The 143,830-nt window shown below is 41.5% G+C and overlaps 1 protein-coding gene across 1 annotated transcript; it reads right to left on the bottom strand.

The window, feature by feature from the left end:
* Positions 1–67,311: 67,311 nt before the first annotated feature.
* TAFA4 (TAFA chemokine like family member 4) lies at positions 67,312–142,766 on the bottom strand. Its single transcript, XM_054837807.1, has 5 exons — positions 142,660–142,766; positions 117,525–117,660; positions 114,320–114,435; positions 75,492–75,647; positions 67,312–67,463 (listed from the first exon to the last, which is right to left on the bottom strand). The coding sequence occupies exons 1-5, from the start codon at positions 142,742–142,744 to the stop codon at positions 67,312–67,314; spliced, it is 645 nt and encodes a 214-aa protein (XP_054693782.1). The 5' UTR covers positions 142,745–142,766.
* Positions 142,767–143,830: the final 1,064 nt, after the last annotated feature.

The raw sequence follows: 143,830 nt of genomic DNA, 5'->3' as shown, positions 1-143,830 counted from the left end.
TCCTATGTACTTCAGAAGGTGAGATCCCGACCTCGCTGCGGCTGCTGTGCCAGCAGCTCCCGGTATTTGCACTGCCCACACCAGCAGTCCCCAGCTCAGGGCCACAGTGTCCATCTCAGGTGAGCCTTAGTGTACAAAGCAGATGCTACCAGTACTTGATTTGCAGCAGAGGAGTTAATTGTCAGCTCCTGACCTTCACCGAACCTGTCCTGTTTCTTGCTTCTCTTACAGTCTCATATACCTTGACCAGAACCGAGAACTTGGTGACTAGTGAGGGCTTGCCATTAGTTTATGCCTCTGCAAGAGGAAAATTTATCGCTATTGATTTGATCAGACTTTTCTTGGACTTGAAATAGTGAAGAACAGGCCAAGTTGCTGTTAAATGCATAATATGGGTTCCAAGCACAGACACGCTGGGGGTTTTTTTCTGGGTTCTTCTTTTCCTGGTGCTCTTTCAGTTACATTTTCTTTCTGAAAGACTCTGCTATCTAGACTTGTAGAGCCTACATGGTATCTCATGTAAAGTGGTCCAGAGTTTTTACAAATCTGGCACCAAGTCCCTAAAGCCCTTCTAGTATCTCACAGACACTGATGTAAAGCAGAGCAACAGTTAGGAAATGTTACAGGCTGAAGGTAATGGCTTCTCTGTCCTTCCTCTGCTTCCAAAAAAAAAAAAAAATCTTCCCTGAAAGTGTCTTTGAAACAAAACAGCAACCTTCAAAGCATTCTGCAATGTAAAGAACCTCAATACTGAATTAATGCTGAAGATCAGCTAAAAATCCTAAGAGGCAAAATGCACTTGGCTCTTGAATTCAAGCCTTAGTCAAATCTTCCACTATAGCAACTGATGGGTCACCCTGAAACCCATTGAAGTCTTAGTAACGAAAGTGAGCAGGAAAGGAGCCCTATCGCAAAGGCATCACTGCCTTTCAGTGCTACCTCCCAGCACCCTCCAGCTTTCCTTTAATTCTGCCAATGGCAAGTTTGGCATTTAGCACCGAGTGCCTGCTACCAAAGGGGCTGCACGGGATCCACCGTAAGCAGATTTGTATCTCCACCCACTTTCACTGATCTAAGTCTGGCCTGAATTTGACTGATGAGTATGTGTGATAATGGCACTTATGGCTTTGCAACACAGTATGATGGTCCAAATAAAGAAATAAACTTTCCTACTGAGGAAGGCATACAACCACATTATAATTACCTGCTCTTTTTTAGAAGAGTTTGGTGACATATATGTTCAAAGCTGCTCAAGAGGAACAATCAGGCTACAACGTTTTTCCTTAAGCAGCTTGGCTATTTCTCCCCATTCTGTTTGGCCACCAGACTCTCAAAGTCATATAAGCTGAATAGCAACTGCTAGTGCAACAAAGAAGTATCACCGTCGGGATGTGTGCCTTCAAGAGGCAGCTTCAATGAATACTTCATTCATTTGGCCTCATTTTCTTCTTGACTTCCAGAACTGATGGGCTGAAATCAGCACAAACAGTGACTAGATGGGGGGGGGGGGGGAGGTAGTGGAAAAGCACAGTATCCCTAGTTGGTGTGCCCTGAGCTGGCATAGCAGAAAGAGAAGACTCAGAAGGGCAGGGGCAGGGGGGAATTCTTGCACCCAAAGCCATAAAACTGTTACAAGCCTGCAGTGGTCTTTTCTGCCCAACTGTGCTGAAATGTGATTATTTTAAGAATATCATGTTCTCTGGTAACTTTTCTACTCTCTCAGCACCTGATTTCTAAATATTATTATAGCCTAGCTCCTTTTCAGTCCATCTCCACTCTGCTTTTGTCCTAGGCAGAGAAAATGATATTCTGCTTACACAAAAGCCTATTCTTTTACTTGACATACAAAACAAGACAGATGATAAGAGCCCGTTGGTCTTATTCAGCAAAGCTAATCTTATCACTTGCTTCACTGTGGGATTATAAACAGTATTCCAACCTATCCCCATAACTCAAACACCTTTTTTTATATCCCATCTTTTTCTTTTTAATGTCAGACAACTTTGATTTGTTTACAGCTCTAGCTCCTGTAACCCATTTCTAATTCTCTGATTTGAGCAGAACTGAATGGAGATTTCAAAATGGAGGGCCCAATCCTACCATTTTTCCCTATAGACTTTTGCCTTGCAATGCTGTTTCCAGCAGCATCTTGTTACAGACAACACCAACCCTGGGCAACAGAAACTGAAACAGCCAACTCCTGAATTGGCAGTCAAGGCATTCACGTATTTAACAAATTAAAATACATTCTAGATGGTTTAATATTTAATGCTAGTCTTTATCCTTTAGTCACTGACCTCAACAGAGGGTACAGCAAAATTTCACCAATGCTCAGCAGGGTTAGGAGAAAGACAGGGACAGAAGCAAAATGGGAAAGTTACCTACGGCATAGATTTACCTGCTGCCTAGAAATGTTCTCCAGACTGAAGTTACTGATTCACCCCAGAGCACTGAATAATAAGGGCTGACACGTGTTTTCTGCCAAAGTACATCAGTTTCCCTCATAAGTGGATTTGACCCACAGTATTTGCTGGTTCATAATGTTGCTTTGCAGCCCCACTGTCCACCTTGAAGCTTCTGTAGCTGTACCATTCAAAGCCTTGACACTTGCAAAGGAGCCCCAAAAGCCAACCACACCACGTGAAGTGAGTGCGGACCTGGTCTGTGTGTTGCTGTCTTCAGTTTCCCTTTCCACCACCGCCCTTATGCTCCCAAGAGAATTTGACCAGAACAGCTATGGAGAGCTGTTCTCCACAAATTGCTGAGAGACATGAAAGTCATCTTATGTCTGAATAATTGAGGCACTTGTGTCTACCAAGTCTGTTGCTTTCTGTAGTCCTCATTAACCCACAGCAGCCCTATTTAAACTGACCTAATTAGTCCCCTGCAATCAAAGGCAGTGGTTTGGGTAGAAGAATTGAAAAATGGGAGTTCACAGCAGGTAAAGTTCTTGATAAGGATTATTATTATCTTTTCAAATCAAACCCAAAGTTTGCATAATGAGGGTTTCTGGGAAGAGATGGTCTATTACATAGGGAAACCAGTTGTTCATCACTAATTGACTCCATCCTTCTCAGACACTTTTTCACAGACACCTAGAATCAGGATTTCTGAGCACATACAAGCCTAGCATTAAGTTAAATGAAAATTGAAGAACTGACCTGAAAGCAAAGATTACCAACCTTAACTTTCAATTTATCGGAACCTTGCCATGATTTAAACACAGGCTGCTCTGCTGAAATATGGACAGATTCTACCTGCAGCTCTCGATTTTCTTCACTGCTTTACAATGCACAGGCTAAACTGAGTGTAAAACAGCAACCATGCCAAATACCCTGCACACCTGAGTGGTAACGTTCCTCACCAGTTAGCACTAAGGTGCCCTGAGACACAGGTGAGCCCATCAAACATAACCCAACCTCCACCAGTGTGAATGATGTTGGATATTCAGTTTCAAGTTTATGCAGTATAGAGGCAAAACAGACTCATAACAGGAGCAAATTGATATTAAAACCAGTGCCTGGACAGCAGAAGATCTACATCTCACAGGTGATTTACATATAAAGAGAGTGTATACAATGGCTCTGCTGATCATTTCCTTAGGATTTAGAGAAATGAGCAACTTTAGCTTTACAGACTTCATGGTTGCTTGATCTCACTACAGTAAACAGCTCCATATTTTTCCTTTTCATGTTTTATCCTGAAGCAACAGAGCATTACATTAATTGACTTGTCTTATTAATTCAATAAGCTGCTTCCAAGATGAAATGCTTAGCTATGCTTGCTTAGTTTTGGCACTTTTTGGTTGTAGGAAGAAAAGCTTTAAGGCTAGAATTGCTCTGATGTTTTCCACAGTTCACTGAATAATTTTATGCACTACTGAAGATTTGCCACATTTGGAATTACTGCAAACTACTACTTTTTCATCATATTATAATTTAATTCACATTTTTAGTATGATAAGAAAACATTTAACAGTTTGCATATTAGAGAAGTGTATTTGTTCTGCCATAAAGTTGTGGTTAAGAATTCATTATAGGTCCCTCCGTTCTAGGATTTATAATTTGGACATAAGATGCATTTAGAAGATTAAAGATGACATAGAAGCCACCCCATTCAAATGACTTATATGTGAGAAAATTCAGGGACAAAAAATTTACCTTGATCTAAATATATAGCAAAAATATTTTACTGCGAACTTGAATAAGGTTGAGAATTTTTTACTATTTCAGCAAGTTATTGGAGGAGAGGTGAATGTGTTTTAACCTTTAAGAAACTTGAATCCCAATAAAGATATCCAATGTTCCTTAAAGGGAAAATACTCATGTAACTATGTGGATTCTTAGATTTCAACTTCTTTAGGGAACATGAACTCTGAGTTTGCCTTTGGTGTAAAAGCTGATTTGTTTTGTCTGTAAACTGAGTGAAAATGAGATTTCTTTTTTTCACTGAGCTAGTTCTATTTCAAGAAGGCTGTCCAATAGTTGTCAATGTGCTTACCATTGAAAACTCTCCTTCCATCCGTTGCCTGACTCCAGGCTGTGCCCGTACAGTTTTGAAGCAAAGTAGAGCATGGCCGTGCCTGCTCAGCTCAAGGCATGCACCTTGGAGTGACACAAGCATCATTCAGCTTGTTAACGTCACCCCTCAACAACCATCATTGATGTCCCTCAACCTCTCCATGTCCCTTGGAGGGTCCTGTCACACTGTGAGCTATTCCCCTAAAGGTAAAACTCTCTCTCCATGTTATCTCTTGGACTTGAGTGGAAGCTCACAGTGGAGCCTCTGAGGTGAGGTCTCTGCAGGGTGGCTGTGAATACTCTCCCTTCGCCTTCACGCTGCGAGGGGCTGTGGGCACCTCCAGCCTCTCTGATGAGGAAATGGGGTGAGTGAGCCCTCATCAGTGATTGCTCCTCATCCTGAAGGTAGTACAACCCCCTAGATCCCTGCTCTGCCACGTGGCACTCACCAGAGCCCCTTACAGAGCTCCTGGAGATAGCGCTGCATTTAGCCGCTCCAAGGGTGATGCCTGGCCCAGGCTGGGCTGCTACAGGGAGCAAGGGCTGGACACAAGTACAGTGAAAACCAGACTGCTACAAAAAGGAGTCAATCCCTGGAGAACCAGGTCAGTTGTTACTGCTTCTAGGGGTAGGAAGGCATGTCTGCAAAAACTGTTCTTCACACCCTCCCTTATCTGCAGCAAGCAGAATTTTTGTCCCCAGCAATAAGTCTGGCATATCTGTGCTCAGAGGCAATGCCAGTGGTCAGGGCAGTGACTCCCACCAGCCCTGGAATGGGTGCCACGGGTGACAAAGCTTCTTCTCACCACAAAGCCAGTTACAATCACTGCTGCAGCAGTGATCTGGTAATCACAAGGCTTTGAGTCAAAATAAAGACTTTGCCTGCAGTGAGGTCCTATTTTTAAATGAAGGTTATTGATCGGGTTTCTGGCCTTAAGAAAAGAAATCAAAACATAATTTATTCTTGGAGTGACCTGTAGGTGTTTGCACAACAATTAATACCCAGAGTTACGGTAATGCAGCTGGACACATAGCAATAGATCTTTTCCTTGAAACACTTTACCCTTACAGCCACTGCCTCTAACTCTTCATTATGTGTCCCCACACTCTTTGCATTTCAATATTATCATACTGAGCAAAGCTCAATGCACTGTTTAAATGAGTAAGGAACATCTGGTAAGCTGAGACTGCTGGGACTCCACGGACAGATAAAGTTGTAGCACTTTTCCTCTGTACATGGAAATGCATTGTAAATTAAATCTATGAATCGTCTGAAAAGGCGCAGGTCAGAAAGCAGGTGGAGAAATGCCATCATTTGTGCCAAGGTCAAATTCCATGCAGCTTAGCTTAAAGTTAGTGCATTTTCATGCATTCAGTCACAAAGCATTGTAGTGTTCACTCATTATTTTGTGTTTTAATGGTTTTCTAAAGGTGATCGTGACATCGTATTTTGGCTTTCACAAAATATGTGCCAAATACACTATAAAAACTGATAAATCTTGTGAGTATGAAAATATTTCTCCCCCAACCCCTTTTTTTCTTTCATTTTTTTTTTAAGAAATGTGGGATAATACTGAAATCTCAACCCAGAACTGCCCAAGACTGAACCACTGCCTGCTGATCTACCTTAGTTAAAAAGAAAAAACAAGTTGTGCAGTAGGCCATCTGCCGTGAAACATAGATGTCTTGTAACAGCAATGAGCCGAGAGCCATGAACCACTTAGCCCGAGGGAGAAGATGTTTCAGCAGGGTAAGCAGCAAGGAAAGCCTCAAAGAGACGGGTGATGCTCCCTTTCAGCTCCAGCTGCCGCAGCGTTGAAGACCAGCTCTCCACAGCCCGCTAAATTCCTGCACAGCCCGATAGCTCCTGCTGCATCACCTCTTCACCTTTGCTTTCATGCAGAGAGATTGAACTCTTGGGAAGATAAGAGCCACTTTTGTCAGTGTTACTCCGTGGTCAGACATCTTCCATATCCCACTGTGCCAGGGGACGATGTAACCATACCTGGAGGTTATCGCCGCCTCCCTGCCAAAGACAATCGGCCTCCCTGATGCGCTGGCGTTCCTCTGGCACAATTTGTCTGACACTGATTAGGGAGTACTCATATGTTGGCAGACCTGAGGTCCTTGCAGAAAGCGAGGAGAGGGCACTACAGGCTGGTGGGACTAGAATGTTTTGCAGACCAGAGCTGTATCTGGAAGGCAGTGATGCCATAGATGAGTGAGTCAGCACTGATACCCATCCTATTGCTGTTATTCCCATTGCACATGAAATCATGTGTTTGCAGAACACTCACACACATTTTGGCTTTTGCCTTTGCATGGGAGAGGGCAGCCTACACCTCTGCAAGAAGTTCTACCACAGTTTTCTGCCAAGCCCCCAAAACACCCTTTATTCCATGTACATCTGTACATCAGGAATTACTTTGGCACACCTTATAACCAAATGCCAAATGGGATCAATATGAACCAGTAGGACATTTCAAACTTTACTCTGCAACAGAGCTAACAACAAAAGACAAGCAGCTTCCAACAAAAGATAGGGTTATCTCAGGTTACAACAGCTAAATAGTATCATTTTAAAACCCCAAAGGGAAAATTTAAGAAAATGTCTTCCAGAAAAATCCCCACTCTTGTTACCATTTCGAGAACAAGCAGCAGGAACATGACACCTTTGTCTTGTTGGTGTAACAATGGTACTAAGTATATGGGAAGGTTGAATGCTAATTGTTTATTGGGTGATCAGTGATATTCCCAGAGGGATACAAAGGAAGATGTTGAAAGGGGATAAACGATCCTTTGGATGTCTCCTTTCAAGAAATCGTTTAAACAGAGGCATGAATAACAGGAGTCTGCAGATGGCTCCAGTGTCAGGGAACATTTCTCTGAAAGCCAATAAAAATGTGACAGTCTACTGTTTTCCCAGGCCATTTAACTTCATCTTGATGACTGTTTTGAGATAAGACAATAATTGATGTAGAAGGGCACACCTCCTTTGTAGCACAGCAGTGGGCACCAGGAGCACAGCGCTGCTGTTACGGCACACGCTCTCCCACAGCTGCGTGCCCGGTGCTCCGTCCCATCCTCCACCCGCCGTGCAGCTCCCCCAGGTAATAACACCCAGCAGTTCTGCTGCATCGTCCATCCGACTGCCTCAGCCTCTTCCTCCCGCTGTCCTCATTATCCGCATGTGGCTTGTCAATTTGGCTGATCCCTTTCTGGATCTGCTGGTGTCGTCCATCTCCACAGCTCCCACAGCAGCATGTGCCAGCACCTCACTGCCCACTGCACAAAGAAATTTCCTTTAAAAATCAGGGTCATTCACCAGGTGTCCCTAACCCTAATTTTGACCGACGTGATGAACAGCTCCACATTGGCTGCATCTCCCACTCTCATAATTTGGTAGCCTATGGCCATGTCCAAACTGAGGGCTTCCAGCCCAACCCCTCGATTTGCTGCTGTGTCTGGGGACATATTTGTTTTAAGCCACCAACCCGAAACTCATCTAAGGATAATCCTCAGCTCCTGCCCCATCTCAGGATACCCTTTACCTCCCTGAAGAAGATGCAGCCCTGGAGTCTCTTTTTACCTACCCAACGTGCAGATCTGTGACATGCATCAACAAGGTTTCCACCCCTTTGAGCAGGGCTCAATGCAACTGAGGCAAAAGGAGAGCAAAGCTACCCCATATCTGGACAAAACACATCTTCTGGCTCAGGAAAGTCTGACACTCATTTTGTACCAGCTGAGGGCTACAAAGGATGGGGGAGAATCACTCTGGCAGTTCTCTTATATGAGATTATCTGACATATAGCAGATATTAAATGATGCCCAAGGGCAAAGTGACTGGTATTAACCTAGCTACCCTCTCAATGCCATGAAAAATAAGTCCATCCTTTGTATATTCCTAGAAGGAAATAAAGCTAGAAACAAAGTGCTTAAAAACCTGCATTTGTGAGACTGATCCTGTTTAATTAAACAGGAAATTGCAGGGCAGCTAAATCAATCTTTACAAAGAAAAGCTGTTTGTCTGTTTACAGAAGAGAAACTTGTGGTGATTTATCTTAAAGAACGTAATTGCCTCATGATTAATAGTGACCAGAGATAGTCAGAGGGAGGAAATGAGGAACAGGAGTGACTTTTCTTGGTGCATATTTGAAACATGGCAGAGTTATATGCCCCTGCCACAGTAAGTATTAAACAACCAAAATTTCCTGGTTTATACCAGGAAACTGCTGTTGTTCCTCTCCTTTCTTCTGTTGATACATAAGTTGTCACCACTGGAGAAATCCAGATATGCTGATGGCTCTTTGCAGATTTGGGTCCAAATATACATTTGTTTTTTTCTTTCTGCTCATGATAACACAAAGTCAGATTTTCACCTTCCCAGTTCTCATGTGGGCCCACTGCCTTTTTTAATATAGGACTGTAAAAAAAAAAAAAAAAAAAAAAGCTGCCTGGACTTGACACTTAGTTTGCTTTCCTGAGCTGAGAGCAGGCTTGGAGCTGCTGCAACACAAGGTGAGCAGGGAAGGCTCTCAAAAGCAGAACAGATATGATGTGCTGGTCTGCAGGCAACCTTTGTCTGTCCGCAGGCTACCTACCGCTGTCTATAGGCAACCCACAGCTGTTTACAGGCTACCTATAGCTGCCTATGCTGTGGCAGTGTACAAGGAACATGCAGGTGGGTGTACACACACATCTCTGCGTATACATAATAGTTCTGGATAGCCTTAAATCTGAATATATTTTCTTTATCATAGAGACACTACAAAGAAGCCAGAAACAGCACTTATTGTTCCTAAAAACAGATAGGAATTAATACCTGAGGATCACTTGGCCTTCAGATAAATCTATCATCTTGCTTAAAAGGACAGCCTGTGTTTTTCATAACACGATCAGGGTCTTCTTGCAGTCATTCATCTCAGGATATCCTCAAAAATATAGATCAGTGGTGACAGGATAAACAAATGAGCGTGTCAGGGTTATTTTTTCATTATATTTATTTACTTGTGTGCTGAAGTATTCCAGCCTGACAAAAGCAGTGTGACTAGACAGTGGGATGATTTGATTGTCCAGAGAACAGCTAGTTCATGGATAGCTTCTAATAAAGCTGCTTTATTATACCACTAATAGAGCACAACTTTCCATTTTAGGGATCCTCTCTATCTCACAAGGTCTCTTCATAAATTGCCATTCAGTTCTGTCATTGTCTATCAGGTTTGTGGTTTTCAGGAATGACTGTTGGAGGATATGACTGCTTTCATTAAAAATGAAAGTCCAAGTCATATATTTGGGACCCTTCCCTCTCTGAGACATGTCTAGACCATGTCAACACAAGCCAATGTTCAGCCTGAGTGTCCAGTTGGCACTACCATGTTTTGGAGGTGCCCAAGACTCAGCACATCTCAGGAGTGTTCTGGTTTGGGGTGACTTGCTGACACATACCTGCCCAGTCTGAGGAACAGGAGATGGATCTGCCTTGAGCTGTAGCTCCAACATGGTTAGGTCTCTCCCGGAAAGCATGTCCTGAGGCTGCCTCACCACAACAGGCTGAACATATGACCAGTCTCCTGAGGTGCTGCTGTTGGCCTCCATCTTCCTGCTGAAGATGAGCTGTGGTGCAATGAGGAACACAGGAAAATATGCATAACCATGCAGGATGCTGACTTTGTAAGCTGAAGTGCCTTTACAGGAAACTTTGACATTTCCCTGTATATTTTCAGGAAAAACATATAAATTTCCCAGAAGCTGAGAAAAGAGCCTGAAGGTCCCCTTATCCTTAGATTGAAGAGTCAGGCTCCATCTTGCCTATTCCCTTTTCCTGACTCCATTGATTTTCTGTCTTAAGTCTCCAGTGTTCCAGCAGGAGAGAGAGCAGGTGGTCTCCCATCTCCTTTTCTGCAACACGACATGGCAACCAGTGGTCTCTATGGCATTTAAATGAGCAGCGCAGTGAAGGGTCCTAAATACTTCTGCAGTCCCATCCTTGGGAGTTGCATCCTGGTTCTGAATCCTGTCCTGGCTGCAGGACACCTGTGACAGAGGCAGGAACTGAACCTAGATTAACTGCATCTCAATGCAGGACCTCAACTGCTAAATATCGCTTTCCATTCCAAAGCGTGTTCGCTCACACCTTCCAAGAGATAAATTAGATTTGCTGTTCACTACTGTCGGCTGGCGGGGCTTAGAAATGTGGATTTCTCACACAGACAATAACAGATACCATGGCTGCAGAGTCCTGGTAGGACAGTAAGACATCCTCCCACCTCCAGGATTGCATTCAACCATTTATCAAAGTAATACCCTTGAATTTAAATAGGAAGCAGATGTTGCCAGTACCTTCTGCAGGGAAGGCAAAAGGAGGCACTGCTGACTTGTCAGAGGAGCAGCATGCCCTTGACTGCTGAGCACGGGGCAGGGCTTCCCGAACAGCAATGGGAGGAAGACTCTGCTCAACTGTATGCACATAATTCAGGCTAAAACCACACAGCTACTCTGTTGTGGGACTGACCAAATAACTTGAGAATTTGACAAGTCGTGATTCAATTTGAGGGCGTCCGACAAGGTCAGTAACAGCGTCCTCTGCAGCCAAATACAGAAATTCCATCGCAGCCAAACACAGAAGTGCCATCCACGCCATCCCTCTCTCCTCACCGAGTGGGTTAACAGATGGAGACGATTTCGATTCACTTGGAACTGGTAGAGGTGAGGATAAGACAGTAAGCTTTTAATGAGCTATAGTTTTTTGATAGCTTATGAGAGATACAAAAAAATGCAGGCAGAGATCTCACAAACCAGCCAGGAAGCCCCGATTAGTGAAACCTCATGGTTTAAGCAAATGAGGAGTATTTATTATTACTCTAAGGTGACTTGCACTGAGCTGAAAGTTTGAAAGACTAATAATGCCTCTGAAGGAGGTGTCCTAAAATTGGCCAGTGTGTAAAAGCACTAGTATTACAAGTGGTTCACTATTTTGCTGTTGTAGCTGAACCAAAGCAACGTACTGCTCATTTTTTCAGCTCAGTCATGTTTCATCTACTCCTCCAGCAAGACAGTTCTGATCCCAAGAGTTAATGCTCTTTCCCTAGGAAAGTGCTTTACTAGCAATTCAATCCTTTACATTAAAGCACACGTTATTCTCTCAGCTACAGGGGTTTTTTTCCCCATTTCCTTTAAATGACTCAAGGAAAATCTGCTCTCAGTCTGTTGCAGAAAAGAATCCATCTGGTTTTAACCCATAACCTTTTTGTGCTCTACTGACCTAAAAGGCTGCTGCCTATAAGGCAGACTCACATTTTACACCATCTATCTCCATAATTTAGGGATGGTCATAAAACACTATCCAAGCATATCTGCTGTCTTTTCCCATAGATCATTTACTGATTATTTATAGGCAGCATCCTAGGTACCTGTTTGACGAGTGCTTTCATTACTATGCCTCCATATGAAGTTACTCAGCTAGACTAATATCCACAGATTGCAGTATAAATTCCCTATTAAATCCTAACCCTTGTAATTACTCAATCCTAAATACTCTCATTTCTTCCTCTGCAGGTTCCAAAAATATCTAGCACATAAGGATCTCACAGCCACCCTCACTGATCCCCTGCCACCACTTAATTGAATTATAACACCATAAATAATCTGGAGGGTATCTCAGAGGCACCCCATACAATTTTCAGGGATGCTGCCTGGTGAGTGACCTATTTGGAGAGGTGCAGACAGGTTTCTCGGGATTTTCTTCAAGCTGATTATCTCCATATTCCCTGATGGGCCTTTGCTGCCCAAAAAAAAAAAAAAAAAAAAAGAAGTGCTAAACCATTTAATTTATTAACAGCTAGTCCCAAATCAAATTCCAACGATGGAGAAATACTGAGCAGATAAACCTAAACTTCTAGAACTGAGGGTGCCAGGACAGCAAGGTATTTTAAGATGGGGATCTGAATTTTGCGGCTAAACACCATCTCCAGGCAGTGAGTGGATTATGAAGATGTGCAGGGAGCCAAATGCAGAAGGCATTTATTGCCAAGTACCTTCTGGCATCCGCAGACATAATCTCCCAAAAAAGAAGATTTCCACCACAAAGACATGCTTCACATATACAGCCAGAAACATGGTTTCTTATCTGAATTAAAATTTCCAAGGGCATTAAGGCTAATCTATTGGCAGCAGTGGGTCTACACTTCAGGTAGATGGAGTGCTTGTGCTGTATTGTAGCCCTGCAGCCACTCAGCAGACGGCATTCAGAAAATTGCTCTTCTCCTTGCTTGCCCAGCTGCTGTATGGATGCTCGCCACACTTGTAAGACAATAGCTGCGATACCAGAGCAGTCCGCCATCCCGGCCGCGTACCCACGAGTGCTATTGTGTTAAGCAGAGCTCTGCAGAGTGGATCTACACAACATGTATCTCCTTTTGTTATTAGCCTGCGCAAATCAGCGTCTTCTGCCGTCCCAGGAAGAGACCCGGCCGGTGTTCCTGAAGAAACCTTTCCCATCTGTTTGTTCCCCAAGTGCACGCTGCTCTCCTGAGAGCCGGGTGAGTGCCGAGAGCCCGCTGGCACCGAGCATGACCATGTGCCATTCGCAAGCCGAAGGCCATGCACTTTGAAGCATGACAACCATTTCATTGTCCGCCTGCTTCACCGCTCTCCTTCACTTTGTTCTCCCCCAGGTTCAGATAACGCAATACATTCTGAGCCCACTTTTGCTAAAATAAAACATGTACTTTTTTCTTTCCTACACTGGTTTCTGGACAAATGTGCTCAGCTGTAGGAGCCCAGTGCCTGCTGGAGTGCCGTTGCTGATGCTTTGTGTGCCAACATCTCTGGTCAGCCCATGTCTCTCAGCCTCTTCCAGCCCCAGTCCCTGCTCCATCCCTCTGCATTTGCTAGTACCTTTCATACTGGGAAAATTGAAAGGGGAGGGGGAAACAGTATTGCAGCTGGTTTTACTCCTTAAACTGGAAAGCCTGTCAGCCTCATCAGCATTTGTAGAACTGAAAGACTGGAAAGCTGATGCCAGGGTGGGTAAACAAATCCCATAATAGGGAAGTGGCAACTTAAAAAACCACCAGCGCCACACCTTTGGTCAGCCAATCCTGCATTCCCAGCAGCAGGGTTTAGCCAGAGCTTTCACACCAAGGCAAGCAATCTACAGCAAGAAATTCCTGCTCTCCCCCCATATGCACCAGCTCTGATACCTTCAGCACAGGATGGACATGCCCCCCAGCTAGTTCTCTCACCCATGAAAATTGGGATTATTGGTGGCCAAGGTCTGATGCTTGGGTCTTCGAAGATTTCAACAACTTCGTGCCACAGCTGAGACCTGGCACTAATGTGGAGTGGCAAGCAATGAAAGAATGGACAGACAGACAGGCAGGGTCAGCTTTCCCACAGAACCTTGTCTGGGCAGAAGTGTGAGCACCACAAAGCACCTCTGAAAGAGAAGAGATGGTCTTGTAAGCCAAGAGCAGGGCTGAATGTTTCCTATCTTTGCTAGAGATTTCCTCCAATGCATCACTTAAATTCTTTTTAATACTAACAGTCTTTCTGGTCTCCTCTTTCCCTCTGATTAGTACGTAAACACTTCCCATCTGCCTTTCAGTGATAGCAGAGAAGCTGGGGAGGGGGATCCCTGGAGCACAGGGTACACCCCAGGCCGTGGCTCACAGGGGCTGCAGCCAACGGGAGCCTGGGGCTGGGGTGGCCCCTGTGCGAGAGCCACACGCCACATCCACTACCAGAAACTCTCCCCAAATAATAAATGTTAGGAGAAAAGTGAGCTAGTGAAACTGCATTAAAAGCTCTGTGTGAGCACACTTAGCGCTAAAATTGGCCCAATATTCTAAGTATTTGTATGCAGGCTCTTAGCCTATAAACAAATTTAACCTGGCCAGTGAAGGCTAAATAAAATCAAATTATATTTTCTTTGCCTCTGCTTGAGAGCATTCATATAATTATCAGCTATTCGTTAGCGTGCAATAACCCGTCTCACTTCCAACGTGACCAAACCGAAGCAAATTAAGACAACCTTGATCCTGAGTGCATTCACACTGAGCACTAATTCAGTTTAACACAGCTACTGAGACTTTACACATTTGATAATAGAAGAGAACAGCTTGTGAATGGTAACAGAGCAGGTTAGAAAGCTTCCTGCCTTAGTGCTGTTTCTGAGGGAGACTGTCCAGCACAACGTGCAGTGCTTTGACTACTTAACCGTACAAACTGGTGGGACAGGTTTGCTATGGACCATCCGCCACCACGTTCCCCCAGCCACTTCCACTTGCATTGCTCCTATGTGTCCTCCACGTGTATCACACCACGCTGCTTGGCTAGAGGTGACGTGGTGGCTCTTGCCGCCACGACGTGCAGCCAAGAGTTTCGCTTTCCTTTCTTCTTCCTCCCTAGCCCCACGGCTGCATCTCTGAGTGCCCCGTGCGTGCGAGTGGGGACATGCGTGTGTGCTGCCAGAGGATCACAGAGATGTTGAGACCCGATGTTTTTCCCAGCCCCTTTGTTGTTCTGTGTGTGTGTGGTTTTGTGTAACCAGAAGCAGTTGAAGCCTGATGTATTAATATATAATCCCTACACTGGGAAGCAGCTAAGTCTCCCCTCCCGCTGCTCATAGGGCACTTTTACATCTTCCCCGCTTCCCAAGGAGGGGTTGGGGATAAAAAGCCAAACCTCAGGCAGGGATCTGCTCTTCTTGCCTGCTTAACATGCACGGCTCTCTGCACGTGAGGTCTCACGAGGGTGTGAGCCAAGCCTTATCCTCACCCCAACCTTCAATTAAGGAAAGAGTGAGCAGGGAGTCTCGGCGAGCGCCAGCACCGCAGCAAAGCCCAGAGCTGTCAGTGCAGCTGTCTGCAGTCAGCTCCCTGGAGCTAGCTGCTAATACTAAGAAAACAAGGGCAAAGAAACCCAAAACAAACCCCCGAGCCCAAATTTCTGATTAAATAACACTGAAGTGCTTCATGTAAACTGCTACATGCAAAGGCACCTGGAAGGTGGGCAGAGCGTCTGTGCTGGGAAGCCCTGGCTGGAGCGTGGCTGCAGAGCATCCTCTGCTCTCTGCCAGGAGACGGGGAGAGGAGCTCTCACAGGAATGGCTAGTTGGGGCCAAAGGCAACCAAACACAGAACAACTCAGAAGGAGACCGAGCCTGGAGCAACAATACCCAACGATCATCCTCACCTGCAGCTAATGGGCTGCTGCTCATCTGTTTGACCGACTTTCTGCTAACTGCCCCCGAGAAGTTTTACCCAGCCCATGGGGAGAGCCTGAGCCTTTGTTCACTGAGCGTGAGCTAAACCTGGAGCCTGACCTATGTCCTTCAGAGCCAACAGCAGATGCAGCCTGGCATTTTCAGTTCCAAAGATTTTTTGGTTGTAAGTTCCAAGTGAGTAGCAATTTAGGCTTGCTAACTGAATCCAGCCTGCTTTATCTACTCCAGTGGTACAGGGTCAGATATCTAGTTAACCTCAGTGCCATAGCAGGGTTTACAAAGACCAAAACCTTTCCAAAGTTTCAGGGACTCCTGGGGTGCAGCTGAGGCTCAGTATAGGGCTAACCTGCATAAAAAGAGAAGATATTTTCAAGTGCAAATTCCACCTATTCAGTCTTCATCCTCCCCAGTGCCCTGCGATGAGAGGGAGGAACAGGGGGATGCACGGTGCTCTGGGTACCTGGCTGGCTTTACCAGCTTGGGGTAGTGAAATCCCACCGCTGCCTCTGCGGTCTGCAGCACCGAATTCCCGACAGCAACGGGGTCACCGTGTCTGTCCCATAAAGGAGAATTTAAACTAGGTTACCAATAAAATAAAAACAGTCACCCTGTTGAAGAAAGTAAGTAAACACCCTCCACTGAGTGACTGATGCATTGGAAAGTTACACAGCCTAATGAAGAGCACTATGAGCTGCTGGCATTATTACATTTGCTGTGACCTTAAAAAAGAATAGCTCGGTTGTCTCCAGAGTACAGCGTTGTATGTTCTCGGATTTCTAATACTAACGGGAGCACAAAATCCAGCACTGATTAAAATCATAGACGCTTTTGCCTCTACGCCAAGGAAGGAGTGAGAATGGATTGTATAACAGACATTTTGACAGAAGAAAATATTTTCTTTCTCGGGGGGAGATATAATGTGTCAGTCAGCTAGTCAAATAGCAGACAGGCTTGCTTCCACTCAAACGTAGTTTCAGCAAAGTCTGGATTTACTCTATTACATGTTTCACGGTGCGTAGAGCCCAGGCTCTGTGCAAACACCTCCAAGAAGCCCCTTTGCAGATCCTCCTGGTACAAGTGGACTTGGTCGGCCAGGGAAGGGCGGGCAGGATTGTAATTAAAAAAGGGGCTGTGGTAGCAGAGGTGGCCCAGGAAGAGCACATCCACCATGAGCAGTTTATGAACCATGCACGAGGCTGCGGTGGTGTGGCTGTGGTGCCTATGGAGCTGTGGACCAGCAAGGGAAGAGTCTTCCCTTGATGGGTTTTCCCCTCCACCTCGATACCATCTCCACGCTGTCCCACAGGGAAGAAAGAGGATTGCTAAGAGCCTTCCGTACTGCCAGCCCTTGGAGCACCCCAGCCCTGTCCCCTGACACATATCTCGTATCATAACTACCAAAATGTGTTGCTTCAGGACTCAAAGTACCAGAAAAACTGTCTCTGCCGCCATGGCTATGTGAACATGGGCTACACTTACATCAGGTTGCTTTAACCTCCCCAGTCTAAGAACATTTAGCAACAGGATTGGTGCGAAAATAAAACAGATTCAACAAAACCAGCTTCAGAGACAGCAGCAACTTTCAATTGCATTTTCACTTCTGTAGAGAGGTTGATGGTGGGTATTGTGCCATCTAACGTTGGTATTCAACAATACGTGACTAATTATACCCAAAATGAAACAAAGTCGATACATTTCCAACTTTCCTGGCTTCCAGTTGGGGCTTTATTAAACAAAATAAATAAAAATAAAAATGAGGTCTGTCTGTTTGAGATGGAACTAGAAGATTTAAATGCACATTTTCAGACTTTATACCATCCTTTCATATTTAATCTTTCTTTTTTTCAAGTGATCAAAATGTCTTACTCTTAAGATATTTATTTTGGAAGGTATATAGGAAGATTTTAGGAAAGAGAAAGTTAGGTTTCACCTGCTTTCTCCTAGAGTGCATGAGAAAAGGAATACAATGTTTTAATTAAATGTATTTATAGAACAGAGTCTGGCAAAGCACATTTCTCCTGTTGTTGAGAAAACAATGGTGGTTTTCCCTCTTTTGTTACATTACCCAGGAAATGAATAATTTCTCTTATCCGTTGTTTTTAATAAAATATTTGTGTTTTTATCAATATGAAATGTCAGCTTGAACCACATAGCTATTTGCTTTGGAGTAATCATAATATTACCCACAGCTCTATTCAAAGCACCAAAGAACATAATAGTGTTAAATATAATTAGATTATTTTCCAGAGAGTTCGAAAGATGCATTGTAGAGCAGGGTTTTTCATAAGGAAACAGAAAGAGTTACTTTGCTGAAACCCTCAAATACCTCTGCACAAAGTGGTTTTGGAGAATTAAGTCCCCTTTGTGTCTGGGCTTTAATTATTGTCTTTTTTCCTTGGTAATGCATGGATTTTAATTATCACATTTTAACAACATAATAGATGATTCAGTAGACAAACGTGGTTTCAGACTACAGTATTAGCTTATCCTGCTACTACTCTGAACCTCCTGGGTCCACAGCATATAGTACAACTACTCTTGAGGACCACCCATCACCTTCTGCATGGCCCAGTAGCACCAGATGCAGAATTCCTCCAGAGAAAGATTTCCTTTCCGTGCCACGCATAGCATCCCTCCCAGCACCGTTCAGGGGTCAGTATTTCGCTCCTACCCTGAAAACGGATGGCACAACACTCTTGCTAGAATAGCTCTCCCTCAGCATGATGCTACAGGGTTAAAAACATTTAACGAGACATCGCAAGCCTGCATTTTCCTTAAATTACTTTTACTCCAGAAAGTCTCTGAAATTGTTTGTTGTCTTTTTTCGCACCTGAGGTCTGTGTCCTAATGGATGTCTCATGGACGACTCATCTGGCATCTGAATCAGAGACTGAAGCATCTATTGACCTGTTTGGTAGGAAGTCAGTGCTGATCATCATTGTATCTGACAAGTTTTAAGAAATTCCAGATAAACAGAAGTTGATAAACTACTTGCTGTTACACACCTGGCACTTTTGGATTTACAGGATTTATAGTGGCTGTTTCATCTCCAGTTTCTTGGAAAATAAAATAAATTTAGGAAATCTTGAAAGGCAAGGAAGTTCAACAATAACTTAAAGGACTCTACATGGCTTAATGGCCATTTTGCTATGGAAGTGATACCCTTTCTTGTGAATGATATTGATTTCCAGTCATAAAGACCTTTTCATTTCCAAGGATCCCTAAAGTACGCTAAGTGCTACCTATGGGAAACTCCATCACTATGGTTCTGCACAGCTCTTCTGGAGAGCAAGAAATAAACACTGGTGTACTCCATCTCACAGTTAGCTGGACATTGTAGCTGAATCAAACAATTCTTCAGTATTAGCCTGGGTCTCTAAATGAATTTATTTTCAGTTCTGCTGAGTGCCCATGTGTTTTCACTCTCCATGAACACTGAAAGGATCAAGCTCATACCTGAAATGCTTGGAGGAAGGGAATTATTTTAAGTGAGAAAGCACTAGCTCCTGAGCCATAGAGTTGTGCCTCCAGCTGGGTGGCAGAGTAGTTCCTGGGGGTAATTGTAGTCAAAAGAAAGGAAAGGAAATTTCAAATACTTTCAGTCAGACCAGAAGCTAAAACTATGTCTAAACCAGGAATAAATTTGAGCAACTCATCAACATGTCATACATTCTTGGCCTCCAGCACAGGTAAGTGTGGTCTTGTAAGGTCTATGGGGAAAAGGCTGCATCTGCCCATGGATTGGTACAATAACTGTATTAGACTGCTAAGTACTACACTATCAACTACTAAAAGACCTTGCAGTCCTCTCTGTCCAAAGAACTAAGGAATTAATAACAAACCTTGTTAGTAATGTCCCTTTTTTTGAAAAAAGTGTTCAATAGTCTCTACTGACTTATTTCATTATACCTTCCTAGAGATGACACCTCTCCATGCAGAGTAACCTGCCCTGAGCCATTGGACAGGCACTGAGCAGAAGAGTGCCACTTTATTGAATTATTACGGTCAATTTTACCCATATCCCAGGCTGTTCTTGGAGGTCTTCCATTCACAATGGACAAGGCCCTAATTAGCTTACCTTGCAAGACTTCTGTTCAAGTTTCTGTGGCTGCAGCTATGTGAACATATTTACTTCAGAGAGACCAGCAGGAACCATAACGATGCTACTGCTGGCAGCAAGCTAGATTTTTATGTATCAGCACTGGGACTTCACAGACAGTAGCACTGACTGTGGAAATTGGATTAGTAGCTCCAACTAAACAGAGCTTAAGCCATTATAAAGTCAGTGGGAGGTTCTGATTGACCTTGGTGGGCTTCGGATCAAATCCCAGGAAGAATATGACTGAACTAGATGGTGTTACTGCAACACGTTCCCAGAAGACTCCTTTGCACATGACAACAGTGGTGTTAGTCAACAGCTTTCTCATGGACAGCCAGGGCTACCGGGGGGGATTGGTTGGCTGGTTTTGAAGGCAGTTTCTTGACTCACTGGCTGTTGAAGACAAGTGCCAGACAGGGAGCAGAAAATCTGGTCTAGTCCAATCTTCCTTTTGCTGTGATCTAGTCAACCCTGGGTGTTATTCACCACATTTGCTCACAGTTGTTTCCCCACTCTTAAAGTCTCTGAGTGGGACCTCAGGAGAATGGAGAGCTGGAGGGTTTTTCTGAGCACTTTCTAGGCAAGTTCTCCTCTCTGCTCCTTCTACCCTCCCTGTAAAAGCAGACCGTGTTGTTATTTGGGATGGAAACTGCCACCTAAACCTTGGGACAGCTACTTCTTTTTGGAAAGAGGAATAAATATAGTGAATACATAAACTTGAACCTTGACTCTCTTTTTCCAAACCTGTTATTAAACGGGGGAAAAAAAATGTTCTAGGGCCACCAGAAACCCTCACTCCTAGCACTATACAGAAAAAGAAATAAAGACATGGTCCAAAGCCTGCCATTAAATGTTTCTCATGATTACTTGTTGTTAGAAGGGAGCTGCAGCTATGCTAATACAGCGTGCTCACTACAAAAAACCCTGTAATTGGGACAAGGCAGCCGCAAAGCTTCCCACAGCTGGCAGGAATTGTGACTGTTCTCTTTGGTTTTAATCATGGCTTTTAAAGCAGATCAGTAACAGCAACAATTAGCCTTTTAGATTGGTCTCAGAAATTACCATTTTTAAAATATGGTGACTCTGCAGGCACAAACCCAAAAGCTCTGAGCGCTGCATAAAATGAGCAGCCGTACACTCTGGCTTATTTGTCACCAGTTTGGCTTCTCCTTTGTTTCTGCTGAATTGTGGTTCTGAAAAGCAGACAGGAACTTGCACAGATACTCAAAAGGAAATATCCTTAGTCACTTCCTTTTCCTTAAGAAACCTACCCTTCGAGACAACTTCTGCTCTGAAGGACTGTCTGGCACTCCAGCTGTGTAAGGAGAAAAAGGAGGCACGACCACGTGGTTACACAGACTAATGCCCGATAAGATTGCTGCTTCTTAGTCAGCAGAATGACTTTGAATCTTACCTAGTAGGAAAGGATTGAAGCACAGCCATTTGGGATAGGCACAAGAAAGAACAAAGAGGAGAAGGAAACAGGAAAATTTTCAGTCCAACAAAGGACCCAGAAGATTCACATCCCTGGGTAGAATATAAAAAGCAGCGTAGGAATAAGAACAAGTGCCTCTTCAGAGCTGATGGTGTTGTGTCACAGGTTGCTGTTGAGAGGGTCCTTCGGTGCATCTCCGCAAACGGGAGCAAGGTCTCAGCCCAGCTGCCAGGAGCTCGCTTTGCTCATACCTGCCTCTGCTAAGCCACTCAGAAACTTACGCCTACGCAGCAAGGTTACTCAATGACCCTAACATCTTCTGTGAACCCTCTGTATTATCCACACAAGTCCTGGCACACAAAGCTGGGTATCGTATAAAAACTCTCTCCCTACTCTGTGTGGCATGAGGCAAGCTTCATTCCTTCTAGGAGGGTTTGCCAGCACAGCAACACAAAGGCGCCTTTTCAAGTACTGATCTGGCCTTTGTGCCTCAGGGCTTAATTCTCTGATGCTAGGACTTCTTTGTACCATTCTGGCTTACAGAGGCTTTAAAGTACAAGTGTAAGTGCAGTTCGATGTATCTACATGTCAGGTGGTAACAGGATGTTTCTTGCCTACCTCAAAGAGCGACGGAGTGGTGTTATCAACCAACACTTCCACTGGGCTTTGATTTCTCTCAAAGAAGCACTTTAACATTGACACTCATTGCTCAGTCTTGTTGAAGTCTGCTGCAAATCCCACATGTGAGCTGCACAGCGTTGCATCCCTGCCAGACTGTCGTGCCAGCTACTGTCCAACTTCTTTAGTCCCAAAACTTATTTACCTGTCTCAAAGCTGCACATGCCCCAGGCAGCAGAAGGTTTAGAAATAAAACGTAGCAGTGGAGTCTCGCTGGCAGAGGTGAGTAGACCATAGTCTGCTCTGTGATGTCCTATTTCTGTGAAAGCAACAGAAAGACGATGTACCCTGTACCAACTTTTCCACCTAATGCAATTATAAAATGGCCAAATGATCAAATCCAAATATAGAAGAAATGCTGAAAGATCCCACTCCGCATCTAGCTGATCTAACTGTAAATGATTCTGACATTTCCTTGCTTTATTTCTGTCACAAAATTGTTGGAAAATTTAGAAAGTCATCATTTTTCAACATCATAATTTGTCTTTCTCTGTATGCACTATAGACCTAGGAAGAAAAGAATAGAAGCCGCAATTACAGGAGGCTTTCAAAGAAGCAAAGGAAAATCAGCTATATGGAGCAATCCTGCATGATTAATAATATGTGGAGCTTAGGCTGAGCCTTTCATCCCAATGGGCTCCATGTACATGTGGACAGAAGTGCAAAGTACCTATATTTTTACTTCAAGCCTGTGATTCACTACGTATGTTCAATCAAACAGCATTGAAAGGTGGAAGTGCTGATTTTGTCCATGATGACTGATAAAGGGTTTAACACCTCCCTGGGAAAGTGCAATAGGAATTGGCAGGAATATAAACCTTGTATTTCCTGAGGTCATATTTTGCTTTTAAAATGGGATTTTTTGCTGCTGTAAATATGGTGAATGCTGAGCCGTAGCCATCATTAAGGCTTGCATGTTCCACATTTTACTTTACTACACTTGCCTACATCAAAATCTGCACATAACAGACCCAGCAGGAGTCTGATAAACCAAATGCTTTTGAATGTTGAATGCAGTTACTAGTTTAACGCTGGGCTTTCATTTATTCCTACCTTACGAAGTTATTCATTGAGGCAATGTACATTAACCGTAAACCAAAAGGTATCGTAGCCAATCAGGACGTGGCAAGGAGAAATGCTATTGTAATAACTATGAATGATTCCTATTATAAATACCCACGACTCCATATAGGAAAGCAAAGGATAATGTGTTTATTTCAAACATCAAATGGGCAGTATTTCCATTCCATAACTTTAAGGGGCGAGAAAGCATATTCTTTTTTTAATGTATGTACAATAATTGACACTAGCATGGAACACAAGCAAATGATTTAGTGCTCGTGTTAGCCTGGCACAGCTGACCTGCTTCCTCCATACTCACCATTTTCCAAATGTTATGTTTAAGGCAAACATCTTCTTCATCGCTTATTCTTTCACTCTGCATCTTTCTCCACTTCCAGTGGTATCTCCTAGTAATGCAAGCACTATGCATTAATGGAAGTGTTTTAACAGCAAATTCAGGAGAACTTGCATGTAACAAGAGAAGAGCCTTATTCAAAGCTGGATGATGCTGATGGATTTGTGGTTAATGTGCAGCTTGCTCACAGTCTATCAAGTGCTTGCTGTAGCCTTGATTTTCTCTTTTTATGACATTCAATAAAATGCAGTTATTTTAATTCAGAATTTCTATCCTTGGAAAAATAACAAGCTTTCCCCCCCTCTTTCCCATCCCAAAATGGGATGGACAAAAACCCTTGAAAAACTAGGTTTTTGAGCATAAACTTTCAACTCCTTTTCAAGAACAAAATACTGTAGGTTGGTGCAACAGCTATCCTTGCTGCCTCACACGAGGTGAAGTTTCATGTCTCCTGCAAAGGCCAGCATGCCTACCTGGGTGATGTTTCCCTGTGTTGCACAGAGGACTTGTGGCTCTCACAACACACAGGCTGCAGTGTCTCTCGGGAAATCATCTCGGTTTTATCGGGGGTCTCTGTAACACCCACATTGTATTTCCCCATGACTCACCCAGCAAGTCCTCCAGGCTCGAGGCTGATCGGCCACTAAACCAATTGTTTCACCTGGAGTTCTCCATCCCCTAAAAAAATCACCTAGGTTTGGATGCACGCTTTCTTTTTCAAGAACTGGTTCTCTGGAAACTACATGTACCTGAAGATGAAACAGGCATCAAAACATTAAATAAGCAGTTTATACTAAACCAGCAACTTTTTATCCTTCAAGAAAAAAGAAAAAAAAAAGATAAAAATGTTCTTTACATTCTGTGAAGAATGCTAGCACAAAGACATGCAACCTTGTGGATGTCCTTTAGATCATAAAGAGCTCATAGGCACATTTTCTTTAGCATGATTCAGGTTTTGTACACAGCTGTTGTCTAAACTTTTCAAAGTTATTTAAAAAAAAACCAAAACAACCCTTTTTTTTCCACCAGAAATAATTGATTAAAAATTTAACATCTTGTGAAAAATTCAGGAAAAACTGTCACTTATAATGAAAATTTTAATTGATATCTGCTTGAATATGTTATCAGATTCATTATTGAAATTCTATTTTTGCTAAGCATTTTCATTAAAAAATTCGAGAGTTTCATTAAAAGAAAAGTGACAAGTCTGAATGCCTTGAGATGAAAACTATTTTGCTTAATGAATTGTGTGGCATTCAAGCCAATCTCATTGTCTGCCACCGTATCTAATAATGCCATGTGGTACAGATAGCTCTCACATCTATAGAAACGTAACATTTGACACCACCATTTTTCCAATTGCTATATTAGCAAGTAACACAACTGAATTTCCCTAGGTCTCAGGATGAGGCTTACGGATTTGCCCAAGGGGCTTGTACAGATGATACAAAAAAATTAACCAACCTCCTCAGGAGTTTAACTTTTTGCAGGGAACAATACTTGATAATACTCTCAACTCTGAAGAAAAATCCAGCAAAATTTTCCTAGCCTGAATGCAGAAGCTGCTTTATTAATGGAGAGTATTTAACTTGCTGGTTGAATGAAAGGAAATGTTTTAGAAAAATACCTTGAAAAAAAGACAATTGTCTATTTCTGCCTAAGATGTCCTATAACTTCTAGACGGTGTCCTGCTAATTGCAAAAAAACATGACGCATTCAAGGCATAAATCAGCATTTCTCGAGGCAGCCAAAATAGCCTTTAAAATTCATTGCAGTAATACTGCTTTATTACAGCGCTGCAACCACGGTTTCTCAACAGCAGCTCCCTATTCAATGCAAATATCTCTGCCAAGATTTGATAAGACAAATAGGGAGGCCGGGGTGGAAAAGAGGGAAATGATGAAAGAAAACTTTCCTGCAAATTAGTTACAAAACGGTTTTAAGCTATCTTGTTTCAAGTGTCTTTTGCCTCCACCGCATCTTGCAGTAACTCTTCCAGGAGGGCTGGATTATGCTAACGAATGATCAGCCTTGACTCATTTCTTATTCAGGCAATCTCTCAAAGGCAGCTTTCTCCAGCAAGAGGTGGGGAGGGACAGGTAGGATTTCACACGTGCTGCTTGAAACAGCAAGCAGGACCTGACCACTGAGCAATTTGCAGATGATAGCTCTCTTTCCAGGGATCTATCTTCCTTCCTGCTATGTTTCGCCTCATTCTTTCTGTCCCGTCCCAGATTTACGTCCCTTTTTCTTTCCTATCTTAGTCAGCTTCTCCCTCCTGCATATCATCTCCCTGCAATGTCTTCCCAATCGGGAGGAAAAAGTGATTATCCTGTAGCTCACACTGGTGCTCACACTGACATTCACGCTCCATCACTTGAAGGGTTTTTCAGGGTGATGATTTCCAGCCCTCCTGAAATTATCATGTAAAAACCCCAGAACCTGTGGGCTGTTAATCTGACCCCAGGCAAAACATGGCTCTAGCTGTGGCTGTTTTACATCTAATCACAGCAGAAGAACAGCTTCCAACCGGCCTTATTTGTAGATTTTTATCTCACTGTCCAGCTAAGTCAATCAAATGCTGCAAACTGTGTTGTGCTGCAGGGTAGAGAATAATAGAGAAATATTCAGCCAAACTGTAGAAAAATTCTTCTTACTGCTGTGTCTATATGTTGAAAGAGCAGCCTGGCCCCTGTTTGCCAGGTAATGGCACAAGTCCTTGATAAGACTGTTATAGCTCTTTCACTTTCATGGAAAAAAAAAATAGAAAGAGCCATCATTCACCTCAGGAAGCATCCATGGAATAATTACTCCCTCCAAAACAATTATATCTGGAAAAAGCTCCTTTTCCTCAGAGGGAAAATCCTTGTGGAGACTGTTCCCAATTAAGGTTTAATATATGCCTCTATTTCTTCAGGAAAAGGGTTGTTCTAGCTCCCATTGGAACCACTCGGGTACTTTAATGGTCTTTGAACCAAGCCCAGTGACGATGCATCTTCATTAGTGATAGGAGTGTTCCCCTGCTTCACGGTTTTCTGTGGTTTGGATGCTTATCCATCACACTGTGACACACTAGGGAAGAGAAATTGGACATAAACTTGCACAAAGAACTGAGATTTCCTATTGACTCGGCCACTGCTCGTGCCTGCTTCAAGGACTGCACGGAGGATGGTATTTTCAGTAACTTCTGCTCCGGTGACATCGCTGGGACCAGTCCCTGCCTCCAGCTTCGGCATGGCTGGGAAAAGGCGTTGGGCAGTTGGTGCCGGACATACTCCAGTGTGCCCAGCTGATACCCTCCAGACCATCAGTGGAGGGGCAGGACATATTCTCCTGGGCCGTTATGCCCACTCCAGCCCTGCAATGGTCCTTAATTTTGGGGCCTGGAAGGTGGCAAAACAGGGGAAGGAAATGAATACTTAGGCAACCATCTTTCTTGCTTTGTACTTCTGCAAAACAGCTTCAGAGTCACTTCCATATCAACTGCCCCACAGCCGCTACATCTAAGGTTCCTGGGAGGAACAGGGATGTTGTTTTTTTTTTTTTAATGGATTATCATTTAATTTCTGTGCCATATTAAGCAAACAAACTACCAGACTGCTAGCCCGGGAGCTCACTGCAGGGTCCCTCTTACCAAACGCCTGGCAAGGGAGAAGAGAGATTCCCTCTGACTCCCATGGGCTCTTTCATCATTTCCACACTTCCATCACCCTGCTTATGTTTTCCTGTATGTCCCGTTACTTTTCTCAACAAACTGGGTGCAGTTCTTAATATTGATTGCCATTCTTCTTTCTCTCACACACAGAAACACTTCTTTCCCTCTTTCTATCATCATACAGTCTCCAATCTTTTCTCTTACCCCATTTTAGGTATTGAACAACCTTTTCTTTGTGTCATCCCACTACTGTTCAGTAAATGACTCCTCTCAATCGGATCTGTGCTACACAATCTTTGCAACGTGCTGCTTACCTGAAGCTCCCTCTAATTCTTCCAGTGTTGTGCTTTCCAAAGCTTTGCTTTCTTGCTATGGCTGCCTGTGCGGCATTTTATGCTGTTTGCTTACAGGATTTCTTTTCTTAGCTCCTCCAGCAGTGCAGGGTTTCCTTCTAAAAATAACCATGGTTCTTCTTGGTATTCAGGTGCCTATAGCACCATACCATGACAAGGGAAACAAAGACAGTTGTCAGCTGCAGACAGGGACAGGACAAGGTGGTTGTGCCAGCCTGTAAATCACCAGAGCATCTAAATGTTTGTTAAAAACAATAACACTCTCTCATCAAATGTAGTACTCAAAAAAAAAACCAACCCAAACAAAAAACAACCAAACAAAAAACCAGACTATTGGATTTTAATCAAATGAGAACAAATGCAGCATGCAATGGCTCCCATTCTTCTTAAAGTGTGTTAATCCTGTTTCCTAATATTGGTAAAACTGAGATGAATGGGAACTGTGGGCACTACTGGCAGAGTTAACTCTGGATTACTGATCATTCTTAGAGAAACTCAGTCTCTAACACCTACCCATCAAGTGTTTCTAAAGGAAAGCCTGTGCTTTGGTGTAATAGAGGCCTTCGCTTCTTAGTATAAATATGTAAAATTAAGTCCCCATTTTCCTCCAATCTTAAAAACTGTTTTGACCTGTGCGTCTATCCAATATTCTATAATACTTACCTGGCAGGGGAGACACCATGATCAGCCAGGTGGTTTTCCCAGGGCAAGGCTCATCCCCTGCTCTCTACAGGTGCTGGTTTTTGTTGTTGTTTGGTTTGGGTTTGGGTTGTTTTTTGTTTGGTTTTTTTTGCACTTGGACTAGATGATCATTGTAGATCCTTCCCAACAGAACTACTTCTATCAGAAAAGGATACACATCCATCTCAACCCAAAATATTGCAGCTGACCCTGAACACCTAACCTAGACATGTCACACACCTTCAAGGACACTCTTATCTGCAGATCCCCCTGGCTACTGATTTTATCCTTAGCAGCTTTGGGTCTGCAGCCTGCTCTGAAATACATTTTGGAGGTGGAGATGGTGGTGGAACATTTACAATTTGAGATCCAGGTGAAATAAGCTGAAGAGCAACCTAGATCCCACCCAGCATCCCACCCAGCTCCACCAGCCTGCACCCCCGGGACACCCCAGCTTACACACAAGTGTGCAGCAGCCTGAGGAGTCGTTTCCAAAGCCACTGAGTTTCTGTTTGCTCAAAGGAAGCAATACTGTAAGCCAGTAGTTGGGGTTTATGACATCTATATTGCTCATCAAATTTGTGAACTCTGTGAGAAATGAGAAACACATGTGAGAGTTCCTTGTGAATATACAATGAAATTGTTCCGTTCAGCGCAGCTGAGCTGCTTACCAAATAAATGAATAAAACAAAGTATTCCGTCTTAACGTGGAACTTACATCTTTAATAAACATCAGCTTCATGTTCTCATGAGAATCCTATTATACAACTTCCTTCATTGATTCATGTATTAATATCATTTTGTATTAAGCTGGTACATAATTGATGATATGGAAGAGTTTTCATATAACAACTCCTTCACTGCATAATATAACCCACTTATCATATTTTCAGCTCAAAATTCAGAAAGTTCATGGATGCATTATACACTGGAATGAACAAATTAACTATATAAAAGTACAGTATATCATGTGCAAATTGCATGCAAACCAAAGTAAATATACAGTGCTAAATGCTGACTTTGATATAGCTCAGGTTGAAAGGCATAAATCCGCTAATAGAAAAAAAAAAAAAAATTAAGAGCTCAGTAGAGTGGAAAAATCCCCTGCAGAAAACAAGACCCAATCTAGTGATTTGGGTGCAACGTGTACCCATATGGCTATGATTAGCACATAGGTTAGCCATTCAGGGACAAGAGTCTCCCCCAGAAAAACAGTCCTGTCTCACAGTACCACTCACTACAAGCAGAAGCAGCAGGTGAAATCCCTGAAGGGATTTATTTTTCTTTTGGTTTTAGGTGGGTTTTTTTGTTTTGTTTTATTTTGCCTGTTATTGCATAACAGGATTCAGCAATACTTCAATATCTAATATGGTGAGATTATAGAAGGCTCAGGAGCCTGCTCTATTTTATAAAATCTATTTAAAACTAAGCTCAGAGAGACAGACAAGGAAACCTTCTTCCTGCCAAACAGCGTACCAGGGCAACGGTGACGCAGACCGTACTGTGCAGCCCTGTGAGTCTAGTGATTCCCTGTGTTGACTTACAAGGTTTTCATCCTGTGGAGCTCATTTTACAGATGCTCAAGCAAAACCGTTAATATTGGAGAGCTCTTATGAATATGTTCACCAATGGAAAAAAATGATGGTTTGCAGGAGGAACACTCATGTGACATCAGTCTTACGCAAACGCAGTGAGGGTTCATTTCTGTGCTGCTGTTGTAGGACGAGCTACCTGCCCCAGCCTAGCAATGGGACCGTGTGAGATGCCACCACCTTTCATGGACTTGTGCCAGCACAGAACCCGCTCCAAGTTTTCAGACGCTGTTCAGTTACCTGTTATCTCCAGCATGCTGCTACACAGCTAAGTAGCTCTAACCTTTAACTGAACTTGGGAAAATATATGAGGAAAAACATTTTTTTAAAGATACCGACTAGCTGTGACCGTTCTATTCAAATTCCTGGTTTCTGCATCATCACACTTCAATGTTCCTTGAATGTCAAAGTGTTGTACCAGTGTTATGCCACAAAGTTAGAGCTATTGATACTGCAAACGTACACTTTGCCCTCCAGGTTGGTTTTGGCCAGATTCAGTCTTTGCTTCTGTTTCCTATTCCGGCTCTGATCCTCATGGCTATGCCAGTGCCCGACACCAGCTGCTCCAAAGATGCTGTCTGTGAGACTCAGAGCCTTTCTTCTTCTCTGAGAAGGGCCTCATTGCTACTTTTACAACCACTGTCACACAGCCAAGGAGTTCAACTGCGTCATAAGGCACTATGTACAATTCATCCTCTCTCCTTCCATTACCCCATCACACACTTTCCTACCCAATAATAATGTCCATCCTGTACTCAGAAAAGTGATTATTAAATATTCATGTCTCAGGAATAGACACTTCATCCACAGATCTGCCCACACGTACCATCAAGTACAGTAGTTCCACGAATCTCCTTTATTCTTTCTTCCCAGTACAGTGTAATTTACAGCATACTCAAAATATGAGTTAATGCATCTCTTTTCATTACCTTCTCCCCAGCCTGAAAATTTATTATGGATTCCAGTTAGTTTGATGAGGGTCAGATGCATATGGGATGCTTCAGCTTCATAGGCTGCATTTCATTTTTAATAAGGCATGGGTCTTAGATGTCTTGAACAGAGCGTAGCTGCCCCTGCCCAGGGACAACAGCAACAAAGGTCCCATTGGCCTGAAAAATACAAGGTAAGAGCCCAAATAGTGCCCTGTTTCCTATTGCCAATGATTCATAAATGTCCTATATTGATTGAACAGCAAATCCTGAAAACACACCTATTGTTCATTTGGCTGTTTTCTAATGGTACTTTAATCTCAGGTGTATTTATAACAACAAACTATGACTACGGGAGATTCTTCTGTCATCTGACTTGATCAAAGTCACAAAGTTCTTTTAAACAGGGGAAAGACTAGTATTTCTGCTTATCCTTTTTGGTAGGCAGATTATTAACAGAAAACACGTTTTTTCCAGAAACCATCCTCACTTTTTGCCTAATTGGCATTGCACGTGTGGTCTTTACTTGTGAATGCTTCAAAAACCTACATGTTAGCAGGAAGCAATGCAAATACTTTCCATATGTTGAACCATTAAAAATATATTGCTGTTGAATCTCCTGGCTCTTCCCCCTCCACTGCAATCCTGACTCATCACTTCTCTACTATCAAAAATGGTCCTCAAGACTCTAGGTTACTTTCCAGCTCCCTTGGGCGAGTGACAAGCCACGCTACATGACCTTTTAACTCCATCCCCTCAAAATGACCTGTCACTTCCCAACCCCCTGGTTCCTCTGGGCAGTAAACAAGTCCTGCTCCAGGAGTACTGTGATCCATTATTAATCCTGCATCACTACGTCTGGGACTTTCAGTCCAAGGCAGAAATAAAAAGATTGCAGCACAGGCAGACTAGGACTGCAATCAGAGCAGGGTTTGTAATTTAATAGAGCTACCTGCAGTAATGCTATAATCTCAAACAGCCTTCATGAGTTGTTCAGAGAGAGATTCCCTAAATCCTCAAATCAGCTACAAATATACAGTTGCATTACTACCATGCGTTTAAATGCCTTTGAAGTCAATAGAGAGATTCTTATGGATTTTTTTACAGGCTCATGTGTTTTTATATGTATACACACACACATAAATATATGTATATAAATCTCTCTAGGGGTTTAATCTGGCTTGGGAGTTCCTGAAGAACTCATAGCTGAGACCTACAGAAAGGCACAGTCTGAAAGCTCTCTGTCTATAGGATTTTGTTATAATGTCTTTTGAACAGAGTTTTTTATTCCATTAACCACCATGTTTCTTTTCTTCTCCTTTTTGGCAAGGCAAGAGTTGTCTCTATTCTGTAATGTAGACATCACCGTCTCAGAGCACATTCCCAAGGAGGCCAATTTAAAGACTGACAAGAAAATCACCCGTTCTATTTGGACAGAGAGAAAATGATATTTTTTCCAGCTGGAAAGAAAAAAAAAAAAAAAAAAAAGAAAGGCTAAAAATTAAATCCTGCTGTGTAATCCTGATCAGGTTTACTGGACAAATCAAGGAAAGCTTGAGGTTTTGCCAACCTGAGAATCACAATTATGGTAAAAGCCCACTGAGCTTTATTTGCTTGTACCACTGCACTAATTTTCCCAAAACTCTGATTTTTCTTTCAGAAGCACACCCTGACCAAGGTGTCAGGATGCTTATAGTGACCTGCACAGGTCCACCAGCATCCTCACCGCTACCAGTGCCACTGAAGCTAGGCTGGGTCACCCATTTCTTTTTCATTCCCGTTTTTATCTTGCCCATCTTGCTCCTTTTCCAGCTCTTTTCTCGCAGTCTCCCGTCACTAAAGTCACCTCCTCTTCCACCTTACGTTGAGCAGTGTTGCTCCTCCTGCCTTTCCTCAGCTCCTGCTGCAAGGGGCAGAGGGATGAAGACGGCTCAGTGCTGCTGCGGCATCACCGATAGCTCTGAACCGGTGGGTTTGGAGGTAACAACAGCAAGAGTCCTGACATTCAAAAACACCATCAAGCAAGATCAGATAAGAGACCAAAAGACAGAGTTTTCTACCCGTTTACACTGGAGGGCTCGACAGAACAGCTCCAAGAAAACAAAGGGAAATGAGGCGAGAGACAGGTTAAAAATAAACACAGGTATCCTTTGGAGGGCACAGATCAGATCAAAAGCCTCTGACATTTTAACTTAACCAATGGCTGCAAAAGATCTTCCAAATCAGAGAGCAACTTGCTGCTGTGGAGGGGAAAGTGCTTTGGTGAGGAAAAATCTTTTTTTTTTTTATTCAGGAGAAAGGAAGGTATTTTTTTATATTTTTGTCTTATATTGATGTGGAGATAGGGGTTAAATAAATAATAAAAAGCCTGTTTTGCAGGCTAGGGGCTGTCACTCACCTCAGCAGTTGTCAGCACATGGACACAAACCTTTCTGTACGAGTCCAGTATGGGTTCAGTACATCAAGTCCTGTTGCCAACACCCATCGATGGCCGAACCTGCCTTCCAAAATCCCAGGGAAAGCCACAGCATCAGCACGGACTCAGCCTGCCATTGCTGCAGGCTCCAAATGAGCTCTGCCTGGGGAGCACATGGGGCTTAACATCTAGAACTAGGTGCCGCTGCCATACGCACAGAGAAAAACTAATATCAAAATTAGCTGAAAACCCAAATGTATTTCTCTAACCAAATAGTTTACAATTTTGCTCTATGTTTCTTTGATTCAAAACAGGAACGGGGAAAAAAATAAACAAGCAAACAAACAAACCAACCCAAACTGCAAATGTAGCCCAAGAACAAAAGGCATGAGGTGCATGGAGTGGATGAGTAAAGCATGGGTAAGGAGTAAGAAGCCTCAAGCTTCTTTAAATGTCTTTCTATCGCTAATTAAAAAACTGTGCAGAATTTCCCATGGGAGGAATCATGGAAATTGAGCCTTGTGGCATGAGCCTGAGAGAGGGGTGGGATGCAACTTCTTCCCTCTGAGATGAAATTCTCTCCCACACTTCTTTCCCCCATCCTGTCTCACCCCAGCTTTGCTGTACCCCGGCCATGCTGCTGCCCGTCCCCGAGCTGAAAACCAACCAAGCTGAGCAGAGGACTATCCCCGTACCCCTAGGCTCCACCAAGCAGGGCTGTAAGCACATGAAGTCAGTTAATTCAGGATAAGGCAATCTGGGGACGCGCGACGGGAGAACTGTATGAGATTTACTCCTCTCCATGGTAAATTTACCTTGGATGTACCAAGGCTCAGTTTGGGCTATAATTAAGCGGCCTGCAGGCCACAGGGCAATTTGTCCCAGGGGTATATCATGTCCTTGGCTTCTGCAGCTCAGGTCCAGAGCAGAGAGCACCTTTGCAGCCCCTTCCCTGACCCCAAAACCCTGACCCAGCAGAGAGCCCCCCCCCCAGCCTGCCTCCACGGCCCCGCTCACCACCCGGCTGCAACATGAAAATCTCAACCTCCACACTTGCTGGAATAATCTCGTGTCATGTTCACAGAGATCAGACAGGATTTATTTCCAGATGAAACTCGGCTGATAATATAAAGCAAGTTATTAATCCACTCAGGCCGGCCATCTAACACCCAAAGCCTGTTACTCTTGCTGGCTGGAAGGAGGTATCTGATTGAATCAAGAGGGATTTGCCTAGCTCTCTCTTCTTGTTCAAGTTAGAAGCTGCTTAAAATTTGTAGCTGGGGTTTGTGCCCCTGCATCCCCCGTCCGGCTGTTGGTTCGTCATGACCGGTGACTGAGCCTGTGAACTGAGACTTTGCAGTAAAAATAGGAATGAAAGTCAGGATTCAGGTTCTCTCTGCTACATTTTCCTTTAGTATCAAGATGCCAGGACTAGAAATAAGACCAACTCTGATTATTCGTGGCATTTTTTTTTTTGTCTTGAATATTCATTAAATACCTCTTCTTTTCAGGCTATGAACTCAGCTTCCCTGCCCCTCTGGTTATGGCTCGCCAGCTCTCAGTCTTCCCCTCTCCCGTCGTAAGACTCAAGCTGATACCCCAGTACCTCTCTCCATTGCCCCGTCTTTCAGCCTGCTCACACCAGAGCCCCGTTCCCAGCCGTGGCACGTCCCCATACCCACCACCCCCAGTCACCAAAGGCGAGCCCCGTGCCCACGGCAGTGCTCCCCGGCACCCCGCCACGGGCTGGGCAAGATGCAAGGCAACCCCTTCAGCTTTTACTGACCTCCTGGCCATGAAAAAGCTGCACGTCAGGAAATTTGGGGTGCACAGGATGCTTTGAAGATTGGAGGAGTTTTGAGCAGTTGTGTTTGTGCACCTCTGCACTGGAAAACTGATTTCTCCATAGCAGTGGTTTAAATCTGTCAAAATTCTGTGTTTAGCTGCTGTTTTAACCAGCAGGGACTGGATTTTCTCTCTTTTTCTGTCAGAGGGTTTGATGAGAGAACTGGTATCAAGAGGATCAGCCAGAGAGTGATGATAATGCTTTTAGCATCTGAGCCAAAGCCCACTGCCTTTACTGAAAGCCTTTCCATTGACTTCGGTGGGGTTTGATCAGCCCTGTGCATTGCCACAGGACAGGACTGGCTTTGCTTTGAACGCATTTTCAGAGTTAGTCACCAAAGTTTCCAAAGGCCACCGTGTGGTCTGGTCACTGAAGTCTGCAAACAGGCAGGCAGCAAGGGAGAAGAAAGGGAGACTTTTTTTCCCCCTCACACTTGCTTGAACACATTTCTCACTGCTCCTCCTATTATATTTCTTTTTCAAGTATTCCCTAACATCTCCTAAAGGAGCCGAAAAGAAAAAGGTATCGATTCATTTTTAACGGAGAGATTTTAACCCAAAAGGTCTTGTACAACTAAACAAATAAAAATGAGGGCAGTGAAGAAAGTAAACGCAAAAAGATGATTAAATGTTTTGAGAGGTCAACAGACAGGCATTAGTTTAACTGCTCTGTCACGTCATCTGAAATCAGCTAAATGTAACGCAATTCTCCCCATCTCTATTTATTGCATTATGCATAAACTCTGCTATCCGGGGAGATGAGCAGATCTTGACATGCTGTGACAAGCTGCCAAAGTTTCCACAAACAGGAGGTTCCTGAGCAGCCACAATGAATGAGGACGGCCCACACGTGCTCCTAATGAAGCGAGCGTGGAGCCACGCAGAGCTCCCGCAATCTGCCTCCCTCGTCACCCGCGCGAGGCACTCCGAAAACACATGAACAAATGGCGCATGGAAATGCCTGGCAATGGGAGCAGCGCTCGGGCTCCTGCAACGGTAACTAATGTGAACTTCTACATCTCCTAACAGTCATTGCTGCTGCTTTAAATCAGAAATTAAATGAGCAGTCGCAGGCCTGAGCCTGTGACCATCCAAGGGTTTAAACAAACATACTCATTAAGATGCTGTTTGACACCGTGTATTTTTGGGGGGTGAGACCATAGTCTCTCATTTCCTTCTTAGGCTTTCTGCTTCATTATGCACTAAAAACTGGCAGCTAATTAGCTGCTTGCATAAAATGGAGGAGGGGTGAAGGAAGGTGGGACAGAGACAGGTGGCTCTCATGGGGGACCGTCTCTTTGCGTAGATGCTGGTATCCATTCACAGGCTCCAGAAAACCTTGTCCCTGAGAAAATACATACCAGATGCAAAGCATGCGATATGTGTTCCGCTCCTCTGCAGCAGCTTCTCCTTTGCAGCCCCCGGTTAATTATAACTTTGAGGAACAGGAGCCTATAATCACATACATGGAAACTCATTTCTCTTTAAATGAAACCTGGCTAACAGTTGCTTTTTACTGGAACAATTTTCAAATAAACAAGCTCTGAAACTTAAAAGGAATCTTAAACTCCATTAAATAATACAGTTCCTTCACAGGAATTTCTCCTGGGAAGGGATGTCTTCTATTCAAGTGCCATGTTATGACAAGCATGACAGACTTGATAGCGATCTGTTCCAACTCATGACATTGCTTAAATTAGGTTAGATAGAATCCGTACAGGATTTCTAAGGAAAGCTCCTCTGGGTGAAAGCATTATTATTTTTGTTAATGGCTGTGAATTATGATTTTCTTCTCCTAGGAGTCATAAACTATGTTACTACACAGTAGTACATCATGTAATGTATGTAATACATGATTCCTTAGTAGGGGAGGAAACTATTACGTTTGCATACATTAGAGCCAGAGTTGTAATCAGAATGTGTTTTCCCACTTCCTTCATTGAATATTTATAGATTTCTTTCTCACTTTCCCTTCTGCTACACGTGTCTTCTGCTTGACCCGGTGTCTTGCTCTGTCTTATTCAAACTTTGGAAGGTTACATGTTTATGGCACGTTCCTGTTCCTTTGCAAACACCAAGTGACTGGCTTTCTTTCAGATTGCTTTCTAAGCCTCACGCGCGCTCCCGTGCATATGCAGCCGCAGCCTCAGCCACGTGAAAAGACAGATGGAGGCAGAAAGCAACTTAACTCCACCGCTGTGGGCTCACGAGCACATCAGGGCACTAGACAGCAGCTGATGACACCAAGGACACTTGCAGGTAAACAAGGGGATTTTAAGGTTGTAGCAACACCTGAGCAAGCTCAAAAACTCTACAGCCAGAAAGTGGCACTTTATACCTTCGAGGGTTGCCAGACCAGGGCTATAAGAGAGGACAAACCAGCCCACCCTCCTGTTTCATTCCTCTCGTAGCATACCATCTCAGCATTGCCGTTAGCAGCAGGATAGAAAGGCACGGGGTGATGCATTCAGTGCTGTGCCACTGTTTTCAGAGCATTCCATACAGTTGTTTCCTAGGGCTCAGGTCTTCAAAGGTGCTCTTGGGCTCCTAAGTCACTAAGGTTTTGTGCAGAAATCCCACTCAGCAGTCTGCCAGGCAAACCCACACTTATATTCTTCCACACATTTGATCATTCATGTCTTGAATTTAATAAAAGCCAGTCAAGTGCAAACCCAGATCATTAGAAGGTAGACTTGAAGGGTTTGTTCTGAGCTTATGTACACACACCTATTTCCCTATCAATAAAAAGTAAGCCGAGAGAGGACTGACACCCATTTGTAATTTGCAAAGAGGAGCTGGAGGTCATCTGAGCAACTTGGACAAAGAGAAGCAGCACGTACACGGTTTGTGATGCCACACATGAGCACAGAAACAAAGCAGCAAAGCTAGAAGACTCTCAGAAGGACCACAAAGCAATATAGCACCAGGGCAAATTTGGGACTTTGGAAGAAATTTCATCCAAGTGCTATAAAGCAACAAAAAGTATATAAAGTTCCAAGAAATACTCTTGGATCTCAAGTACACAAACACATGCCTGGCCCATTTTGCTAACCACAACCTGTGTAACAGCACGTCTCCAGTATCCCCTCCAGATAACGCTTGTACAAGCATCTGGAGTTAGAGACAAAACGAGAGGTCAAGTGAGACATCCCCCACCGGTTCCTGAAGCCTTCCTGAAGAGCTCAGACACTGACAAAAGCAACTGAATTATGGATAGGCTCTCAAGTACACTGATGCTGATCAAAATAGAGCAGACCTTCTCGATGTCCGTCATGCTGGCAAAGGCTCAGCCAGGTTAAGAGGAGGTTTCGCATCCATGTGTCAAAGGCTTACAGTAATAACAGGCTGGATGTTCAGAACCGAGTCATTGTTGGTGCAGAGGGGTCAGCGAGAAACCAAGAGCACTTCTTACTGACTCAAACCAATTTAAGCTCAGGTTTCCAGAGTGACACGTTGTTATTTGTTAGCTGAGAGATCATTCAAGGCAAACTTCAACCTTGCAGGCAGCCTGTGGGCAGCACAGCATGCAGCGATGGGCAGGGGCTCGTGTTTGCAGGCAGCGGGAGCCGAGAGCACTGCACGGTTGTAGGCCACTGTCACCGAAGGGACACATAAAGATCTCTCTTTTGCCATATAGAAATAGTCTCTATCTTGGAGCAGATTTATTGCTGGCCTGCCAGGGAAGAGCTGCCTTTGCTCCTTTTCATTACAGAGAGGGTGGTTACAGATTTCTGAGTGGCGCAGGGGAGGAGGAGACGGCATCGCATGGTACTCCAAGGGTTTTAATGCATGACCAAAGATGTACTTAGAGCTAAAAGATATTTAGGTGCCTAAAAATGCAGAGAAGCGCATGGGCCCAGATCCCTGAGGAAGAAAGCTTTTCCTGGGTAGGACTTAGTGGAATTTCCAAGTCCTCCCAGTCAAGGGAAATACAACAACAGGAGAATGGCACCTCTCTGCCTCGGTGCCCTCTGCATCTTAAAGATGCAGAAATACCTTTGCAGAACTGGTCATTGTGCTAAAGAACAGTTGCAAAACTAAACAGGGGAAAAATGTAAATAGGGTATTGCAATTTCTGAGCCACTGGGACAGGCACAAAGCAAACAGTATTCGGTGGTTTTACTTTCTACATTTGAATTCGTGACAAGTTCACATTAAAAAAACCCCACACCAATGTGAAAAGCATCTTGAAATAACTTTAGCCTCTCTCTTCCCACATGGGACACTAGCCACAATTACCTAATAATTACACTATAGTCATTTGCCATCCTGGGATGGACAGACACCATCACTCTGCTCCTGCATTCAGCCTGGAAAGATCATTAATATAAAGCAAACGAGGAAGGAACATACTTTAAACCTCTATTCAAACTCACAGTCCCCAAAGGAGGAGTCATCACATACCATTGTACAGACATGTGTCCTGAATACCCACTCAGTTCAGGGCAGATGCTATTAAAATTGCAACATGCGGGGAAGTTTGTAATTGTACTGTATCATGATTTTTCAGTTGATAAACAGCAGACTTCAGCCTGCACTGCTGTTAATCTAACATCTTTATGAAAATAACCTTTATTTTCAAAGAGAACTGGATATTTATGGCTCATAAGTGTTATTTGATCATTTTTACGAAATTAAATTTAAGTTCATACTGCATGCTCTTCAAAGTACTCTATAAAATTACACTTAAAGCAAAAATTATATAAATCATAGACAAACTGATACAATCCTTACCCTGCATGGGTATTACTTAACCATGATGTATGCAAATCAAATGCAAATTAAATAGCAGTGGGTGTGGTGTATATGCAAATTTCAAACCCTACCCAGTCCCAATTTCCCCTTCATGAACTGCCTACAGCTATAACTCTCAGAATTTATGAGCTGCTCCGCTTCTAATATAATCTTTGTCATTGTAATGAGGCAAAAGGAATAGAGAACGTTACAGAGTCAACCTGCTGCCATAGTCACCATTCCTCTTCAGGGGTTCAGCCCCCCAAAGAAGTGCGATCTTGAATATGGACAGGCAAGGTCCATCATAGCGCAGGAAGGTACTTGTGAAAAACCTGTATACAGAGGGCACTGAGGCTTTCTGCGTTATCCAGCACTGAGCTGAGACACCGAGGGTTGGGGTTCGTACACGGAAGATAGCACAAACTAACAGCTGCCCCACTGCTCCTTCCAGCAGCTCATGGGTACAGCTAAGGAAGAAAAAAACCTTACAGCTGCTGTATACCTCATACCCGCTGCTCCAACAGACATCTCTCTCGTTTCCATCAGACGTAGCCCACTTTTCTGCAGCACAAATCGTTTTCATCAGCATCTCCCCCCAGTTTCAATGCAATCTGTCTCTTTGTTTTCCATCAATAATGTGAAATGACAAATTCCATGAAGAACTCGATCACACCTCTACCTAGAGGGCATATTTTTATGTTGCTAAGGCCTAAATGCCTGGATTTAACTTTTATAAAAGCAAAGCCCAAGTTTTTGGACAGAAAGTATCCCCTATTTCAAACCAAATTAACATTTTGTGGAGTCTTCACACCTAAGGTGTGACCTGGCTGTAGAAATGACCTGTGCTTGGGGCACACTCGTTATGCAGGGGTCAGTATTTTTCTGGAAGAAACACGATGGTCATCCTGCTGGCTGACCTACCTGCCACTGACACAGGACATCCAGCACTGAAAGAGAAATGGTCACAGCCTGAGCCGAGCCCTGTAGATGGGTGTACTTCAAACCCAAGCCCCTCCAACACTGGTCCCAGAGGGAAATTTTCCATATGTTAGACTGACAAAGCATTATAAGCATTCCCCTCCATCTTCTCCTGATACTTGAATGTCCCCCACCTTTGAAATTTCCTTTTGAATCATTTATTTGAGCGTTCCCACAAAGGCTGTGGGGACTTCCACCCTGTGACAGCCTCACTGCGTTCTCCCCGAGATTTCGCAGAGAGACTTCCAGCTGCTTCACTTCCCTCCAGGGCCCTCACCAGGAACCGAGACATCAGATTTAGTTGCAAGAAACTTGATAACAGAGGAGCTGGCTCCCAGACCTGGCAGAATCAGACTTAACAGAGGACTTGTTCCTCCATCCTGTCGTGTGAAGGGGTTTCTTTCAGAGTTTCAAAAGCAATAGGTTAAAGCAGCCCCAGCACCTCTCCTTCACTTTTCTCCTTTCTATCTCTCATAATATAAAATAAATTTGGCTATTTTTCTCTCCTGTATTGGATGCATTGCATTTATCATCAGGACCTTTCTCTGGAGAGATACCTACAGGCACACTTTTTTTCTGAAACCAGTTCCCCACCACCACCCAGAACAAATCTGAAAAGCAAACAGTGGTATTTAGTGAGAGGAGGAGGCACCATCCAGCCCCTCTGGGTACTAACACAGAACTCACTTCAGCAATAGCTTTTGGAGATCAGGCCCACCACGAAGAGCAGAGACTTCTCCAGACACAGCAGGAGGATGGGAAAGGACAGAAATGGAGGTTTTCCTAATGCCGCGCTCGAGGACTTGGTGAAAGGACGGACCAAAACACACAAGACTGCTCAGTAAATCTGGTTCAGAGGTCCACCAGGACTACAGCTGTAGCCCACCATTCCCAGCTACGGTAACCAAGTGTATTTGCTAACTGGGACTACATATTCTACTTTTATTAGATATTTGCTAGCTACACAGCCTGTCATAGCCACCTAGAAGAGACAGAGATAGACCTCAGCAAACAGGGGATTAAATAATTAATGTTGGTTCTCAGTAAGCAGCTCCATGAGGCACAAAGGAGAGCCTTTTTACTTCAAATTCAGTGAAGGCAAATCTTGTGTTCCTGGAGACCAGGAAAGCTGTGAACTCCTTTTAAAGATAGCACAATTTCTCTGAGTTCAGAACAGCCTGGAAATCTCGGCACCAGAAAAGGTATTTGAAGAGGAAATCAAGGAAAAACGCAGCTCTGAGCACAATGAGCGTGAAGACCCATCTACTGCAAATAGAACATCCTAATTTGTGACTGCAGACCTCAGAGTAACACGATCAAAGGCAGAGTCTGATAGCGCAGTATTTGTGACTTGTTCCTGTCTGTTCTGTTCCCAGCTAATTATCCCTTCCTTAAGTGAACGGAAGATAGTTTAATCTGCTTTTGCAAAGCTCATTCCATCAAATTAGCCGGCGAGGTACGCAGCGCTTTCACTGCTGGTAAAACCTGTACCTAGGAACTGCTGAAGACGGTAAAGACATCTCTCAGTGCAGCATTTTCTATTTGACAAACCCAACCAGTTCCTCCAAGAGGGGAGGAACAAGACGTGCAGAAAAACGTTCAGCATACCCCACCTTCATCTGGCACATGAATCACTTGGCTTCCTCCCATCCACCTTCAGGTGCAAAGGATGGTGGTGAGCATTCAACACACCCACTCCTTTTCCCCTACTGATAGCATGAAACAAACCAAAAAATGCACCACACCTTCTCCTCTCCCCAGTCCACTTTCTGCCCACGGGGGCATGGGATTTCCCAGCACGGATGGTTTCAGCTCACCAAGACTGCAGTCATACGGGATGTTATCCTCAGCCTTTCCAACGTTTCATAACATATGCTTACTCACACTAGGGATTATGTAGCTCCGGTGGAAATCGCACAGCTTCGCAAGGATAGGGAGAGCACATAGCTTTTGGATTAGCAGGGTTATCCACCATTTAGGAGTGTCTTAGCCTTGGAAGGTAGCAAGAAGGAACGGCTCCTACCCAAGGAGTGGTCTCCTTGGAGTATTAGCAGTTCTGCGCTTTGGGAGCCCTCGTTAGCAGTCAGCGCTCACTTTGTCGGCTGCTGTTAGGCTGCAGGAGCGCTTTGGTCTCATGACTCTGTCAAAGTAATAATCCACCTGACATCTCCTCAGCCTGCTGTATGCTTTATGGTTTTATAGCTTATTCCTCTATAACATCACTATATACATACACATCATGTGGACTGACCTTCAGAGGCAAAAGCTACCGTCAGATAACTATACCCATGAATCCAGCTCAGTCTTTGTGTCCCATTGATCCCTCTCTGTATTAAGCCTAACCCAGGTCCTGCTGAAACTCGTGGTAAACTTCTGGCCCTAGATGTATTTCTCTTTATCCTGTTCTTCATGGTTCTCTGACCAAGTAAGCTGTAGTGTTACTAAGCTTTTCTTATAAAAACAATCTTTCCTTATTTGGAAAGAAATTTAAAGCTGTGAAATACAGAATTACAGAACACAGACCCACAGGGGGGCTGAAAAAGGTTACCCAGGCTATTCCCCCAGTCCCAACAGAGGACCATATCTACTTAAACTATTCATAAAAGATCTTGTTTAAGCTATTCTGAGAATTTCCAGGAGTGAATCCCAATGCAGTTGTATTTAGACATGATTTTTTTTTTATTATTTGCACAGTTTAGTCCTTGCATAGGTTTTTATATAAATTCTAGCTCCATGGAGTGAATCAAATTAAAGATTATTATTGTTGGGGGGGGGTGGGGGTGGTGTGGTGTGTTGGGGGGCGGTGTTTGCATTAAGCCAGTGTGTAAAATACAGATGACACTGTCAAAATAAATTGGGAGTCTCTTTTTCTGCATTTTCCAGTCTGAAAACATTCCAAACTATATAATGCAAAACACACACGAAGTTGGAAAGTATCCTATGGGGAGAAATAATGAATAAAACAATTTGATGCCTTTCCAATCTGACAAAACAAAGAAATATTCTGAGCAGCAGTTTTCGGGGATAAAAATCATTCAGCTTTTCATTATATGTGTTAATTTATGCTTTACATATTTTAAAAAACAGTAAATTTGTAACTTGAAAACCTGCTATTATATCTCACCATGAGTGTCACTCATGCAATATGCAGAGAAGCACTGGTAGATCTATGCACCAAGGATGTTGCATTTGCAGTTACTACCGACACTTGCTAGTTTAGTGTGGAACGGTGCTTCACTGAATATTTTTATTTCCTAACCACAGATGGCCATCTCCTTCCAAACCACAGCTGAGGCCTTGGTGACATCAGTGGGAGGGAGATCTTGGGGCATTTGGTTCTGTCACCTTACAAGAACATCCAAGCCTTTGAAGTATACTTCAGTTCATTAAACCAGTTGCACCCAGCTAAGGAACAAATGCAAAGCTCCTTGTACAGAGTCCAGCAGAGCAGAGACAAGCCAGCCCCTCCAGGGCTCAGGAGCTGGAAACCATCAGGGTGAAGTTTCTGGAATATCATTGCCCTAAACCTCCTAAATCTGCAGAAAAAAATTTCTTCCAACTGCGCCATGTTGAATCAGTTCTGAAACCAGTTGCTGATTCTGCAATGCCGTTAGACAAAAGAGAAGGGGGGAGGAAGCCTAATGCTCTAACAGCTGACTGCAAGATCAGATGCCAATAAAACCAGTCAGATTAGACAGGATTCCATTCTGGTCATTGTATTTAATCACAATTGCATCATTGAGACATGATTCGATCATACTCTTGACTCTTGAAAAGACAGCTTTTTCACCTTTGCTCCTTCTCATCAAAAAGTCTTAATTCACACTCCAAGATATGTTTTAGTATGTACCAGACTAACGAAGAGGAGAGGTTAGCTGGTTTTCAGCTTCAGATGCAGAAAGCATTCCTGCACTGAATAAGCAGAATTAAAAATAAAATTAAAACAAAAAACCCCAAAACAAAACAAAACAAAAGCCAACAAGCTGGAAAATAAGATGATCAACAGCATATTCTCCTCCAAATAGAAAGCCTTTGGACTCTTTCAAAGAAATTACAGATCAATTGCCTACCACCATATAGAAAGTTCATACAGAGACACTCAGCTATAGGAAAAAGCATAAACTCATTTCTATTTTGAAAACCGTGATATTTTCTTATGAGGCAGAAATATTTTGTATCATATTTTCAATCCGAAATCAGAAACCTTGTATTCTGGAAACACTACAAATGTAGCACACCATTGGAATAATTACCAATTCACGTGAACAGAAATGAGAGATTAAACTATACACCAGCACGTTTGAGATCAACTGAAACTGGTTTGCCTTGCAAAGAAGCCTCAACTTGTCCTAGGCAAGCAAAACAGCCAGAGAGAGAAATTCATTACACGTTATCTGGTACTGTTTAGGTAGCCTCACTCCTTTATATCTACCGAGAAGGTCACTCTATGAATCTGTAAACCAGCAAAACAAGTCGTTGTGGAGAAATGTCAGCTTATTAATCATGTACATATGGCTCTTCCTGGAAAAGAAACTTTCACCTACAATCAAACTGATGTTTATTTTTCTCTGCTCCAGCTAAGTTCAGCCTATCACACATGCCAGATCATTACAAGTTCTGAAAAAAATAAAATAACAATTAGAGTCATTATATGTGAAAGAGATTGATGACTTTCCTGCCTGATAAAAGTCAGCGAAGAATGAAAATGTCTTATTATAAACAGAAGTAAACAATAACTTTTAAAAAAAAAAAAGCCAGGATTCAAAATAAATATTAAAAAAAGCAAGTCTTCAAAGCACTTCTTTCAACAATAAATAGTTTCTTCAAGCTTTTAAAAAACTGATCCTTGACCTTGAAGATTCTTACCCACGTTCTTCTCTTACCACCTCCCTGCTACCTGCAAGCAATATCACGTTGGCTAACAGCCTGTATATGGCACAAAGAGGATACAGCCCACGAAACAACAGAGACAGCTCTGCTGACACCCAAAGATGTTCTTGTGGCCAACACCATCCTTACCCTCCTGAATCAGTCTGCAGCCTTCGATACAAAGATGGAAGAAACTATTAATAACAACATGTACCAGAAGTAGGCAGTTCATCGTCAGCATAGCTGTTATCACTGGTGTCCAGAAAACCTAAGAGTGAAGACCAGTTCTGTTCTCCCTTCCTTGAACAGCCCATAGACATCCACATAACCCTTCCTTCTCTCCATTAATTGTGCAAGATGATTGGGAGAGTGTACGGAGAGATGCTGCAGGCTTGGTTGCCAAGAGTCTGCAATGACAGTCAGCATCCTCCTTCTCCATAGATACAACCATTGACACTAACAGCACGCCAGAACACCTCCAAGAAAATAGCTCTTGGAGAGGAGCAGATGGCTTGAACTGAATCCAAGCAAGGTTGAAGTGAATGAATCCAAGCACAGCCAAAATGCAGGATGAGAAGGAGGATTTCTTTAAACAGCTCATGGAAACATCATCTCCCTCTCTGTGGAAAAGTACGCTGCCCACATTTGTCAAAGCTGCGCCTTGGGTCTGACACCTTGCAAAGTCTGGCTGCTTAGGTGGCATCAGTAATCCATGAATTTGTCACCTCTGGGCTGGATTATAATAACTCAACGTGTTTTGAAGCTCAGTGTGGGAACTGTACACCAGCTCCAGCTGGTTTGGAATGGGAAACAACTGCTTTTTCTATGGCTTATGTTGCCAAGGGCATATCTGGTTTGTGCTCAAGTCTTTCCCATAGCTCCCAGTCAGCATCTAATGCCAACTTAAGGCCCTGGTCCTATTTTTCAAAGCAATTAGTGTCTCAAGACCCAACCACATCAAAGTCTGAATTTTCATCCATGCACCCATATGGCAACTGTGGTCCTTTGAGAGGTCTTAAAGCTCAGAATAAAGAATCTAGGATATCTGTGAAGAAAACAGGTCCTTTTTATCAATCCCTATGGAATATTTTTCTAGTGGTGATCAGGCATATCCAGATTCTGGTACACTTCAGGCATAATTTCTCTAAGGTAGATTTTCTTAACATGAATGCACAACTCAGATAACTGTTTCATTCCAAAATTCTTCCCAACTTCCTCACTGTATAAACTGTCATGAGTTTTTACTCCCTTCGCAAAGAACTGAAAGAGGCTCCACAAAGTCCATTACAGACTTAACGCTGCCGCTGAACTTGCCCACAGCGTACAGAAGCTCCAGCAGTTTAATACCCTTAGAAGAAGTAAGGAAAAGCAAAAGCAGGAAGAATGTGCTGAACACAATTTAGTCTGTGTTTGAATCCATCCTTGACTTTTTTTTTTGATCCTACACCGTATCAGAGAGGAAGTTAGAAAGGATTTTCATTTGGTATACACATACCTTCTTACACCTGGAGGTTTTACAGCTCTCTCATGTGAATTCCTTTGTTCGTTCCTCTTATGAACTACAGGTAAATTTGGGAAGTTTGTTTACTCCTCCTCCAGCTCAACCACCTTGACAAGTGTCCAGGACAATGTTATCCCACCTAGTGTACTGGCATGCAGGAAGACTGATTTGCCTCCAGTATTACTAATGGAAGTACTAGGTTAATTTGCATTGAAAGAAGTTTGATTTTCCAGCTCCCCGTATTTTTAATAATTACAAAGGTACAGTCTTTTGCAGATGGACATGATCTTGTACATGGTATCTGTGTTAAGCCAACTTCAAAATGCAGTTTCTTCAGGAATTGCATTTTTTCACAAGGCTGCTTTCACTAGCCTAAACCATTCTCCTCCTATTTTGTTCCCCTTCCCAGAACGTCCCTCTTCCACTGAACTTTCTCAGCATTGAATCCTGCTAGTGGTAGACGCAATTATCTTGCTGTTCCCACCAACATCCACGGCATCAGTTGTTAAAAAAACACTCGGAGCGGCACAGACAACCCTTCACAATTCATCATATTCTGCCCTTACACAGACAAGATTAAAGACCTTTCAGTAATTAAAGATGGAAGGATGTCATTGAGAGGCACAGGGTAGCTGGGGAAGGTGAGTTATCCAAGTGACACATCTATGATTCTCTTGTCTCTTCTGACCCCTTGTTCTGAAGGCCACTGTTTGTAAATCAAGATTAATGAGAAGAACAGCACTTAAGTGCACCTGATCATAAATCTGGGAGAGTTAGTACACTCTCTGACAAGATTAATATATTTTATATCTGACACTGTCTGTGTAATGCTCTGTGTTCAATTTATTACCATCTCAGACCTGAAAGTGGAGCATGGATTTACTTGCAGTGCAACTTTTAGGTTTTGCAGAGCATTTCATTTACAACTCTATATCCATTTTCATCCCTCTTGAGGTTATTTTCATTATGAAAATAACTTTTAAAATAATTCCAATATAATTATATATAAAACATTGTATTGGCAAAAAGTCACCAAAGAGTGCTGTTGGTTAGATCCTTAGGACAACGGGTTGGGAATTTTTTGAGGAAATGTATCATTCTTTGAGGAAACATCAGAAAATGCCATTTCACCTAAATAAAAACATTTTGTAGATAAAGGATAGTTCAAAAATTTGTTACTTAGGAAAAATATTTTAATCTAAACTACTTTTTCAATATACTTTTTTACTAGAAACAGACTGCATTTCGTATAGAACTCCTTTGAAATTTATAAAGATCAGCAAATACTTCTTTTAAATATAAAAAAAGTCTGAACTCAAGCAGCAATAATTGCAATTTACTGAAATGCATTTTTTCAACAGAATGAGTTCCCTCCTCTGAAATTCCCCCAGCTGATGAATGAAAATTGTTGAGATTTTGGGTTTCTGCCTTAATTTGAGACAGAAATATTTTTCAAAACTTGAATTTCTCACAGGTTAGGAAAACAATCCCCATTGAGCCACAACAAACACACAAACTTTATGAAAAATTGTAAACTGCTTGGAAAAATTCCTTAGCAAATCTTCAGATGTCCAGAAGTTCTTGGCCACGGTCAGTGAACATGCTGATGAACAGTTTCTCACGTTGTCTCCTTGGTGGGCTGAACACACCTGGGATCAGCATCAGACGCTGCAGAAAAAAATTTTTTTGTGCAATGGCTGCACCAGTGAAAAATGGTGTAACACATAACTGACAGAGGTAATACCATCCAACTGATCCCACGTAGCTGAAGCAGCAAGGAGCAAGGAGAAGTGGGATTCAGTCCTGTTGAAGCAACTCCTCATCAGTTGTGTCCTCCCCATTCGCTTCTCCTGGAGCCACTCCTGTGAGCCACCCCAGGCATGATGGGGAAAGGAAGGGCTCGTGGCACATCCCGTGGCCTGTCCCTCCTTCCAGGACTGTACTTTCACAATCAAGTGTGCCAGACAAATAGCTCCTGTCCCCTCCTGAATCAAAATCAAAGCTAGAGAGTGATCAGCAGAGGCCCCCAGTTTTATTCCTCTGCAGAGCAACATATGGGCGTAGATTGTCCATCTTTCAAAATGCTCCTCTAGTTCACGTTGTAACTCCAGCGGCTCCCAGGATGACATGTGCCATGAGAAGTACGTGCATGATGGAAGCTAATTTGACCACTCGAATTTCTCTCCCAAGACACACCATGCCTTGGTTCTCCTTTGCACACACAGCCATGGTCTCACCAGTTCCTGCCCTCTGCCACAGCATTTCCTAAAGTCGGCACCCTACCAAAAGTTTGCTTCTCATTATATTTCTTGCTATTCAGTGCCACTGTCACCTCCTCCCACCACACCATATGTTCCTCATCTCTTCCCCGCTGAGCAGTCTCTGGTCTCTGAAATCTGACAGCTGAAATGACCTCCCCCTCCATCCCCCCAGTTCTGTCTCAGCAGAAGTCAGAGACTGCAGTTGGTGTGCTCCGTTCTCCTCAGGAACCCAAGCCACCCCTGCGAAGGAGGGTAAAAGCACTTCCTCATTCCCAGCCTTGATCTTCTCCATCTCCTGATGCTGTGGGCTTTTTGGGACACAGAGATCTGTTATTTGGCCATGGAGCACTTAAGCAGTGCCTCGCATCTGGTGGAGGTCGCTGGGTGCTTTCATAACGCAGATAGCTGAACCTGCTCCCCATATTACTACTGACTAGCCATTTCTAAGGCCTTTTAGTCACCAGCACCATCGAAAAGCTTCTAACGTAGCACGAACTCTCAAAGAGATTCTCAAGATGCAAGGTCAGACTCTTGCCCGTAAACAAACCAGTCACACCCTGTTCGTGCTCCAGCTCTGCAGCCAGGACTAATATAAAGCAAAGTCAAGTTTTCTAATCTTCCATAGTATAAAACACCCAGCAATCAGAGGCTTATTAGCAGATAATGATTTACTTTCTACCCACCAGCTATTTGCAAAGATCATCCACTGTCCCTGTCTGAAGTACCGTCAGGGTTTCTCCATAAGTCTGCTCCATTTATCATTAGGGGGATTTACACTGTAAACAGGACAGCTGCATTACTAAGTCTAATTATACCCTGAGAAGACAAAGCACCGTGTGCCCACACATTGCACTGGAATTAGAAGTCCAGGTAGAACAGAAGAGAGGCTTTTAATTAAACAACGTCAGTTACCTTTCACAGAAAGCCTACGATTTAATTTAAGCGCACACACAGGAAGAACAGTAGGTCAAGCACCTTCCTCATCTTGTGAGCTTCAGGCCTAGTGATTGCCAAACACGACAGAATCATTTCTGCCCACCTGCCTCACATTTCTGTTTAGAAATACTTCATCTTTTTTTTTTTTTTTTTTGGCTTTCTTTCCTTTAATTAGGAGTAAGGAAAAGGTTGTAGTGACTTCATAGCATGTCAGATTTAATCTGCATAAGACCCCATCACATGTTGGGGGGTGTGTGGCAGGAGTTTTTAATAAAGGATTACAGAATGCACCTGCTGTGGCTGAAATATTGTGAGCTTTTTCTAAGCTCTGGGATGCCTGCATTAGGTCAGGTTTGACTTGAACATTTATTACTTATCAACCTTTGGCATTGGGAGGGAGTCTGAAGCATGGTGATGATGCCAGCTGATTTAAACTGCCAGAAAAGTGATCAGGTTGTTTGCATGAAACCAAATAAGTGTTTGTCTTAATGGCTGTTTCAAAGATGGGCAGAATTCCTTTACCCCAGACAGCGTATTTTTTTGTTCCCAGATGTCATCAGATAATGAATTTTATGCCGACAAGTTAATTGCAAAAGCAAAGCAATGCAAATATATATTGAACTATAGTCACGTATTTTCTGCAATTGCTTCAAGTTCAATGTAACGAACAGAGTGTCTTGTGAAGGAAGATTGCTGGTGCCATGGAAAATAAATGCTGTTTCTGAGTGTAACCATCACCCAGCCAAATGATTTGTGCTTGCACTGCTCATACTGCTCATTGCTTACTGCTTTTCACAGGACGTGGGACACAAGGGTCAGTCACTTTCTCTGTCAGGAGTTCAACCCAAGGCTCGCCAGCACACACCTTTGCCATTTGGTGTAGGTCTGGGAAGGATGCCCACGCTCCAACCCGCTGCAGCAGCTCCAGGATTAACTGGGGCAGTTGGAGACAGCACCTGCACACACTGCTATGGGTTTGAGAAGGCTCCTGCGCACGCTTCCATTCCATTTTCTGGTTTTGAGGTCATTTTAACTAAGAAAAGCTCACCATAGACCGTTATTGGCACATGCAGCTATGCAGCCTGGTTCAGCAGCTCTCACAAACACCAAGCAGCAGCCAGCAAAAGAGCGGTTAAACAGACCACTTCACCTGAGTGTTCTCAGCAGCAGGGCTGCAGAGCTGGACCTCGCATCAGTCCAAGTATGTCTAGAAAACAACCACCTTTGCAGTGTTAGATGTCTCCTTTTGAATAAATCACTTGTCAGTTCATTGCTCACAGCTGCCAGTGTGTACCAGACTATTTACTGCATCCAAACCATTTCCATTCTAATGGTACACAATAGAAGAGAAAGACATACTGAAAATACACAGAGCAGTGACAAGTGTTAATAGGGCTGCTATCCTGCTTTAAAGCAATTCTATTAACACATTATACTGCAGCTGAGGGTAATTATTTCCCAGGGAAATGGTTTTTGTGACCATGACCCATGGTAGGCTCTCATAATGGTGATTAAATTCACATGCGACTAATATACATAAGACATTAACTGAAGTTTGAGATTTATTAAGATTTGCAGAAGCATCTGCAGGGCCACAGAAGACAGTCTCCTTGGGCTGTGGAAACTGAAAACAAAGTAAGAAAAGTTCATGTTGGCCTATAAAGCTAAATAAATTAATTTCAGGTTTTCAGTAATATGTCCTAAAGTAACACCTTTGCAAATCTAACATTTTATTTAGTAAAGAAATTAAAATAAAAGGGGGTTTGCTTCTTGTGATATGTAATAAAATATGACATTTTGCCTTCAGTCAACTCAACTTCAATCTACCGCTGAAGATCAAGCTAATTTAGAAACATGGGGAGGGGGATAAAAGAAATAAGGAGCATTTAGATTCACAGCTGCTCATCTGGCATTGTCTGTCTCTTCCTTACTGCAAGCTGATGGCAGCACAACGTTGTGCATTCAGTAATTCCCTGCCATGCAAATAAGCAAAGTACTGGTAAATACAGGATACTCCTTGTTCCTTTGCAGCACCCAACTGGCTAAGCCAGTGCTGGAGACTGATTAAAGCCAGGGGCTGATCACTCTGCCGTTGGAAAATCTCCACCTCTGTCTCCCTCCCGACTCTGGGCTCACCGCTATATGCCAGTCTGCCTGCCTTCAGCACACATTTCCCACTGGTCCCAATCAGTCCCAACAGGAACCATAAACAAGGCAAACAGCAAAACTGATAATGCAAGTTATGCTGTGCCACGCATGCTGCAGCACTGGGACGTAAAAGCCTTTCCAGCTTCATAAAAGGAAATCCTTTTATGGATTTCCACAGTGGCTCGATGTGATGTCTACAGTCACAGATCGATGAGAGCAGCACCAGCAAGCTAACAGCTTCCCACACGCTCTCAGGATGGCTCGGTTGTGGCAGTGTGGCATCTGGTTGCACCTGTGGAGCAGTTGGCAAAGCTTAAGGCCATTCTTTATGGGAACCCATGCCGCAGCACCTGTCTATAAGAGCCAAAGGCTGTTATGAAGAGCTTCCTCCACTGCACAATACCATAAGTGTTCTTGAAGAACAAAACGTGCTATTTGGAAAGGAAAAACGGCTCTCATCTAATTCGGTACATATAACAGCAGTGCAGGAGGCTTTAACAAATATCTCTCCATTGCCTTTTGAATATGTATTTATACACAGTTTGGATATAAGAAAGGGAAGGGAAAGGGGAACAGAAGCGAGGGAAATTTGGATCTACATCGTGGGTGAAATGACTATAGATGTAGCTTTTACCACCCAGCCAAGTTTCCAACTGCATATCCTGTAATGCCTCACAGTAGTTGCACACAGTCAATATTTGATAGACAAGTTGGCAAAGCTTCTTACATCTTACATTACCTACTTACTACACAGCAGACTGAGAGCTGTAGGCCGGCAGGCTACAGGAATCCACACTAGGCAAACACTGTGGTCTGGCTTCTCCCTTGGACCTGTGCCTCGGGGACAGAACGGGAACAGCCTCGGCTTCTGAGCCCTCGCTGTCATAAGCAATAAAGCAGAGGGGGATGCAATTGCTTCGAAACATTGATTGAAAACCTTTGGGCTCCATCATTCATGCAGAATTTCTATTGATAAACATGCATACTAGGCTATCCACTGCATTTAAAAAGACTATCTGCATTTATTCAACCATCTTGTCATTCTTTGCATGTAACAGTCTGCAACTGGATCTCAAATACAACCTCCATTGCAGGACTCTGATTAACAGCAGAACCAAATCCCAGATTTCTCTCAAACAGGTGACCCTCTCTCCTGATCTCCTGCTTGGCCACTCCCCAAAATCAACTGAAAGCTGATCCCCACGGTGCAGATCAGGACACTTATGGACTTGAAAGAGAAAAAATATTATAAAGGATTGACTTTGTTATTCATCAAATATTGATTTTTTCCTAGATTCGAGGATATAATGAATCATACCCCAGAAAGTACTGTGCTGCAGTAGAAAACATTAAGAAAATGTGAAAAAGAATTTCGTTTATAATTTCAGAGGCTACTTATTAATTTATATAGCTACTTATCAAGCAGGGAGAGCACCTTTGGCAGACTCAATAATGTCATTCCTTCATTAAACAACCCTCTGGAATCTCCAAAGCAATCCTTGAATTGAGACTCTCTTAAGGTTAAAAAAAAAAAAATTATTGGAGAGTACAGAAAATGTTCCTGCCTCAGTTTCAGAGTTTGACAGAACATAATTCTACATACCTATGGATCACCAGATCAATGACCCAGGAACATAACTCTGTTGAAATATTCTTGATATGGTGAACTTTAATGGCTTGGAATAGGCCCATAGGGTCTAACCCATCAATGCACCTGCAGCAATTCAGCAAACTGTAGCATCTCTAAAATTGCCAGCAGTCCATTAAACCATAGGTCTACAAACGTACATCCCTCTACAGGAGGAGCAAAATCTGATTTCATTTGACAGACTGATTTAGCCTCATCAGAACTAACTATTAACTAAAATATCTTCAAAGGTGCTTATGGGGGTTTTAGATGGTGTAGAAAATCCCACTCCTTTTACCTGCCGTGACTACAGAACTCCAGTGGGACACCTGAATGCATAAACCAAGATTTCATTCATGAAATTGTGTCAGCACAACACAGCCCAACCTGCCCACACAGCCCAGCCAGCCTTCCCAATTCCTGACCATCGGGGCCTTTTCCCAAAGGGGGGATGTCCAAAAGGGACTGAACTTGTCACATCATTGCTGAACGCCAACACCTTGCTTTGATGTGGTGGACAGCTGGTTTTGATGTGGCCAAGCCTCTATCCTGAGCCAAGAGAAAAGACCAACAGCTACAGCTTTCTGTTTTCACCCAGTTCAATTTCTGCAGCTTCTCCTGTTCCTCCTGCTCTTCCAAACACTTCTGCTCCTCTCTCCTCTGCCCTTGCCAATTTGTGATGATCTCAGGAACAGAGGGGCAAAGCTTCGGAAGCAAAACCTTGGGAAAGGAGTGACCAGACCCATGAGCAGTCAATGTGCCAAACCCACCTTGGTGTGCTGGGGGCCACGGCAGTTGCACCAAAAACCTTCTGTCTCAGCAGTCAGTCACTTACCGTCTGCTGATTCACGGGATTCCATCCCTCATCATTGTTTGTCAAGAAAAGAACCCAGGGTGAAAAACTTTATGGTCTTTATGAAGAATCTTTATGACCTTCATGGAAGACAACCTGTTGTGGTGAGGAAGATAACCTGGTGGGTGAGTAAACGGAGAAAGGGCAAGGGCACAAGGGAGCAAAGGCACAACAATGGCAATCAGAGCTATACCCAACCCACATTTTGAGGGTTTCTCTGCAAAAATATTTACAGATATTTGGATACAACCTTTCTAAAATGAAAGCTAAAATATTGATACACTCATCATAGATAAACATATTGTACCACAAATGCAGCTCTGTGAACAGAGTCCTTAAAGATATTATAAACAGCTCAAAAATTTTCCTCTTGCATAAACTCCAACACTCCAGATCTGCTTTGTTGCTAGGATTAATTTCCATCATGGGGAAAAAAACAGAAAAGCGTTGGCTAAAAGAATGCAAATATGCGTGTGCTTCATAAAAGAAAGTTCCTTTTTTGACATGATTACCCCAATCTAATTAAAACCTATGCTTGTCACATCTTGCAAAATTAACTCTCTTCACACAGGGCAAGTGCTATCATTTGGAGAGGTCACAATAAATTACTTATAAACAAGAAAAAGAAATTAATTCCTGCTCTAAGTACCAAACTCTTTACAAACCTAATTAAAGAGCAAAAATCAGCGTCCTGAAGTGACTCTGAGATGCTTCCCACTTGCAGAACAGAAGTCTGTGTGTTTAAGGGAGCCACTCAACACATTTGGGAAAGAGATGGGAAGCACAAAATGAATTATATAAAAGATGAGAGACAGGATTTTATGCAAATGCATTATGAATATCAGTACACCCCAACACCAGAACAGTGAGTACATCATTATTGTGGAAACTGGGGGATTGGCTTTGTTGTCATTCAATGCCAAAAATCAATGCTTACTATCCTTTTCTCATGACACTCCTACAATTCATAAATTATTAACCTGAGTCTTTTGTAAAAAGTTCCTGTTTACAAGGTTACTTTGTAAGTTAAAATGTTTGTTTCCCCTCAGATCTCTACTGTAAAGCATCTGCGGGTAGATTTACATGATGAAGTTGATAGATTTGTATTTTGACAGTACATCTGTCATCTTCGCTTCACGTGTCAAGAGGTCAGGTGTGCACTTGGTGTTATCAGGTGGCTCATTAGTGTCCTGCGGGACATACTACCTTGTCTGCTTTACTTTAAGTGACAAAAAATGTTCTTTTTAGCCCTTGCTGCAAGAATTCACATCCCCTTTGCAACTGTTTGTATTTTCCCTCTGTCAGAAGATTGGAACGAGTTTGTAGCACACATACAGAGAAAATGACTAGGGACACGGCCCCACGGGGAGGGAAAGCTCAATTCCTTCACACCCCCTCCGATCAATCTGGGCTGCTAGGGGTGCACAGTACCCTCGTGGCCTCTTCTTTACAGGACCTGAAATACATATTTAGACACTCAGCACATTATAACTTGCACAGTCTCTGTCAAACAAATGTGCGTTAACCCCTGCCAGCAAGCCGTCAGCTCACTGCTAACCACTGTTAGACACTTACGCTCGCTAGAGGGGCAGGGCCTAACCCTTAGGCTGGGAATGCCACCGCCTGAAGTAGAGTGAAGTCATTTTCCCATTACTTTCCAAAGACTGCGTAAAAGTTGTTGAAAGTAGCAGTACCATTCCTCTACTCTTCCTGCAATATTCCTCGCAGATCTACTAATGCCTCATGCAGGCATGTCTTCAGAAAAAAGAGACTAGAGAACATCATTGTGCATTCATCTGGACCTGCGTGAACTCATCAACTCCAGGAGTTTCGTGTGAGTCCAAGTGACAGCAGAGTTTAGTCCTGCGAATACCAGCACTGTTTTACAAAGCACCTGTTTTATTTTGTTGGGACTTAGAGTAATGCATTTTACATTGATTTTACCACTGTAGTAGATTACTTTTTGGGCCACTTAATTTAAAGGGTAAGCAAACAGCTGACAGTTTTGCTTGCAAATCACTTGTTCTAGTGAATTTTAAGCAATGGGCATATTTGTCGAAAAATGTGGCAAAGAAAAAAAGTTATTGTGTTTCTGTAAACTGCAAAATCATTCAGGGCATGAGCTTGGGTGGATCTGCATACTACTATACAGCAGTCAAACAGATTCTGTACCTAATATTTTGTTATCTTTTAGGCTACCCTTCCCCTGTTGCAATGTCCCTCATCTCTTTCTCATGGTGGCTGATGGATGGCATTGTAGATGTTTCTTTAAGGTGCAATATTTTTTTTTTTCCATTTATTGTGGCTCTCTGAGGTCTCAGGCATATGAAGGCCACAGGTCAACTGTCCTTGTAAAGTCTATTGAATAACCCTTTGTATAAATAATATGGAGTATCTGGAGGTAGAGTTATCTTACCAATGTTACCTTGTTACTCTTTGGGTTCCCTGTAGAGATCATTTGTGGGATTGGATGAACCTCATCCCTCTTAGCTTTCTTTTCATGTCTGAACCAAACTTTCCCTCTACTCAGAAGATTCAGCAAGAAGTTTCCTGACTGGAAGGCATTTCTGTGAAAAACCTCCCTGATGATTCAAATTTTAAAATAAAATATGCAAAGAAAGTGCATCCACCCACAACCCACAACCTCAAATTGCAGAGAACACAAATAAGACAAGAGCCATGAGTGGGATTACCAATCCTTCACCCAGTGCATACATTAAAGAGCAGAAGGGATCCTGGATTCCTACAATTTATACATTTTTGTGTAAATGCCCTTAACAATCTGTGCAACCTCGTGTCAGTGTAGATTGTCATGAAGTGAAACATAACTCAGTGAGTGGACAAAACGTTTGTGCTCCTATTCCTCTGCTGAGAAATCTTCAATGACTAAATACCAAGATCTAAATGGAGAGAGTCAGTTCTGCAAAATTTCACTTACAAAGATAAAACCCTTTTATACCCTAAATGAAGCAGTCACTGCTAGTGCTGGATTATCCAATGTGCCTAAATAACCACTACTTGGCAGATACAGTGCAGGTTATGGCTTAATGCACTGCTTAATCACTTGTGATCTGACCATGCCCCTTCCAAAATAAAACACTTATATTGGCTAGAAGAGATTTAAGTCTCTGAACTTCAGTCCCAGAAAGGCGTACAAAGACTGAATACACAATCTTCCTTCTTCATTGTATAGTATGGGCAAGAAGAGCGAAGCCAGAGTTGACTTTCCACATACTCTCCCTCATGTCTGCACCTTTTATAAGGCATTACATCTCAAAGGAGTAGAAAGCCATACTCATTTCCAGGACACATCATGGGCTGGTAAAATGCAACAGTGGCATTTCACAGGCTCGAGCCTCCAGGTTCAGTGTAACCTGTAGTGATTTTTCCGGCAACATTTAATTGACTATCATTTTGTATAAATGCTTATAATTAACAAACTTTTTATCTATGCTACCAAAACTGCTCTTCTTTTCAGTGCATGTAATTTCTATTAGTATTACTGGGAATGACACACACACACACAGAGAAGGGCAGAATGGCCCCTGAAGTGTTCTAACAGCAATATTAATTTCGCCTGGTGGGTGACTTTGTCCTCATAACAATAGTAAAGCTACAGTACTTTATAAAATGCAAAAGGTCTCTTGAAGGTTGGTACAGGCTGTTATTCTAACCGATTACCTTTGTGAATTTACATCCAAATGAGAAAAATCTGGTAACTGAGTCCCATGCAAGGTTCTAGACTATAAAGTACAAGCTGAAAAAACTGCCTAGGAGCCTTTTTTAAAAAAAAAAAAAAAAACAAAAAAACCCCCGAAATCAATAAAAAACCCCCAAATAAACGGTAACTGTTTAACCAGCAAAAGACACAAAGAAAATCAATGGGAGATGTGCTGCTTATTCATCATGGCAAAGTCATCATTTGGAAAAAAACTCCACCTTTTATTGTTGTCTAGATAATCCTGCTTTTGCAAAGGGGATCTAGTTGCTCAATTAAACACTAAGGTAACTGCAATGGAAAATATTACATACTCCACATCTTCAGGTGTAGGAGTCTCATTTCCATGCAGTGAGAATCCCTGCAGCCATAACCTTCAAAAAAATATCCTCATGAACTCAACATAACCAGCATATTCCAAATTCCAAGGTGAGCAGATCTATTCTGAGTCTGCCCAGAATTATTACCACATTGCAGTGCTTGTGGGGACACTGTGCTGTGAAAAGCAGTCCTTTAAATGACATTACTACAGTTTAGAGGCATTTATTTATACTAAATAGTTAAAAGTTTGTTACAGGATCATCTATATTTCAATAGCTACAGAAGCGTCTATTGTTATGACAGAAGTCTTAACTGTTCTCTTACCTCAGGGTCTGTTCAGTTTGCAAGCAAATTGTTAGTCTTCAAAGGCATTTTCTATTGTTGTAGGTTTGTAATGAACTAACCCTTGAGAAAATTTACAGCAAATGTAAAAATTTTATTCATTCTCTTTAGGTACAAATTCTAACACAAATCCTTGAAGATAACAGAAGTAAATGGAAAATGGAATAAAATCTACCATGGATTTAACAGAGTTGTAGGATGCAAGAGAAACCTTGCAGGGATTTATATTAAGATAATTTATTTTCTAGCTAAAGAAAATCCATTAATCTAGTTTATATATAAAAGCATTTGTTTTGATACCACAGATATTTCATTATCTAATTGGAGAAGATAAGGATGGTGGTAAGGAACTGGCTAAGGAGTGAATAATGGCACTTCCTGTTCAAAACAAGATAGGATGGATTTCCTCACCAGTCAGTCTTGGTAGTGTTCAACCCTGGACTTGCAGAGAGACACATGGAAAAGCTCAGCACAGGGAAGACTCAGCACTTCATGACCTCAGCCTGGGAGAGTAACAGTGGATGACATCCAGCAGCAGAAACTTCAAGGCCATTCTCCGAGTTCGAATCGGTAAGAGCATACCCTATCACCAAGGAAGCATGAGCTGAAAATAGCAAGCCTAGAGAATATTAGTCAAACACTTGCTGACTGAATTGCTAGCGTGATGCAGCTATGAAAAAGGCAAAAGCAACATAGGCTGTAGAAAGTGAAGTATTTGCAGCAGAGATGGGGAAGTGCTAATGACACTCTAGAAAACTGGCAATGGCAGATGTCAAACAAAGTGCGTAATTCTGGCAATCCTTGTTCAAAAAAAAGATTCACCTAAATTGCAAGGGATGTAAAGAGAGCTACAAAGATAGGCAGCGAAGAAAAGGAGATGAAGAGGCCATGGTTATTTTATGCCTACTGAAATGTCACCTGGATGAAGAAAAATACTTCGGGGTCATCCTAATGAGGGGAGAAAAGAACACAGTTAAAAAGATATAGGTATAATCAGGACATAAATCATTTCGGCTTGGATATTAGAATAATATCTCATCAGAGAAGTGAGTGTCTGCAACCATCTTTGTTAGAAATTGTATGGCAAAACATTGCCACTTTAAGACCAGGAGGATTACTTTCTGAACCAGACTGCAGGAGACAGTGCCTGCCCAAAGAAAAGCCTGGCCATGATGACCCACACCTTTTAGCCCCATAGAAGCTTAACAGTGGGATGCAAACTGAGTTTTCTAAGAGATTGCAAGTGTGCTGCTTACAAAAACCGCTCTTCTAGAACAAAAAGATAAACATAAACCAATCCATTTACATAGAGAACACATGGAGAATCTGGGACACCGATCTCTTCTACTAACAGAGCTGCTGGCAAAGACTTTAATTTTGCTGTCGTTCAGCAGAAGGGCAATGGTGGTGTCAGATGCCAGACAACAGCATTAGAAGAAGCAGCAATCCTCCAAAAAGAGACAGGCATATATTACCGGATTTGTGCAATGAGTCAGAAAAAGCTGTAAGTCAACCCAAGATCCTCTGGAACGAAGCTGCTTTAGGAATATAAAATCTCTGTCATGGGTTGAGGATCCAGGAAGACAAGTCATTCATTTGGGCTGTATTTCATAATCCCATGCTATAAAACTTAAGTTGTAGTTTCCCCCTTCCTCAGTGGCAGTGAAAGCACCTTCCAAGTGCAAATAGTAAATGAAAATGATCTTTGCTGATGATATTATTGAATACATATGCACAGAGACAGTAGAAATAGTAAAGGTAATTTTAAAATTTAATCAGAAAATCAAAACAATGGAAAAATATTAGGAATGTAAAGCTCATTAGGGCAAGCAGAGTCTATTAACTGTTCAGCTGTCCAAGCACAGAGCCGAAAATCTCTTGTTTACTTATCACTGAGTACAATGACCACTATGATCCCAGCTGTAATCAAATACATAATTGAAAGTGAAAAAAAACAGAGAAATTAAAACCAAAAAACACAGGGCCAGATCTTCCCACCACTGACTTCAATGGAATTAACTGGCTGAATACTCCCACTCACTCCAGCAAATCAAAAGCTAACAATTATTACTCTGGATAGTTTCACACTGCTGATGCTCTTTCCCATAAACTAGAAAGCTTATGCACAATGATCTAAATTAGTACAACACACACCTTTTTTTTTTTTTTGGCTTTTCTGTCTATATAAAAATTAGATGTATATTATTACCCTAATATTTACATACAGCATAACAACCAATTCAGTAAATTCAGTAGCTGGGTCAGCAGAAGTTCATCTGCATGATAGCCATCTGCATCGTTGCATTTTAGTCTGTTTCAATGCATCTTAAGCCACAAAATGATGTAATGGGGAACAGACTGGCTACAGCTTCACCTCTACTTACTGTTCTATTTATGAAGACTGATGACAAAAAACTGTAACAGGCAAATAAGAAAAACAGTATGAAATGCATCTACAATAATATGGAACAATTATGTGTCACAAAATGTAACCACTTGGAAATTCAGTCTGTCAAGGAACTGGACATTTAATTATTATAATCATTCTAAACAAGAACTAATTGAAAGTGAAGATTCACTTTTATCTAGAATTTTGCTTATGAATTTAAGTATGTTACCTATTAGGATATAACCAAAGCTATGAAAATCCAAACAAATTACCCTCCTTCCAGTAAGCCTTCCTTATGCAGTACAAGCATGCTCTCCTTTTTTTGAGGCATCTGAATGAATATTTCTAGCTAATGGCTAAATTCTTTTCCATATCTAGATTCAAAGAGGCAAGGAATACGTATACTTCGCTATTCCCCTAGAGAATGGATTTATTTTAGGACAAGAAAAACTATGTCTACTTTCAAATTTTGTCTCTTTCTCATGCTTTCCTGCCATCACTCATGAATGTAAAAGTTAAACTACCTAGAACTATCTAAGGAAATAAATCTAATTGCACAGATATAACCAAAGTATGCCCTACAATAATTTGCTACTGATTTATAAGTTCCATTTTTTCCCCTTCATACAACCTTGATAGTTACTAAATCACAGTTGAAAATACACTAAGACATAATTTACTAACACTGTCCTGTCAACTCACTTAGCATTGGGATCAGCTTTGTATTTTTATGTTGTACAGTATGTGAGAAGTAACTCCGACCAATCCATAGAATCATAGAATCATTTAGGTTGGAAAAGACCTTTAAGATCATCCATATTGGTTCTAACATAAGCATTTTCTTTCTATGACCTCCTAGGTTACATTCATGTTCTAAACTCATTAAAACAATTTTACATATCTTAGTGTCATTAAGAAAGTCTTATCCTCGATACACTGCAGAAGTTCAGGTGTGTGCTTCCACGAATTTCTGCCAGGTGTCAGACCCTTGGAAATCCAAGGTGCATGTCAGGTAGAACCAAATCTTCGTGCTTTTTCTTGTGAAATTAAAATGTACCATTCTGTATAGCAAAATCCAGGTTCAGGAACTGCAGCCACAGTTGAAAGGAGTATTGTCCTGTTTGCTGACTAATTTTGCAAGTTCAAACAATTAAGTCAATAGCATCATCACAAAAAAGGGTCTCTGTGTAACAGCCAAGCAACAGTTGCACATGCCATTGTTCTGGTAGGGACCCACAGGTTTATTCTTTGCTACCGTGTTACCTATAGAAGAAGAGGAAAGAGTTACCTACATATAATTGATCAAACAACAACAATAACACGAGCTTTGTCGCTGCAAAGGAACTGTACACATTAATACATCATGAATGAACTTGGCCCAGCCATACCTATATACCTTGCACAGAAACAGAATCTATATGCAAGTGTTAATTACACTACTATTCAATAATATAAGGTAGATTTGCAGATAAAGACATGGCCATTTACTATTAAATTTGCCACCAACATCTCATGGAAATCTCCTTCTGTTTTATGTTGCTTAGCATCATTTTCAACACCAATACCTACAGCGCAAGTGTACAACTTACATCCCAAATGACCATGCATGCAAACTTCTACCGGCTCCCAGCAGCCCATCTTATGGGAGGGAACTGGGGTCAGACAAAATGTGGTCTGCAGAGGGGATGAATTGTTCTTGCAGCAGAAGCCAGTCCCAGATAGCACCTCTTCACAGGACCCTGTGGTCTCTTCCCCTCACAACCATATTCACACTCATTTGGGTGCTTCAGTGATGTACGTGCAAGCCTTAATACACACACACACAGTGCACAAACCAAGTGGGTTTGGCTTCATGGTGAGGACGGGTCACATCAGATTTCCCGTCCTGGAAAAGGATGAGAATAGGCAGCCTGCAAGGAGGAAAGCTTTGTCAGCTTTGCTCCGTGGTGTCTAGACGCATTACAAAACTAAACGGACACTCAGCATAGAGATGTTTCTATTTCATTCCCTGAGGTAACTGATGTAAGACACGAGCTCTTCAGCTTTTCACATTTTAACTGTCCCACTCAACTACTAACTATTCATCTAAATACTGTGTAGCATCAGGAGTCTCCTGTGCTTCATATACTTCAAGTTACTTTAATATTTTCACAAAATTAAAAGATAGAGGACTTAAAATTGATTGAATGGCATTTCCTCTTTCAGTGTATAATTAACCTGAGGAAGTCATTGTCCCAACTATCACTGATCCCAGGGTCTTAGAAAGCTTTAAAAATTGATTAGAAATGTAAATGGTAATGAGATCATCTTTGCTACATTAACATAGAAAAAAAAAGTTTAATATGGAATGGATCTCAACTCCCGTGTTTTAGGCATAAGCCAACTATTAAATTGGAAGAATTTCATGCATGTATACATTTTCTATAATTGTCCACAAGGGTTTTGCTGTGTCTTTCTGAGTTAAGTATCCCAGCACTGAGACACACAGGCTGTCATACAGTTTGGGCTACCAGGCATAGTCAGATAAGACAGTTCATACAGCTCTCCGTGTAAAGTTTTAATAACGCACTTGGTACAGATTTTATTGATAGAGCTGAGTTTGGACAAATCTTTGGTTCATTTTTAAAATTAAAAAAATAAGTTATATCATATTTTCCTTTTCCCTATAACAAGGGAAATTTTCTTTCTATTCTATTTTCCTTCCAGTTCAATATTACCTGTGCCACAAGCTTTTGTTCAGAATCTGGAGTTTCCATTACTCATGACTTTTATGCAACAACTATATCTTGGTAGACCAAGAAAACCCCCACAAAACAGGCAAAATACCTACAGAGGAAATATGGATGCCAGGACAGATTCTGTAGTACAGCTTTTGCTGTCTAGCAAGCAGACATCTACATGTAAGCTTGTCATCCAGGACTTCCTCGAGGTACCGTAGAGAGAAAGTAGTACTCATGTGAACACTCCTGTGGATGGGCACAGTCACGTTGTGAGATTATTTCTCCCCATGTCATTTTGGAGAATCCTAAACAACTCAGCTTGGATGGAAACATGCCTGCAGCTGGGCACAATGAATCCCACAAAACCTTAGATAAATCATGTCCTTTATTACTTGGACCAATAAAGGCAACAAACTTCATGATTTCAGAATTGTTCTCAAGAGGTACAATAATACTAAAAGCTCACTACAGGAGTACAACAACATGGTGATAGCATGACAAGTCCTCAGCTTTTAAAAATGTCACTACTGTTAAGGATATAGCTGTATCAATATCTCAGCCTCCAAAAGTAACTCTTCAGGGTTCACTTGCTAACAACACAGGTAAACGCATGGAAAAAGCTTCTATGGGTCAAACCCAAAGTATTTAGAAGCATGAAAGTATTTCCCTGAAGTATCTGCACATAAAATACATACAGCAAACAATGGAAGAATTTCTAGCAAAGAGTAATTAAAAAGGGAGGGACTGAGACACCTTTTTAAGGGATCTGCCCTTCAAGGAGCACTGCCTGTTCCCTTTTCTAACATGGCCAATCATTAGTTAAAGGTTAGGACACTCTTGTGTCATTTCAATGTCACCACTCACTTCATTATTTATATCTACATTTATATTGTTGCAATACCCCAAGACCCCAATCAGAATCTCCCTTACGCTGTTGCTAACTGCATATACAAGAAAATACAGTCCTACCTTAACATGCTGAAATCTAAAACAACACAAGGCAACGAAAGGAAAACGCCACACAAGGAAAATGAACAGTTCTCATGTCAGTAATATAGTAGAATGATTCACATCTAAGCACAAGTGCAAGTTGTTTGCTTATCCTTTCAATTAAACACCCCTCAAAGAAATCTCCTATGGTGATAAAAATCAATGCAAAATGCATTGTTCCACATCCCAGCAAAGTAGAGCATGACTTTAATGAAACAACATTTGCACTCATATTGCTACAGTCTGCTCTCTGTTAGACCCACACAAACTCACTGCAGTTGATGAATTTGCACAGGTCTAATTGCAGGCAGGATGATTTGTCCCATTCTAGCTTAAAAAAAACCAAACCAAACCAAACCAAACCAAAACAAAAAATCCCTAAACTCAACAGAATGCATTACTATATTCTGTAGTTTGCTCGTTGCAATATTTGTCATGGATAATAAAATAAACGATCCATGCCAAATTTGCCCTTCTATTAGTAAACTCCCACTGACTCAGGCTGCCTCTTGTCACTGTTTAAGAGCAAGAGTCATGAACACAGGCTACATGACTCGTGCTCAGCTGACCTCAATGAACTAAAAGGCAACTGCTCATAGGAAGGGACAGACAGCTGCATGAATGAGGACTTGATGCCTCAGGACTTCAGTCATCAATGCCAACATAAAGTTCGTTCTTCTACCCTTCATCCCCCTAGTATCTATTGAAGGCATCAAGGATATTTAACTCTGGCTTACTCTTTTCCAATAAGGTCATTTTAGTATAAAAGCATTCACTCTCTTCTGGTACGTCCAGAGATGAAGTTGTCTTATTCAATATCTAGAACTCTTACTTTGCCAGTCTCACCCTTCAGTGTGATGCTACAACACTGCCCCTTATCTATAGATCAGTAGTTAAAAGTCAGTGCCTCTAAAAAAAATTTAAAGGCTGAGTGTAATCCATGTCTTGCAATAACTGACTGTCAGTTACCCATACTGATTCTAGAGCGTGCAGGTCAACTTTCGGGTGTAGTATCCATCACAGAGAACAGCAGAACCTAGGCACACTATAGACTACATCTTTGGCATTTGATAAATAGCATTGATTTGCATCAATTCCACTCATCTTAGAAACAGGAATAGGGTTTTTCAGACTGGTTTGGTCAGCCTGCTTGTCCAGCAAGCCTGCCACTGTGCGATGTCTGTAGCTGGGCTTTAGACCACCACTACACCACCACAGCTGCCCAAAACATCTAATTTCCTCTCTTTCATCCATAAATTAGTACAGTTTTCACTTCTCAGAACAGCCATTATTAAATAACATTTGGTGTCAGTATTTGCTAATTAACTCAGACTGTAACCAAATCAATAACATTCATTCCCAACTAGAAGAGGCTGTAAAGGGAAAAAGCTAAGCATATGTCTTTCCTTGCTATTGCCTGCTAAAGACTCCTGTTTTATGATATATTTAGATATGCAGTTTGCTATGACTTGTTGAACTTCAATGCACTGAACTCATTTTAGATTGTTAAAGCAGACAGAGGATATGGTATTTTCTCTCTGCTGGCCATTAATTAGGACAGCAGAGCAAAGTGCTTTTTTAAAAACAGGCCATCTAACAGGATGGCCTGTAATTAGAAATCATCTGAACCAGCCTGATTTCCAGTGGTGCTCAGTGTCCCACAGTTTCCACTGACGTCAGTGCAGACTCTCAACAACTCCCAAGACAGGCTGCTACTTTCAAAAGCTAAAGTAGCACAGGAATCTAACTTGAGGTGACACTGGTAAAGACCTTGGATCCACGTACTCAGTCTGCAGATTGAAGAATTGATCCTGGAACACGATTATCCCTCTAACACTTGTCACAACAGAACAGTTTCTTTGCTCGCTAAAGACCGAAGCAGGGCTTTCTTCAGTTTGACTCCAGCACCCAATAATTTAACTAGGCTGGCAGTGAAGGGGCAGTTCTGACCCAACATTTCCCTCTCTGAGAACAATTGCATTAATCGCCCCTTTCCAAAACATTGAGGAGTCCAGTACTGGTGTTCACACCCACAGATGCAATGCAATAAGCAAGTGCTATCAGCAGACTGCCACCTTTAAATATAGGCGATCTCTGTACTTGCCTTTGTAGTTTTGACTTTATTTCCACTGCTGCATGACCAACCTGAATAGTCTGGTAGTACTTTACAGTCCTCTCCATCCAAACAGGGGTTCATATGACACCACCACTTCTGTAGGACAATGGAAGCTAGAAAAAGAAACAAAAAAGAGAAACAGAATACAATCTTTCTTTAATTACTGTTGGTTTTAGTAGGGAGGTTGTCTGTGCAATGCTCAATTGTTTGATTTTAAAAGGTAGAACCAACAGTTACTGTTTTAATAGCTAATCACACTGCTTATGTTTGAACTAAGAATGTGGCTAAAAAATACTTCACCAGCACACAGAAGGGTAAATGCCATATGCAAATGGTGAAGACAGGCAAGAATCTCCAACATTTGAACTGACCTCTGGAAGTGCCTTTCCGCCTCCACTGGCTACAAAGTTGACTTGCCTCCTTCATTTACACGTTTCAGTCAAGTACCTGCTATAAGGCAGAATGAAACTAAGGCTTCTTTTTAACCCGGATATGCATATGCGAGACTGGACAAAGAAATGCCAGTTTCTCCCTTCACTGGGTGCGAAAATAGAATTGCACAGAGATGTAAGCACGTGGGGTCTGTCAGAAAATAATGCAGATAAGAATGTGGAAAGCACTGGAAAGCATTATATTAGCTAAAAATCTACTTGCAGTTACACTGCCAGGTTTGCAGCATGTATTGGAAGACTACAGTAGTACACCTTAACTGTGCAAATTTATTAGTTTTCTACCCTTAAGCCAACTTCCATTAATGAGACCATGTTTGTTATTTTTACAAATGTAGTCATGACTTCATAATACTGCTGTTAACAACAGATATACTTTCCCACAAACAGCTGCAAACATCTGCATGCATTTCTCAGTTTTGCATTGTTCATGGGATTCATCAAATCCCAGAAAATTATTATGAAATATATCAGTTCACAATCTTACATAATCTAAATTGGATTTCAAAATAAAATACGGCTTTAAATGTTGATTTAGTTAGCCTGCATTATGCTGCTATGTGCACAAAATATTGAATCTCATGCTTTAAAAGATACCACATCCAAAAGAGATGAAAAAAAAATTAATCTACTTCTTGTAAAGCACTTATTTTTCCTTTTAATTTCAAGGTAGATTCGTACTTCTGCCACCTTCAAATTAGGGTGACAAGCAGGCAAGCTGACATCAGGATATTGCTGAAACGTTCATTCAATTACTTTTGTTTTGCACTTTCACTCTAAGCCTACATGGAAAGCACTATGAAAAATATACTTCTGGAACACCAGTTTGGCTTTTATAAACTATTCTTTCAATCTCATAAACCTATAAAATAAATGCATGATTCCTTTCACCAGTCATTTGGATCTTAGATCATTCTCATTGATGCTGATTGATTGTTGACAAATTGGGTGAAACTTGACTGTGCTTCCGAGAACGTGAGGGATCATTTCCACACCAGACATATGGTCTGGTCATCTATTTTATCCATTTTACCTCTGCTACTTTTTAATATTTTTTTTTTCAATTTCTATACTACATTTATTTCAGGTAAACACAAGCAAGTCTAAAAGGCTAGATTCAAGAAGACTGAGAGCATGTGCAGAGGTCCCTTAGCAAGCAAGAGATCCTGGTAGCAAGCTAGCTGTGTCTTCAGAGCTCTGCTTCAAAGCCAGCAAGTCCTCCTGGGAGGCCTGGCTACCGCATCACACAGCTCTGCACAGTGCTGTTGTGAGCATGGATGTGGTGACATGCTGAGACTTTGCCTGCACCCTGCATGTGAATGAACATGCTTTCATCTATTTAGTGCTACCCTAAAAACATAAGTTCAACTTCAGACCTTTGAAAACCACCTCTCACTCACCTGTCTCCTTCAGGTACCTAGAATCCCTTGTGTCTCAGTTACTCTGATAACACCTTGGATCCAAGCTTTTGCATACTGGTTTGGGTGCAATATGTTCTGAGACCACATAAAATGCACCAAACATAGCAGTTTTTATTTATTTATACAACCTGCATCAACCTGCTTCTAACACCTGATTAAAAAAAAAAAAAAAAAAGGCAGTTGACTGGCCAAAAGTGCAGCACAGGAGTGGGTTCGCACAGCATTCTTGACCAATTGTGCCCATGCAACTTCCTGGTCCATGTGGAACTGCAAGACCAACCATGGTCCATGTGGAACTGAAGTACGTAAGACCGTGAAACTGTCCCATCATCTGCAGCAGTACCATCTTCCATAAAAACAAGCACAGATGTGAATGAGAACCATTGCTGGGTCAATCTGTAACTCAAACAAGATCCACAAGCTCCTCAACAGACTGCATATTTCACCTCCTATTCATCTCTTGTTCAGAGACTTTCATAGAAAGTGACTCCTACCGTCCTGTTGGCTGATCTCTATTCTGTGCAGATACCTCTCCTCAGAGTAATGGCAACACTTTGAAATACTTAATACAGATCTCATTCCATTAGCTTCCAGCAATTCTCCAATTCTTTGCTGTAGCAATCCACTAATTCTCACATCCATTTTATGTCCAATTTCTTTGCAGTTGTAATGTCCACTCTGCTGATCTATATGTCCTAACTGGCTGTAGCTGTTTGTGTCAAACATACCCCTGAGATTAGTCCATTAAAATTCTCCATCAGACCCTCAGGCTCATCTTCATAGCTAGAGTCCTTTATTATTGCTCCTGTGCGACTCACTGGAGGATATAAAGGCTTCCTCTTCTTTTCAGATTCAGACACTCTTGGAGAGGTTTCAACAGATGACTTCTCTAAGAAATGAGAGCAGCTGCCACTCTCATACACAGCCACCCACATGAAGGGAAAGGAGATGGCTTTAGTTTGACATTAGCCAGCTGATTTGCTGGAAATGAGCCAGAAAACAGCCAGAAACCCTGCCAGAAATAAATCTTCTGCTGACATCGCTCCCTAGATAACCTGAATCCATGGAAACAGTAGGTTCATAGAGAATAAAGCCAAAAGGTGTCAATACATCATCCCATCTTGTATCACGCAATTCACTGAGTTGTGCCCCCAGTTGTGTTGGGCTACACAGTATCCTCCAAGCTAATCTGGAATAGGTGAAGAAAGAAACTTCTCCCATCATTTAACTGTCAGAAAAAATGACAATCTCAGCATGAAACACAGAGGCTTCGTTTTCGTCCTCTTACCATGTCTTCTGTTGCGGTGTCTTCTCCTACATTACAGCACCTGTTAGCAATCATCATTTTCTCCATGTGAAGGTACTGAACGTGCTGCAATCCAGCAACTTTTCAATCTTCGGCCTGATAAACTGAGCTGATTGAACTTCTTCAGTTTCACACCGAAGCACAATACTAGTGTTCTTCTAGAATACCCCAAGTATTCTGAAATACATTTTTAATTACAACAACTGACCAGAGATCCATTAGTCAGCTTGTTAGGACTCTAAACTACCCAGGATCAGAATTAAAAAAAAAACCAAAACAAAATTTTATCCCAGTAGATGTTGGTTAGCACCTTCTGTAGTTAACAATACGTTAAAAAATTACTTCCTCATCCTGTTACTTACCAAAAGGAGAATTGTGGTAATGATCCGCCTCAGCATTAACAATGTCAATATTTCATGCATTATGGGGCTTTTTTTTTTTTTTTTAAAGGATTTCTGTGTGTTCTCTTTGAGCAAGAAAATTCATATTGTCTTTAGTCTGGACAAATACAGATGTCTTTCCTACTCCACCGGATTAAGCTTTCTTCCATATAAATTTTCAGTACCCTATTCATTCTACTGTGTATTTCCTTTTTTTCTTTGAATACTGACATAGCATTAGCATCCTTTTGAGTTCTCAAGTATTCTGAAATCCATTAAAAAGCAGTGGGAGGGAAATCTTCTCAGCTATTTCTTCTTTTATCTATTTCTTATGTATTGATTTTTTGTTTTCTTATTTCTATATGCTCTCTTCCCTTCAGTCTGGAACCCAGATGGGCTTTCAGGCAAACTTGTCATTTTTTCTTCGTTACGGCTCTTTGGCCCTACAGAAAATTCTTAAACAATTCTTTAGTCCCATTCACATTTTTTCCAATCTGAGTGTTTCCTCCTCATAAATTCTAGGACTAATAGAATTGCCTGGATGGAAGATTATTTGGCTAGTGATGATTTACTTAGAGACATTTAACACACTTAGCTGAGATAGCTACTCTACAGACAAAAGTTATTAATGTTTTATCTTCCTGGCAGTAGCTGTTAGACAAGCTGGAGGTAATTACTCAAGGTTGTTTATTTCCATAAAGAAAATGAGTATAAACAAAATCTCATGACTACTTTAAATGTAATTTAGTCATTGACAGAAGAACGGGTTGACCTTCGCTAAGCAAAATTTTCTATAGCTGCCATCATGTAATATAGCTACAACTCAAGGCAGGGTATACAGGCTGTGTGGTATGTCCTCTCTGCATATTTAAATACTTTCTTTCACATGCTCTTTTTTCTGAGTTTAGTGGCTCAATTTATCTACAGTAACATTTCTCAAAGTATCAGATGGGCCTGTGTTTGGAAGCTCAAATAACCCCCAGGAAAATGAGGTATGCACATGTACAGAAGAACTACCCTTGCCTTTTTTGTTTGCCAATGCTTGTCAGTAGCTTTCACAACTCAGTTCGAACACCCAGAGAACAGAGTTTCTTGTATGCATCCAAAATGCAATTATCTAAATAAGTGTGTTATCACCGGCAAAGGATAAAAAATATCCTGACCCAAAGAGTTCTTACCCTGTACTCTCATCTAGGCTATGGCCAGTGATTTTACTGTGCTTGTAAAAATGCTAGTTAGATCTCAGTCTATAACAATCATTGATTTTCACCTTCATGTCCTTCATTTTAAATGAAGTACTTTGACTTCTCCTACTACAAATATTTAAAGTTTCCAAGTTGAAAGACACTGTAGAAATGCAAAGCACCCTATAAATGTCAGTTAGGCCTCACAACACCAGTATTACTGCACAACATGGAAAAGGACTGATTTGTAGCAATCAAGGCACTTAAGACTTTCACTTTATGTATTTGCAAGATTTAACTAGCTTTTACTTTCCTTTCTGCAGCACTTCAACACCTTTTCCTTGGAAATCACCTGGATATCTATCATTTCTTCTGTAGCACTGAAGTACTTAGTTTCCTCCTTAGCACCTATCATGAGAAAAAAATTCACTTCTATGTGTAGGTGTATGCCTGAATGGAATTATGCAAACATCCATTCTGACTTGGCTCAAATAGGGGGCCTTCCTGAAATTTTGGTAGCTGTGAATATTGCTACATGTATTCACTGCCTTTTTGAGCAGGGCTTAGCCTTAACACATTGTGCTGCTCCAATAAACTGCTGCTTTAAATTTGACCTTGTATAAAATCCTTTAGCATCTGTCAACCTATTTCAAAATGTAAATATCCAGCTGGCCTATGACTGTCAACATGAGAGGCTGATCTCATCCTATTTACTATTGTTTTCCACCATGACTTGCACAGAGTTATTTTCCTTTTGAGTGTGTGTAGAAGAGGCTAAAATCCAAACGGAATGTATTTTCTAAATCTGAATAGAACATATTTAATCTTATCTGCTGGAAAAACCACTAAACGTTAAGCTGCTTTTACTAAGAATTCCAATAGGTAAAAGCATCTCTCTGTGTATGAATAAAAATTGTGTAGTCTGACACAACAGGTGGGTGGTACTTTCTGAACACATACACATGAATATGAACTACCCTGTTTTCTTATTTTGTCCAAACACAGCCTAGCACATAAGTAATTTGAGGGTGGTCAGTCACTGGAACAGGCTCCCCAGGGAAGTGGTCACAGCACTGAGCCTGTCAGAGGTCAAGGAGCATCTGGATGACACTTGCAGTCATATGATCTAGTTTTAGGCAGTCGAGCAGGGAGTTGGATTTGATGACCCTTATGGGTCCCTTTCAACTTGAGATATTCTATGATTTGAGGTAGGAACTACAGGTACCAACTACCATGTGCATGCTGTGCATGATCTACAGCACAGAAAATTGCTGTACTAATATAAATGATAACTACTACTGGGTAAGGTCTGAAGTTCAAAGAAAATACTTTAAAAGACTACTACAAACCAATTGCTTTATAAAATATTTTCTTTTGGTTAGAAAGTAACTCTGTGATTTGGCCATGTCCTTCCCTTTAAGCTCAGGGCAAAATATAGGCAAATTAAACAGCCTTGCATTCAGTAAAAAGGTGCTGGAAAAGAAAATTAAATGCCTGTATCAGACTGAAATATGCAAATTCAAGACACAAACTGTTTCTGGCTTCCACAGTGTAGAAGTCTACTGAAGGATTTGTATAGAGAAGGGGAAAACACATCTAATCCTGAGGCTAAAGAAAGATAGTTATAGTTTCCATGCTACAGCAACTGAATAACACTGACTGTAGTCCCAGATGCTTGCAAAAATAAGCGAAGCATGTCAAAGCATCACCCTCAGGGGTGAGGGGGAATCAAAGGATTCCACTTTAGAAACCAAAATCTTACAGTCATAATATTTTGTAGTATTTAATTTCAACTATACTTGAAGAAAAAACAGCTACTAAATTGTTTCAGCAACTATTTGCATTGTTTGAATTCAGCTTCTATGGTATCGTGCATTTATATCTTTCTACCATAGAATTATAGTGTCACCTTTGCAATCCTTTAGTGAGTTTAAAACAATGCCTGACTTTTATTATCTGTCGTATGTAAAAATATTTCTGCTGTTTGAAGTGTCACTTAAAAATACAGAAGGTATTTCTGATTTGGCAAGAAAACTACATAACAAATTGCACAGCTGAACTTGATTGTATTCCTGAATTACAAGGCATGAAAAGACTAAGCAGCTAAAAAACAAAAAAAACCAAACCCCAAAAATCTGCTTTCTTAAATATGAGGGTCTCAAAACAAATAGGTTAAAAGAATCAGATATGTCGCATATGTAGAGAGTTTTCTGTTTAAAGCTAAATATCTGAGTGTTAGATTAAAAATTAGATTTTAAAGCGTTTTTTTAATATTTAACTTGTAATGGTTGAAATTTTGTGTGAAAAAGAATGATGAAAACAGAAGAGTCTTGCTTATGGATTGATGAAATGGGGCATCTGGTAACTTTTAGACTTTTCTTAAAAAAAAAACCAAACCAAACCAAACCAACAAAAAAACCCAAACCCAACACACAACTGGCTTGGAGTAACTGTTTACTAAGTTAACAAGAGCAGCAACCTCTCCAAGGAATAGACTCTGCTGGTAAGAAAAGGAAGAAGGGTAACTCTCAATTTCTGAACTGCTGATAAGACAGAGAGGAAAATGATGGAGATGAGGTGCAGAATGAACCTCAGGGAGACAAGTTCTATATAGCCTCAGAATGCCTGGTCAACATTACAATCATGGTTAGATTTTAGCTTTAGTCTATATAATCAATTTAATTTCAAATGAGTTCTACTGCTAAAAGAGCAAGGATGGCAACATTCAGCTCTGTGAGGATTTCAACATCTACCCAGGAAGGTAATGAATTAAGGCAACTGTACCACATTTTTTCTTCATCAGGTAGGCATCCTAGCTCAGAGACTGTGTCCTGTGCAGCAGCACACTTGCTCTGCTCTTCAAACTCTAACATATTTGGGGTTACAACACACAAAACTGAATAGATACGGGGCATCACTAGCACACTGTTGACCAGCATAAGAGACCACTAAGCACCTAAAATGGTGAAACATTCATCGAGAGAACAAATCTCAAAATCAGATGTCCCAGCACTATCTGCATGACCAGTCTTAGGGCTGCATTTATTATTCAGTGAATTTTTAGCCAAGCTACTAAGTCTAAAGACAACTGGAAGGGTTAATATCATAAGCTTGAATTTCTTGGCTTATGCTGTTTTCAGACTAGTTTTAAAGGAGAATTCCTGTGTGAAAAAATAAAGGAGTTTTATTGGCACAGACATGAAATGGACGAGTACATATATTAAGAGGATTAATTACACCCAGATTTATGCACAGACTCATTATCATTAATGCACAGAGATGTTTCCAAAATTAACAAAAGGAAGGATTATGCTTTTGAGGCAGTGGGAAGTCAAACAATCAAGGAGACTAAACTTCTCAAACAATCTTAATGAACCATGAGTGAGCGGGAGACCGATTACCTTCCACGCACGAGGGCTGAGCTCTTGTCGTACCAGCCACCTGCCCTGGGAAGCAGGAGCACTTGACTGTTTGCGATCTTTCTTCAATCCGGTTCTTATTGCAGCAACGATGCACTGCCACAACTTCACATGTCCCTTGCTTGACTTGGTGCTGGCCTAATAATTGCAGAGATAAATGATGGAGAGCAAAACAAAACATCAGAAAAAGTCAGTTATTCAGTATCTTGTAGGACTGTACGCTTTCGAACAGCAGTTTAAATCACAGGAAGACAAAGGGGCAAAGCATCTTGTAGGATCTGGCTTATTCCTTGAGTTTATTCTATTTGTAATAATAAAGATTAGTTCATCATAACAAGTCAATTTTTCAATCTATCTTTCCTGGCCCTTACAAAGCCATAGGGAGAAAAGGAGATTGGAGTAGTCAATTAGATGGATTAAACAAGATGACATGCAGAGACAGAGCACACTCCTCCTTCCTTTGACTTCCTGTCTTGCATTAGGTTTTACATTTAATTCTTTCCCTTCGTAAATGGACACAATGGACAGGATAATATTTAATGCAAGGGAAACTTATCTTAAATAGTAGGGAAACTTGCTAACATAACATGTAAGCAGTGCTTGCTATGCCTATCATTGCAGGTAGGCTAAGAACAAGGTAGGCTGAAAAGCTGTCATAGATAGTCAAGTTTTGTCAAAAAAAAAAAAAAAAAAACAAACCCACAAAAAACCCAAACCAACAACAACCAAAAAAACCCCCAGTACTTGAGTTCCCTCTCAGCCTATTTTGAAGAAATCTATGATAAATATTCCATCCTATTGCTTTCTTCTTAAGTGCCTTTCCTCACAATTCATTATCCCCTATTCCTCTGAGTTTATTTTCCCTTCCTCTCCCTCCCTTGCTCCTGCCTTCACACCTTAGCTCCCTTATTCCTTGCACCTGACCATTTTCGTCCACCACCAGACCTACTCTCTGCCCTGCCTAAAACCCTTTCTCAGAAACCCCACTTCACAAAACCCCTCTCCTCTTTGCATAAGTCATTTCCACGTCCTCACTTTCCTGAACAGCCTTCAAGTGCTTCATCTTGCATTTGTCTCGTCTTATTTAGAGTAGAGCCTTGGATGGCTCTTATCTATGTTTGTAAAGCACCTTGTAAATTAACAGCACTACAGAACAGGGTGGGTTTTTTCATAAGTGAGCTAGACAGAGAGACAACGCTGAGAATAATAAAAATATTCACCATCAAAGCAGTACAGGCTCCTTATACGAGAAAAGACTAAAGTGCAGATATTGGAGTAGGGGTGTGTTACATCAAACGTACAGCAGCCTAAAGAAAGGAATGTGAAAGGGAGAGCACTTCAGAAAGACAAAGACAATCCCACAAGTGGCAAGCCTGGAGGATTGTCCTGTTTCCTACTGACTCCATGCTTGCCCTGGTTTGGGGGGTTTTTGTTGGGTTTTTGGTGGTAGTTTTGTTTGTTTGTTATTTTGGGCTTGGGTTTTGGGGTTTTTTTACAGTATCTGATGTTACTAACACCAGACAGAGGATTTTGAGATAGAGAACACCTTGGTCTGATGCAATGTAGCCAAGCTTACATCCTTATAGATGAAATCTTGAGTGATTAAGATCACTGTAGGTTTTGGGCAGAAATTTTTATTAGTTAAGTGAGAAATCTTAAACTTCAAAACAATTAGCAATGCAATTTAGACTTCTAAAGGGGTTTAAAAAAAGGAGAGTATTCAAATTATGTATATAACTTTTTAAAATGTTAGCTTGGCAATGTTCCTTCGCTGTGTGTTTTTTGGTTTCACAAGTATTTCAAAAGCACAGCTAAAGGGCTGCCTGACTTTTGTTGCCAAATTTGTATTCACAAGCACCTCAATGGACAAGAAAATATGTATATGCAATCCTGGAAAGGAAATTTAGTCTTCTATTTGTGCACTCAACATGTAAAAAAGAATTATATATGCAGAAGTGATTTTGGGGATTTTTTTCTGAGGAAAAAGCTACACTGTACTTTTAAGCAAAATATGCTACAGCAGAAAAAATGCATAATTTATTTTACAGAAAGTTGGAAAAATGTTGAAGACAGCATAAAAGTATCTTACATAGCTACTGTAATAAGTTTATTGGCAGACTGTGAATTTTCATGCAAGTAACTAATACCCATATCATCTACTAGCTTGTAAAGACAGTAGCTCCTCTGTAAGTCAACATGGAAAATAAATACAAAAACAAAGAAATTAAGTTGGCCATGCCACTTCATTCCAAAGTGCTGTTCTACAAAACACCTTGCCTGACAGCGTTTGGAGATAATAAGCAGATGGCCAGGGGCTCTAACTGAAAAGATTTTGTAAAACGAGGTTGTAAATTTAAAAGTATATTTATTTATTTATTTATTAGATCTACAGCCTGAGTCAAAACCCCTTGGAGTGCAAAGGGAAAAGTCCCATTGGTTTCCTACAGTGCTTACAGGGGTGGTCCTGCACTCAGTGGAGTCAACAAAATTTCTATTGACTTCAGGAGACCAAGGTCACAGTCTGGACTGTCTCTTGAGAAGATTTTGTAAGGGAGGGAATAAAAAGCAAAAATTTGGAACTGCTCAGGGCACATACTTAAGTTCGCTATGTATCTCATCTGAAAGACCAAGTGGCCAGGTCTTCTTTTTAATTAAAGTCATTATTCACCAGACATCAGATGCCAAGATAAGAGTAGAAGCCATTTTTTCAGAAGGTACATCATAAGAATGGACTAGATCCAGCTTCAACAATCAATATGTAGCTGAAAGAATGTCTATTTCCAAGTTCAAATCCCACTTCCTTTAGGTGAACAGTCCTGTTAAGTCAATACCAAAATAAATCAAACAGGTTGGCGCTGAGCACACAGCCCAAAAAACCTAGGGCTTGCTTTCAATTATCTTGTTTGCATTTGAAAGCAGTGACACTGCTTCTCTGAAGTGCCAGGAGTCAACAGGCACACAGATGTTTGCAGAAGGCAAAATTAAATTACCTCATGAATGCATCCTTTGGTTTAGTAGCTGTTTTACTGTACACTTACTCATACTTTGCAGCTACACAAGCAGGTAAGAGGAGGTGTCCCCTCCTCGTCTGCTGGCAGGAGTAGGATGCTAAGGTTTGAAAGTGCTGCTACCATGCAAAGGAAGACAGTGCTCTCCTCCTTGTCCCTAGTGCGCAGCTCTTATGGAGTATAACAGTGAAACGTACTAAAAAGCCAGACATCTGCATGCATCATTTGCATTAATTGGATTGCCCTTGTAATAGTCTTTCCCCTCCTACATATTCACATCTATACTTCCTCCTGCTTATTCACGCACATCTTAACACTTTTCATTCTGTTGAACACCATACGCATTTCTTCTTAATATTCAGACACATCTGTGAACAGGTGCTGAACAAATGCTAAGTGTTACCATACTAGCTTTCTGTCCCTTTTTTGTCAGTGTTCAGCAATCCAGAGGACAAGCACTCAGTTTGCAAGGTGGCTTTCAGATTTAAGAAAACTCACAAAATGTCTTAAAAAATAACCATTGACTCAGTCTATTCTCTACCTAGATCTACTGAAACCTGTTGTATCTACATTCAGGTGTCCAAAGGCAGCAAAAAGAAAGAATATAAGAACACTCTCTTATACATTTTAATCTCCATCTTGAACTAGATAAACCTTCATCTCAGGTTTATAGTCCATTTAAGGTACAGCTGTGAGCATAATGACAGAAAAACTCAAGAAAGGCCTTAAAATATTTTATAATCAATGGATTCTCAGGAAGCCAAGACATTAGAGGAGCAAGAACTAAAGAATTTTTAAAGTGTGAAGACCACAGTAAGTGAATTCTACACCAGACACATCAGGAAAGCCATTTCAGGGGGAGCTGCAATGAGAGATAGGGAGAAAGCCAGGCTCTGGAGAGCAAAGCCCCTTTGGGCTCACTTCTAAAAAGCCCATAAATTCATAGCTCTTCACCTGTAAACCTATTCAGATCTGCAACCTAAGGGCTGTCAATATTTGCAGTTGAAATTCGGTTAGTTACATCTTCACATTTAAATAAGAAAACTCTAAGGAAAGATATGTTTTATCAGCACCAGTACCAAGAAAGGTTCCCGTCACAGAACACCTTCTGCATACCAAAGAGGGGATGTCTGCCAGCCTGGCACTGTGGAGAACAGAGGATGGATGTGGCAAACTCTGGAGCTCTGTGTTACCTCTGATCAGGAGTTTGGCACATATGTTGCTCTCCATATCCCAATTTCTTTACAGCTTCGCTTCCCTAGAAATACCAACGCTATTTGAGTTCACTAAGGACACACTCCCTGTCTCTCTATACAGGGCACAAACATAACGGGATAGGGCTCGCTGACGGAAGCAACCTCCAGGACAGTCCTGCTATGAATTGTGCTGCCTTTCGTTATGAGATACCTACAGATAACAACAGCCTTCAGGTGCCCATGTCCAGAATGCCTCCAAATGACCTAATGGACTGGCCACACAAAGGTTCTGTGACCGTTTCTTTGTTACCTGGGCTTTCCAGTCCAGAAGATGGTAGACTGTGTAGAGCTGTTAGGCAGTCATCATCTCTGAAGAACAAGAAAGTACAAACTAGGAAGTTATTAGGCTTGCACATTACAAGCCAGCACAAGTATTGCGAGTCGAGTTGACTGAATAATCACCACTGAACTGTTTATTCTCAATTTAATATGTTTTTTCAACTAACTTATTTGACAAGACCTTATTTTCACTTTCTTCATAGAAGTCAGGGGGCAGATATGCAATTAATGCTTCTAAAACTCTTTGAAATCCTCAAATGAAAAGAGCGAAATACAACTATTGTTAATAAAATATCAGACATCACAGTGATGTACTTCAAAACTATAAGGAAAATATCAAAGAAAGAGGAAGGCTTTCAGAAGGCTGCTAGACAATTTTGTCCACATCCATTTCATCTATGTGACTAGTTCTAATCCCTACCAAGGAGTACTCTTTCAACACAATATACATGGAGGCAGCATGCCTTTATCAGAAATCCTGAATAACCTCCTCTTTTTCTAATTTCTTAGCTAGGAAACATATGCAAAAGTCACATTTAAAGGGAGGTTTTTTCCTCTGTTTCATAAGCTGCCCTCTTTGATGAAGAAAGCAACTAGTACTGTGGAGAACAGCACATCTAGACAGTAGGAAAATATGACCCTAGCTCAGCACATTCTTCAGTAAGTTTCAAAACCAGCAATCTTGGTCTGTACAAAATCAACTGCATCATTTATTTAAAGGGTAAGAGGATGTCTGTCAATAGGGAGATGAATGGCTATGGAACCTAATATTGCAGACAACAGTAAGAGAAACGAGTGAGTTTAGAAGTCAGCACTGATACTGTTTGGAAGAGGAAAGCACGCTAAAAAGCTTGGTGCCAGTTTATCATCTGTTCCGCCTTCATCTCATGCTGGCTTTTGCTTACAAATATATGAACACACAGAAGCACACACCAAGAGGCAAATATTCTTCGAAAACCACATATATTAAAGGAAATAACATTTGCTATTTTTTTTCCTCATTTTTTTACCAAACATATTTATGAGAACCTCTCCAGCTCATGGGCAGGGTTTTTTTTGGGGGGAAGGGAGAAGGGGTGTTTCTAAAGATGACACCTCTTCTCAAGAAGAGAAGCTAAAGGTCACTTGGAATGTAAAATTAACACACTGTGTTCTAGGCTGAGAATTTCAGCACAACTTTTCTCTACTACCATTCCATCAGCTGCTGGATTTTTTTCATAATAATTTCACATTCACATTCTGACTTAGATGCTCTCCTTCCTCAAGGATATACAATATTTATATATATACTTCCTCATAAATTGTCTCTGCATATACAATTCAGTGCAGTTTCACTTGTAAAGTTTTACCTTTTCACATGTTGGCAGTAAGGGACAGTTCAAAGATAGTCCAAAACTGCCAGAAAAGGCCCGTTTAACTGCTCTACAGATAAACACATAAGAAGTACCTTCCCATAATCACCTACTCATGATAACAGGCAAAGTAAGGTATAGTGCATGCACACAAAAAAAGGGAGTAAGGAGTCCAGTTTGCTATCCATTACTCTCACATTCATCAAATACATAGCACTAATGTGATTACTAGAGCTAACATCTGTAACAAAACAAGCAAGCAAAGATACAATGATCTCCCAGGTGAAGGAATTGAGGTCACACAATGTGTGGGTTTCAAACCAAAGAGTTTCTCACAGCCCATAAAGTTACAGCCTTTGCTCCAATCAAAACATTTGTGCTTCATCAGTTGTGGAAGCCGGTAGTACAGCATGTGCGAAATCAGAACCAGCATTTTAACCGATTAACCAGGGAACCAGCACCAAACTACTTGTTTTGGGCAAGAAGTGACACCCGAGGAAAACAACAGCTCTCAAAATGAGCAACAAATTTGAGAGGAAACCTAGGGGTACAGTAGATATAGATGTATATTTGAAAAAAAGGTGAGCGACCTCAAACCCGGATAATGAGACCCAAGAAGTTAATGAAATCAAAAGCATAACCTTTCAGTGCAGGTGGAGGAACATGCTGACACAGCTGGAGAGAATCATGTAATACAGTGAATTCTTTGGCAAGTGTCAGAGGCCACATCCATATGGAGATTAAAGTCCCCTGGAATAAGTAGCATAAGTGACCTTAGATCAGACACAAGCGCTGAGACTTCTCCAAGAAACAAAGCATTAAATCTGAGTGGGCGATAAATCAAAACAGCAGAGACCAAAGTAGGTGCTGTAAATGGGGGAGGGAGGAGGTAAAAGTTGCTGCAAAAGAAAAGAAAGGTGGATGAAGAGTGACCTGGAAGCAAAAAAGAATTAAAACATGAGCCTCTCTACCTGCTGGCGTGCTGCACTGAAGTTAATCAATATGGACTGCCTTTCAGCCAGGCAGTAATGTTCATCCTGGTTCAAGCACACATATCACTTGTACAAATGAAATCTAAGAGCATAAAACTTCATAAAGTACCTCGGAGTAAAGCGGTGCTAATCATTTCCTGCAGGAAACTCTACTATGTGGCTATTTTAGGTGAGGTAGAGAAGAAAGTACAAGGGAAAGATTTGGTTTTCCATCATAACTTGTAGCAAATGAGCAACATTGTGCTCTGTAATATAGAAATATTTCCCACATGTCCCATTAACATTCACTCTCGCTATTACATGCGGACCACTCTCTTTCTCTCATTTGTTCTTTCCTTCACAAATTTATCATGAGAGAAAGGGGAAAAGAATGAACCTAGTTCTCTAGAGAGATTTCTGCTTGCCTGAAGAAAGCAGGTACACACACATCCATATAGGCCAGGCTTGTGATTATTCACTAGTTTATAAGCAAAAAACAAATTTTCTGCCCAATTGTAAGGGTTGATGGCCTCTAAAAATGAGGTCACTCTTGCCATAGGAAAGCAAAAGTAGCATACCTGGGACTGAAAACTGGGAAGGATTATCCCATCCACATCTGTAACTAGCTCTTCATCGATGGTGGAAGACATCCTGACCAAGACGTCATCAACGCAGCCCTAGCAGGCACCAGGGCCCAGGAGAGCTTGCTGTCCCGCAGTCTGCTGCTATTTGCAGCTGCTCACCATACCCACACTCAGCACTGTACTCGTACAACTTACTGCTTCATATCTACGGCATGCCAGAAGTTCCTTTAATATTATCATAAACTTTAAGAAAAAAAGAAGAAGAACTCTTAAGTCTGTCTCATGTATGCAGCACAATAAATTTTGAGAATTAGGCCCTTGTGCCCTTCCGAGCATTCCTCACCTGAAATATCAAATGACCATTTTGGGCTTAGCTGTGTAAAACAAATGCTTGTAATCTACTAAATACCAGAGGTATTTTTAATCCAGTTCAAGGTCATTCATCAGACAATAATTATATTTGTTTAGAGAATATGAAACAGCAATTGTCATCTAAGTCATTAGGCTCTGCAGATTAAGTAAATGGCAGTTGCCAGAAAACAAAGTAGATGTTTGGGAAAGAAGCATTTTCTTCATTTCAAGTGAAAATTTAATCTTTGTTCTCATGTCCAAGTATAATGGGTAAAACTGAGGAGGGCAACCAAGGAAACTTGTATTCTGTTGCATTTCAGTACTCAAAACAGCTCAAATTTACAAGGTACAAAGAATTCTGCTTTTCTGGTTTTTTTATTTTTAAATGTGTTTCCCTCCTTAAATGAAATTACTTTTATGGGACTGTAAAGTAATAGGACTGTGCCTGAATTTGGCAGTTAGAGATAGGGAAATGAATAATTACTCATTAGTTAACCCTCATTTGAGAATCTGCTCGAGAAAGATCCAGACATAACTGTTGTCATTAAATGGTATGGCTTATGAAAGTTTTTCTGGTTGTCCTGTTTGACAGTCTTAATTTAAAAGACTGACTTTGGCAGTGAATCTCTCTTTTCATTAATTGCTCTGCGTTTATTAAAATCATGCAGCAGTATTTGTTGCTACTAGAAGAATTGTCTTTTGCAAAAAAAGAGGACCAGTGGATAATTTGTGAATTTGAATGATACATTTCATCACTAAAGTGAGATGAAATTTTCATGCGATAGGCAAATCAGGCAAATGGAATTTCGAGGAACGTTACAAGCAATCAGATCAGTTAATGCACTGGGCACCAGGCCATCAGCTCCTCAGCTGGTCTTTAATCCCTGGAAAAGCCCCTATGTCTTGATCACCACTGATTAATTATTTTCAGAGTTTGCCTCATTTTATATCAGGTTTTATATAGCTGTAATGGTTATCTTGGGTTTATTCCGATGGAATCAACAAGGAAAGCATCGCAGCAGTCCAGGTATAAGATCCAGCTGCCAGCTAAGCAATAACAGGTCATAAAACTAAATTGCACAAATGCATTTTTAATTCTGAGTGGCATGAGGACTTTTAAACAGCTTCAGAATGCGCAGACTGTATCCAACCTGGCTGAACAGCTAATTGAACTTAAGCTATTTTAAATATTATATCCTTAAGTGAAAGCATAAGTGAGGTTTCCAGAATACCAGCAGACTTTTTTTAGTCGGTATTATTGAATGATTTTTTTTTTCTTATATGGAAAAAATAACCCTGCAGAATGCCCACCATTTTATGCTACTCTATAACAGTGAAATAGACAACAATAAAATATAGTCACAATCAAATAAAATGAGAATCAGAACCTGATAACAATTTCCCATAGGCCCACAAAACAACTCATGACCCAGACTTATACTGCCGACAATAAAATAATCATTAAAAAGAAAGTCAGAATTCAGAAGTTGTGAGGGTCTGTACATTTCCTACTTCATACTGATGATTCTTTTTCAAAGCTTCACCAATAGTACTTTTTTTTTCTTTTCAAGGTTCTGCAGATTTCTTGAGCCTCTCAACTTTCACTTTTTAACCTTCTTTACCTAAGAATACAGGTGCAAATCTAAAATTTTTGATGTTTCAGTTGCAGGCTGTAGCCCAAGAAAATCCCAGAGGGGTGCAGTTCAGAGAGCCAAATCTGGAGATCTGTGCTCAATAACTAGGTGCATGCACAAATGGGTGCTGCCACAACACATACCTACACTGATCTTTCACCTTATTTCCTCCATGTTATTTATGTTATTAACTTCATGATCTTATACAGCAAGAGGCCTTTTTGCAGTCAGTATACAGCTTGTTCTATCCAAATTTGGCTTTTTTCAGTTGGCAACTAACAACAATAAAGATATTTCACCCAGGCTTACAATGTGAGCTGCTATGAAGCAGCTACACGAATCAGTAAAAAAATAGTGTTAACAGACCCTTCTCAGAAATGGAAGAACTAGAGGTTATGACATTTTTTTTCCTGTTCCACAGATCCCCTTCCAAGCACCCGAGAACCCAAGCCTTCTTTGATTTTTATTAAAATGGACAGTCCTTGACAACAATTAGGTAGATTTTCCACTCTAATTCAGCTTAAAGTGAAAAGGTAAAATATAACTTTAAAATGGCACAGAAGCTATTGTGTCCTATAACCTGTAAAACAGGAACAAACTGGAGAGTAACATCAAAAGCATCCCTCCACACCATATCTTAGCTTTGACAGAAAGAGACTACATCACTGGGAGAAAGTCCGACATTTTCATCCTTGAATCATATTCAAGCCTCACTGGCATCACTCAAAGGACTAAAAAGGCTCTTGACTCTTGCAGATTATTGTATCTGGAAGGGGTTTTTCTACCATGAGATGGAATTTTGCTCCCTGATAACTGAGTGCATTTATTTTGTGATATAGCAGCTGCAATAACAGCACTTTCCTACACCTGTATGTAGCAAGACAGTCACTGGCTTAGTCCCAGGACACTTGACAAAGCATATTTGGATTGGAGGCTCAAAGGAGTTAGAATTGAAGGGGAAGTCTCAAATTCCCAAGGGCTCTTATGTTTGCAATGGAATCTATTTGAAATCAATGGAAATGAAACGTTTAAATAGCAGGAAGACACTTGGATATCTTTCTAGATCTTCCCCAAAAAACCACAGGTCAGTCAGAAAAGGGGTCATACCTCATTCACTACAGAAGAGAGGGATTGCCCTTTTTAGCAGGAACACTTGTCACAGCTGGGCAAGCTGCAGAAACAATGTTGTGAAATTGTCTTTCTAAAGTATCCCAGCTAGCTTGTCCAATTTGACAAACTTCTATTCTTACCAGAAAACAACAGGCTTCCTCACCTGGTGAATTTTCCCTTGGCCCTGCTGACAGTATCAGCAAATGCAGAGATGAATTAGAATAGTCATTAAGGAGGCAGAGCATAAAAAATGAGCCACAGGAAAAGTCAGAGCAACAAGGGTGAATGAAGAAGAGCACGTGCCCTGTCACAACCACTGCAGATGCGAAGGAAACAATCAGGGGAGAGAAGCAGATGTTCCCGTTAAAGTTCTGGAAATTTGACGGCTGCTTTCAAGGATAATGGAGCAGCCATAGGTGGCAGGAGAGGGCACGCCATTAACTTACACAATGCTGGTTAGACTCCCCCAAGAGCCATTGACTTTAACAGCAATGCTCCACCATCTCCCCTGCCTGAGTAAGATTAAAGGTGACCTGGTACAGTTGTCATTAGTTCCACTATCTTTCCACAAAGATGGTACTCTAATTAAAACTGTTGGGTTTTTCCTCTTGCAGTGTGCACATTACAAAGGAGAAACTTTTAAAATGTTTCTTCTGATCATATTTTCAAAAAAAAAACCAACCCAACAGTTACGCTGCTTATTTTTTTCTTACCTTTAAAATCTATATTGACTTCAACTCATTAGAAAACAGTTTCTGCTAGTGTGGTTGGCTTTTCTTGATCTCAAAACATCCATTGTCTTGCTTGCAAGATACATTCTCAGAATGGTAACTAACTGAAAATCCATGGACATGGTTATATTATATATAGTGTTCTCTTGGTCTTTCCTTTAAGTCAGTGTTCCACCAGGGACAGGGTTGGAAGGAACAACAGGCATTGCTCAGGATAGCTGTTCTACAGAGCAGTAGCAGCTTCATAAAGGCAGATTCCTCTGCAAGACCCCTTGCTTGAAGGTCCTGGGAACCCAAAAAAAAAATCAGTTTAATCTGTGGTGAATCACAACAGCAGGAGTCAGTGACAACTGCATTAGTGCCACTGTCATTAATGACCAGTGAAGTCCTCCATAGTCTATACAACACACTTGCACACTGGCTGGATAGGCTATGGAAAAAGACTTCTCCACTCACACCTGTTCAACTCCTGTTATTTTCAGAGCTTCCTAGGACACTGCATGTGGTTGAAATGCCTCCCTCACACTGTTTTGCAACTAGTCTTCCCTTTAAACATGAACTACTCTACCACCTCCGTCTGCTGACATCCCTCCGGTGCCCAGGCCAGAGGACTTACGTCTGACAGCATCATTGCTGCCCAGCAGGTAGTTCTCAGCAGCCGTGAAACTGGCCAGAATCACATTAATCTTACCCAGTCGGCTCAATACAAGAAACCAGCAGAAATGCTGTCTCCTACCTAGATAAGAGGGAAGGAAACAGTCAGGAAGAAAACCACAGCCATAGCAATTTTTCTTTGGTGGATATGTACTTACTAACAACCCTGAGATCTCCAACTAATTTCACACTAACCACCTGTCTGATGGCATTTCCAAACACTACCAAGCAGATCTAGATTAGAAACAATGACCTTGAGGTGAAAGGCTCTGTATCTCATTACCGATCCATTGAGGCTTCCTGTTCTCATGTGATTGCATCTTGTAATTATTTACAAGTGCCTCTTTTGAGCACAAGAAATTACAAGACTTTCTTTATAGTGACTATATACCTTTGGAGCATGCAAACCTGTCCATTTGAGATTAAGCAATGTAATTAACGTATTTGTTTCTGCACTACCACTTCCATGAAGAGAACTCAATTGTCAGCACACAGAGTCCTGGTTAGTCCAGTTGAATTCTACTTCGGCAAAGAGAACATTTAAGGAAAATAATTCACACACCTGGACTGCCATGCTGTAACTTCTTTAATGAAATTGTCTGAATTTTCTGATGTAAAAATACCTACATTTCTACATTAGTAAAAATGAGACTTTTGCTTTTAAAATATTACAGAATTTTATTGTTAGGCAACAAGCATGTCATTATTCAGCACAAAAATGCTGACAAAAAAAATGGCTTTTCAAAAGTCTTTTTGTCACTATATATGATTTATTGCCTGCAAGGTTCTTGTTTAAATACTTCTAAGTCATTTACATTTTACTCATGTATTACATATGAAATAAGTGGAAATTTTAACTGAGGTCTTCAAGAAGTTGCTTCTGAGAATGTACAAATGGCATTACAGAAGTTAAGCCAAATTTCCTTTTATTTTTGGGCAAAGGTTAAGGGAGAGGCAAAAGAGGAGGAAGATTTAAAAGATTCTAGTATGAGTATAAAATAGTTATCGGGTTTAAAACAATAAAATACAGCAAAAGATAGATTCTGCTGTGAATCACTGGCTGTGATAAGAAAGGATGCATCTAGGATGAACATTTTTATTCATTCTAAAATTGGTGGCAGATGGCCTGAGGTTATCATAAATACATACACTTCAGAAGTAGCCTTAGTCGTGAAGATATCCGTCTTCAACAACATAACCCCGAAACAGTTCACTTATAAACAGGAAAGCAGATTTTCTGCTATCAAGTTCCAAGCATCCTATGCTCTGAGAAGCTGAAAAGTAATGATTCATGTCTAATCAAAACAACTCAAAACTACCTAGCAAGCTTGACAGTGAACATGTTCAGACTTTAGTCTTGTAATGTATAGAGAATCCCTAACTCCAAGTCACAGGAAGTGTTGGTTTACAGGGCTCAACACCAGAGTGACTTAGCCCTTCAGATATAGCCTTTAAAAACATCTGACACTTCACTTAAAATATCCTATTTTTACTGGAGGAAATTTGCCATGCAAGTTCACTAAAAGAGCAGGGAAGCACCAGAACATACATCCATTCCTAGTACTTACAGTTCCTAGACACAGGGTGGCTAAATGACACATTTCAGAATCACCTTTTCCTCAGGGAAATTTTAACACATCCTAGAGACAAAGCCTGAACAACCAAACCATCACAGTGATGTAGGGATATGTGATTCCCCCAAGTACCATGGCAGCTCTAGAAGATAACATCCACGAAGAGAGTCCCTGAGCCGCTCATTCTGCGTGGGATGGGACACTCGAAGAAAAGTGTGATAGTTCTCCCAAGGACTTCTCTGCTGCCTCTCCATAGAGCCCACTCAAGCCACAGCACTCTGTATTTTGATGATCCCAGCTGGCAGATGATTCCCGGCAGAAAAGCTTGGAGAAGTTTTCAAGTATGGCTTCCAAATTGACTGCAACAGTTAGGCACCTGAAGGACTGAATAACTGCATTTAGTATAAATGTCACTCCCTCCCTGAGCTTTAGGTACAAGTACCTTAAATATCAATAGTAAAAATCTCAGACCACCAACGCCCTCTTGTTAGCTACAAAGGCTGCCCTTTTTCCCCTCCCCTTGAAATCTATTCAGACTGTGAGCTGGGCTGGATTCGTTTCCAAGGTGCCCTGGCTTCACATTCATTCTATAACACAGGCGAGGCATTGGGAGCACTGAATGGCCACCTATAGGTATCTTTTACAATAAAATGAACAACGGGGTGTGTCAAAAGAAGAACTCAGCTACCCTCCTACTGAGAACTATTCCATTTTTCAGTTTGTAGTCATTAAATTTTGCTAACTATTAGACATTAAATCAGACGTTATTTGGCAACAAACTTGACAGCTACTTTCAATGGACTAGAAAAAGCAGCATCATTTATCTCCTGCAGGAATGTATTTTGCACTCTGAAATTAAAAGGTGCAGTCTCTTGAAAATCATAACTTGTTTTTTCTTTCTTTTATTTGTTTAAAATCATTGACCATTTTATCAGGAACTTTAGTAATATATTGTTATTTTAAAAAACCACTGAATTTGGTAAGAGAGAATAGATTTCTATTCCTTTTAATGTTCCTGTCAGTTAAACCAGAGGGATTTTTTTAAATTAACATTTTTTACACATCCATCAAATATCAATAACAATTCCAGTAGAGAAGAGGAAAAGTCTGTTACTCTAGACCCCACAACGCTGAAAATGCTACAATGAAAAAACCAGACATATTTGTGCATGAAGTATCTTGTAAGAATCGGGACTATTTTCTTTAAAAGAATTTCTCACACATCTTTCCTAATATTAGTGAGAATAGTGTTATGACTGATCCTTATTCGCTGCTTAAAGAACAGGTAGGTTTCAGATGAGTGGTGGATGGCAATTACTGGCACAAAGAGAGCCTATATTAGAGATTCTACACGCTGCCAGTCCGACATACTATCCTTCATCAACTTTTGAGTAATTTTAAGCATTTGGATAGAAGTGGATTATTAGATAGTGTATGTTTCAAGGCATGCAGACAATATACGGAGGAAAACGTCTTTCTTTGCAGGATTCTGTAAACAACTCACCCAGATACCTTCATACTACAAAAGTTGATGCTTTTACTGAAGCTGAACAGGGACTCTTTCTCTCAGCTGCCACCTCAGACCATGGAACAACATGGAAAGTGCTGAATTAAAATCTTTAAAGAGCCTGTAACAAGGAGTGACCAGTTTCCAGCTACAGGCAGAGAGAAAACACATAGTCTAGTTTCTTTTAGTAAGCAATCAGTCCTTGTGTGCAAAAGTAAATACAATGTGGCTTATATCTTATCTTTACCAGTACTGAACTAAGACAGGCAATTAGACAAAATGAGAATGGACTCCGTGAAACAATTTGTTGTTTATTTACTATACAGTATCATCTAATAGATACTCCACAGAAACAAAAAAGGTCTTTGCCTTGCTCATAACTCATTACCCTAGAGACAAGAGATATCACTGATGCTCTTTTAATCTACGAAGCTGCCTTTGCTCAGCTATATGGCAAGTCTTACAAAACTCTGCTGTGTACAAAGCAAAATCTTCTCTCTCCCAGCAAGAAGATCTTGAACCTGAAGATTTGAATCTATAGCAAGTCAGACTATGGAAAAATGACTAGTCATAACAGTAGTGCATGATAACGCCTTATATTTTCAAATTTTAGGTTTTGCTGTACTACATTAGTGCACACCCAGCAGCCCTTGTCACCAATAATTACTATCCCACAGCAACTACACAAAAATACTCGCCAATTAACTAATTTCATTCTGACAGCTTTGGAAACAGAAGAGAAGAAATATTGATATCTCCAAACCACAGTCAGCAGCTGACACGCATCTCCTTTCTATCCGAAGGAGCTGCTGTCAAATGAATTGCTTTAAAAGGTATTTGAGGTGGTTCTACAGAACACAGCAAGGATGCATTGCAAAGCCTTCTGCAAGTATTAATTCCTAGGGTACTATTAAGATCAATACAAATGAAAAATACTCTTTGGTGGCAAGAAATGACAACTTGAGAAAAGTGCTATTTATGGATGGCTAGTACTTTAAAGGCTAAAAGAATTTTGAGAATAGCAATTGCCTCTAAAATATAAAGCAAATCTTGACTTTTTTCAGCAATATACACTAAATTTTTAATAAGGGATCCTGGAGCTCAGAAAGGTTTAAGACACTGTGTTAGGATATTGAACTAATAAGCTCCTCCAGTAAGCCTCTAAATACGTATAGTTAAACACTACCTAGTTTATTTTAATTATTTAACACAGAGACTGAAGGAGGTTAATGTGACCCAGCGGACTTGTTTATGTTGAAAACTATTGCCTCTCCTTACTCAAAAATCTGCATGCTGAGCTGCACCATAGCACAGAGTTACAAGGGAGCAATAAGGAATAGAGGTTTACAGCTGCTTCCTAACGTCCAAATGATAGCATTTATACCAGGGCAGTGACTGCATGAAGGCACGGGCAATTAAAAAAAAAAAAAAAAAAAAAAAAAGTCAGGCCCATTGACTTTGTTGACATCACTGGAAAAACTAATACATGTAAGTTAGGCGCATAGTTGAGAACATCCTTGATGATGGGGGATTTTGCTAGTTTCCAAAATTTAGTTTTAGAAATATAAAAATCCCCATCATTTGCCATTTAGCTCATAAATCCTAACTGCTATTTGTCTCTTGAGCCCATGGATGACATGTCACTTTGATCTTTAGCTAAGATAGTGGAGAAAGCAGCCTTCACTAAGCTACGGAAAACAATGAAAAACCCCAAACCCCTTCATTTCAAAACCCCAAAGGATAGTTATTAAACAATAGGAGGGAAAAAAACACACCTTTGCAATCTTCCACATCCAATCAAAAACAGAGAAACGAGGGAAAGGTAACCACTCATGGCCCCACTGTGGGGGGGAGGGGAGGGAAATGATCCAGTTTTAAGCAATACCAGCTAAGGTATTGTGGTGGGTTGACCCTGGCTAGAGGCCAGGTGCCCACCAGAGCCGCTCTCTCACCCCCCTCATTCACTAAACAGGGGAGAAAAGGCATAACGAAATGCTTGTAGGTCGAGATAAGGACAGGGAGAGATCACTCACTAGTTATCATCACGAGCAAAACAGACCGAACTTAGAGAGGGAATTCATCTAATTTATTACTAGGCAAAACAGAGTAGAGGAATGAGAAAATAAAATCAACTCTTAAAACACCTCCCCCCACCCCTCCCATCTTCCCAGGCTCAACTTCACTCCCGGCTTCAACCTTCCCCCCCTCAGCGGCACAGGGGAACGGGGAATGGGGGTTATGTTCAGTTCATCTCACGGTGTTTCTGCCGCTTCTTCATCCTCAGGGGGAGGACTCCTCTCATCGTTCCCCTGCTCCAGCATGGAGTCCCTCTCACGGGGTGCAGACCTTCAGGAGCAAACTGCTCCAGCGTGGGGTCCCCCACGGGGTCACAAGTCCTGCCAGCAAACCTGCCCTGGCGTGGGCTCCCCTCTTCACGGGTCCACCGGTCCGGCCAGGAACTTGCTCCAGCATGGGCTTCCCACAGGCCGCAGCCTCCTTCAGGTGCCTCCACCTGCTCCGGCCTGGGGTCCTCCACGGGCTGCAGGTGGAATCTCTACACCCCCTCATCCTTCCTCCATGGGCTGCAGGGGGACAGCCTGCTTCACCATGGTCTTCACCACGGGGCTGCAGGGGGATCTCTGCTCCGGCGCCTGGATCACCTCCTCCCCCTCCATCTGCACTGACCTTGGTGTCTGCAGAGTTTCTTACATCTTCTCACTCCTCTCTCCGGCTGCAAAAGCTCTCTCTAAGTGTTTTTCTACTTCTTAAATATGTTATCACAGAGGCGCTGATTGGCTTGGCCTTGGCCAGCGGCGGGCCCGTCTTAGAGCCGGCTGGCATTGGCTCTGTCAGACACAGGGGGAGCTTCTAGCAGCTTCTCACAGAAGCCACCCCTGTAGCCCCCCCGCTACCAAAACCCTGCCACGCAAACCCAACACAGGTATTCACCTGGATACCTCTTCCTTAAGACTAAAAGCTAGTCTTACATAAGTAAAAAAGGGCTTGAGTTTCATTTTTAAATGGGTATCTTGTTTATCAAAAGAAATCTTGTTCAGAAACATTTGTTTTCATTTGTCCTCAAGGAATACAAGCACAAGATGAGGCTTACGTTCCTTCTCATATGTGGAATGCAAAACCGCAAGTCTCATGCGCAGCACGATGTGCCAATGAAAAATGTGGCTTAGTTCTGCAACATCTCTGACTATTTCAGAGCAATGTTCAGACTCATCATTTTGATTTTACAAATTAGTATTTGTATGACAAAGGTAGTTAAAGACTAAGGAAAAGCCACTGAGAGCAGAAGTCATGGAACTCTTAGAGGATCAGTTGACATAAGAAAGGCTTTGGAGTTCACTGTGTTATATGCATTCAGAAGGGGACAAGTAATGGAAATTTTACATACTGTCTCCTAGAAACGAAGAATCTGCTGTGCTAGAGCAATCCTATCAGCAGATGCATGCACGAACGCAGCTTTGCATTGCTCTACTGTTGGAGATCTACTGACTTAAAAATGCAGAATCCTGCCCAAAGGTATGATAAACATTGCTATTTCAGCTTCTCGAGAGACCAGCAATGGGGCCTCAACCCTTTGCCATCCAGTCTCTCTCACTGCCACCATCACTTTCTTTATGGTTATAAAGAAGGATGGCTGTGCCTGTGCTTTGTTTCTAACAGTGTTCTGCTGAGTGAAAGGTGAGGCCTTTTTAAACACTTTCTGAGATCCAGGTTCCTAAATTCCACAGCTATAGGATTTCTAGCGTTTAAATAAGTTGACTTTTAGTGTTTTGGGTCTTTGTCTGCCAGAAAAACAAAATCTCATGAAAATTATTGATCTCCCAGTAAAAAAAAAAATCTGTTTTTCAAACAAAGCTGAGGTAAAACAATTCCAAAACCTCCAAATAAGATCAACATCAACTTCAACCACCTAAAATCTCAGTACTGAGGAAATCAGTGGGGCAGAAACAAAGAGGGAAGCTCATCCATACAAAAAGAACATTTAAAAATAATCAGTGATTCAAACATTTTATCTGAAAATGAACCCAGGAGGTACTAGAGTCTTTTTTACCCCCAGTCCTGAATAAAAATAGCACACTTAAGTCTTCATTTTGTTGGCTTATTTTTCCTTTTCTGCAAGATTTTCATTACTGCTTTCCTTTAAAGCTCTCCCAAGACTCAGTTATGTGCCCGGAGAGCTTTTAAAGGAAAAGAGCTTACTTGCCTGGCATCTCTTCCCAGCCTCTCTTAACTCTAATTACAAGGTAAAGATTAAAAAGACAAATGAGTTTTATCATTGCATCCTTGGCCTTTTGGAAAAGAAAACAAAACCCCAAACCCAAAACAAAACAAAAATCAGTGGAGCTTCCAACCTCAGGTAAAATGTTGAAGTCAGCAGCTTGTACTGGGAGAAGGGGGGGAAGAAAAAAAATGAGATCCAATTTACAAAAAAAATTTACTACAAAGCTCACATGCCTTTTGGCAGTCTTGCTTGAGTACAAAGTTGTGCAGCATGCAGGTGACATAATTAGGTCACTGGGGGCAAGTCTTCTTAGAACTATTACATAAAGAAATCCATAAAATTTCTCAAATTAGACTTCCTCCAGGTTTCAAGGGGTTCAAAACAGTGACTCTGCAAGCAACCTGGCATAAGTCCTTCCTGGCAACACATAGCATTGCAGTTACATGATCTGGCTAACTAGTTACTTTCCATCATTATTCCATTTTCAGCTTGCAATTATTTATGGGACCCTGCTAAATACATTTTATAACTTTGGCACTGAACATGAAACAAGATTAAAGAGATGCAATAGGCAAGTTGCCATTGGTGTTTCCCTGTCATTTCAGGATGAGGAGTGACATTGCTTATATCATAAAAGTGGCTAATAAGAGTCAGACTTTGCAGAATGGATTTTCAGAAGTGTCTAAAAGGTGACCCAGGGGCATTGAAAACAACAACCTTTCCCACTCAGCATTTGTTGCTACTAAGTCATATAGATGATATCTAATAATCAAAATCTAATGGAACAGAAATCAAGCATGAGTTGGACACTCACATGTGAGAATGGCAACAGTTGTGCTGGGAGGGATGGACCCCAGTGTTGGAATCACGGTCTGCACTGACACAATAGCTACAGCGCACAGCCATAAGCGGCTGCCCATGTACACATTTACTGGATTTTTCAAGCTAGTGCAAAACCTTCTCACGCTCCTCTATCACCGCACACCACATGGAATTGCCCCAGAGACAATCTTACATCTGTCCCATTTCACAGTGGCAATGCCAGGAAAACCAGAATTCAAATCATCACCGTCTTCTCCCATCAGAAGAAACCAATTTTTCTAAGATTAAACAAGCCAAATCCCATTTCAGATGTGACCATCGCTTCTTGAGGTGACTATAAGAAATAATCCCTCATTGATTGTGCTGTTTCACTAAGTTGCACCCATGACATGATGTCTGTTTTCTGTCCCCATCCCACATCACTGTCATAGCTTCCATTCTCATCCACTTCATAGTGTTCAGGCATCTTCCGTACCCTTTAACAAGACAAGCGCTGCTTCTGGCGTAGAGGTGTATTAATCAGCAAGCTGCCAAGACACACAGGGCAGGTATACCTCACAATTGCACTGGAGGTTTTTCTTAGTGGGGGCAATAATGTACCTCACTGTTGGTTTTATTCAAATTCCTAGACATCCTACCACATTTAAGATCTTCATTTGGTTGGCATTGTCCTAGCAGTTTAAAAAAAAAGTATTAGGGGAGTCAGTGACAGAGGTACTGTAATATTACATATGTCTTGCTCCTTTAGGAACTTTTAGTCCTTCAGGGTTAAGAGGTGTTTGAAATGCCAGATGTACACAAATCCCATTTTGGAAAGCACTGTGAATTAAACAGTCTCACTAAAAACAGTAAGTCTCAACTATCCCTTGTTCTCTGCAACAGTCCCAGTTCCATTTACTCCGAAGCATTTCATAATTAATTCAGAACATGTTGGACTACTGGATTGACAAGTATCACAATACACAAGAGCAAACTGAAATGGAACAGACCAACTAAAGAGAAGGAAGAAATAACTTGCTCAGGACAAAAACCAAAGTGTTGTTCCTGCCACCTGTAGCTAATCCCAATACTTGGAACAAGACACCAACATAGGGATCTACTTAACAGCAGCCTTTTTACACAACTATTACAACTACATAAATCATCTCTTGATTATACTGTATCATTTCCTAATGAATGTACAGGAGAGAATCCCAGTACACATCTATGCTGTGCCCTTAAAATTCCCAAATTCCCCTTAAACTCCCCAATTTCACATGGATTATTTCATGTGTCTGCCAGCTAGAGATGTTCTGTCCTCTCCGTGGTTCTTCCATCATCTGTCACCTGGGGCATACACAGCACCACTCCCAAAGGGTCAATCACAGAGCTAGGATTAATAATGCTAACCAGTTACCTTCTCTGAATGACATAATTAACCCTAATTAAGAGATGTCCTTATTTCTAAAAAATCCTCCTTCAAAGTGATTTTTCCTTTAGGCTTTTAAGCCAAGCAGATAAATTCAACAGCTGAGATGGTCCCATAAGTCAAACGGCCCCAATTTCCATAGCACAGCATCAGATAATACATTCAGCCAGTGCACATGGCTTGCATTGATAACTTTCAAACAAGTTTGCGTCACTGTATCTGCAAGCAAATTCAGGAGGAGGTGAAAAAGTTGCCAAAATCTTGTTTCATTCCAAGATTGAGGGCCATAACAGAGGTCAAGCCTGTACCAGCTCCAAGCTTGCATTTTTCCCCACTTAATAATTTTCTTTACTTTATTATCTCCACATTCTTGCCTAGCACCATCACTAGGACCTATGGCTGGGATTAAGTCTCTTTTACATATCCAGAAGGAACTATTGTGGAATTACTGTTAACAATCTAGTCACTAGGTGTCACTGCTATGGCATTTATGGGCCCTGCTGCTCTGGGGACGTAGCCTGTGTTTTGATCTCTTATTTCCTGCTTGCAAACAGCACTACCTTTATTCTACCCACTTAATACCATATTCGACCCTAGTAAATACAAGTATTTCCCCTTAAACTTAAAGCCACCTCCAAAGAAAGCAGGTGTGACATTTTCCAAAATATATCTTGCTATCATTTCAGCTGCAGTATTTACTAATTAGTCAAGAACAATAAGTCAACTCTCAACATTTAGTTGCAAGAGACCGGAAGTGAAAAAATAAAAAAAAAGCTCTTGTTCTGTTGATTGAAGTTCAGTCTCGACCTAGATACCCCAAAATGTCACCATCATTAGAATTTTAATTTTCATGAGACTTTCCGTACTGCAGAGAGAGCCTTAACTGTACAAATCTCTTTTCTCTTACTGTACAGCTCGGCACACAAATAGCTGAAAAATACAGCACTGACACTGAGGTGAACTACCCACACTTTCATCCTAATGGATTGTTAGCCTCGGAGGCAAACTGGATCCCATTTAAATGCTGGTGCACACATATAAAGTATTGTAGGTCCAAGCACTCAGCATAAAATCATGACATTTAGTTAAGAAACATATTACATAATAAAGGCACAATGCTACCCAAGATGTTGTTACATATTTTAAGTAACATAATTTACATTTTAGAAGAGATTTCAAAATTCAGATACTGTTTCAAGTAACATGAGGAATGTGGGATTGCTCAAGGTCAAATCTAATTACAAAGCCTGCTAAGATGAGGATCATTTTTTAAGCAGTGGGAAATTAAATTATTTGTCCATGCTATCTGGCAGTAAATACCTGCCCGTTTTAATTGCTGTTGATATACCCTAATAAAAATTGGAAGGGAAACGCTCATGCTCAGTATCGGTTCCCTTTGCAGATAAAGTTCTGACTGATGTTCAGCGAGCTGGGCTGGTTGTTGCTGCAGTCTGTCCCACACCAGGTACTTGGGCACATCACCTACTCACTGGCTGATTCGGCCCCCCAGCTCTTTGAAGATCTGGTGCAGCAATACGCATTCTTGGATACTGTGAGAAGAGGAAACGGAAGACCAAGCTGTGCCTCTCCTAGATGCACAGAGGCAAGTAACAGAAGATTAAGTAGGGAGAAAGTCACATGAAAGCCGGGAGAATATGCTCTAACTTGAACAGTCCCACTACTTATTCAGACCAAAAAAGAGAAATACATGGATGTGTTCTGCTGCTGCCATCCAGTGGGGAGGTTGAGTAGAAAGTACTTGAGCAAAGATCGATGGCTAACAAGAGCTGAGTCTGAGTCACTGTCAGATTGATGCTTATTCTGCACCTTGCTGTCAATGCCTTCCAAGACAAGAGTTTTCAGAGAAAGTAAAATAAAACAGGTGCTTAATAAGAAACCGTTGCAACAGCCTACTCCTTCTGCGCAAGGACAAAAGAGACACTCTGCTGCTCCAGCTCATTCCTGGTGCTGCCTGTGAAATCTATGGCCTTGATCCGCTTCAATCCTGTAGCTGTTTAGCTGTTTTAAGAAGCTGGAGCTGACAGAGGGATGGTTACACAGAGCTTTGTAACACACAGGATCTCAGCTTATACCATCACAACTTTCAAGTCTTCAAACCTACAAATTTTGTCGCAGTTAAAAGGGAAGTTCAGCAACCCCCTTGCATACACACATTTGAAAAATCCTACTGGCTGCTAATCTGCAGTGATCAGTATCTAAGTATCTCGTTAAATCTGGCTTTAAAAGCCCATATCTAGCTTGTTTCAGTACTTGGGAGCTCAGAATAGAGATGAATAGAGCAAAATGAGACTCTGATACTCTGCTATCTACTTAGCAGATAGCATAGGTAACAGGGGGCCTCAGAATTGGTAAATGATAGCATAACATTTTCATTGTCAACATCATTACTTGTGGATGATGAAGCAGAGGCAGTGACAACAATTTAAAGCCAACTCAAATTGTCGGAGTACAGTCTACAGAGGAAATTATGACGAAGATAAATTTCTGATGCTAATAGGACTCTACGGCAAGACATCAATAGGCAAGAATTCCTCCAGCAAACCAAGGAGAACGGGAAGGAAGCAGGGAGAAGTGGATTGACTCGGGACTAGGAGAGAGGAAAAGACAAAGCTTTCCTCAGCAGTCTAGCTGCACAATCAGCACTCTGCTTTGAGAGACTGTGAGATGCTGCTGAGACTGACTCTTGTTTCTCAATGTCCATATTTTTCATACCTTCATATTATTTCCTGTAAAATTACTGCAAGCAACATAAAATTATCATTTAATCCATAGCATCAAATCCCACTATACAGAGCTCTCCCAAACAGCAGCAGTGGTGTAGCAGTCAACAAAGAAGGGGATGATGCTTTCTTTTTGGTGTATGGGAGGAAGTAGGTGAACTGTGGACCAATAAACACCATTTACCAGCACTGACATTTAGCTACACCATCAGCAGCATGGAACAATCATAATTCACATTTCATCTGTTTGGACTACTAAGAACTTATCCACATCAGCCTAACTGTTTGGTTATCTCGGGATTTGTATAGCAGTTAGAAAGACTGACACGCATTGTCCACCTCATACAGTTAACCCTCCTGAAAAGCAGCGATACAATCGGGACCCCTCTGCTCTCCAGCAAGTCCTGGGTGCTATAGATAATACCCTGCTGGAGCCACAGGCAAAACTTAGAGCTGCCCTGTGATTACTTACTATACATTCTACCGGGCACCAAGTCAGTTTTCTACAGGCAATCTGCAAGCATATCTGCCCTTATTTTCTGCCATCTGTTCAGCTCTGCTCTCTCTGAACAAGACACCAAGTCCAGGACCCTCTCAGTGCTTAATTTCAGAAGGATTAATTTAAGATTGTTATATTTTGTCAGTAAACAGATATCCTTGATTTCCTCTACACCAAAACACAAAAAGTTCATTCACCTTTTAAAAAAAATTAACGGTAGCATTAAAGCCCTGGTAATTTGCACACCCATACAAACAATGCATAGACAAGACTTGCATAGCACATAACATGAAGAATAATCTCAGCCTTCACACATTTCTGCCACGTCACTGCTCAACCGCGTTTTAAACTTTAACACTTGTTTGGATACGGGACAGTAGAACTAACTGAAAATGTACAATTTAATCTCTGATTCTAGTGAAGAGGGTGTGTAGTCATTAGTGCAGACCTATTTATCTCCCTCTCATTTCATCATTCAGTAATTTAAATGTGATTTTTGAATTTCAATTAGCTTATCAAATGCTCAATGACATCATGAGATCCTGCCTCCACTGAAAGTGATTTCTGCCTTTCTTCTTCCCTGAAGACTGTCATGTCCTGTTCACTCTATCAATCAGCCTGACATTATCTTCCGTTCACAGAGCAGATAGCTTAAGTCATCAGATTTATGCAAAAAATAACAAGTAGCTCTCATTGCCCCAGAGAGCACTTTGCAATTGGATGTTGTTCTTTATACACACTCTTATTGAAGCACAGTGTTTATCCTTGTGTATTTCATACTATCTTCTTTTTATATTCATCAATTCTTTGCTTAATGCTTTATTTACGGAATGTTATAAGCTCAATAATTTAAAAAAAATACTACTTATTGGTTTTCAAACAGATACAGAAAAAAGGTAAAGAGGAAATGGAAATACAGGGGTATTTAAGAACTCCATTAACACAAAATGGAATTAAGATCTGAAATACATACTCACATGCTTGTTTAACTCATCTGTTAAAACACCGGCCTCTAAACACACCCCAGCACCCAGACAACTCCAGTGATCAGCATCTTCCTTTCATGCTTCTCACCCTGCATGGTATCTCCAGTGTAGATCATAAGAACCTTTGCCTTCATTTAAGCCTGCAATGTCATTCTTCAATTAAGCAGTCACTCTAATGGTGTCTCACTGAAAACGGCTTATTGTTTTGTGGGAACCAGAATGCTACACATCTTGGTTCTGTCTTAGGACTTGACTGTATTTTTAAGGTTTTTACCACTGAGGTTGGCCAAAGAGTCATGCAGAATGATACTGCCCTTGTCCCTGGAGAAGCTCGGAGGTCTGCATGCCCTGACGAGTGATGCTATCAACCAGTCATATCAATGTGGCAGTGACAGAGTGCTGTTGGTACCTCCTAAGATGGGTGCTACCCAAGCCTTCACAGCTGCTGCAGGACCAAAGCATAAGAGAGGCCCTGGCATTCTGGCTTTCTTTGTAGTGAATGGAGAGACAGTTTTGTCACCTAAGCGTCACAGTCACTGCATCTCTCACAGGGGATCTGAGCAAGGAACAACTATGCTTCCTCCCCCTACTCCTCCTCCTCAGTCAGCTAGCATTGTTTGTGACTTAGCAAGGAGCCTTAGGTCATTACTGAAGGGGTGGTCACACCTCCTTCTCTGCCAGAGGTCAGTACACACTGCCTCTCAGCTCTAGTTACCTTAATGTTACCTGTGCTTCCCACTGGCTTCTGCATGAAATGAGAAACAGCCTCTTGGTATGCAATGACTGTGTTATCACCTCACCTGAGACAGAAGGACCCCACTTCTCTCCCCCATCCCCACAGGCAAGTGACAAACCAGTTCTTAGTGAACATGCTAATATGAGAGCAGTGGCAGTTAGCAATATCCATTGTCTCATTACAACCATCTGCTGAGGCTGCCACAGAACAGACGTCTTTCCATTGCTCGTCCCCTGACTGAATTTATCATTTCACAACATGCAGTTTTTCCTTGGTCAAGGAACGACCTTGCTAATACTGTTTATTATTTAATAGATCTCAGACTGAAAGCCCATGTCATACTCCATAAAAAAAAAAATACAGTGAGAAAAACTTAGTAACTGCAAGAATAAAGTATTTAGCATTCAACACAAAATGTTAATAATAATAATTTTAAAATGCCATTTCTTTGCATGGCCTTTTGACCAACTCAGCTAATGGACTCTGGTCTAGGAAATATTGGAAATAAGTTTGGGAAGGAGCTTACTGGTCACTTATCAGCTTTGATAGGCATATAACTTCGCTGTAGCTGGCCAGCACTGTGCAATGATGGTATTTAAGGACTGCTCTGTGGTGTTTGCATAAATAGTAGTCCAGCCGCCAAGTCCCAGGCAAGGCAATCTAAATATAACCTCTGGCACTGTTCTGCAACTGAGTCCAATTTGCTCCCAAGACCTGGAAGCATTCACCATGCACACATGTGTGTTTCAGCCCCCCATCTGTTAAATGAGAATAATCACACTTAATTTGTAAAGCACTTCATGTTCTACTGACAAACACCTTATACTGCTTTGATTTCAGTAAGTCTGGCTGCCAGAGTAGAGTTACTCCAGCATATCACTGTTTATTTAGACTGAAGCACTTGGGGCAAAGACCTTCTCTTTTGTTGAGAGGCAGAGAGACTGATGGATCACCTTTATCCCTCTGGTAAACTGGTCATGCTGCAGCCATAGTTCTTTTTAATGCTGTTTTCATGCAGTTCTTGCTACAGCTGAAAGAAAACTGAAAATGATTAAAAAAAAAAAAATCCACACACCAGAAAAACTACTCAGGGCTTGGTTCTGATCCAGAATTCAGTTAATCCAAATCCCTTGATACTGGGGAAGGGTCAGGAAAATGCTCTCCATAGTCACTGTTGGATTAGATTTGTTCCCCCTGAAGAGGACATGTTTTCAGAGTAAACTCTCTTTTTTCTCTAGCTTGGCACAAACTACCATGTGATACAGTCTGATAAAAGGATGTTTCTTTATATTAGCATAGCAGACTTATTTGTCAGTTGTAGACTAATTATCTTGGCTCCTTGTTTGGGGACTGTGTCTTCCCTTGCAGTAAATTGCATTTTGCTGAGGGCAGCAATTTTATTCCATTTCTAAAGAATGTTGACACAAAGTTGTGGGTTTTTTGTATTTCCAGTAAAAATGCTGGGAGGGGGGAGAAAAATATCACATCTGCCACAGTATTTCCAAATGAAATGGCAAACTAGTGCTTTTTCCTATGTAGTTCAAACAACAACAAAAAAATTGAGCATAGGTCTCATAGTAAAATCCACTGTGTTGTTCCTTCCCCACTTCTGAAACCTTGGAAGTAGAACAAAATCTGAAAAATTAACTCAGTGCAAGTAAATTATTAAACTTTATTATGAGTGGGCACTCCCAAAACCAGACAACTCATTTGGACACACAATCAAGCGTCAGTCCTAAAAGGCAACTTCCAGTGCGATTAGGCTTCCTTTTAAGCAAGATGCATTTAGAAACACTGAAAATAAAAATATTAGTTACATTTTAATACCTCGGTGACTTAACAGTGCTAACTTCAGAGTGCACCTAGAGAATAATGGGGACCTCTTTCTACATTCTAACTGTTTTAGATGAGGAATTTCAGTTGATTTTGTTTGGGGTTTTTTTTGTTTTGGTGTGGGGTTTTTTGCAGTTGGAGGAATACCAGCATCTGCTGAAAGGACTCAATAGACAGAAATCATTAGCATATCCACTATTTGGGCGAGACACTCATATTGTTAGAGTGATTTATGCCAACTGACATAATTTGCACATTTTTCAAATTATACTCTGACTTGATTTTCATACTTTCAGTAAATTATATTTTCTAAAGACAATCTAAGAATACTTAGGAGTAGCAACAATCATCAGTGACAATATACAGTCTAAGATCTTTCTGTTTGATCTCCTCTGAAAAGAGCATCTCCTCAAAATGGTAAGTCAGAAAAGGACAGGCACCATTCCTTTGGGTGACCAGTTATTTATTGTGCCTCATTTAAAAAGAAAAAAAAAAAAAAAAAGGAGGGGGGTGCAGAGTGTTTGCACAGTTATTGCTTATTCATGAAATGCAATAATCTGGTTCCATGACTTCCAGTGCCTCAATATACTTTTTATTATATCACCAGACTGTGCAAATGACGTCATTGAGACAGGTGGAGGGAACATGTCAGAAAGTTTTGATACTTTCAAATTGTATGGCATGTAGGATAGTATAAAAAAAGCTGTAAATATGTATTTATAAGGAAACAGATATTTCCATGCTCTTTTTCAAGAGATTTTGTCTTTCACGTGCTGTGCATCAGACTAGGAAGAGGACTGGATCCTATCAGGTACCTTACCAAGGTCAGAGCTATGAATGAGGGACTTGCATGCTGTTCTTCTCCCCTCTTTTGCACTGTTTGTTGCTGAAAGACATTTGTGCTCTAACCAGGTACGCTAATGCCCCCTTAGAGCCTTTGAACACCCTCCTCATGTGCTGTCCAGTGACAATCCAGAGGCAGCATGAAGGAGGAAGCTCAGCATGCTATCAACTTCTATTTCCTGCTGTGCAGAAGGAAACCTCTCAAGGGAAAAGGGGGCTATAGAAGAAAGGATATACTGATCACAAGAGATACTCTAAGCTTTTTCATCCAAGATGCATAGGAAAGGCTATCTTGATACATTTAAATTTTTGCTGCACAATTGCTTATAATTTCATTTTTGCTACCAGGCATCAACAGCCAACGTGAAACTAAAATCAGCTACATGCAACACACTACAAACACCTGGTAACACGATCATCATCTGTTACACACAGATCCTGCCATTCCACCCCAGGAGTGTAACACCAAGCTAATTTGTAGCAATTTGTCTCGGAAAAAAAGACAGTAAAAGAAATCTGTTTATTCCAAAATATTCACTGCATCTTAGGATGCTACTACAAGGAAGCACAGGTGTAAAACTAATGGAAGAACTGAAATCAGGAAGATGCAAGCAGTAAACAATGCTAATAGAAACCCTGCTTCACACTTATCTGGTCATTATTTCTTAAAACAACAAATTAAAAGAATAGTGACCATTGCTGGACTGCAAGGCACAAGGATGATGTCCATCAGGGAAACAAAAGTGGAAATAAAGAGAAAATAAATAAATAAAGGCAGGTCAAACACTAAGCAATAGAACTGTTGATCCTATAATTTTCCACTCATAACTTCTGTCATTTGCAGGGTATCATTAAAGATTGCTACCCTGGAAGATAATGAATGTCAGGTGTAGCCTCCACTCCTGTGCTGATGGATTGCATCTCCAGTCTGATGAGGAGAGATTACCCTGCTGAACCCTACACGACATCTTTAATCTCCTGATTTAGAATCCATTGTCCTCTACCAGTTGTCACTCTCCTGAAGGAATGCAAGAATGCTGCCAAACACTGAAAAACAGACAGCTGCACCGAAGGGCTATTGGCAGCAATCTGGAGGTGCTCCACCAACAAAACACTTAAACATTAGTAAAAAAAAAAAGTTCTATCTCCAGGTTCTTCCATTATTAATTAAACATTTTCTGGTTTCCAAGAAGAAATGCTTGCTCAAACATGTCCTTGAAACCAGACACATCGACACTGTAAATTTTCAAAACTAACATTGTGGAGCAGCTCTCTGGCAGGGAAAAATCCCATGCTTCGTATGAGAGCAGAGCTGAGCACTTCTTCATGCAGTCTGAGTGGACTGGGCACAGGTGGGGTATGTTTAATGCTACAGCCAAGTATGACAACTAGTTTACTGCTCTTAAATACAGAGTGAATATTTTGTACCCACCTACAGACAAAAATCATGGGCAAATGGAAGCCAGCATGAAGGGTCAGCATGTCCCAGCCTGCTTCTGAACAACCCTTCACCTGGCAGCACAGACAAAAAACAAACACTAAGTCTAAATCACCAAATCAACAGAAACTGCTATCCATTTCCACAGACTCTTATTCAAGCCCGTGCAGTCACTCATTTGGGATGAAACTCTCCGGTAGCACAAGGCCTTATAATTACATTAAAATCAGACTTTAAGTTTGGGACAGGCTCTGTGCTGCTATTACAATTAATGTAATTGCAAGGCTGTGACAATGCAGCCCCTGCAGTAAGCACAGACACGTCGATCAATAGCAGAACAGGCCCTAAAGCAATTTCCATCCCTTAAAATGGCAGTGATTTGCAAAACACTGAATGATGAATTCTGTAAGAATGACTGGCTTAAGCGTTAATAAAATCATAACTATGAAGTCTAACTTTTCTGCTGGGACCAAAAACCATATGACCTATCTGGAGCAGGCTGGAAACTTAATCACAGAAGAATCACAAACTCCCCCTTCAGTGGGGTCAGGACTTCATCTTAGGCAGGTCTTTTAATAATTTCAGAGCAAGGAATTCAATGTAAGTCCTTTACATTTCAATCTATTGCCTTCAGCACTCATGCATCCATCCTCTCAAGGACTCCGCATGTTGGCCTCCATGTAAACCCAGAGCAGGGCTCCCGAGTAGAATGTTGCAATTTTTTGTTGCACCCAAATGAACACTGAGGACAAGACGCTTTCTATCCTATTTGTGGATTTTCATTTATCCAACCATTTCTTTCTCCCCACATTAGCACAAGCATACCCATTTGCAATATAATAACTTTTTATAATATAATCTACTTTTCCCAAACTTAGAACTTAAAAAAGACATAGAGAAAAGAAAGCTTTCTTGGTTAGAATTTTGGTCAATGGAATATCAACATTATCATTTATTGCAGATTGCAGCTATATAAAAAAATGATACTGTCAATGTAAAATAAAGACAGTATTTTCACAAGCTTTCCCCAATGGCTTTTTTTGTGTTTTAACCTGGCAGGGAGCTAAAACAATCACACCGCCATTTGTTCACCTCCCCCTCCACAGTGGGATGGGAGAGAGAATTGAAAAGGCAAAGGTAAAAATTGTGGGTCAAGATAAAGACAGTGTAATAGGACAGACAAGGAAGATAATAGTAATTACTAATAATAGAATATATAAAACAAGTGATGCACAGCACAATTGCTCACCACCCAGAGCTGATGCTCAGCTAGTTCCTGAGCCATGCCACCTCCCAGCCAACCCCCTAGTCATATACGGAGCATGATGTCAAATGGTATGGAATATCCTTTTGGCCAGTTTGGGTCAGCTGTCCTGGCCACGTCCCCTCTCAGTTCCTTGGTTGCCCCCTGCCTTCTTCTTGGCAGTGCAATATAAGAAGCTGAGAAGTCCTTGACCGTTTGGTAACAACTAAAATATTAGTGTGATAGCAACATTATTCTCATCCTAAATCCAAAACACAGCACTATATCAGCTGCTAGGAAGAAATTTAACTATCCCAGCCAAGACCAGGACAGCTTTAAAATAAGGTCACTTTGATATTGTGGGAAAGAGCTTGGTTTCAGCCTCCTGCTCTACAGATTGATACACTGGACTTGGCCATTTGTGTGTTAAATGAGATTCCATCACCTTTTTGATACAGAACTCCCCCTGCCCCCACCACCGGCCTTTTGAAATACAATGAAATATGATACACAAAACCTGCACATTCACTGGTTTGTCTGTAATTTTTTTTCCTCCGACTCCTTCGGATATGCAAATCTTTTCATATACAATGTCATTCCATGCAGTTAAAGTGCACATTCATGGAAAATGATATCAGAAGCTATGTTTTCACCCTGCAAAAGACTAAATTAACACTGAATTGCTCCTTACTGCTAACATAGCTATGCATCCAAATCGAAGACGTTGTCAAAATCTGTCATATATGTTAAAAGTTCTCATTGTTATTTTGGGGGGGTGGAATAGAAAGTGTTTCTTCCTTTTTTTTCTTCTCAAAAATAAATATACCAGCAAACTTCGCGCAGTGAACTCTTCTGCTTTTTGTCTTAAAGGGAACCTACTGCTCAACTGAATTGCTTTCCCTACCTTCTTACTTGAAGAGATTACAGCCAGGGCTGTATATTGCAACTACCCTATATTTAGAAGCTGGATAATAAAACACATAAATAACACACTGAATAAAACATTAAGACATAAAAGGAGTTAAATAGAACAAAAGGGCTAAAGCTTATTGTGCACTAACCATGTCTGACCCATTGAAATACAAAAAGACTCCTAACTTTAATTAGTAAAATGCATAGTTATGATTTAAATCACGAGAAAGCAAGCGCAGTGCCTGTGGGTGGCTGTGCGCTGGAGCCCCATTGACGGCCTTGCAGGGCCCTCTGGTGGAACTGGGAACCATGCCCCTGGCAACCCGACAGCACCGCTAAGAAGAATGACGCTCCAACCCAAAAACAAGGGGAGAAACAGAATCCTGGTTTTTCCCTTTTTCCTTGAAAGCTGCAATATTTGTAATAAAAAGCTGCACTTTTCAGACACACAGCCTTCGCTTAAGTAGATGAAGTCCAGGAGCCTGTGCAAGGGAGGAATTTTTCCTCTGACTCCAATGGGGACAGGATTCTGTCCACAAAGTCCTTAAAGCTGTGAAAACCTGCAATTGATGTGGAACAATCCAGTCTGCTACCAGACCACCTGAAACCAAAAGCATGATCAAGAGGTATTAACAGGTCTGAATTCCAGCTGACAGTGACATTTCACATTCAGAATTAAAAAAAAAAAAAAAAAACCAGGAAAAAGAAAAAAAAGAAAAGCAGACTCAGAGGGTCCTGCAGACCAAAACAATGTCTGATACATACCGCTGCACGTGAATTGCTATTTTGTTCATAAAGGAGCAACATTTTGCTGGAATATTCCCAGGATCATTCATGCCCACCTGCCACTCAGCCCCCAAGTCCAGTCCAACAGCATCACTGAATCCCTTATTCATCCTTCAGCTGAACTGATTGAACAGATGTTCATTTCTTCTTCACCTGATGACTGCTTTACTAATAACGCACCCCACGCTGGCAACTCATCAAGGTTTTACCTATCATAGGCTGCTATTCCTCTCTCACTACCTAATAGAGGCCAATGAAGCATGTACTTTCCCAGTGTGTTAGAGTGGTCGCTAGGTTGGGGGGAAATTCTTCCCCTTCTCCAGAGTACCGACTTCTCCTTGCTGTTTGGGACACAGAAAAGAATTATTAAACACCTAGTTCAACACATACCCTCTGTAATGCCTTCAGCAGGTCTGGTTTGCTGTCCTTCAAGGGCAGCTCTCTGCATCAGGTCCATGTACATACAATACTTGCCACTACTAAATGACAGGAGGTCTGTTTCTGTGACAAACAAGTGACTATGACCATTCCACTGATAAGTTAGACCAGCACTTCTTCAGAGAGCAACCAAAGAAGGACCAAAAAAAAAAAAAAAAAGACACAGGCACATTCTGAAACGGATTGCTTTCCGTGAGGCATAGCAAGGGCAGAAAGGGAGCAGCAGCGAGGAGAGCCTTTGTCTTCTGCGTCAAGTGCACTGCTGCATTATTCACTCAGATTGCTCCTACACAAGCTGAGCCTTTCCATACATCTGTCTCTCCCTGTTCAAGCATCAATCAAAAGAAAACAAAGGAGAACACTTGTGGAATCCCAGAAAATTATCTCAGGTTCCAGTTCAGGCCCTGCTCTGCAGAGAGTATAAAAGCAGCTTGTCTTTCACGTGTGATGGAAATCACTAGTCCTCTGAAAACCAACTAGGACAGCATTCTGGTTGCTGGGGATCACATCTAAGATGCCGGGCAAATTACAAATTTTCAGCTAGATTTCATTAAGCAAAGTTATAGAGTTTACAACAGCTCAGGCTGGTGATAATTCCCCCCCGAACCCACTTCCCAGTCTCTACAATCATGCAGATTTGTTTGCCACTGTTTTTTTTAACAAGACTTCTCCCATTTAACCTCTGACAATCCTGTTAATTAAATTGTCTGCAGTGCAACAAGGAATAAACTCCATGAAAAGAAGTTGCTGCTTATTCCTCCATTTGGCTAAAAGGCCAAGCTGGCCCAGTGCCCTCGAACACAGTGATTTATCCCTACGATCCTGCAGGTACCGTAAGCAAGCGAACCACTAGGGTTACCACTGAAGTCTTCACTTGAAATCACAAATAAAAGAGAAAATGTGAACTGTGTAAGACAATTGAGAGACAAAATTGGCCCCGCTTTAAGCTACAGATGTTTATTAAATATATGGATTCCAGGCATGTTAATAATAACGGACTTACCAAAAATCTAGACCCTTCAGCAAGCAGAAGTAGGCTGGAAGCATTTTAGGTGAGCATGATCACATAAAAATAAAACACAGCAGCCTCAAAAAAGCCAAGCTGCACTGGTAATTCATGACAGAAACTGCTCAGCTGGCTATATCAATTAAATGGTCTACAAGTCCAGCCTCCACGTGAGGTGACTTGAGGAAGTGCCTTTTCAATGCTTCATCATTTTTGAATCCTGACTTACAGCAGTGAGGTGAAAACAAATCTTTTTTGGTACTAAGTGTCTGTTGCTTCATTCAGCACAGCATGGATTTGATATTTATATCAGTATCAGTTAGGTACTCTGGGAGCCTGAAATACTGCCTAATTTTAAATTGCTACAGTCAGGTTGGTGCTTATGCTTCCCTCAGCTATTGTCAGTGCAAAAGACAAACTCTTCAGAAGGATAATTCAGAGCAACAAAGTCAGACAAATATTCTGAAGTGTCTTCTCTACATAGATGTACGGGGAGCCTGCTGAAATAATCTGCATAAGCAGCATCTTCAGTGATCTAATGGTAATGAGAAGGAACATTTCTTCTCTACCTTTCGCCTCGTTAACTCTGCCAGTCAAAGCAATTACAGTGTTCAAATGAAAAACAGGTTGTGGCCTCCAAACTGGGCTCAAGATCCACACTGCTTCAAAGCAATGGCAGGATTGGCATGCTAGAATGAACAGTCTCTTTCTCCAGTAACAGTTATTTGATGGTGGTGAGTATTTTTCAGAACAAAAGAAAGAACTAGTTCTGTCTTACACTTTATTACAGTGAAGAGTCCCTTTTTGTCAAAGGGATTGCTCAATGGCATTCTCTTCCACTTTTCAGCAACAGGATAGTTATTGGGTCCTTAAAGATCTAGTCTCTGTTCCTGTCTGAATATTGCAGAGACAGTTGTCGAATGTCATTCTTTCAGGCACCATCTAACATGATCAAAGTCAATAATTGTATTTTTCCGGATTAGGCTCCTTAAAAATAGCAGTATTTTGAAAAGAAAAAAGAAAAAAGTCAATCCTCACTTTTCATCTTAAATTTGATTGTCTGCTCTTGGTTAAAAAACTTTCTTAGCTTTAATGAGTAAGCATTTTTTCCAAAAGTGACTACTGATGTCAAGCACGTAGCTTGAAACACTGATTTTCAGGAGCAGACACTGCATGTTCTTAAAAAGCAGCTCCTCCTAAAGTATCCCAGGCAAGGCACCCCATGCATCACAAACCGCATGTATTTCCCACCTCCGTACGTACCTGTCAGGTTACAGCTGCTTGACCTAAGGGACTCAGGGCAAAGATTTGGCTAAACTCAAAGCTTGAATTCATCCCTCTAATGTGCTTCAGGACATTTTACTTTGAAAAATGTTAATGTTGCCTATTGACTACAAAAATTTTATCTCAATTGCCATCCAAGAACAAGCTAATTTGTATTAAGCAAATGAGGCTAATTATTTGCTTTCTACAAAACAGGCTACACTAAAAGCTCTAAATTATTTGCTTTCCTGATGAACAAGATGTTGTCTTGCTCACATATCAGATTCCGTCACAGATCTGATCATAGAAGGTTGCTCTAGGTGTTGTATCAAACAGCAAAGATAAAACGAGGCCCAGAAACACAGGCCCCTTGAAGAGAGCCCTCAATCCCTCTAAATGGTCCATGGTGCCATGCGTCAGCCACGGGGAGCTGGAGAATCAAAAAATGGGGTGACCGTTTCATCTGCTTCACGGAATCATAAAGTGGGATGGGGGTCACTTCAGTGTACACATAAGAGAAACTCTGCAAAAATATGACACCATAGTCTAAAAAGGTACATGAAGGCTCCAGGTTCAAGAGTCTATTTGAAAAAGAGCTCTATAATCTGACCAAGCTATTCATGAAGAGCAGAACCTTTCTTTAACCTACCAGAGAAAGGACGGTATGCAAATCTGCTTAACACTCGAGCAGCTTGATTGTGTTTCACAGTACCTCTTTGATACAGGAGAAGGAATTCTTGGTGTCAATTAAAAGTATGCACTCAAGCATTCTGAAATGTTATGTTAAAAAGATCGTCATAATTTATGTAACACATAATGAGCATTCATCATACAAGCCCACAACACTGGATCACTGCTGCCTTATTACAGGTATTTCTCTTAGGTGCACATGCAAAGTGCATCTTTAAAAGACAAGAATAACATTTCTTTTTACAAGACTCTTCCCTAAATGACAAAAGCTGCAGAAGGCTGTTCTCCAGGTTTTGCTGCATAGTCAGCTCTGAAATGCTCTGCTAAGCAGCAGTTGTTTACAGGAAAGGTCAAGAGGGCCTAATTAACTTGTCATTGTGTATAGACCCCCTTCCTCAGTGAAGTGATTCAACTGGTTTCCATAACAGCTACCTGCAAAACAGTAATACCTATCATCCTCTAACACTGTATTCACTGGAATGACTTTATGGGCTTTTACTGAGACATGTCAGTTATTCCCCATAATCTGTGACTACGTTTTATGGCAAACACATACAAGCGCTCCACAGCACCAGGGAATGCAGAGCTGACAATGGGGAAAGGCAAGAAGATGTTTTGTGTAGCTCTTAGATACACACACTGCTGATGCGCTGTGAGCACGTAGACAGACACAGCAGCTATATGCAGATCAGAGTCAGACCTGCTTGCCAGGACTGAAGAGATTTTGGCGAGCACATGAGGAGCCTTCAGCTCCCACCTAGACATTCACCAGAAGCAGCCAGGAAAGAGATCAATAGGTCGTCTCATCTGAAGGATGGAGCCTCTATCAAATGCATCGCCACTTCCTAGCGCTGAGCTGAAGTGAATGCTAACATTAGACCTAGATCCACAAGAGTCTGGCTCAGAGCTAAGAACATTACATGTGGATTTAAGGCATTACTCCTAATTTAAGATTGAGACTACATCACAAATAGCAACACTTGCAGAAATCTCCAAGTCAGCACGAAGCCATACTGAGAATGCAGTCATCTCATCATGGTGTTGCAGCCAGGGTTTTGACCTCTCCTGAAAAGCAAAGCTCACAGGTGGTATTTTGTTAACTTTCCTCTCTCTCTCTCCTGATACCAAAGGTGACACAAGGCTAACTCAGCTAAGCAGTTCTAGGACTTGCAACGATATCTTTGCATTAGCATATCTATATTTCTTCCTGCTTTCAAGCTGATGTGTCTGCATGATCCCAGCACCAAGATGTAGCTTTAAAGATCCAGTCTGGCATCTTTTCATGAAACCAACCCAGCTTGTTTTGAGGTATTTCTGTCATTTACAATCAGATACTACACTGTGCCTGATAGATATACCCTACTAGTATAGTGCATCCTCTAAAATGCCGTATCTTTCTGTTTTCCTCACTATACAGGTTAGGAAAAGAAAGAACATACTATGAGCTGGACTAAACCACAGTTCAGTATTTGTGTTAGTTAGTGAAAGAACTGGCTAACATAAGTCTGAGGGCTTTGATCTATTGCCCACCAAAGCCAATGATACTGTTGTAAAGTCTCTTGATAACAACTGGATTAAGAGGGAGAAGATAATGATACATTTCAGAGTATCTTTGGATAAGGATAAAACAAAAGGACACAAACAAATCCTGAAGTAATGTCATGAAGTCACTCAAAAAAAAAAAAAAACAAAAACAACTATCTGGTGAGCTTCAGTACATAAAATCACTAGAGAAAAACCATGAAAATTTACAATAACTCATTTTTTCTTGTTGCTGTTGTATTTTTAACCCATTGCACTGATTATAACATGCTGTCAACAGCCTCATCAATTATCCATTGCTAAAAAGTGGGCTCTAACATTCTGCGAGAGGTATTAATTGGTCTCAGTAGCACATAATGAGTTTAAAAGCTCCTACCTGTGTGCCCCCGGGGATGGTGGCTAGAGGCGGACAACAATTTACAGCAGACCATTAACACATAGACCAGAAAGAGCCAGTCAGATAGAAGCATTGATTTGGCACAGAATCTCATCCTGGAGGCAGAAAAGGAAGCAGGTGAGTGAAAGAACATTGTGAGTAGGGAATAACATAAAAATGATGTGGGGAAGGAAAAGCTGAAAAGATGCTGAAGAATAACTGATATGGCTTACTACAAGGCAACACAGACAAAATCATATTTGTGGTTTGGTTGGGATCAATTCTTTGTTAAGCATGTTCTATAATTAGAAGCAATGCAATGACTATCACACATTGTATTACCCACAAACACATATTTATAATAACACATTATCAGTGCCATACATTTCCATGAATCGGAGACAAGAGGTTGGTTTGGGGCTTTTTTTGGATTAAGATCCATCCACACTCAAATTTAAATCTACACATTTATAAGTTGTGCTGCTGTTTTTAAACTGTACCTGCCTCAAAATCATGGAAACATCACAGAAAAAAGTCTTTTTTACTTAACGCTTCTCAGGACATATTTGCTAAAGCTACCAACTCCCATGTAACCATGCACATGAATTGGCTGGATCTCCCAAGGACACAACATCTGTTAGCCTTCCTGGAGATCAATAAGTTTGCTGAGGGTTAAACCCTCATGAAACCAGCACCTCAGTCAAACATGCGAGGAGTGACTGCTCTGCCAGGGTATTAGAAACTGCATTTCACAACACACTTGTTTTAAAGAAGGTAGATGTTGTTAGTCTTATTCATGTTAGTGTTAGAAATAAGACCACAAATCCTCAGTAATTTTGCTGTGAATATCTACAATTAAATCCCTCAATGGTTTATGTTATGCCATTCATCATATAGAAAGGTAATCTAATAATTTTCTTAAACTCAGTTATGATGATTTATTACTCATGTGATACATAAATGGGCATTATGCACTTGAACCCTTAGATATGTTCCACACTTTCAGCAAATGCTGTAAGCAGGCATACATCAAATTAATTAAAGGCAATTTATAGATTTGCATAAATTGAACTAAATACTGCTTTCATAGCAGTGACGTTAGTCTGCAGTTAATCAGCGCACTGGGATTTGGGCAAGCCTGTCATAAGCATGCTTATTTGTACCAAAAAGTCCTTTGAGAACTTCTTTCCCCTGCAGATTCCAGTTCTGATTCTTCCAAGTATTTTTTAAATAATTTGTTTATCTGTATATTTTTAAAATACCCGAGATTGTTCAGCTAATCCAATATTCAAGTCCTGAATAGACTGATAGTTTAAAAAACAAACCTCATGCCTTAGACAGCTCTACTGTCAAAGCCAGGTGAAGCACTTCTGGTTTAAATTTGATAAGCATCTACAAATGAAACCAAAACAGATCCCACATTTTCTCATTTAAAAGTACTTGCATAATTTTTCCTTTCACACATCACGAAATAATTTCATTCTCCCATTGTATATGAATGGGAATGTTGATAAAGCTCAAACAAATTACAAATGCACTTATTAATATCAAAAATTAAGACACCAAAAGCCTGTTGTATGTAAATACATTTTAGCAAACATCATTTTACGCTTTAGAAAAAAAATACATTGGTGAAAAAAACAGCACCTTCAGCTGTCCTTGTAGACTTTAGTCCAGCCTACAAACACTTAAAAAAGCTACACAAATATTGCTAAAAAATAACACACCATGTCTACGGATTTAAGGAAAAAAAAAATTTAAATAAGCCACATATTAAGGACTGACTTGGCAAAAAGGTACCTTTCCTTGTGTTAAGAAGGTACTCTGTTTTGAGCCCAATATGTTGCCACCCTGAATGCAAATGAACCAGTACAGGAAGAAACACACTGAGGCTCTTTTGCAGCAGTATGAAGGAGTCTTCTGAAAGCATGAATCAAGCCCAGAAGATAAAGACATCACTGGTCCTTGCCTACCCTACAAGCATCCTCTTATGGAGCACTCCCAGGCTAATTCAGAGCAGCTACACTTCAGCTAATAAGCATGGACCTAATTCACCTCTTGCACCCAGCTGAACCACATAATGCTACTGCAGCTAATGGCATTGAGTCACTGTGAAACCAGCATAAATGTTATTATTGCTGTTGATCCAATATTAGCCTAAGGAAACTGTCCAGTAGGCTTTGAAATCAACCTACCATTTCAGATTTTAGTCACCCAAGTCTTCCCCAGGTAACTGAACGTCATTTTCTTGAGGAGAGAGCTGAATTTAACCTTAGTTTTCTTGCTTTTGCAATGAGAAATACAGAGCTTACACTTCATGCACCAGTTACCACTAAAGAGGAAGTCATCATCTGCTCATCTTGCAATACCATCCCTCTGTTGCTCTAAATGCAAACACAGGAATCTGATCGAAGTATCAATGGAGACCCCAGCTCTGGTGTCACTCTGTAGTATCATAATGAAGACAGGGACCCTCCTTCAGGTTTCCTGAGGTGTGACTGAAAGCAGGATTTAACCCTTGGAATCAAATACTACAGATCAGACATTTTAAGCATGCCCTTTCTGGTGTGAGTTGATGGAGGGTAGAGGTCTTTAGTCCCAAATCATGCACTGCCTGCTCAACAGCTGCTATTCCAGTATGTAAATGAACCCAGGTGTTCCCACCATTCCCAGTGCAGGAACAAAGCTGGTCTCAGTGGAAGTGGTTGTGCGCTTACCTAATTTCGACACTTTCCCAGATTATGAGTTTGATTGTTTTGAAGCCTGATGTTAGACAGGGAATGTGAAACCAGGTTTCATCAGGTTAACAGGGTAACCCTACCCCTTTGTAAGTATACTCAAGTCCAGGAATAAGTGTATCACTACACAGCATCAACTTAGTTATGTCCAAACTGAAAGGCTACTAAAAGCATCCAGTGCTATTAAAATGATACAACATTTGCAGACTTTAGTCTGCCTTGCAGGTAGACAGGACACAAGTCTTCAGCCCACTAATATAAAGAAATACAAGGGGATCTTTAAAAAGGCAGGGAAAAAATGAAATTTGGCAGACAGATGCAGCAAGGGGTGCTGAGCCCTTCAGCGTCAGTGTGCTGCTGCTTTCAGAAATGTCAAGCCTTCATTCTCTGTTGGATTCAAGTGGATATTGTTGCTAACCAGAACAGCAAATCTTCAGTGTCATTTGAAAGATAAAAAGTGCTCTTACCTTGGGGACTTTGCAAGAATTTTGTTCCAGTCAAACACAATTATTTCAGTGTGTTTTTCATAGTTATTCCAGAATCCCATTTGCGGCAGCAAATAAGCCTTTCTGCATTTCAGAATTTTTCCTTCGCTTTGGGGACCTAGAAAGAAAGCCATATTACACTGCAATTAACGTCTGGAATGGTGCTGTGAAATAGATCTTCATTACCAAAAACGTTGTTTCACAGTGCCATCTACAGTGCAATCCAAGGCAAAAGACAGCAGTTATATTGCTCTTTTCACTTATTTCCAAGAACACAGACAAACTGTGATGAGGCAGCTCTGAAATATCACTACATCAACTAAAGGCAGAGTTCGCTATACTAGAAATTACAAACTTAATGTGCGCAGCTCACTGTGTCTTTACAACCCCGCCACCCAACTGCTGTGAAAGCTGTAAGGGCTAAGACTCCACCATAGTGCAAACAGATCCACATGATTACCTGCTACCTCCAACAGTTTGAACCAGACATTATTAAAGAAAGGTGGAAAATCTTTGTCTTCAAAAGATTTGGCCAAGGCCCTTGGAGTCTGGCTGCCTCAGGAGCAGAGGGTCTGTAGGGTTGCATCCACAGGATCGTGTCTGTGCAATCAATGCATTATAGCACCCTCTGACACTTTCGTCCACTTTTGTCTCTCCTTGCTCCCAGCATCACATCTCACACCCAGCCCAGAAGCTACACTTTGAAATCACTATATGGAGACACCTTTGCAGCAGTACTGACACACGTTCCACAGAATAACGAGCTCAAACACTCCATTTCATAGACATTCAAGTCTCTTTGGTTTTATTGTTTATGTTTGTTCTCTCACTTCTATCCCTGGGCTCAACTTGACCTTCTGCTATTGAAAACACAACACAGTGCAATTTGTGAGAGTAATAATAATGTGATCTTCACCTACGGAGTGAGCACAATAACCTTTTCTCATCTTCTCCCACCACTCTCTTCATTTCACTCTTCTTTTGATCAATTAGATATTTGCTTTTAAGAAACACAAAATTACACTATCACATTGGAGGGCAAAGCATCTCTGGGGTCATAAAAGCACACAGGCAGACACCTTTCAGAAGCTTAGGAGCAGAAAGCCTCTGGCTTGAAACACTCAGTTCCTTTCTGTTCAGAACACCAGGAGAAAATAGAGTAATCGCTGGAATTAAAGAGGTACCAGGCCAGCAATCTATAATTAATCACATTTTACTCTGTCTTCACTTTCTAATGTGAGACAAAATCACAGCGTAGCAGTTCTAAGCAAAACAAAATGTGGGCAAAGATATGTCTTAAGACAAAGCACTACCGTCCTGTATTAATCCTTTCTTCCACAAATACACATAAAAAAAAAAAATCAGCATGCCTCAAAAGGCCTATTGAGAAAAAGCAAAAAACCAGTCTTTCCAATATAATATTAAATGGCTGAAATGGTTATGTGGCACATTTTTACCCATTTCATAGTAGGACAGATAGAGAAATATATTCTTACAGTGCTCTTGTAGAAATCAATATTGCAATGTACTAACTTGGGTTTTAGTGTTTATCTGTTCCATAATTTTTATTAGAGAGGAAAAAAAAAAAATCTGTGCAGATGCATCTACAGCTAAATAGTAACTTTAGTGAAACCTGTTCTGTAAACACACATTAAACACTGGTAAAAGACAAGGAAGTATTGATTATTCTAACTCATTCCAATTAAATGGATACAGCAAAAGCAGCAGATGATAAGCCACCAGCATATCTTGGGGCTTTCTGATGCCTTCCAGGCAGTGATATTTCATAAGAAAATAGGGTTGAGGGGAGTGTAAGGCAAACTTCTAAAGTGCAATCTTAAGTCTGAGATTCAGCTGGTTTATGTCAATAAAGGAGGCTGATCAGAACAGAAGCAAGAGGCTCACCTGGCTAATAACGGTAAAAGGAATTCCAGGCTTCTTATGGCAAAATTGTGTTTTGTGCTTATTTTGTGATGGGTGGTTTTACTGCTGCTCCCCGCCTCGTCTCAGGGCACAGCATTACTTTGGAAAACAGAGCTGCACAAACAAGCAAATCACTCCTGACCTCCTGCACCAGGAGCTCTGCTGGGGCAGCGTGGCCTGCGAGGGCAGCTGCTCCCACAAGCGGGCACCAGCCATCTGTGAGAGCCAACTGAGTGCCGCTTTAAACAAAATAAAAATCAGCGGCACCTCCCGAGAGGTGACAATATGTCTGACAACAGCTGGAATTTTGTGGATGAAGTCCTCGATTTCAACACAGTAGGGTTAATTTACACAAGAGGGATTTGAATAGAAGTTACCCAAGGAAAGCAATCTTATGATGAAAGGGGCATTTTTATACAACAAGCTCTAGGCAGGAGGCAACTGAACCTCCACTTCTATCTCTAGCAAAGCTATAGAAAAGAAAAGGAGGAAGGGGAAGAGGGGAAGGGCTCCGCTCTCCGTATTTACACATGGGCTGGCCATGAACAGCTCCTGCTTTGCACCTTAGTTGCCTCAAACCCCACCTCAGGCCACAGAACCCTCCCATGTCAGTATTTAGGGTATCCACGAGCCCACATTAAACTGTGGGTTCTGGTATCTGAAGGGAATTGCAACGGTCAGATCTGCTGCACCTCAGCCCAGCACAGTCTGTTCTCTGTGCCTCTGCACTCCAGTAAAATGGGTATGAATAGCATTTCCCTACGCAAGAGAAGCATTTCAAGAACAGAAACAATAAAGGTCTAAAGTTATTTGAAAATTGTATGGGCACTGTATAATTCCTTTGACAGATGGAATAAGATAGCATTTTAAATTAGGTACTTTTCCTACCAATATTTACATGTTGTAAAATACTTCTTACAGCTACTTTCTGTAAAGAATAAATTACTAACCCATTTTATGCCATCTTTTATAATAAGCTATTAAATAATTTAGAAAACCTCCATCCATTAAATATTTAAAAGGCCTTAATTTCCCCATTCTCAATAATTTCTCACTTAAAATAAAGACAGCGCATCCCTTAAAAGTCTCCTCTTCTGCAAAGCAGTCGGTGAGAAGGCAGTGAGTATGGGTGCCACACACTTCACAGGGTGATTTGCCAGCCCGAGAGTTTAACCCCACCGTCAGCCCCATTAAACTCTTCTGCCCCACTGAATAAAGAACTGAGAGGAAACAGAGCAACATCTGCAATTTCTTAGGTAAGAAAAAAAAAAAAAAAAAAGAAAAAACCACCAAAACAAAACCAAATTACCTAGTCTGGTCACTAAGTGTATTTGAAAAGTGCTGCTATTTGAATTTGAGGGGAAATAAGAGACAAAAATGAAGAAAAGAACTAGATCAAACACCTGCTTGACCAGTTCCGCCTGTTACACACCAGCTAACTAACACAGACCGCCCGTTTCAAGGCTAAAGGACCGCAAACGGACAGGTATTTAGCAACACCCCTCCAAAGACGCCGTTACCCCACAGAAGCGGTTTGCCCTAGGCCCACAGGCTGCAGGGCAGGCGCTGCCTGCCGCTCAGCAGAGGACCGACACCTGGAAGGAGCCACTCCTCGGCCCAGCTTGGCATCCCACAGCAGTTTTATGGCCGCGAGTGGGGAAATCGTTTTGTCCGTGGGCAGGAACTTTATTTTTGCTGGTGCTAAAGCTCCTTTGAGGGGACTCGGGGCGGCGGGGAACGCCTCGCCTCCCTGAGGGCGACGGGCGGCCGCGGGCCCTGCGGCGTGGTGCTGCTGCCCCCTGGCGGCCGCTCGGCAGCTCCGCCGGCGCCCGCCGCCCCCCCTCCCCTCAGCACAATGGAGCTGTCCCCGGCCCAGGCCGCATGCATAATTTAGCGGCGAGCTATTAAACACTTCCAACTTTTGTCATTACTAGGAAATCTCATTAAATCTCATCCGTACAACGTGCACCAATTGCTCCGCCGAACCCCGCTCCTTGTTCTCCGCCGGAGCCATCCCGGCCCTCAGAGAGATCCCCTCCGAGGCCCCTGCCTGCCTCAAAACCTCTAATTTGCGAGCTCTCCTTTGTGCAAGAATGAACTGTCCATGCAAATTAAGTTTTGTCATTAATCATATTAACGCGTTGCTGTCGCAGGATTCCTCTGTTCACCCTCCTCTCGGAGAGCTGGGCTGCCGGAGGCGTTGCTGGGCTGGGGGGCTCCCGTGCTGTCTCACAGGCTGTGCCCCGTCTCCTCACGGTCCCTTGTGAGCCCAGAGAAATGGGCCAGCCGGAGGGAAATAACGCGGTTTAGATTCTGAATTCAGCCCCTCAACCCTCACCCAGAAATCTCTGCATCAGGTCAGGTAACTTTAGCTTGATCTGAAGACTTCAAGTGACAGTAAATTCACCGCAGCTAAGTTACTCCTACAGTTAATTAACCTCACTTTAAACACTGCACCTGATTTCTAATCTGAGTTTGTCCAGCTTCTACTTCTAGGCATCTGATCTCATTAGGCCTCTTGCTGGCAGATGAAAGCAACCTCAGCTTCCCGGTACTGCTGCCCACACTCGCTGCTCGCACCCGCCATCATGTCCCTGGCTTTCACACGAGATGGAGGAAGACTCTCCTTGGAGGAAGCCTCTCCTTGGAGGCCTTTGCACTATTAAATCTGTCAAACAGCTCTTCTCTGCGTCACTGCCAGTTTCTCAGCATCAGGTATTTTGAAGTCAACCTCAGGAGACTCAGTAACCAGAGATGATCTTGATCAATACCACAAACAGAGGTAACAAACCCTCCAGGTTGTACGTCATGTTCCCTCCTGATATATCGTGCTTGTCTACCCGGCTGGTGCATCACATGGGGACAAGTAAGGTGCTTAAAGGTCTCAGTTCTGCCCATCATTAATCACACTGAGTACCAGTTACGCCAGGTAGAAAGGCACTATGCAAACTGCAGAAGGACACAAAGTTGTCCGCGTAGTAACATAACGTGAGCCAAATTCCCCTATCCTTTACTCCCAGGGAAAACATCAACCTTCTGCTGTGTCTACTTCCCTATAGGTATCACTGAGGGATGCCCAATAACATCAAGCTCCATCAGGCAAACTGAATTGAGAAGGCTCTTCAGACAGCAAGAAAATTAGCTAAACAAGGTGGCAGCAAACTGCAAGTGTGCTTCCTTACTTTTAAGCAAGCCAGACATAGAGCAAAAAAATCACTGAGGGACTGCGGCATTCCCAGCACTTCTCAGATTCCAGCAGACTCGCAACACACTTCACCTGCAATTTCTGAGGTGTTTTTTATAACATCACATTCCATTTATGACATCAGTCTCTGCTGGCAGCAGCTCAGCCTGTCACCACTAGTCAGCCCTTTCCACAGGAATATTTCAAAACCTCACTTAACAGCAACTGGGGGAGGTGGGGAGGAAAAGGAAACAATCCCAATGAGAGCTAAAGGAAATAAAATCCACAGCCTCCTAAGAAGGGAGTACTGAACTGCTATTACATCCACATAGCATGAGATATCGACCACACCAGCAGCCGGACCATCCACAACAGACAGGCATCCTACGTGCCATGTGCTTTCGGGGAAATGTGTCTGTCTTCACCAGCATTTGGAGTTCTCTAGGGTATCTCTGTCTTCATTGTTTCCTTTAGAGATGAGAACAAATCTATCCGTTGTGGGCATATTAAGAGGATGTGCTGAGAGGACTGCAAAAATATGCCTAAACCACCCTAATTCTCTGCCCCAGTCACTGTAGACTTCCTCGGTTAGTTGTGCTAGAGTGAGAATAGTGAGTTGGGTGGATGTTCTGTTGGAAAGCCTTTGTCAGTTGGTCTCATTTTAAGTGAGCGTTTGTGGCTTCCAAGTTTAATCCAGTGGAGCTCGGGTCACACAGAAGCAGAGAACTAAGGGACTGCCAGAAGATCTCAAGTTCACACTGCAAGGAGGAGTTGGAAATCAAAGCTGTTGCCTCCTCTGCTGAGGCAGAACAAGTCAGATGTCTGCTCAGAACCTGATGCAATGCAAACTACAAGGGCTAGTTGGCCCCTCCAGGCAAGGGAACAGTAGCTTCTTCATATACACTGACTCCTGTGTATATTCTGGAGACCTGTGGTCACCAGAACTCACAGCTTACAAGTCTATTTACATGGCAAGAAGAAGTAGTCTTGCAAATGAAGTATATGAGTTATGCTGGCACAAATAACTGATCACTTGCAGTTCAAAAGGATAATCTCTGTGTATGAGAGGATCACCTAAATTAAATAGAATCTCATTTATAACATTAATTTTTACGAAAATGTTTTATAACCTGCTCTCTCAATTCAAACCAAGTCCACATCTTCCCTCCAGGAAAAATTCTGCCAAGACCAACAGGGCTGCTCTGAGAGCAAAGTACAGCTATTCTAGCTGTAAAGTAGAGGCACAATAGGCCCTTTTCTCCATACGGCATTATTTATTATTCATCACCATCCTACAAAGAACTCTTCTGCCAAAGTAAACTCCTGAAGAGGTAAGCATTGCTATCAAGGTTTCATTTTTAAGGTTGTACAGACTTCCCAACCAGGACAGCCAACACAGCATATCTCCTCATTACAGCCCAGCATTTCAACTCTTTCAACTACATTTATCAGAGAGAATTTTTCATTGTGATTATCCAGGTTCTTTCAGTCCCTTACTACAGCTCAAAATCTTCCCCACCCCCTGGTGTATGGCCTACTTAAGAGATGGGCAGACTTGCAGGGTCTGTGTTCAAGGAAGCACAGGAATTGCTTCAACCCTGTTCAAAGAGGAGGCAGAGCAGAGACAGTGCCCTGCTCCACTCCCAGCTGACCTCCCAGAAGCAGAGCGGTACTCACGTAAAGCAGGCAGCACGCCAAAAAATGTGGAGAGAAACGTCTTTGAAGGAAATCTCTTCAGCAGGATGTTTCAGACAAGGCAAACACACATTTTCCCCTATTGGAAAATTTGCCTGCCAGGTAGCAAAGCAGTAATGTTGTTGCACAGATTATCTTGAGCAATAAGACACTGTTTTCTATACCCTGAATTTCATTTCTCCCACAGGAGTAAAAGATAACTAACTCAATAGCTATAGAGCAGGTCACTCACCTTTCTTCCTACTCACCAGGGACCCAGGTGAGGTGGTAAGTTATTTTGCAGAGATCACATGGGGAAGGGAGGGAGAGGACAGAGGAGGGCCTCATGTCAGTTTGTGCCTCTGGATGACACACTGGGAGGTCCCAGAGCTGTTCTTGGTGCCTGGTGACCAGCCCAAGGATCACATGCAAGAAGTAGACCATCACTGACTATGGGTGACTATTCAAATTAAGAACAAGAGGCAATCCCAAGGAAATAACATGAAAAATAAGAGATTCAACAACTGTGAGCAGTAAAGAAAGGTTGAAGTAGCTGTGTTTGTTTAGTCAAAAAAAGAGAGTTTATTGGAGAGTTTATGGAGCACCTCTCCTATGAGGACAGGCTGAGAGAGTTGGGATTGTTCAGCCTGGAAAAAGGCGGCTCCGGGGAGATCTAATTGTGGCCTTCCAGTACCTGAAGGGGCCTACAGGAAAGATGGTGAGGGACTGTTCATCAGGGAGTGTAGTGACAGGACAAGGGGGAATGGGTTTAAGCTGAAGGAGGGTCGATTTAGATTAGATGTTAGAAAGAAATTCTTTACTGTTAGAGTGGTGAGGCACTGGAACAGGTTGCCCAGAGAGGTTGTGGAGGCCCCATTCCTGGAAGGATTTAAGACCAGGTTGGATGAGGCTTTGGGCAATGTGGTCTCGTGGAGGGTGCCCCTGCCCGCAGCAGGGGGCTGGAACTAGATGATCTTTGAGGTCCCTTCCAGCCCTAACCATTCTATGATTCTATGAGACGTGCTAACTGTCTCCTTGAAGAGATCTGCTTTAAAGAAGGGCAAGATTTAAAGGAGTGGTTCTCTGTAGCTACTGCAAATAGCATAAACATAAATTAAGTGTCCTTCCAAGACAACTTCATGTGTGCATGAGGAGAAACTTTCTATATCTAAGTGTGGGAAACCAGTGGGGCAAGCTTCTCAAAAAAGTCATGGAGCCTGCTTTGATGGAGTGGGTTTTTTAATTGACTGAACACCTATGGGATGGTTAAGGCTCCCTTCTCCATCCATAGGGTTGGATTACATGTTTGCTCAGGGTCTGTAACAGGACTACAACTGCTTTATGCCTTGGAGCAAAAAGCAGCCCTGGACTATAAACGTGAGGTGAATAGTCACTGTTCACAGTGTCACCCTCAGTACCCTGACCACAGACAGTCATCAAGTCAGAGGTTAGTGGAGGAAAATTGTGGCAGCAAGAAACTGAAAATACCTCCGACACATATTGATTTTTTTTTTTTCATGCAGACAGGGTCAGCTTGTGTTATATTTAGATATCTTTCTGGTGGTTCTGAGAGTCATTATGCAACCAAATTTGGTTCTTTCTGATTCTACTGTATTAGAATACTATATTCTCTTGTTATTCCACAAAATGCCTCATTCACATTAAATAATTACAGCATGTCCACTCATGCTTCCCTAAGCTGTATTAGGCCCTGACTCTAACAGGGCCTGTCCATTCCTGTGCCACCAATGTGATCTGGTCCCCACTTTCGTTTCAATTCATGAAACACTCCAAGAGGAAAGCATAGAATAGCTGGTTTTGCTTTTAGAACACAAACATGCTTTATGAGCAGTGGATGCACATTGGCTGATGAAGAATCCCAACTGTCTGGGTATATGGGATAATTATTCCACTTGGGACTCATTAGCTAATTGTTAAAAGATTCTAATGAAAAGCATTTCATAAATACAGCACTAAATTTCCAGAAGTGTAATTATGGGCTGAACGCACATTTTTAGCACCTGAGTTATCAACTACATAAGCCAATAGCAAAACATCTTGTGGCGTGCTATCTCTGTTCTCTCTGTCAGTATGGGTAGTACATAGGATAACTACTAGCAAAATGAAAGGTAACATTTTTGATATTCCCAAAGATAGCACAGTTAGCTTGAGTTTGGTTGAAAACTCTGCCCCCAGCATATAGAATCTCCTGTGACAATAGGGAAGAACAAAACTTGCACAGGGTGGGAGACACACAGACCAAAGAGCTATAACCCAACTTCTTGATCTTGTTTTGTCATTTGACTTTGATGCTATGGGACAAGCTTTTTACTCGGTGTTTGAAAGCATTGTTTGCTTATCTGAGCCTGCTCCTCAAGTTATTTTACAAAATCATTGCTCTATTGAATAGGAAAAGTTCAGAACCGAGTTCCTGACCCACCAGTTCAGGAACTGTTACCAAAAAAAAAAAAAAAAGCAGAATATCATTCCTCATTTTCTGTTATTGAATCACAGATGCCAAATACTGCAGATAAGCTAGCAAGGCATTTGTATGGCATGAAGACTTGGAGTTGGGTCATTAAATAATTGTACTTTAAAGGAGAACCCATTCTTGTTCAATCTGATCCTAGTTAAATGAACAAAAGCATATTCAGAACCAATCTCAAAGTTGTATTTGCTTTTCTATGGTTTGGCAACATCATGCTGGATGGAAGTACTGACCATGACACAGAGTGCACCTGTACACAGCACTGTCTGAGCTATGGATAATTTAATTCCTAGTCCAGCACTGACGGCACTGGTCTTGAGTCCTGAACTCTGATCTCTGCTCCACATTGTACCATGGAGAAGCATCTGCTAGTTTGGAGCACCACAACCACAGTATGGACGTGGCACAGCTGGGTTTAGCTCTCGCCAAGTTTGAGAGACCTGGGGGAGGCTGTAGCTGTACACTGTCTGTATTGTGCTCTTCAGGTACCAGGAGTCGTATAAGGTTTTCTAATTCCTGACAGCAGCCTACTACTGAGTCAAGAAGAAAAATGAGCAGATAGATATATCTGTTAATTATCTCCTGAGTCATTGGTCCTATGGCCCTGGAATCAATATTACATGGTCAGAAGAAAGAGCAAATTTAAAAAGTGGACAGACCTCAGGAAGAGGTATCATTTGTGATGTGTAAGCAGCATGCCCTAGCTGGTTTAGTTGCCCCAGCAGACCACTGACATGTACATACAGTGACTGCATCTCTCTCTTGCAGGACCTTGTCTTTCTCTTTCTAACCAGAAAAATTCCAAATCCCGATATGAATACATAAGATAACACTCTCAGGTATTTTAATTTCCAGCAGTACCAGCTACTGTATGCCCTGATGCAAGAGAATTTCAAAGTCTCATAAATTACTTTTTGCCTCCTCACCTCCACAAAGGGTTTCCTTCATCCTTTCCTCTTCCAGCCCAATCCTTCAGGCCTCCTTCCCTGTCCCTTCTCAGCCCTTTCTGTTTCTTGTTTGCATAGCATCTCTCCCTGCCTCCTTTGGGAAGCTCACCTGCTTGGCAGCAGCATCTGTGTGAGCATCAAGAGAAGGGCTGGCAGGCAAGGAAACAGACCCCACCTGAACTATGCATTGATAATGGTGAAAAAAGGTTTAGAGCAGGTTTATCATCTGCTGGCTGCTGTTTTCACCCCCCACAGGCATGAGGAAGCCAGATAGAGCTCTAGCTACACTTGCAATGAAAAAGGAGCAAACCTTTCATGCACAAGCCACTTTGTGATCACGTAACCATGTGCGTGATTGATGGGAGGAGCTGGGGGGAGGGTAAGTGGCATAATTTTGATTGTGCTTTGAAATGTTCAGGGTTGGAAATGAAGTATGAGATCCCCCCGCTTTCCCTCCCTCACTTGAAGGCAATTATGATTGCCTTAAAGATGTGAGATCTGTTAGAAAGTAACAAATTGTTGATTGTTTGTTTATTTTCAGGGTAGACAACAATCAGCTTTTAATCAGCTTTTCGTCACCACTAGAGAGCTATTAACTTTCTTAAAATAATTAGAAAACCGAAAAGAAAATTATCCTCCAATTATTTTCATCCAGGAAACTGCGACTTTATGGGGGGGGGGGGGAAATCTCAAGATTCACAGAAAAAAGTTAACTTGGTGGCACATTTAGTTCACTCTTTTAACAATGAAGTACTGTTTGCCAGAGAGGTGGGGAAACAAAACACAAAAAACTCAACCATACTTCTATTGCTCCACAAAGCCTGCCGCAGATAGTCATCCACCAAGCTGAAGTCTGACTGACACACACCTTGTCACAGCCAGCACTGCCCTGCTCTCCCCTTTCCAAATCTCTCTCTGAAGATTTTCTCCACATTCTGTTTCCTGGAGCACTGTCCTTTTACCACAACCTCCAGGTTTAGCCCTACACTGGCAGTTGTTTCCCCTCACTTCCCCCAAATATAATTTGTCTGCAGTCATACTCAGAATGGCAGAGCTAAAGAAAAGAACCACCATTTCTTTTTCTGTGGGCTGTGCTTCTTGAGCTTGTGTGATGTTATGGATGTTGGCATCTGAATAAGAACCTACATTTTCAGCCACCTTGGGTGGACGCTCAGTTATTCCTGCTGAACTTTTTTTTTAAGGAAACATATTGCAGGAGTCTTCCATTTCTCTGATCTTGTCTTTCAGATCACCACAATACATATTTTTTCCATTTTTTGAGTAAATGAACTCTAAATACTGTACCGGGGGAAACAGTACTCAAACAACTACAATAAAGAGAGCAACCTCTAGATTTCAGTCATATTAGAATTAGCAACAGGTATGAAATGTCTCAGCAGATACTACCTTTCTGTGATTTCAGATAGGCAACATAACTAGAGCCCCTCCACCTCACATACAACTTCCCAGTAGGTTTCCTCACCAATAATCCCATGAAAACATACCATCAACGTACCTCTTGCACCCACCCTATCACCACGTACACCTTTACCAGTACGCTGGTTGTAACTCAAATGCTGTCATCCTTACAGGAAAACAGGATCAATCACGAGCAGTTTGCTAGATCCTGAGACAACTGCTGCTGTTCTGTTGTGCAGTTGCCGAACTGCTGCTCAACAGATATTTGCTTTTGGGGTGGTGACTGGGCAACGTCCTACGTGTGCTCCTAAGGTGCAGTTAAGTAGCAAACAGCCTTTGGTAAGAAGACTGGGGGACAGACATGCTTTGTTGTTATCGCATTGCAGGGAACTTGTCCTCACAGCCAAGAAGGGATGCCCTTCCTCATGGCAGGCATTAGTCAAATACAAGTACTCAGCTCCAGTAAGAGTTAACTGAACAAAAACATAATGGACTGTAAAAACCAGATCAGGCAGGATTGTGGATTCTAAGGGACAACTAACTAAAGAGTGTGTGAAGGGCTGAGCTAATTAAGTACTCCCCCACCAGGACCACAGTGGCTGTATTTATTTATTTATTTATTTCAATTGGATATGAATTGTGATTCACTTTAAAAAAGGATTCTTCTTGTAAATCGATCAGTGTTAGAACCATTTGACCTACTAGTGTCTTTTTAAAGATTGATGAACTGGAACACAAAAGTGAAACTCTCTCACTTTAACTGTTCCCATCTGAGTTCCTGCACTGTGAGATACATTTTGAAAGAGGCCTATGGAATGATTGCATCATTGATTCAAATTCTAGGGTTATTGCACAAAGCATTTCTATAGCCTGGCAATAGGCAACACAGCCACACAAACTGAAAAAAAGGCCATTAGCAAAGACAGTCACAAGACTGTCTTAGATTAAAAACTGCTGTTATTAAAAATGCACTACTTCTCTGTGACCAAAGCAGGAATTTGTTAGGCCTTTTACTTCAATACTGGTCACTAATTAAATGCAAAACAGCAACACTAATTAAAAAAAAAAAAGAATATGGAAAAACACTTACTGGATTTATATTTTCCCCTTTCCAAATGAAATCCCTTCCTTGCAAATTGCAAACATTTTAGTCAAGATCAGCAAGAGAGGCTGCAGGAAACTGAACCTTCACTCATCAGAGGGTACCACTGCATACAAAAGGAAAGAAACAGACTTTTCATTTAGAGCTGTGCCTTGCGCTATCTCAGGCAATCCCCCCTTGTTTTCACATAGCTATCTACTGCCAATTAAGTCTAACGCTTTGTTTTTCAACCAGGGATGAAATCCTGCCCACCTTTATGCTCCCCTAAAATTCACAGACAATGATCAAATTCCCTTCTCTGCTCACAAATACTGTTTGATGAGCACCCAAAGGACATTTCTGGGAGAGTGCAATCACCCTTCTTTTACACATTTGGTCCTTTTTCTTTTTCTAAGCTGATGGCTTTGAGCAAATAGGATAAATATTTATCTGTCTACCTTCATCCAAATTGTACAATTTTGATAAGGAATTTGCGAGTATGAAGTGGTTTATAACATTTGTATGTCAGAAAGACAGCATAACTCACTTGGTATACTGACACTACTGTGTAAAACAAGAAATGGCCAGTGGAGGGTGTGGTTTATAATTTTAAATAATTTTTACACTCCAGCCAAAGACAATTGGTTTCCTAAACCATGATTTTGTCCTTTTTAATTTGACTACTCAATTGTACAAGAATTCTTAATTATTTCTCTGCTTGCAATAGCACCTTCCAACTTACTACCTGAGAAGAGCAGTATTGCATAAATAATCTATTGCCTTTTTAACCTGAAGGTCTCAACATCTGATCTTCAAAAATATGAAAATTTTCTAATTTAGTAATGGAATATTCCTATGATAGTCACCCTAACTAGAAAGTGTTACTTTCAAAGCTTCTTGTTCTCCATTCAGGAGGATTTAGATCAGTCAACAACAGCGCATCCTCTTCCAGGGGGATGCAGAAGTGTGGGGAGAGATCAAAAGCAGGCTGGCTATCGCACAAAGAGCCACGACCCACATACTATTTGTCAGAATTCAGGCTAGAAATATGAGCATTGCACTGAGGAGATAGCAGGCTGGGTTTTAGCATCGTCGTCGGTGCTCTGTGCTTGGATCTATGCTAACTTAGCAGAGCTCTCTGAACACAGTGCTCAAGTCTGGCTTAAGCTCCAGTCTAGACAGAGCTGTAGGTTGGGACTTCCTGGAGCTTTCATCCACCACAGACCTCTGGCCCACCTGCCCCCCGAGACACTTGTCCCAAGGTGCAGAACCACAGCCATATCCTGTCTGTGTGTTGTAAACGTTGAGCAAAAATCTTTCAGAGTGAAAGCAAAAATCCAGAGGTTGCTCCTCCAGCACAGACAACCAGTAACAGTACCTCTGCTGTGACTGGGTAAGTTTCAGCTGAATTTGCACAAGGAGCAGGATTTTTTGTTTTAAACATCTCTAAGAAAGATCTGCTGAGTACCAGGTAATAAAAATAAAGACAGACCAGACTTGACAGGTTTGCAATTAATTTTCCTTGGCTCTTATTTACATCTTTGATTCTGGCAGTCTTCCTCTTCTGAATAAGAAACGCTGGCTCCCATTCGTTACTCCTAACATAGCAAAATCCATGATGTGGCAGGTGTTTGCTACTCATTTCATTGACACAAGTATTATGTTTAATCAAAAGCTGAAGCAAGGCAAAATGAGTAAAACAAGATAAAACAAACCTGAAGCACCAGGCTATCCTCAACACTTCACAGTTTGGCAGGGCGTTGCTGGGTAGAATCTCAAAGAGTAAAATTTGTCTGCCCAAATCACACATTGTATTGTCAAACCATCCCATGGAAGCTCTACAGAGACATCCTAACAGACGTTTCAGCTCATGTCCTACCTACCAACCAATACCTTACCCAGAGATTTTGTAAGTCTCTTCTCCAATCCCTTCCCATTATAAGTATGACCTACGTACAACATACCCCTCTTTCTCATCACCCAACTGAATTACTTCAGAAAGGACAGCCATGAGTCTAGCACTAGGAGAAGGCAAAATCTGAAAATCTTTGTGAACCAGCTGTTTGTGAACCCTAGAAAGCTAATGAGATGTCTAGAAAAGGTAGGAATAACTAACCTTCAAAACAACCATTGGACAATGCATTTGCAACAGAAAGTCAGTGACCCAAGGACCTGAAGCAGAAGCTCAGTCATGCTTGTCAAATGATGTATTTGTAACTGCACTGAGATTTGAGAAAATATAGCCTGAAAAACAGGATCTTCAAGCTTGAAAACCAGTATGACTTAGGAGTCACTTAGAATTTAAGCATGAGAATTGTGAAGGTCTTATTCAAGGCACAGTACTACACACATCATTATTCCCACCAGGGAATCCACCAGTGGAACTTGCATGGGTGCTTCCTCTATTACCTGAGACCAAAAAAAAAAAAAAAACCCAAAAGAGTTTGTGACAGAGCAGCCCTTCCTCAGAAGGCTGTTTATCTCCTCCTTTAATAAAATCAACTACCATGTCTTAACAGAGCAGCTCCTCCTAACAGCTCCTCCTCTATACTGTGTACCCTGACGAGATCTACATGATATCAAAAGCAACACTGGATGAAAGACGGAGGCCCAGAGATGTCCCTTTTTCATCGTGTATAATTTGTAAAAAGCTAGTCAAAAAAGAGCGAGCAGTTTAGCCTGGAATTTTGCCAGCTCTGATATTCATAGCACATGTGATCAAAGAGCAGAATTTGCCAGTCAGTGGAAAAACAATCAGGCTCGTAACCTGACTTCCACCACCGAAGACAAAGCCTGCAAACATTACTATTGATCAAAGTAGAACTATTTTCATCAGGCTGCATTGCACTGGACATTAAACATCTGCAGAGTCAAGGCCTACATAAGTTGAAGTTGGGGCAGATAGTTCCAAGAATTTAACATTCCCAATACATAAGCGATTTTCAAAAGAATAAGCAACAGAAGACACTATGAAATCACACTGAAAATTAAAGGATATCATAAATGGATTTTATGTAATACTCCAGGTTATGTTACAGCACATTGACATATACAACAAATTAAAACAGCTAATTCATCTTACTGCCCTCCACTGATAATTTTTAATTAAGTCACTTATCTTTATCTACATATTTAAGAATGTAGATCTTTCATTGTTCATCTCTTAAAGAAAATCAATGTTGTCCTGATTTGCTACAGCTCAAACAAGCGAGCAGTATTAGCTAAGATAAGACAGCCTAATAGAAAAATAATTCATTAACTTTATTAACAAGCCCTAAGAAAATGCTATTGAGCAAATTTTTATGCTCCTAGAAGTCTGAATTATGAACCAAAACTTAATGATGTTCAGTAAGACTAAAATACACATAATGGATTTTTTAAAAAAAAACAAATAGAAAAGGAAAAGGGAGAAAACTATTAAAACCTATTAGAAGAGTTCAATGAAATGTTTTAGAGAGTTGATCCCCAATACTGAATCATATTATAAAAGCCATTATCAAAAATCTTCATGGTCCATAATGAATTAAGAGACTGGAAGATAATCTGTAACACCAGTTAGATGCGAGTGTCTAAATGCCTACCCACTACACAGTTTTGAAATATTAGCACATCAAAACGGACTCTGGTTTTACACTTGGGATTCTAAAGCTTTATAAAAGACACTGTGAAAACAGTAAACTTTGAATCTCAATTTCTTGAGAAAGCAGACTTTTTCTAGTCATCTTAAGTGTCCTTTTCTTCTCAGGGTGACCTTAACTTTCAGATTTGTAAAATGGTTTCCTCTTGTGCTCAATCCTACTGTGTAATAAATTTTAAAAATGACTATTTATCTTCTTTAATATATTAGTCATATGTAGCAGGAGAAGCCTCTCTGGGAATTTTTGCTATCGAGTTTTCTCAAGCTTAAGTCAATGCTGATTTAGAAAATATAACTTACGCTTAGTAACAAACAATCATGAATATATTTATTGGAATAACATCTTTCCATTCTTCTCCAGCAGCATGTTTAGTTTATCAGTTGCAGTACTATATATCGATATATATTTACAGTGACCAAGGCAATTTGAAAGTAATGCTTATATGTTGCCCATCTTATTGCACTTTTACAAGCCTGAATCACTGGCATTTGGAAAACAAATAGATCTGATGGTTCTGAAAAACATAAATGAAATGCAAATTAACCAGGCAGGTATAAGTTGTATTTATTTCTGAAAAGTGAGAATCAGTGCATTGCTCAAAAACTGCCTGTTGCAAAAGTTATATTTAAGGAAGTTTAAATATTTTTAGATTTTGCCTTACTAATCATGACCTCAGCTGCTTGCACCATGTAATGACAATAATGAATAAACATGCTGTGCTTATGAAGAACTAGAACCTAACAAGCTGATCAATTGTTAATTCTATAAAGTGACTAAAACGTGTCTCTACTATCAATAAGTAAATCAGCTTCTATTTGCGGGACTAATGCACCTTGTACATATCCTCCAGCTATCCTGCCCTTTTCTATAATAATGTAATTATCAGTTTGGTCGTATTTAAGCACAAACTGAATGAGATTTGATATTATTTTTGTCCTGAGGGTGAAAAAAATACAAGAAAAAATTATTTGGATATTTAAAGAGACAGACACACTACATTTTTTTGGAGGATGCAGATTTTCCATTTGCCCTCCAATTAAACACAATTAGTAATTTGAAAAACCAATTATTTTACAGTATTATTCTTCAATCTTACAGACTGTTATCAGGCAGACATTCCAGAGAAAGGCGGCCTTTTTATTATTAAAGCCCTCTTGCTCTAAGCCTCTGTAACAAAGAATTTAAACGAAAGACAACAACGCTCAGTAACTGTAACAGAGGCTGTTACTTGTGTAGAAAAAAGGCATTTAAAACAAGACTAGTTTGGCTTTATTCAGTCTTTATTTTTCCTCTTAGATGAGGAAAACACAGAAGATGTATCAAGTTTTCAGCCATAACATAATTATGTATATTCCAAATATGCTAATTACAAATAGCTGCCAGTCTCCAATACATTTCCAAGCAAGATTTAACAGTAATAGTTTACTCATTAGTGAAGATTGCATTCAAGAAGAAGAATGTGTAATACTTGCAAAAAACCAAGAGTTTTGCTGAAAATATTTGATTTCCTTCTGATTCCTACAGCCATCTGCAAAGACGCGGGGTGAATACAGCTACGCGTTCATCCACTGAACACCACAGCTCATCTCGGTCTGGGGTGCGACTAGAGAGCAAGCATAACCTGAAGTGTGTCGTAGGTGAATGATGCCCACTGGCAGAGTAAGTAATTGTATTTAAAGTTGCTGCATCTTTTTCTAGAGCTATAAACAGTAATTATTTTTAAAGGTTTAGGGCTTCTACATCTATTCTATTGTTAAACTAAAATATGTATCACAAAAAAACCATTAGAAACATCTACGGGAAGGAAATGTTCTGGAGGGAAATGCTGTTAAGTATGTGGATAAGCTCAATACTAATTAATTTCTAACACTTAACGAACCTATTCATTTCTCAGGTGGAAGGTTACACTAATTCTGCCAGAAATTGTGCTGTTTCACCTCAGATCCATCCCTCTATGTCAATTTGGTGTAGAAAAGGAAGGAGAATCCTTTTTACCCAATAGTCTCTTAGATCAAGAGAGCCAGACCAGGTTTCTAAAAGTAACTTTTTCTAACAAAATGTTGTTCTTTTAATGGTCCCTGAACAGACAGATCTATCATTAAACAAAAGCAGAATGAATCATTTTAGCAGCACTCCAAAAATACGGGGATAATTTAGTACTGAAATAATTATTGTGCTTCTTCCCCCTTCAGCCCCAGTTAAGCCTATACACCCTATAACTGGTAAATATTTCCACAGTTAAACTGTTAGTCCAGTAGTACCTTTCAGCTAAACAAGTCAATGGCAAATACTCTCTTCTATTCTTCCAAATAATGAATATTAACTCAAAGGTCCGGAGATGCGGTTTAACTAAGTAGTGTAACAGGGATACACACGTGTAACAATCTATCTATATTCCACAAAATTACTAATCCTTTTTTTCAGATTCAGTGGCCTATTTTATGTGCAAGTCTACTCACTGCTGTAGATGTGTGTTTGGGGAAAATTTTATAGCACTTGACTTCTAACCGTGGTGCTTCACAGTCATTAAACTGACAGTGCTCAGTACAAATAGCAATGCAGTCAACACCAGCCCAGCACAGTCAGGATCAGTCTTTTACCTGTATTAATGCTGGGCCAATTCCAGTGAAATCCATAAAACACTCACGGAGTGGGCACAGCTGCACATATACAAAGAGGAGAAGGTTCAGCCTCACAATAACAATGCCAGCTGACCAACATTAACCTCGCCGGCTCACTGCATCCCCATATTCCTTGGGGAGGAAGCAGTGCTGTGGCCCCAGAGCCAGGTTTTAGAGTAGACCAGCCACAACAGCCTTCTCTCTGCTCAGCTGTATGAGCATGGCTGGCCAGAATCCCCTTCCCTGCGAGCTCAACAAGGGACAACCCAAGGAGCATATCTGAGCAGTATGGGGGAAGGCTCACCCATTCCCCTCAGGAGCTGATGTATGGAGTGCGCAGGAGGCAGGGGAAGAGAGTTGTGGGGCATCATGAAGATTTCCTTCACGCTCTATCTCATTTTCTAGGAACAGGGCAACCAGATATCCTGAGCACAGCCCTGGCATTGCCACAGTCCCTGGCAATGCCTAGAAGAAGAGATAACAGCAAAGGGGAAGAGATGACCCTTCCTTCCTTCCTAGTAACCCTATCTGCTGAGCATTTCCCAGGAAATTGGAAAGAAACCAGCAAGGAGCGTGGGCTGTCTGAATGCCCAGCAAAGGGACCGTCACCAGCAACTATAGCTTCTCTATTTCCTTTTCAGAATTATAGGGAACAAAGTGTCCCAAAGATTAATTTAAGTAGGGCGTATTAACCCCGCTGCTTGTGTCCAAAAGCATACTTCCATTAAAGACCTCAACCACATCTGTTTTATAGTTTACACAAAACAAGAAGTTTCATTTAGGAGTCTAAATTAAATGAATTTTGCTAGGAAATTATAATACAGATGCATTATATTCATTTCTGAAACAAGGCATTTCTCTTCCTGTCTCCAACATTATTAGCATGTTACAGTGGCTTAAATTAAAAAAGAAACATTTATTTTAACACCCTGGTATCAGCTCACTGCAATATAACATTTCTGAAACAGGAAAATATCACAGCTTAGCATCATAAATTCAATACTGCAACAAGATAAATCCTTCCTATTAATGTAAACCACTGTACTTCACAATATATCTACATCTGCAATGCACTTCTATTTGCTGATCAGACTATCATAAACACACATAATTCTCATTGAATAATGGAAGCAGCAAAGAAATCCGTGGGTAACTATGTTCTCTAGACTAAAACAGCCATAGCGTGGTCCTTCAAACAGATTCACTCATGCAGGGATGTTCCCGCTTGCAGATGACAACATAAAATACCATCGTCCTCATAACTGGAATCTAGATAACGCAGCAAATGACATCGAAGTATAGTCACTCCTTAATTACACATGCATAGAATGTATGCTGGAAGCTTTATTAACTTGCAATACAAATCCCAGAGATGCACATATGAAAGACTGCGTACCCTATCAATTAAGAATTTCCAAATTTTTCACCGAATACCTGAAGTGACACTTAAATGACTCTGAAAAAAAGAGGATAGCTTAATTTTGTTGAAAAGAAAAATCACTAAACATTCAATGCTGCCTACAACAACTGAATTTTCTCCTTTTCCCCTTTACACTCAATTAACACTCTGAAACTTGCGCCAAATGGGAATTTGGCACACAGTTTAGGAAATGCAAACACATGAATTAATAACCTGAATTATGCAAATATGAACCTGAGATTTGCAATTTGCTTTAAAAAGCTAAAAGATCTTGCGTTAACTGGTTTATCCGTGTCCAGGCATTACTCAAATGCTTCTGGTTTAGCTAGCAGTTTCTGGCCGACTAGAAAAAACCTACAAATGCTTTAGGAGCTAAAGCATCAGAGTCCTGCTCTCTACTTTTAAGGGGTTAGTTGCTTCCAGAACCAGCAAGTCGGGGCTGACTTCAGTTCCGAAGGACGTAACACACGACTGAGTCATGATTTGCAAACGGCTGGTTGGAGAACAGAAAGGGGCAAGAGCTCTGCATCAAGGGTTAGGGATTAAGATCTTTAACCAGACTTTTACCATCATGTAACACAAAGGCTGGGAGTGCTGCCACTGAAGATATTTATCCTTGCTTGTTATATCTCACCTGACTAGTAACACATCTATTGTTTTAAAGGAGGGAGGGAGAAAGCTTGTACTGATGCTGTGCAGAGGGAAATATCCTCTCAGGAGAAAGGCCTGACCCCACCAGAGTTTTTATTCCACTGATGTTCCCTGTAAAGTGTAACTGAAATTGAAACACAACAGAAGGGGCAATAAAACCAACAGGTCACCTTTGGAGTCACTGAGATACCTGATACTACTTTCCTTCATTTGAGCTTTACTCTGGCATAGTTGTACCAAGTCCGAGAAAATCAGACTTTCACCTCACAGTCTTTCCAAAATAATTGCTGGGAAAAATAAAATAAAGCAAAATTGGTGAAACCTGCAGTCCTTTGTTCCTCCTTATAAGCCTCTTCAGAATAGCAAAGAGGTTGTCAGTGACACAGACCGACAGAAATCCCCATAGCTTGCAAGTATTCAGGATGCTTTGCCACTGCAAAGCAGCTCACACCGCACTGCCTAACCTCAGGTGAGAGTGTGCTGTGATCTTCTGATCTGCAGGCTTGGCACCGGCTTCAAAACAGCCGCTTGCATGATGGTTATCAAATTTTTCAAAGGGAAAAAGAGATGCTGAGGGACTTCTCCTACTAGACCTTGAGAGGGGGCAAGAGATCCCAAGGCCATAAACTGTGAGAGACAAGGAAAATCCAATATCTTGGATGAAAAGTGTATGTATAGGAGAGCTCTTTATTCTGAATATGCTTCCAAAATCCAGCACAGAATACTATCCTCAAGACTGGAATGAGGTTTAGGACTCCAAGGTATCTTGTTGCTCCATATTCATATTGATAGCAAGTTTAAAAGAATTAAAAAATTGTCTTAGAGTGTTATTAAAAATTGATATTCCAAACAAAACAACTTCTTGCACCAACAAATTCAAGTTTCAGTCTAGATTAAGGGGGTAATTTTCCATTGGCCAACAGAGCTAAGTGGCATGGCAAGAACGCAGCAATTTCAAGATTTCATAAGAAACTTTATTCTAGATGAACCTGAGAATTAACTGCTTTCCATCAAATATTTCAGTGTTTACCTCTTAAATGTACACTTTTCTTAACACTTGAGGAGTACTGGCCAAATCCTGCCCTTTTCACTCAAAGCCCAGTCCTTAAGTGGGCAGCTTGCCTGAGAGAGGACAGCAGGTGTTGGCCTTAGATTAATAAAAGATTGGCATGGGGAGATCAGGAGCTGCTCCACACAAGTACCATCAACCAGTTGCCAATTCGTGTCTAATCCAGAGCAGTCACATCTGGAAGGCAATACCAAGTAATGCCTGCATGGTGAGATGTATGAGCAGGAGAACTGGTGGGTTTAATCTAGTTCTTTGGAATTTATATAAATCTCAGTGACGTCATTGGGAATCTTTTTATGCAATTTAAATCATATCCCAGAAATACCAGAGCTGGAGCAGCCCTCTAGGCAGCCGAGGAAAGGGGCCATGGAATAAGTGGCATGGACCCAGGCTATCTGCACCCTGGCAAGGCAGAAAGCTCTTCAGTATTGGACTGAAATCTATCACTGAGCCTCTTATATAATTTTGCCTGTGTTTTTCTTCAATAATTAGGAGCTTTTAGCTATCAGAGTACATCAAACCTGTACCTTCCACAAGCACTGAAGTCACTCAGAAAAATGATAGCAAACATCAATGTGAAACTAGAAGGCAAAAAAAAAAAAAAAATCTGCTACAGCATCATCTAAACATAAGATAGTAAGTAATAGCATTAAAAAAAATCTGTTTCACACAGATGAAAATCATTACAGTTCTCTAGAGACCCTCTCTCTCTCTCTCTGCAGTAACCCGTGTCATTTCCTAGCTAGTAAAAATGTGCCACAGGATATCAAAAGACGGTAATGTTCTTCTAATTTTAATATTCCTCTAATCCAATAATGGCTTGTTTACTGCTTTCTAATTTAAAGGTAATTCATTAGATATATCCTGTCACGTCTTATTGGCATCGAAGGCGTAAGAATCATACACACCTCTGAGGCATGTCAGTTATGCTGCTAATATTCTATGTGGTTCCCTCAATGTGAACGGCTGTCGATGCAATGGCACTGATAAGGGAATGCGTGTGTGTATGTACATATAAATTACAAACAAAAATATTAAAAGACCTTAGGGATGGACTCTGGACCCAAAAATTTACGTTCAACACTAAGAACTCTAGCAAACAGAAAATATTTAAGCTAATATAAGTGATTTGTTGGCAAATATTTGTGCTAGTGACACAAAGGGTCTTACACAGACTGTGGGGAAGCCCCCGACTGACCTGCGGGGGACTTGAATGAGTCTGCTGCAAAATGATAAAGGTTAAGGAAACATTAGACAGAAGAGGCAGCCTGAACTCAGAAATGCACATTTCAGGAGCCAGACCGTGCTTGGCAATGTCTGTTGTGATTCTGCAAAAGCTACCCAAGACAGCCGAGTTTTTGAGTAACTCTACAGCAATGTAACAGGAACTGAGGCCAAGGGCTTCAAACCAGCTAGACCTTGGCAGCACGGAGGCACCGAGGTCCTGGGGTGAAGGCGAGAGTGCAGCAGGAGCCATTAGCACAGCAGGGGAACACACACTTTCCTGCCTCACCAGCTACGGCAGCATCCACCCAGCTGCAGAGTTTCCCTCCTCGCTCCCCTGACACGGAGTCTGTGCTTACCTCCACGTGAGCAGCTCTACTCCAAGCAATAAGGCAGAGGAGGCAAGTTACTCCAGGTAAAACCACTGTGTGCTCAAACACGTTGTTCAGGCAGCTTTCCTGCCACAAAGGCTGAGAACTGTTTGGCTGTTTGTATTCTGCCAGCAACCAGCTCAGTCGCATCATCTCTCTATACCAGGGAACTAATACGTCCGTTTTCAATAATCTCTTCCCAAGAAGTGAAATCTTTGATCAACCAGACTAACCACTCACATATGGGTCTTTAATGAGCCATGCCTATCTCAGAGGAGGGCACGAGACTGAGAAACACAATGAAACCGTGGCAGGAAACCACCCCGCTTGTCCAAACTTGCATTATTCCTTAGGAGCACGGCAGGATCACCACATCAGTTTGGAAGAGAGTTTGGGTCAGTACGTGTCCAAAACCACCACCTCATTGGCTGCTGATGATGTCATGCCCATGCATTAATCCCCAGTGACTGCAGGTTTAACATCACGCATATCACCACATCATCTATATAACGACAATGAATGTGAGTCTTAGAGGAAATTACTGGAGCAGGGAATAAAGCAACTTGTTGAAACAGGGAAAGTCGCATCTCTCAAGTGATTATTTCCAGCTTTTTTTTGTCAAAGTGAAGTTGGTGGGGTCAGGAAATGACACATGCCTTACTGAAAGGAGTAGGTATTGTTATAGTTCTGTTTTAAAGAAAGTAAATCCTCAAGATCTCCCACTCAAAAAGGTAAAAGTGTCAGTGGGGAGAAAGCAACTGATCTGGGAAATAAAAGTATTTCAGGATCGGTAGCTGAAATTAAAAACTTTTTTTAAAAGGAACAAAAAATAAAAAGTAACAGCGATATCTACAAAGCAAGCTTGTCAGTTTGCTAATGACATCCTTATCACTAGAGTAGCTATGGCAGTAAATGAATTACATACACGCACACTAGCACGTAGATATATTTAAATATAACACAAATACTTGAAGTGTTACGCACTGACACTTACACAGTCACGTCCCAACGCCAGAGCTTGACCGGGTTCCCTGAAGACGTAATTAACAGCACAAATATCCCAGCCGCTTCCCGGCGAGGGGGGTCTGCCTGGTGCCGGGCAGCGCAGAGAGGAGCCCGCTGCCTCCCGGCCGGGGCAGCCTGCCAGACCCGACGGCCGCTTCGGGCACGGGTAAATCACTGTTACCTGCCGCGCTCCTAAATACAAGTTACTACGCAGATTAAGCCATGCTGCTCCCAGCGCAGCTGCCTCCCCCCCCCTCCCGGCACGTATCGCCCCTCCAGCCCGCCCGGGACGTGCAGCGCCGAGCACCTGCCCGGGCAGCCGGAGGGGACCCCCGGCTCAGCAGCTCGACCCCGCACCTCCCGGCGCCCCTGCCCCAGTTCTGCTCCCCGGGAGCCGCTTACCTGACCGCCGTCTCGTCCGAGGGGAGGCTGGGCTGAAGCGCGACGGAGGCAGGAACACGCGTGTCGGGAAGGGGGGGGAAATCATCCACGGGAGAGCGGGGAGCGCGCCCGGCTTTCAAGCTGCCAGGAGGATGCTCCGCACAGCCTTCCGCACGTAGCGGCGCAGCGCCCAAAGTGGCTTCGGAGCTCCCCTCCCACTCCTCCTCTTCAGAGACGGGGGGAGGAAGCACAGTGTTACGGCTTTTCTTTCTCTCCCACCTCCGCGGGGCTGCCTGCTCCCTCCCTTCCCTGCTCCCCTAGTACCTGACTCCACCGCGCACGTTAAGTGCAGAGCTAAAACTGTTTGGGCAAAGTGCCCTCTCCTCCCTCCGCTCCTGGCAGCGAGGATGCTGCAGGGGAAGATCGCGCCGCTTTCCGGAGGCAGAGCTGCACGCCCTGCTCAGCCCGGGCTTTTAACTGCCTAGCCAGAGCCCTGACCTTATTTTAGCATCCGAGTGGTCGCTGCTCAGCGGAGGGAAGAGAAAGGAGACGTTTCTTCAGCTCGCAGCCGGGCCAGAGTTCGCAGCATCTTTTGGAGACAGACGCAACTTGAGAAGGGTGCCGAGGGTCAGGGCCACGACCTCCCACCGCCTCTTCTCGTGTGCCTGATCACCCCTGCCCACCACATCACAGTCCTACGGGTTATCAATAAATTATCACCTTCAAAAATTTAGTTTAAATGGAAAAAGTGAAAGATGGTGTTTCGCTGGTCACAGAGCCAGAGTCACTTGGACAGGCTTTCCAGCAGCCACTGGGAAACGCTGCTTCTTGCTCCGACACTGACTTTCTGTACAACCTTTATCAACTCACTTTACACCCTCAGTTTCTCTGGTGCTTGCTTAAACAGTGACGTCCAAATATGTGCTTCAGTGGAGGTCAGGCATTTAAATATCTATAGATATTAGTGCCATTTCTGTAAGAGAGGGCAGTGTCTCACCATAAGTGACGTTGCACCTCAGTGCAATGGTAGGCTGATCTTGGCTATGTTCCCTAAATGGCCATTGTGATATAAATCATCATCATCCTGGACAAATATTCATTAAATTGGAAGAACCACTAAAAATATGCCTTGTGGAACAGGGCAGGCTACTTTTATCACAGGAAATCACTCATCAGCTACTGATGTGGAGTT

The sequence above is a fragment of the Grus americana genome, chromosome 11, assembly GCF_028858705.1.
Source record: "Grus americana isolate bGruAme1 chromosome 11, bGruAme1.mat, whole genome shotgun sequence".
NCBI lineage: Eukaryota > Metazoa > Chordata > Aves > Gruiformes > Gruidae > Grus > Grus americana.
This window is presented reverse-complemented; position numbering and strand designations above follow the sequence as displayed.

What these genes read in the sequence shown, in the direction of transcription:
- TAFA4 (XM_054837807.1), bottom strand. Translation starts at nt 142,744, where the DNA reads ATGATTTCCCCCCCCTTCCCGACACGCGTGTTCCTGCCTCCGTCGCGC. An exon ending in TCGGACGAGACGGCGGTCAG is followed by an intron (nt 117,661 to 142,659) that starts GTAAGCGGCTCC and finishes CTTTCTTTCTAG; the next exon opens with GTCCCCAAAGCGAAGGAAAA. An exon ending in ATTCTTGCAAAGTCCCCAAG is followed by an intron (nt 114,436 to 117,524) that starts GTAAGAGCACTT and finishes TTCTGCCTCCAG; the next exon opens with GATGAGATTCTGTGCCAAAT.